General features: G+C 43.3%; 2 protein-coding genes across 3 annotated transcripts; one reads left to right on the forward strand and one right to left on the reverse strand.

The window, feature by feature from the left end:
* Positions 1 to 17,362: 17,362 nt before the first annotated feature.
* TSSK6 (testis specific serine kinase 6) lies at positions 17,363 to 18,196 on the forward strand (the record flags this gene model as incomplete). Its single annotated transcript, XM_084288641.1, has 1 exon — positions 17,363 to 18,196. The coding sequence occupies one exon, from the start codon at positions 17,363 to 17,365 to the stop codon at positions 18,194 to 18,196; it is 834 nt and encodes a 277-aa protein (XP_084144767.1).
* An 11,825-nt stretch (positions 18,197 to 30,021) lies between these two features.
* MYO1B (myosin IB) lies at positions 30,022 to 120,930 on the reverse strand. Of its 2 annotated transcripts, XM_084289669.1 has the most exons (30): positions 120,898 to 120,930; positions 112,001 to 112,141; positions 100,811 to 100,926; positions 88,101 to 88,195; positions 84,779 to 84,883; positions 82,177 to 82,223; positions 79,915 to 79,978; positions 71,996 to 72,094; positions 71,537 to 71,640; positions 70,809 to 70,956; positions 69,987 to 70,105; positions 69,133 to 69,219; positions 68,743 to 68,808; positions 58,132 to 58,236; positions 57,185 to 57,247; positions 56,221 to 56,421; positions 54,066 to 54,292; positions 53,711 to 53,911; positions 52,348 to 52,441; positions 51,718 to 51,867; positions 49,808 to 49,876; positions 48,657 to 48,743; positions 45,772 to 45,858; positions 42,502 to 42,576; positions 41,948 to 42,082; positions 40,988 to 41,094; positions 37,847 to 37,979; positions 36,007 to 36,159; positions 35,021 to 35,148; positions 30,022 to 31,876 (listed from the first exon to the last, which is right to left on the reverse strand). In XM_084289669.1, exons 2-30 carry the CDS (start codon positions 112,133 to 112,135, stop codon positions 31,753 to 31,755), a joined length of 3,324 nt encoding a protein of 1,107 aa, XP_084145795.1. In that variant the 5' UTR covers positions 112,136 to 112,141; positions 120,898 to 120,930; the 3' UTR covers positions 30,022 to 31,752. The 2 variants fall into 2 exon arrangements, with proteins under 2 accessions (XP_084145795.1, XP_084145794.1); XM_084289668.1 differs by lacking the exon at positions 45,772 to 45,858.
* Positions 120,931 to 144,179: the final 23,249 nt, after the last annotated feature.

Raw genomic sequence — 144,179 nt, forward strand, 5'->3', positions numbered from 1 at the left:
CGCACCCCACTGTCACTGCCACGCGTTGCCCTGGGATTTCTCCCTCCGTGAGAGTCTTCCCCTGGGACCTGCTTCTCTGCACAGGGCCCTTCGGACAGCATCCCAAACTCCTTTTCCCCAGCACATAGTTTCCCATCCTATTATATTTATGGCTCTCTTCGACTTTCGCCGCCAACATGTTTTTTGAGAAAAGAACAGCCCTTGGGGGCAGCTATTTCTTAGAGTTTGCTCACGCCTTAAAATAATTGTGCCAACTTATTAAAAGCCCCGCTGACAGAATGATACAATAACCTCTGTGATTTATTTATCTTTCGGTGAGCTTTAAAGAAAGCTACTGCCTCTTTCCAGCTTCGCACTGTATTGTCCATCATCAAATGCAGCCCTGCACTCTGATGTTTGCAACACACTACAACAAGACACCAGGCTTTGAATTACATTTATTCTGCCCTTATCTCATTGATTTACTGGTTCCTCAAATATTTGCTTCCTTACGCTATCTTAATTGCAGATTCCTCCTGCTTCTATTTTCTTTCACTGCTATTCTACAGAGAACAACTCTCTTCAAGCAGCACTCTTACGCTCTCTTCCCCATTTTCTGTGTATAGCACCATACCTATTTTTTTTCCACTGCTTTAGCCTTTAAAACTTCCAAATAGAAGATTTCAAGGACATCAAAAACAACTGGATTCCACAGTACTTTTTTTCTTTTTTCCCCTCCCAAGGCAGCATTGCCATCTGAAGGTACAAGCAAAACACTCACTGGAGGTACCAGCATGCCTAAGTATACCTCCTGTGCTGCTCAGGATTTTTTGGATAACCTTGCATGCAAGGCAAAGGGCCTATTAGTTGTGTGTGGGTTTTTTAACATTTCCTGATCAATGTGCCTGGAAACATGGCAAAGATGTCACCAGCTCCTGGGCTGTTCCTGCTGCCGTAGCTTGGGCCACCGTCTCAACGTGCCACTGGTGTAACAAAAATCAGAGCCTGGCCCAAAGCAGTGCTTCATACGCCCCAAATTCAGCAGCTCAGGTTTCCAAATGCATCGAAGTACCTGCGGTTCCCTCTGGCCAAATCAGCCTCAGAGGGCACTGGTACTTATTTTAGAAGCTGCTGCTCAGAGGAGGCTCTCAGAGGAGAGCAAAGCACGACCAACGTGCCAAAATTGTAAGGAAACAGCACAAAGTGCTTGGAACAAAACCAGCAACCCAAAGCAATGTGCTATTCCAGAGAAATACCAAACTGAAAATGCAATTCCTAAACCTACTGAAGAGGAGGCAGTCGTGCCACGGGGTTGATACAACTCAATCACACGGGCTAAGAGCTTCCCTTGTAAATCTCTCCTGCACGGTATGGATCTCTTTGATACAGAGGCATTTTGCAGCAAGGCTTTACACAAATTCCAGACATTGCTTTGATCAGTTTATCTCCTCGCAGTTTTCCTATCTTTAAGCATCCCCTGTTTATCCTTAAAGGAGAAAATGGAAATAAAGCACCTGGTTATCACCACACCATCTCACAGAGCGTGGCAGGGCACTCCTTGTTCTTTCCAAGTATCTTTTAAAGTTCCCTGGGACTACCAGCACGTCTGTAACCCTACTGCAAAGCCTCTTATTTCTCAAAAAAAAAACAGTCATCCCATCAGAAGGGAGTTTAGCCCTTGAGAGCAAGGGAAATTCTCAGGTTTTTCCTCTCTTGCTGTGCACTGGAACAGCTATATCTTGTCATATATTTTTTCTTCAATTAGATCCAAAGAATGCAACTCATAATGACCACAAATAAGAAAACTTTGCCTGAAGTTGCAATTAATATTCCAACACCTTATTTTTTTTTTTTTTTTTTTTTTTTGTGGATTATAGAAGTTTATTACCACCGTTCCCCCCGGCTTCATTTTATCTGGTACAGTAACATAATCAAAATCCTCCTGCCTCAAACTCTCTCTAGCAAATCCTCTCTTTAAACAATTGTTCAATGACTTCCCTCATTTTCGGTTTCTTCACTGCTGCTTATTATCCTAAAGCCTGGAATCTGAAAAATTGAACTGTAGCAATGGCCATTTTTTCAGCACAGACCAGCTCTTTACTTTCTGGGTGTTAATGCTGAAAATATACTTTAAGAGACAAGCCTGTCTGCAGTGAAGTGCCTTGCATTCCCATTGTGTTACTGTAAATGCCATTATTATGAAGGAATGATTGACTTTGTTTAATGTACTGTTCAAATAGTCTGCAGAGATGTCTGTGATGCTCATGTCATTCTCATGCTTTAATTATAATTTTAATCATCCATGATCTTCCATTTGTTTGCTATAAGCTAATTATTTTTTTCTATCACAAGGCACTAGAATGATGTCTTCGTATTAATCATTTTTATTATTAAGCAGATTTGAATTTTAACTCCTGTTCTGCTCGGTGAGAGCAGAGAACTTTCTATTTCCAAAGCCGCTCCTAAAGACACCCAAAACATTTTTTCTCTGCCTCCCTCCCCCTGCACCTAACCAGGACATTGGATCATTTAGGTAGATTTGGGCTCACGTTAGCGGTGTCACATCACAGAGCTGGTGCAGATCCATAATTACAGGGCAGCGGGGAAATTCAATGCAGCCTACACCAGGCCCCATGGCTCTGGGGACCTCTCAACTCCTTTTCCATGCACTGCGGCCAATAATCTACATCAGATGCCCTTCACAGCTTGCTGTAGATGATATCCTTTCCTCATAGGCCTTCCCATTCCCATAGGAGGGGAGATGGAAGGTATCCAGGTTGAGTAATCTCCTTAAACCACAGGTGGCCTTTTAATTCGATGATTGCCTGCCACACACACATGGACACTACAAAAAGAGTATGTATGGCACTGGAGCAACGCGTTGCTCAGCTCTGGAGTCCCTTCAGCCCACTGGAAGCTCTGCAAGGAGCTGGAGGCAGCAGCACTTGTGCAAGGAGCCCCAGAGGCTCCTCGGGGCTGCTGCTGCCTCGCAGCAGGCAGAGGGGGCTGTCTCACTGCTGCAGCCTACCCTGCACCTCTGCTGCCTCCAGCTTTGCTCCTAACTCCGTGCCCAGGAACACATGGGGAAACACCAGCCCTGGTAGGAGCTGCCCTGTGCTTGTGAAGGCCTTGCAGAAATGCATTGCTTCTACCTAAAAAACCTGAAATGTGGAATGTCAAAAATAACAGGAAACACTGTTTGCGTAGGATTTGCTTCACTGGCTTCTCAGAAGGAGATTCACAGTTATGTTGTGACAGAAAACGTCTTTCCCCATGCATAAATAGCAGAACACAGCCACCGACTGCTGTGCTAGCACTGCCTTACAGGAGAACCCCAGCAGCAGAGGCGGCTTCACCTCAAAGGCACGCGAGGAACCTGCAGCAGCTCTCGTCTGATGCCTTTGGACATACATACCCGAAGTGCCAGCAGAGAGATAAGTGTGTGTTTGTCTGCATTTCTGAGAACACGTTCAAGTCTGAGTATGGAAAAATCTGGAAAACCGTGCTCAGGGCCTGCTGCTCCACACAAACCCTAGCAGGCACACCGAAGCCTCGCCAGCCCTGTGCCAGATGCCCGTTTTGCTGCAGCAGATGTAAGCGGCTGCAGCGCAGCGAGAGAAAACAAAGGAAGCCGCTGCTGATTTCAGGAAGCGATACCTGAGGCACAGAGCTTGGCGCCCACAGGCTGCCCGGGCGCCCAGCCACCTGCAGCGAAGTGCCAGGTCACCTTGCCGTGCTGCTCAAAAAAAACAAGACAAAGGAAGGGGAAAAAATAATAATAATAATAAAAAATATCTCCACCTGGTTTTCTTTATCGGTTGTCTTTGGACAGCTGTGCGTGCTGGAGAGCCTGTGGCTGAGCTCCAGGAACAAGCAGGGAAAAACCACGTAGAAACAATTAAATATTATTAAAGATCAATCATTTCTCTCCCCATCAAGCTTTTTCTTGGTCAGTAGCTTTTTTATTTCACCTCTAAAAGAAAGCCCAGCAGCCGTTTATGCACAGCCTCATCACTGCTGTAAATACACCTCAGGAAATAAGCTTGCCAGGCCAAGCAGCGACGGTACAAGGAAAGCATTAGGCTTTCACACGGTGGCATTAAGCAGCCTTCATCCGTCCAACACACGGACGCAGAGAGCAGACATTGGGGTGGCTTGGGAAAACCTTGGTGCCACCACCACAAGGCATGGTAGGACTCCAGAGGCCTCAGAGAGACCAGGCGGTGGGCCAGCGACCCCAGCCTCTGGCCTGCTCCTCAGATCAGCCAGCCATGAAGACGCAGCCATGAAGCCAGGCTGGCTGTTTCCCCCTGGATGCTGGATGTCCGTCCTGCTCCTCAGAGGATCCAGCCAGAGCTGGGTGTCCACCAGGCAGCAGGACCAGGCCCTGAGGCACGGGCCTGTTTCCACGGGCCCACCATCGGTGTAAGCCTCATGCAGTTAGGAGGACGAGCACTCGTACACACAGATTAATTCCAGCTCTTTCTAAGCTGTCCTTGGAGAGGATGTTCTCCAGCATTCCTTCCAAGTGACACTAACACTGAATCAGATGTGACTTACAGCCATGACTTCCTAGCAGCTCCTCAATTCCTTTTAAAGGCCACCCAGAACAATCACCTTTTTTTTTTTTTTTTTTTTCCTTTTCCCTCAGTGGAAGAGTAATTAGCACTTAAACCTTCAACACGTGTGTGCTGAATGCTGTGGTTGTGCGAGCTGTGTGCTCATCAGCTGCCATTTTACACTGCTAATCCAAAAAGATGCAGTCATTTTTCCTCCATGGTCACCTCTACGTAACCTTCTTGGCGAGCTTCAGTTTACCTGGTTATTCGCAGCGAAGGGCTTGTGCATCTCAGCTGGCACGGGGGTCACACAGGAAAGATGCTGATCTAGAGCCACCATCATTTCCTTCTGTAGTATCGTAATATCTTTGTTTTCTGCAGAGGTTGTGCTTTCACATTAAATACTGCCTTCCTTTTAATGTTGCTTAGCACGATTTATCTCTATATAAAATGATTACTGCCTTGAAAATACTTTTTATTTTTTCTAAAAAACAGCAGCCAATTCTTAAAAGCGATATCTCAACTTCCTCTTCTCCCTTCGGTGAGCTATGAATTAAAAGGCAGCTCAGGCACAATGTAACGAGCTAACAGCATTTACTCAGCAAGGAGAGGAGAGAAACCTGGAACCACAGCGGCACAAACATTTCTGGGGGGGTTGCAGCAGAGGGTGGGAGCCCCCGTCTGCCTTTCCCCGGGAGGGAGAGCACCGTCCACATACCCTGATGCTGCATTCTCCATCTCACCCACTCCGGCCCAGCACTGTCACCACGGTGGCACCTCATCCTCCTTCCTTCTGGTGGCTGACAAGCTGCTTGCCTGCTGGCAGAGACCAAGAAAGGGAGCTGCAGCACAAATCTCTTTGGCACATCAAGTTACGAGCACGTCCCCCTAGCACTGCTGATCCCACAGGGAAGATGAACACAAGGCCTGGCTCTCCCAGGTTTGTTTTTGCTGAAAGCTGCTGTTACAGGGAGACTCTTCTGCTAGGCTGATTTTCCCCAAGCGTTTGTGGTTGATTGAGCTTACAAACTTGCACAAAACCTTAGCATTTCAGAGCATCCCCTTGCACTCCTCCTTGCTAATATTTGCCCATTCCCTTCCCTCTGTCCCCAGCCACTCCACTGGTATCAAAGCTTTGTTGTCAGACTCTTTCTTCATGCCCTAGGCTCACAAACAAACAGCATCTTTTGTTCTTCCCCCCCCAGAAGACCAGGACACACAGTACGAATGAAAGCGCTCACACAAATATCAAGCTAGCAGCAACTCGGTCTCATTTTGTGACTCCGCTGAAGTGGTGCAACCTATCAAATCATGGCAATCCGGCACCTTAAATCGTTCCTTTAGGCTCAAACATATTGCTCTGCACAAATGCTGGACTGCACCTCCAAAATAAACATTAAGTAGGTAGGAAATGTGGTACAAACTTTGTTGTTGGTTTTTGTTTTGGGGTTTTTTTCTTTTGGGGTTTAAATCTCTCTCATTTCAGGGAAAAAAAAATAAAAACCAAAACTGTTCAGACAATTATTTATGATAGCCTAACATCTTTAAGTAGGAGTGTGAAGGAGGTTGCCAGTCCACAGCTACCTTTCATTAAAATCCTGGAGGTCAGCATGGGAAAAACTATCCTTTAATGACCAGATAAATTATACATACCAATGAAACTTCGTCATAAATGAGAATTCTGGGTTGTTGTGTTTTTTCCTCAGTTCTCACAGCATCTTTTTCGCCTGTGTAACACACAGTATGTGTGGTTCCTATTTCTTAGGGGAAAAATGGTTTGTTGACTATGACAGGCTGTAATTAGACTGTAATATAAAGCAAGGACAGTGTAATGCTTTGTGTTCACGCACTGCGCATCACAATGGGATGTCATTCCAGGTTGCCTGTTCCTTGTGCCTGCCATAATAACCATCATTAGCAATACAAGTGGGTAAAAGCTCTTTTCTTTGCATATTTTCCTTGCAAAGTCAGCCTACAGGTTCCATAAAAAGACAGTGATATTAGACTGACCCCGCCAAGCATTTGGGATTCACAATGAGCACACTTGTTTGCTTCCTGAGCTAAAGCTAACCCACCACAATGGGTTCTGTGCAAGTACAGCTCCGGGTCAATCAGGTGTAACTGCTGGGCTCTGCAGAGCAGGAGGTGTTTCTGAGCACCCTCACCACTGACAGAAAGCCCCAAGACAAAGGTGCAGGTAAGATGTCACAGGATCTGGGGTCCAGACAGCACGTAGGGAGGAAAGAAAACAGAAGGGGGTTCCAAAAAGGGAGTTCCAAAAGCATTACATCTGGGTGAAGCAGTTCAGTCCGCATAAATGTCAGACCTGCTCACAAATCAAACCAGTTTTGAAGACGCTCCCCCATGAGGCATCCTGTATTTCCAGCTCCCAGGCAGAACAAGGATTTTCCAAGCTTCCAGAATTGAACGCAGCTGCACAAGTCCGTAAGTCAGTTCAGCTTGCAAAAATACAAGTTGTTGTTTGTTTTTCTTTTATTATTTATTATTTTTTTTTATTATTTTTTAATTTTACCCAGGCTGACTTCTACTTCAACGCTGGTTCCAAACCCCTGAAAGTGTTGAAGATACAAACAGCTGCCCTGTCTGAGAAAGGCCACAGACATTTCCGGGTGGTTGAAGCTGTTAAGAGACTGCTACAGAAGTATGCAAAGGACAGAGTAGTACAGCAGGTACCACGAGTAGAAAAAAAGTATAAAAAAACAAAAACAGAGATACTGTGGAGGAATAGGAGATGACAATGCCAGATCACAGGAGAACACATAGGAGCAAGACTCCTATGAATTGACCCATGAAAGACCCTGAAAGTGAAGGGAAGGGTGACCTTGGTCATGCAGGAATTCAGAAAGAGGACAAGTGACAAGGTCACACAGCAGGAAGCTCAGCCTAGCTGAGCGTTGTCTGAATTGGAGGGACGTTTTGTGTATATTAGGATGCAAGAGGGAAAGAGGATGCAGCAATCAACAAGGAGATATTAAAAGAGACCTTAAGGTGGAAAGAGAGAAAACAAACGTGAGCACAATAGGTGGCATCTGAGCAGGGTCTTCTGAGCTCTTCCCAGGACCTGGTGAGGAGGCTGATGAGGAAATGACTCTGCCAGGCTTGCTGCAGTAGTTACGCTGCTGAGAGATCCCCGGAGATACAGAGCCATGCCCGAGCTGTGAAAGCTCTGCAATGCCATTTCCCACCTCTGCCTTTCTTTGCTTTCCGCTGTGAGTGGCTCCCATTTAGATGCTGCGATAGAGCAGGTTTCCCATTTGCATTTTCCAAAACAAGCCGATGGAGTTGTTTTAAAAAATAAATAAATAAAAGCTTTCCTGTGACCTTGGCTGGAGAAAGCCCACAAATTACTTCTGATATTTGACTTGACCACTCGTAGGAAACAAAGAGAAGAACGTTTCAGCATTCCTGAGCCCACTCACATCAGTGGCAGCAGCCTGGTTTCTCCCAGGTTTCAGCTCCAAGAGCTAAGCCTTCCAGAGAAGCCAGTTCAATACGAAAAGTTGCAATATAAATGGGAAATAGAATACCACACGTGTCTAATTACTCTTCCTCTGCTGCCCTAGCAATTAAGAGCACTAGCGAGTGATGTGTGGACCGTCACCTTTGTGCTCTGTGCGCTTTCTCAAAGGTTGATTTCACACTCAGCACGGCACATGGTGCACATGAAAACAAAGACCTCTATTTTTCCGTGGCAGTGACGGCTTGTGAAAGCCTTGCAGCACTTTATTATAGCCTCTGTCAGGGAAAATGCTGCTGAAACATCCCCAACATATCAAGTCCAGCACAGCCTCTCTTAGTGAAGATCTCAGGAGAACAGCATGCATTTGGTGGTATACTGACGACCCCCCTTTTGTTTCTGAAAGGCAGATACGGGGATCTGCAAAAATTTAAAAGAAAAACAAACAAACCACAACCAAGCAAAGATCTGAAAGATCTGCAGAAAATAAAACCAGTCACTGAGGCAGGGATTTTTCCAAGGGAAATTAAGTGGGACAAACTTACTGAACAGGAAAATTGGGACCTGGAGTACTGTGAATATTGCTGTCTCGCTGTGACCAAATTAACTTTCCTGTGACTTAAAAGAGAGCTGACAACCCCATGTGTGATCCGAAGTAACTTCATATAATGCAGGTTCCTTAATTTACTTCCACTAAGGTGGTCACCTGCTGTAGCTTGCAGGAAAGGTGGTGGTCTTTGTGGAGGGGTAGGGCTCCAAGCACGAGCCAGACAGACGAAGAAGCAAAGCTTTGTTTAATGAGTTTAGTGCATCAAAGGAGGGCGTACTAAGTATATTTTCTGTTGAAAAACCTACTGCCTTTGTTCAAGGAAATGTAAATGGTTTCATTTCTCTGTGAGAAACAATTCACTTCCTCCTTCTTCTATCAAAAGGAAGTTGCGGGGATTTAGGCAGGAGGACAACATTAACCTCAGAGAGAGGCCACCTCTGAAATCCACCTACACCTACGAGTCACTCACAGGTGCCTCAGAAATGCTGGTTTGCTGCTTGACCTATTTCTAGCTTAAGTAAGGGAAAAAAAAAAAAAAAAAAAGAAAAAAGAAAAAACACATTGATTTTGCAAGTAGTTGTTCTGCAGAATAAACTAAACCCAACCCGGTGTTTATTTGGCATCCCGGGGATCTGTTAGAGAGGTCAGTGGTGAAGGTGCAGAGATTCAGAACAAGAGATAAAGAAAGATGAACTTGTTCTCAGTTCAAGAGGTTGATGCTTGCTAAAGTTACCTACCTGTCCTAGATTTCCCTCCTCCTCTCCCTTCCTGCAAGAACCTGGTAGATAAACACATCTTATAAAAACCGAGAATGCCCTCAGCGAGGAAGCTGCTCGCTGCTAAGCCTTCAGAGAAGAGCTGAGCTCTCACCAGCCCCTCAACAGGCGGCTTGGCTGAGACCTCCTGCGATGGCTGTGTGTGTGCCAGGCTGTGTGGAGGTGGAAACCCACAGGACACTGCCCCCCGACCTCCACGCAGACATCAGTTCCTGCAGCCAAAGCTGGGAGAGAGGAGAGGTCTTTTCAGTCCAGCTCCCTCTCTTTGGCCATAGCCACCTCATAGACTGGGAGCGCACACCATGAAGCTCCCCCAAAAGATTTCACCCAAGCGTTGGAGGAACTGAAGCCTCCCTCCAAGACACGTGGAGGACTGGAAACGCCAACATGCCTGCTACACACCCTGTGTGAGGAAGCACAGGGGGCAAAATGGCCTTTGAGGCCTATCTGAGGCAGCAGGGCCTCAAGGAGCAGCCTGAGGGCACTGCCCCAACATGGGGCACGCGTAGGAAACAAGAACCTGAAGGACACGGTGCTCGCATTTCCTTATTTACCTCAGGAAGCCCAGCCCGTTGGGATCTGTCCCTGTTTAGCACAGGGAAGCACTAATGGGGCAGGAAAAGATCCTCAATTCTCCACAGAAAAGACTGCAAATTGTACATGTGGGTAGAATTGGGCCAGGAAATTCAGCTGCCCTGAATGAAAGAGAGGAGGAAGCAAAGCGGCGCACTTTCACCTGGCTCCTGCTAGGACACCAGCAATTATGCACACAGCAGCATTAAGTGTAATTAGGCAGAGTGGCCTATTTTGTGAGCTACAGAAATGAAGTGAGAGTGCCTAAAAGCAGCTTCTTCTGGAACAGAGCGGGGAGAGGGGTTACAAGGAGCAAACACCACCTAAAAGCGTTGGTGTCAGCTCGCCACGCTCTCCTGACAGGGCAGCCACAGGAACATGGGAACCCACAAACTTTGGCAGCAGAAGGATTGAAGATTTTGTAATCTGAGGCCTTTACCCATGCCTGAGGCCAAAATACCTGATCAGCACATTACAATCAAGCCAGCAGGACTAATGTATCAGATACGGCTGCTATTGAGAGCTAAAGAGGAATTTCAGAAGGGAGAAACAGCAGCTTCTCCTTAGCCAGAGGCTGTCTGCCAGTAAGGAGACAACAAAAGAATATCCAAGGTGAAACACAGGGAGCTAGCTGGAAAATCCCCCCCTTCACTATATGAATGAAGAGTGTTGTCCTAGTAGGAAAAGACGGGGAAAAAAAAAAAAAAATCACTATCTCCTGAACAGATTATTTTTTTTCCTGAGCACTTCTGACCCAGTAGCTCTCCCTGAAATACTCCATCTCAGAAAACAGAGCTCTAAGGTTTGCAAGGGAATTATGCACCTCACCTAGGAATGAGAGGTACGTGAGGGGAGTGATGCTAGGAAGAAACAGAGACCATGGAGGCCACGTTATGCAGCTAACTCTGTGGTTACTTTCGAATTAGATCAACACCTCAAGAAAAAGTGACTACTCCCAAAATAATAAAGATAATAATAGTAACAAAACTTGAATATTAAAAAAAGGGGGGAAAAAAAAGGCAGAGAGGGATGAACCCACTTCCAGTAGACGCTTTGCCAGCATGCAACGAATGCACAGAGTGACGTTTTTTTCCCTGCTGAGGTTGGCTCTGGGGTCTTCACGCCACTCCTGTGCCCTAGTGCTTCCTCACAACCTCATCGGTTAACCGAGTCTTACAGGATGACCAGCTTCTGAAATTTTACTGGGACTGTTAGTGCCTCCATGCAGGAGGGACACTTATTTCTGCATCCTGTAGCAAAAACCTACCTGGGAAGTGAAGAGAGCTCTTCAGTTGTCCCCGTGACTGCAGGTACCATGTGCCTACCACTTTGGTTGTTTTTCCTGTGGAAGTCACAAAGGCTTGAAGGCATTTTTTTCCCCCTAAGAATGAAAACAAATCACTCCAATCAGCTGCCTTTCGTGAGGTGCTACAAAACAGACTGCTGTGGCAATGTTATCGTTTGTAACAGATTTAGCCTGCAGGACCAAGTGTTAATTTACATTTTAAGGTTTAAAAATAGTTTCCTGTGACACCATGTAAATGCAAGGTATGGCCAGCACAAGCAGACCCAGACTGAACACAGTTGTATTGCTTGGAGTTATTTATTTCTGCATGTGACGGTTACTGACAAGCCTTGCCTCATTACTCTCCTCCTGTGCCCCTGCATGAATTCAGGATGCTGGAACGGCTCCGAGAAAGACACATAGGATACAAGAGATATTACCATCCTAGTGTCATTGCTACACGAGGAGGTTCTGCTGCCCAGGCTGCCTCCTGAGCTGCTTCCTCCAGGGCAGCAGCTGGGCCAAATTTGGCCAAAACTGAGCAGATTTTCAGCAAGCCATACCCCTACCAGAAGCTCTGATTTCTCCAGAGGCTGAGGCTTTGCCCTGTAGAGATACTGCAGCTTCCCAAATAATAGGCTTTGCTCCTCTTCCCTCGCCCACAGAAATAATACTTTCCTAAAATACTGATCCTTTCCTAAAAATATTCAGCTGTAGTCCTGCTTGGCACAGAACAGCTTGAGCCACGCAGTTAAATCTTGCCAAACTTACAACAAACTGAAAGCAATGTCCAATTAGCAGCAATCAGACAAGCTGCCCTTTGAAACAGAGCCACCAAACACCAAAACAGAAACAGCCAATTCCTTTATACATGTACAGGCTGAATGCAAGGGAGAACAGCAGAACTGAGCGCAGCACTAAGATGCTGCCTACCTTGTGTTTGCTTGGAAAGCAGAACAGGAATAGGAGAGGCCAGGAGTTGACCACTGAAAGGAAGAAGTCTTCAGATGCCGAGAGGCAACAAGGCAAGGTATACTCAGAAAAACAGCAATTTCTCTCCCCCTCCCAGCTTAATGAAAGGGTACGCAGTGAAGGGAACCAGAAGGACATCTATCCTAGCATTTCGAGATTACATGTAGCTGGGTGCTCCTCACACCATGATTTATTTGCCTGTGCTCTGTCTTCCAAAACGATCACCATGACCACACGCTGCCTGCCGTAGCCGGCTGACGTCCGAAGGCCACTGCCCTGTAACTGGGTTGGGTTTGGGGCAGCGTAATCCTCAGGGAGGGAAGGACGCGGGAAGAGGGAAGTAGGGCACAAGAAACTAATTTCTAATGTGAAGTAAACCATATCTAGGGGAGGGGAAAAAAAAAAAAAAAAAAAAAAAAAAGGACAGAAAAGACATGGAAACCCTTAGCATCAGTCTTACAGACTGGCTTTCCAGAGAAGCCAGCTTCTAGGCTACGGGCTCTTCTTCCATACAGCACATCCTGAAAAGATGAAACATTTCCACAAACGGGCTTTTAGCTGAGCGTGTTTAAAAAGAAAAAACAAACCATACAGACACCGGAACTAAAAAACCCACCCCCCAAACATACATATATGTCCAGGAAAAACTGGCCCGAATATCACAGATTTGGCATATCATGCATTTCTTAAAATAGAGGGTCTTTCGTAATCCTATAAACATAAGGAATGATGGCAATGGTAGGTCGGTATTAGAACAAAAGGTGTTTTTAGCTTCTTTAGCTGTTTCAGCAAATCAGAGTGGCTACTGAAGGAGGTGCAAAGCTTTTGGTCTTAAGTGTCCTACTTTCAGACCATTAATGGCAACGGAGGGACACCACAAGCCACACTGCTCAGGATCCTCCCCAGTATTTGCTGGAAGTTGCATTTTAGTCCTGTTTAATTCCTTTTTGCCATCTCACAAAGGATGGCACTGCCTTCCTCCCCCAGCTGCTCCCAGCAGCCTGCGGGGAGCCGCCACACTTACTGATGTCCTTATTTAACGCTTCAGTCATTCCTCACGCTCCTTCACAGAGCACGTCAGGGCTTGGAGACAGGTCCACCAGCAGGTGCGCTGGGACGCCGGCGTGCTGTGCAGGAATACAAACACCAGCTAATTAAATCTATTGTTAAAACAATTTGTTTCTTGCTGGGGCCGAGTCATCTGAAAGCGTTTGAAGAAGGCGGGTTTCATTTCTGAGGGCAGACTGCCATCTTCACTCGGGAGCTCCTCACCCTCCTCGAATTATTTTAGATTTCGAGTTCGGATCGGAAGCAGAGTGAGAAGATATACTAAAATAATAATTAAGTTAAAAATCCAAGGGCAAAACTCTAACCTGTCTCTTAGCAAGGGCAGCATTCAGCAGGAAGATCCACGATTTAGCCTGCCTGTGTTAGCTCCTCGAAAAAATGAAAGCAGCAGAGGATGAGACCAGCAGCACAGCAATCCATAAAGGTCTATTTCTGATGAACACCTGCCCCCAAGAGGGCATTGTGCATATGGACTTCACGGCTCCCAGGCACCCACCACCCGTCTGGTCAGGTCAGCAGGGCACGGGGACGGCATTGCCATCGTCCCTCCGCCCCAGCTCTGCCTGGGAAGCGAGGAGAACGCCTCGTTCCTGCTTTCCATCCATTTGTTTCAGGAATCTTTTTCGGGAAAGCCACAAGCAAGCCAGCAGCTCAGCCTTCCAGGAAACAAAGCAGCCAATACAACGCAAGTCTCCTGCACAAGGACATACTCTGCTGCTCCTGAGACCAGCCCCATCTCCAGGGCTGACTCTCCAGGCACCTTCAGGGAGCGTTTGAGGATGCGAGTCCAGAGCAGCTCCTGAAAGCAGCCTCCGACAGCTCCCACACCACTGCAACACAGCTCCATAGCCATGGCCCTTCACCAGCAACTTTCCAAGTGTGGGTACCACAGACCGGCACGGCCTAATTACAGGCCAGGTTCTGCAGTCCTTAATTGGACAAAAATTAATTACGGCGTGCCAGACAACTCATCCTCTTCCTGAATACATAATGCTCTCTGATGAGGTTCCACACAGACAGGTAAGTAAATCAGCGTGAGGAAGAAATTTAAGTGGCATTCATTTGGGACAGTCAAACCACAACACACTTGCCTGCTTTTCTAACTTAATTGTACGTGGCTTTAACTCCATGCAGCGAGAAAAGCTGCTCATTTCCAAACTTCCCTCCTGACCCCATCGCCACACAGCTCCAACGTCATTCCCAACCCCTGCCCAAGGGGGACTTGCTGTGTTCAGCTGCATCCAGCAGCTCTGGGGCTCGTCACTTCCAGCCTCACATCCCACACGGCTCTGATTACATCCAGACTTATTAATGCTCTTTATTAGCTTACTTAGCAGGCATGATTTTGCTCAGCTACTCTCCCCACCGTAACGCATTATTTTGCTGTGAGATGCATTCTGAGATGCACATTTGAAGCAGCACACAAAATAATTATAGCGGTGCTTTAATCCTATCGGGGGACAAAATAACCATGCTAGGAGACAACGATGGTGGCAAAGGTAGGCCCTGAGAGTGCAGCTTCACGTCAGATACCCACGCGGTGCTGTGTAAGTGGCACCACCACCCTGACTTCCCTTTGGTGTCTGAACAACCTTGGTTAACCAAATGAATGCCCATAGGGTTTTCTGTTCGGCATTTATCTCCTTCTGCTGAATTTTTAGGGAACCCCTTATCAGTCCTTGCAACCAGCCTCACAGACTTCCTGTGTTTGAGCACAATATGGGCAAGATCTGATGGCAAACAGCTGTGGGGAATCATAGCCAGAGCATTTTAAGCAAACACCAAATCCCAAAACAAGAGGAAAGCAAGAACAAGCAGTGCATTACCATGCACAGCACTCTACCTGCAGCGTTGCTTTCTCCCTCGCCAAGGCTGCTGGTGAGGAGCTGTGAGACCATGGCAAATCCAGGCTGCAGCTGTACACGCACAGCTTTCACAAAGCACTCGGAGGTGAGGCTTTGCACTTTGCTGCTTTTTGCTTCTGTGCCTTCGATTTTCCAGGTCGGCTTAATAGCAGCGCCTAAAATAACCCCGCAGGCAGTTTGATTTTGCAGGGAAGGATTGAGGGCAGCAGCAGCACTCCAGCTCCCAAGGCAGCTTGTGTCCAGCACGCTTTTCATGGGATCTGTCCCATTTTTCCTACTGCCCAGACACCAAACAGGCCAGGCCTTGATTACCTTTAAATAGGTCACTAAATAGAGCTTGGCAAGCGAGGGGCAAATAACATCAGTAGCGAAGTGAAAGCACCTGCCAACAGAAAAATGTTCTTTACTGCTTACGTCCCAGCTGGGACAAGACAGCCTCACCTTTGTTTGCTCCCTCTGGTGCTAAGACACAGGTTGTAAGGCAGCTCCAAGGTACCTGCAAAAAAAAAACAACCCAACCTGCCAGCGGGACGCCCTGCAGCCCGTACCCAGCCGGGTCAGGTCACAGGCCTGGACCTGCGAGGAGTGGGAACATTTTGGGGGCGGAATTTGGAGCCCTCCGAGGCGAGGTGCTCCACGCTGCGTACCTGCAGAGCGCTCGGGCCCCACACGAGGTTAACTCGGAAATCTTCCTGAAAATAAGCATCTGAAAGCCCCGGGGCTCAGCTTCCTTCTCAGGCACCCGTCTGAAACACACCGGTGTGACCCGGGTACCACGGGCAGCAGGACCTGCTGTGGAGGGATTGGAAGGAAAAGAGATTTTTATATTTTTCTACCAATAAACGTTGAGCCAACAGCTGACAAGGCAAAAATCCACTTCCCAGCAACCTACGCACGGCACAGCACAAGGAGCCCAGATATCTTTCCTCCTCCTCTGCCCGGCAGCATCCTGCAGACACGAAACCCCTCCTTCGTTCCTGTGGCTGCCTTTCCCTGGAGCTCCTTCCCAAAAGTCCCCTGCCGTGCTGCGAGCTGCGGAGCCGGCTGAGCAGAGGGACGGGCAGCAACGCCTGCATGGCTGCAAACCAGCCCAGCTCCTCTCGGCTTAGCCCGCAGCGTACAGGAGGGGGAGCGTTTGCTGCAGTATTTGCTGCAGTACTTGCTGCTTCCCCGTGCCCACCTGGGCTCGCTCTCCCGTCCCCCTGTTAGGGGAGGACTCCTTGAACCATTTCTGAGCCTGCGTTTGTCTCCCTCAGCCAAGCTCGGCCACAAAATTACCCCTTCCCCTTTCAGCATCACTCGTTGCCTCTTCAGTTTTCCCACCCCGCTTTAGACAACGTCTCCTGTTATTACAGGGGGCTTCAAAGAGGTTTCCCGTAAACAAGGATTTGATCTACAAGCTTTGGGGACATGCACATGGCTTGAACTCCATCTCCTGTTTCAGGAGCCACACCAAGCATCAGCCAAACCCCTGTAGCTACACACACGTCCTCCTGGCCAGCAGATCACGGGCAGCTGAATTTTCCTGAGATGTTCTGGTAGTAAGAAGGGAAGGAGGGCCCGGTGTAAGCATTTTCCCTTATAAAAATATCCAGTTTCATTCATTCGGTTATATATTCAGCAGATAACACTCGGCATCGTGATCACTGCCCCTGGGAGCCAGGGCAAAACAGCCCCACAGCACGCGTGGAGCTGTGTGTGCATAGCTCCACTGCTTTCATTTGAAGTGACCTCGCAAGGCTGACAAGCTGGGCTCACGAGAGGCCTTTTCTCAGCCTTGGGTTGAGTCTCACCCCTCGTTAGAACCCATTTAAGCAAAATATATATTCAAAACTTAAAAACAGCGTCCGGGACCGCGGATGTTTTGTGGTCCTGGGCTCCTTTTTCTAGCCAGAAAGGCAACGTTGCAGCTCATCGTCGGCTAATTCTCTTGAAAACGCAAATGAAGAGGAGAAAAATGGTTTAAAAAACACCTATGTAAATAAATATATAAAATAATACGTATTTGGCAGCGAGAGTTCTCCCCGTGTGTGCACAGACGTGCCCAGGACAGCCGTGGTGGGCAGCAGGGGACACCCCCCGTCTCACAAAGGCTCTGCCCCATCACAATGCCCGGGTGAGCCCTGAGGCCCGCGGTGGCAGCTGTGGGGCCATGGGGGGAGAGTGAAGGCCGCCGAGTGCCACGCACCATGCGTTGAAGTTCCCGAGCCCTGGAGCAGAAGGCCCGCTGTGGTGAGGCCCGCCGGGATCGCTCGACATGCCGAAAACCGACGCGGGCGAGAGGCTGCTCTGCGCGCTGGGCTACAAGCTGGGCCAGACCCTGGGCGAGGGCAGCTTCTCCAAGGTGAAAGAGGTCACCTCCAGCAAGTACAAGGTCCCCTTGGCCGTCAAGGTGGTGGACCGGCGCCGAGCCCCCCCGGCCTTCGTCTACAAGTTTCTGCCGCGGGAGCTCTCCATCCTGCGCCGGATCCGGCACCCCAACATCGTGCGCATCTTCGAGCTGATCGAGGTGTGCAACGGCAAGCTCTACATCGTGATGGAGGCGGCGGCCACCGACCTGCTGGAGCTGGTGCAGCAGCGGGGGAAGCTGCCCTGCGTCCCCGAGGCCCGCGACATCTTCGCCCAGGTGGTGGGGGCCGTGCGCTACCTGCACGACCGCAACCTGGTGCACCGGGACCTCAAGTGCGAGAACGTGCTGCTGGCCGCCGACGGCCGCCGGGCCAAGCTGACCGATTTCGGATTCAGCAAGGAGGCCGGCACCTCCCCGGACCTGAGCACCACCTTCTGCGGGTCGGCAGCCTACGCGTCCCCCGAGGTGCTGCTGGGCATCCCCTACGACGCCAAGAAGTACGACGTGTGGAGCCTGGGGGTGATGCTCTTCGTGATGGTGACCGGCTACATGCCCTTCAACGACACGCGCATCCGCAGCATGCCCCAGCAGCAGAAGAAGGGGGTGCTGTACCCGGAGGGGCTGCCCCCGCTGCCGGAGCCCTGCCGAGCCCTCATCGCCCAGCTGCTGCGCTTCAGCCCGGCCGCGCGGCCCGGCGTGGGGCAGGTGGCCAAGAACAGCTGGCTGAAGGGGGACATCTGAGGGAGGAGAGCCGGGGAGGGCGCTCACACCTTGGCGCAATCAATGCTGTAGAGGAAAAAAATAGGTGTTAATTGATCGTTTCCAGCTGCGGGCTGTGGGCGGGAGTGAGCTCCACGCGTTGGTGAGGCCGCCTGGTGGTTCAGGTGGTGGTGGTGGTGTCAAGAAGGCGGCTGTGCCCCTTCACAAGGGGGACAAATGAGCCCACTGCACGTCAGGCTTCAAGCCACGCTGACTGTAGTGAGCAAGGGCTAAGAGCAAACCCTCAGGATGCTCACCCCAGAGCACCTCCGGGGGCCAGGTCTGAGCTCCCCCAGCGAGCCAGCCTTGTTTGCCACCAAAATGGGTTGAGATGAGGTGGGGGAGAAGCGGTGGTCCTGTAAATCACTACTGCAGAGACAACGTCCTTTATATTCTTTATATACCGCCCTTTAGATCTCACGGGGATATTACAAAACACAGATCCACAGCAGAATCCCTGCAGGCAACCCAACAGCATCACAGAGCCACAACTTTTACTGCGGCTTCGAGATCCGTGCCTTAACTTCAACCAGATCTTGCAGATGCTGGTTCTTGCCAGCATCTGACATCTCTGCCAAGAGATACCTGGTGAGAAAGAAATGCCACTGGCCGTGGAGAAGGCTGAAATGGGACAGAAGGAAAGATGTAAGGTAAAGGAGCACTGCCCTGCTCACACCAGCTCCCACACAAAGGTACTGGTTACCCTGCAACCCCCCAAATCCGTGATGTACGCCAGCTGCCAAGCCCCACGTTCAGCTAGGTATTTAAAGGCAGGAGCTGGCATCTGAGATGTGCTTTCAGGAGGAGTTTCAAATCCCCTTTAAATGAGTTCCAGCCGAGCTTCCACAGAAATGAAAGTCCAAGAGAAAATGTCCAGCTGGGTGGTCTGCTCGTCCCGGTGTCGCTGGTGCCCCGTGAGCTCACACAACGCAGCCTTGGCAGCGGCTCCCCCAGCGAGGGTACGTCTGAAACGAGCAGACGAGCCCACACGGTCCTGCTGGAGGAGAAGGAAACGTCTTTCGTAACACAAACATTTTGGGTCTATTAAAAGCAGCGGCTTAAGTAGAACAAGATGTGGCAGCAGAGCCAGCCCAAGGCTTTTCAGCACATGGGCTACGGCAAATTTTTGCCACCCCCGGAATGAAGATTTACTTTGCTCTCAAGCCTTGCAGCTGCAAAATAAATCTTCACAGCAGCAGAGTCCAAAGCGGACAGAGAAAGGGATGGGAAGGGTGTCCTGGGGCCATCCGTGGCTGGGGAAACAGGCTTAGGAAGGATCAGGGGGCCGCTAGGGATGGAGAAGACCAGAGAAGCTGAAAGGGTGTGGGAAGAAAATGCAGGGTGGCCAGAGTTGCAGCAAGGCTCTTCTACGGACTGCAGTGTCTGGGGGAAGGTGGCCGGTGGGCTGGGGGCAGGCAGTTCCAGTTCAGTCACCAGCTGCAGGAATCGGTGATCCTCTAAAAGGGAAAATGCTCCCATCCGAAAAAACCCCGCGTGTCGGTAGAGGACATGGATCAGTTCAACGGGCTCCTGTTTGTGGTGTTTGAGCTTGGAATCCACGGTTGTCATTAAAAAACAAAATAATCGCTTGCTCTCTAGACCGAGCAGTAATTTCCATCCTGTCAGGCTACTGCCAAATGGTTAAGAGTCAGCCTGACTTTGCTTGCACAGCCTTCGAGACTGTGAGCCTTTTATTAGGGGAAGTCACAGGACTTGGGAAAACGTGGCCATGCAGCACATACTCACATTGGGATTAGACCCAATGGATGCCCTGTGTTTGTCCTTCCAGCTGGTCAGGAACAAATATTTTCCGTCCGTGTGAGAGCACTGCCAAGAATCAGTTCTGTGTGTAGTGCTGGTGAATCGCAGGCGCGAGTACGGAGGGTACAGGTAGGTAACCCGTGAGCGTAAAGCCTGTACAGCAACACAGAATCATAAACAGGAGCTTTTGCTGATTTGCTTTAGGCTATAAAACTTGCATTTATAAACAACAAATAACATCTCTAGGCATGAGACATCCTCAAGGGCTTTCACGTGTTTCCACAAGGTGGGCTCAGAGCTCTTCGGCCACACACCTCGAAACGTTCAAGATCCGGACTTCACCCAGGAGCCTTCCTCGCTCCAAAGCGCTCTCAGGTCGTGCTCCGGGGCTCTCCTCTGAGCTCTGCCAGCCCTGGTGGGATCGTGCGGCCTCTCCTTTTGCTTTCTGCTAATTCTCCTTCACCAAAGACAAAGCGAAGACAAAACGAGTTGTTCTAAATCCCAGGACCTGATCTCCCCCCACACACCACATTCTCCCACACAACTGCATCTGCTGAGACGGGAGGGTCCCGTGCCATTGCCCCATCGCTGCTGTCACCTCTCAGTCCTTCAGGCTGTTATATCCGTGCCTTGGAACCATTTGGAGTGCCTCTCACGCATCCTGAAGCAATCTTAGCCCCCGGGGCCGTACTCCCAGCCGCAGCAGCGCCGTGCTGCCTGGCCTGCAGCCCGTGACCCGCTTCAGCCGTCCTCGGCCCGGCCAGCGCGGGCAGGCGTGGTGCGAGGCGTGCCGGGGTGACCCTGCCGTGTTCAACAGGCAATTTAGCAAATAAATGTACCTCGCTCTGCTCGCATGCATTCACCTTCCCATAATTGCAGCCTGCAGTCCTTGCAGCCTTTTATCCGGCTCCCTTGTGCCCTCGTCTTCCTCTCCAAGCCCCACGCTGCCCGCAGCGATGGGTCCCCGTGCGTCGTCAGCCGTCTTCACTTTATGGACTCATTTATTTGCTTTTCCTACCCCGTGTGGGTCTCCACGCTTGCTTGCCTGTTGGAAGAGCGGAAAGGAGGCCACCGCTTTCATATCTTGATCCACTCAGTTATATTAAGCGTAACAATAAAAAACAACAAGGCTCGCACCAAAGGACAGGAGCCAGAGGCTCCCCAAGCGCACAACTTTCCTTGCAGACGAGAGGTTTTCCATGAATCATATTTTCATTTTCACAGCACCTACCAAACATTAATCCCCGCGCTAGCACCAGGTGGCAAATATTATTCTCCCTGTGTTACGGTGAGCAGGCTAAGTGGCTTACCTCAAGCCAAGGGGATTGCATTTTACATTACGGTGTAAAACGTCCCCGGCCTCCAGACTTCAGAGCCATGAGCTGAGCAGTCTTGAAACACTTAACAAATTCAACGCTATCTGATGGCCTGGAAAGACAACTGAATTCCCTCTGCAACTGCTCCCAAATCAATCTCATTTTATCTCATGAGTGAGTAAGAGAGAATGTGCTACAAAAGCAGGTCCCAGCTCTGAATAAAGGATCCAAGTTTCTCCTGGAGTGCCAAGGGCTGTGTAAGGGGGGGATTCTGCACCACTCCTTCCTGCCCACCTTATCACCAGCCACGGGAGCAACCAGCAGGTTCCCCAGAAGACACACACTGCATCCTTCCTTTCCCCAGCTGCTGACCACCCCTGCCCCAGAAGGTGGCCCGTGTTCAGTGAGCGAGGCCTGGGGCACAGCAGAGGACCTTCAGCTCAGGGTGCTGGCCCTGCTGAGCTGTTGCTGTCCTCGCAGACAACCTTGCTCGGGGGCCACCAGACAGCGCTCTCATTAGCTACAAGCAGAAAACAAAGCGTGCGTTGCTGCCTCGGATATAATGATAACCCTTGGCTCCGCGTTGGCATGTTCAGCAGCTCGTTAATGGGCTACCTTGGAACACGTACAACGCCCCGCCACGCACACACGCGCCTGGTCATTTATTGTATCAGGAGCTGCCCCTCTTTCTGTCTGACGTACTTCCTCCGCGTCCAGAAAATGGTGCAAACTGCCCCACGCAGAGCAAACCATGATTGATGAATGAATCCTGGGGAAAGCAGTTTTGCTCTCTGTGCACTCTACAGCCAATTAACTTTTCTGACACTGAGAGCCACGTTCAGGCACTACCAACAGGTCCAGAGAAGTGCTGGAGGAAGGACCCATGGAGGGTTGGACCTACCAGAAGCCCACAAACAAACACATTTATTTACATCATTCCTACTGCGAGTGAGGGACAGTCCTTTGCCTTCCTCCTGTTCCAGAACCTGGAAGGAAGCTGAGGCCATGAACACAAAAAGAGAGGCAGGGTTTGCTGCTGCTCTGCTTCTTGTCCTTTCCCTTGAGAAAATCCAGCAGAGGCGACCATAGCCATTCCCACCACCGCCATGTACTCCATTTCATCTTCACAGAAGAAAAAGAAACTTCTGCTCGCTATCGTTTATTAGCTGCTATTTCAGGCAGTGCTTGGCAGGAGCCTGGAGACAACTGTGCTGGTGGTTTTGGGATGGAGAGTCCGCCTGTCAGCAGATTGAATCTATTACAAATGCTATTCTCAAGACGTCATGCGGGATCTAAACTTCAAACCTGCAACTCAGCACAAACTTCATTTCATTGTGAAACCAGAGACTTTTCAATTGCATCTGCAACACTTACAGAATATCCACGTTCTCCATTGTACCCTGCTCCATCTCTCTGGTTTTACTCTACCCCTAAATTTGCTTTGTGCCTCAGCTTTTTACAGGGGCAAGCAACAGCTGCACGTCAGATGCTTAGCAAGCAAAGCTCCAGCAGTGGGTGAAAACATAGAAATGCACATCAGCTGATGACCTGCCTGGCCGCAGAGGAGCAACAGTGGTTTCGGTGCGTGCTTTGGTGTGTATGTGGGGTTTTGCATCCAGCAGAAAGAATCGGGTGAGACTTTTTGGTGTGCAGGACCAGGACCAGTGTGCAACCGAAGGCATGCGTTAAAATGCTGGCTGCTTCAATCATCAACTCTGCTGAAGGTTTCAGTATCCCCAGTCTCCAAAAAGAATGGTCAGATAAGACAATTCACTATATTGAGTTGGGGTTGAAATCATCACCCGCAAGAAGATTATCCCAACGCACTACTTCAGCTGAGCTCCTGTCTCCAGGGTTTTCTCCTAAATTTACCAGCAAGAACATTTTAAATCAGTATACGGAGCTGCGAAGCTGCAATTTCATGCCAGAATAAGACAGGACCTGTAGCTAACTCCAACACGAGAGAAATACAAAATAAAAGCACACAGGAGGGCAGTTTTTGTAAAGGGGACATTTTCTCCAGTAGTAGACAGACTGAATCCGTCTTGATTTTATCACTATGTATCTTGAGAGCTTGCTTTCCTCACAGTTAAAAGAAAATCTCTTCTACCAAGACAAACTCACAACAGTCAGCAGCACCAGGAACAAACTGTTGGGCCCAAGAAGTGGGGGAGAGTGTTTTTCACACCAATGACTAGGGCGTTCATCTACAGTTTGAGGCCGGAAATGTGGTTCTTGGAGCTGGTATAAGAAGTATAGACCATCAGAAAAGAAAAAAAAAAAAAAAAAAGAGAGAGAGCCATGGAAGGTTGAAGAACAAAAAATGAGCACATTGTGTCCAAAGAAAGTTCAACAATTTTCCCAGCTCATTGAATTGTGGGAACTTTGCTTTTCCAGGGAATAACTATGCTATTTTTAGCGTTTTTATTATACAATTTGTCACAAGCTGTCTCAGGAGACTATCAACAATCAGTTTCAAACAGCATTTGACCACAAACACTTCTCCACATGTGATTTAGAACATCTGGACCCAAGGAGTCAGCTTTCAAAGCATGCCAGCACCGTGCTGGCTCCCCGCATTTCTTCTTGCTTCCATCTTCACGTCCATTGTCAGAACACGTGTAGAAACCAGGCTCCCAAACTCCAAAGCTCCAACAATGCATCCACGCTCCATACTTACACCGAAGTGCTGGGAGAGGAGGCACCGTGCTCTCGGGAGAGGAGGGCAGCCGGGGATTGCTGGTAGCGCATTCCAGGCATTGCCGAGCTGCCGTGATTTATACGTCATGCTCCCTAAAGATAGGGGATGAGATGCTTGGCCTGGAGCCTCGCCAGCCTGTTTGCAGTGTCACATCTGCAGATCTGGAAAGGAGGTGCCCGCTCCTCTGCTGCGTTCCAGCTGTAGGCACTGCCTCTGTATGTGGCCCGCAGAAGGCTCTGGCCACCAAGGGAAACCTTCTCACCAGAAAGTTTGGGTAGGTAGAGTGCAAATCCACAAAGCAGCTCTTCAGTGAATCCGAGAAGGGGATGGGAAGATATGAAAAAGGAATGCAAGCAAATAGCAGAGGAAATGACATTATGATCCCAGCTGGAAACGCTGTAATGATCTGCTTGGTGTCTGTGTAGAAACCTGCATGAGAATGGAGAGATTCAGGCCCCTGCAGAGCCAATGAGTATTTTATCATCAGCTGGAGGGGGATGAAGGTTTCACGCAGCCATTAATTTTGTGTTCGCCTGTATTTTCTCTCATAATCCACACATATGTGGTGCGATCGTACAGCAATCTACATTTCCACTACCTTCTGCCATGCAAGCCTGGCCTCCCCACAGTCTACCAAAGCCATATTCATTAGGACATATGCTGTGGTGCTAACAAAGCTCCCAGACCAAACCCCACACAAATACTGCTTCGTAACAGTTCAGTCAGCACAGGGGAGAGGGAAATACTGAGCCGCGCTTTGGGAAGACTTGGGAGCAACATTACGGGGGTTTCTACTTCTTGTTCTGCCCTGTGTGCTCTCAAAGAACAGCCGGTTAAATTCAGGCACGTTTCTCTTTCTGAACTTAAAACAACTGGGATTTTGGTACACGGTGTCTGTTGGGAGAGCTCACCAAGCCTCGGAGGCCTGTCAGGAGCAGAGCACGCAGGCCGGGCGGCCCAGCGCGCGGTTCGAGCAGGCCCGGCAGAGTAGCACAGCCGCCATTTCGACCAAAGCTCGGGGCTTGGAGCTCAGGTTTTCAAGAGCAGAGTTAGGGGACTTTGGTCCAGCAGTTGCTGACAAATCCCTCATCCCCTGCAAATCACACACACAAGCCGCTGTCCAGTATCACCCGCTCGTGGGGTGCATGCCTGCCACCACTCGAGGACAGCATTCAGAGGTCACACACGGGGGACACCACCCTGGCTCTCTGGTTTACAGCCAGGCATCTGAGTGCCAGTAAAACAGAAGAAAGAAAACTGTGGTTTCTATAAAACCTGAGTTTCTGCTAGATTCTTTTCTGCTCCTGAAGCAGACGGCAAGCACTGAGCACTGGGTACAAGATGCCTGTATCCTCCTGTACCTCACGCCTCCTTTCTAGTCTCACCTGCGTCCCCCCTTTCGTCCATCCCTCTTCAGCAGGAGGTGGTGCTCAGCACCTGGTGGCTCCTTTGCTGCCACTGCTCCTCGTTTCTCACCTGACTGCTCCAGCGTGGGCTCCTCCACAGGCTGCAGTCCTGTCAGGGTTGTACCCGCTCCTCTGGCCACTCCTGGTCCCTGCCCAGGCGGCTCCTGGCCTCCAGCCCTCCTCAGGCTGTGCTTTTGCTTTGGCATTTCTCCTCTCCTGTTTTGCTCAGGCTGCCTCATTTTTCTCAGCATTTGCTACCATTTCTTAAGCACGCCTTTGCAGAGACACCGCGCGGCTCTGCTCCGACTACCAAGGGGCAGCCTCTGGCCACCTCACACCGCTCCCCGTGCTGCCCCCTGCGACAAGCCCTGCAGCTGGGACACGGGGAGAGCAGCTCACGGCCCTCGTTTTTGTTCCTGGTTAGCTCCATTCCCTTTTCAAACCCATTTTTTTGTTTATTGATGCCCTACTTCAAAACAAATTCACTGAGCCTTAGCAGAGAGATCTCACACACTGGGGTGACGTGGGAGAAGGGAACATCTGGCAGTGCAAAACCAAGCGACGGGAGAAAGCCACACCAAGGGAAGCCTCCAACTAATGCTACAGGCCAGGATTAGCACAGTGCGAGTCATCTAGAGCACAGAAACAAAAATAGAGCAAATCTACAAAGGCTTTGCTCTTCCACCCTGACTAAAGAAAGCCATAGGTCCCCACCCATGGCAGCCGGGGGTCTGGCAGCTGAATAAGACACGCTGCTGTCTTTGGTAAGGGTTTCCTTGCCCTGATTCTAGAGAAAAGCCTGGAGATGCAGCTGAAGCTGAACCCTGAAAAGCAATTTTAGCTCTTCTCTTGAATTGAGGTTTTCTTTGGTGCTTTGGGCAGGGGATTGGACCCCCCAGCTACGTGCCCTGTAGCCTGTCAGCTGGTCCCGCACAGCATCCCTTGGGCAGGTGCTGGCAGTGAGAGGAGGCATCACTCCTGCCCCATCCCACCCAGATGGATGGACGTGGTCCTCTTCATTCACAGACTGACATTTAACAGCTCACAGTCCTCCTTGCCTTTCTATTTTTAGTCTACCCTGAGAAATCCTACCTCTGCCTCAAGAGAAGGGAGAAAACCACCCAGGTAGGATCCAGAACCACATCCCAGAACCACACACACAGTGCTTGGGAGCCCAGCATGTGATGGACACCACACGATGCCAACACAGCACCGCTTCCTAAATGCAAAAGTTTTCAAACAGGGGAAATGGGGAGAACGTGTTCATGCCAGTAATGGGCTGACTGTGAGCTTGGAAGTTACATATTTATGTCACAGTGAGTTTCTGGTGTTGGTTTAAAGCCAATTTTTCCTATACCAGAAATAGCTGATTTTTTATTTTTTTGCATTATTCCCATAACAGTTAATGAAAACTCAGGGAACTGCCATCAATATCTCACAATCTTTGTATAATATTAAGTTTGGGATGCAATCAACAATTAGGATCTTCCATTGCACTTAAAAGCTCATCCACAGCTTTTGGACTTCATGAATAACAATGAAATTTTAATTAATAGGTTATGGTGATTTTGGATCAGGCAGCATTGCTTTGAACGCCTGCAGTTGGATCCTTCACGGTTAAACCTATGCCAAGGTCTCTTTCCATAGGTATGGCAGCAGGAAGGCAAGCAAAAGCCAAAGTATTTGCAGCTATTTAATGCTCCTCTGCGTCTGAATATAAATGAGTTCCCTCCTTTTGGCACCTGGGCTTGAAATTACCATTTTGTATTCTGATGGATTCCTTTTTTAAGGCTACAAGAAGCAACCTTGAAAACTGCGTGCAGTGAATCAAGGCAGCAGGGACTTCATCACAGCATAGCTTCAAGTGGATTTCTCTTCTAACAGGAGGAGACAGAGCAGTGAGAGTGAGCACACAGCAACAGAAGCTTTTCATGTTTCAGGCTTCGCTTTTGCTTTTTGTCAGAGTTTTGGGAAGCACTGGTGATACTGATACAGCTAGCAAATGAGCTTGAAAGGGAACAAAGCATCTCTTAATAAAAACAGCTCTTAGTTAGAAGGGGAATAAAATATTTCCTATACACTCAGCTGAAACCAAGGTGCCAGGATGCAGAGGTAGATAATGGAAGAAAATAATCTGAAAGAAAAAAAAATGGTGTTTTACTCTTGAGACATTCCTTCCTCCCTTTGTCACTGTAGAGTCCATCAAAGCAGGAGGGAATGAGGACTGGAGGAAACCAGAACTTGATGAGAGACAGTGGGAAACAGCATCTGATACCTCTGAGACCATCCAGCATCAAGATACTGGTAGGCCTGTAAAAATCACTATTTAATGTGGCAAAAAGCATAATCTCTCACTTTCCCTCGGGGGCCAGGGATGAACAGCCTAAAAGGCACAAGCTCCTGGCCACACTTAACACTCCACCGCTCAGTCGCAAAGCCCAGAGACTCAGATGCCAGGCATGTGGGAGGAAGCCAGAAACACCCTTAATGCTAAAAAGCTAAAAATGCTAAAAAGGTGATGGGCGAGGATGCTGGGGGCACAGGCAGTGTGCTCATTGCCACACCACCCATGGGCAAGAGCTCTGGCAGAAGCAGGAATGAAGTTTAACCCATAGTTTGGCCACTCATCCTGACAGGCAGACCTTTACTTTCCCATAGCGGAACGCTATACAGCAGAGCCTTACCTTAGGGTAAGTGCAGTTAAGTAAGAAATGAGTTGAATTAAGAAGAGAGATTCAGATTCTTCAGATTTTCTTTACTCTAAGAGGCTTTTGTGTTTCATACTTGAAAATTTTGCTTAGTCAGTGGAAGTCAGATGCCAATGTCTTAAAAGCTTAGGCTAAAAGAGAATCTGTTTCTAAAAATCTTTAAAAAATCTAATTAATTTTAAGTTAAAGCTTGAATACTCAACTCTTCCCTGCGTGCAAGGGAAGAGGAGTAGAATTGGTGCTCGCTGATAGCAAGTTGGGACTAAGTTTGATATTCTTCTCCCAACCCCAAATCTTCGATAGCCCTAGCTTACCTTAGCCAGGTGCAGCATGAAAGAGTGATCTGTTTCCTAAAAAAATAAATAAAAATAAATTTAAAAAAATCATAGTAGCACACTTATTTCTCTTTGCCTTCTAGCTAACATTTTGAGATTGGCCAATTAAAATCTGCCCCAATCTACATAAATACATTTTTACAAGAATTATTAATGGCAACTGTAAATTCACCATAATTCTTTATACCCTGTATGCTCCACTCAAAAAGTACAGAACTGATGGAATCAGTGCTGCTGAATGAGCAAGTACTTCAGTCAATGCTATCCTGCTAGGAAAAACAGGACCTTTCCATACAGTGAATGCATTAGCAAGGAATCACACACATTTCTTGTCTCTCCAAGTCACACTGTTGTGCATGTGTAACCTAAAATCCCACCTGCCTGTGCTTTTTAGATTTGAAAGCAGTAAGGAAGGTACAGATAGAGAGAAAGCATAGGTCTAGGAACAGAATTTTTATTTGATTCTGGAAAATTGCAAGAAACAATTTTTTTTTTAAATGATCCTTGCCCCGCTTTCAGACGACAAATGAAAATTTACAAGTAAAAGGATGCATAAGGTTAGCACCATAGGAGTAGTTGTTTTCTCTTTACAATTTCGTTTGATAGAAGGTTATAAAAGAACACAGAGGAAAAGAAAAAACTAGCTGACCACGCATTTTTATTTTCAACATCCTAGATACTTAGATCTAAACATCAAAACACCATGACTCAACTAGCATATCTAAATAATTCATGTTCAGCAAAACTCACTCTGTACATTACGAACTGCGTAGGTGTCAACCGGTAGCTATCACAACGTATGAACTAATATGCAAGGCAAAAATGGTAATGTTCCAGAAAAAGAAGTGAAACAACAGACGTCAAAGTGAGGAATTTGCCATTCTTCCAGTGTTATGCTAGTATGGCTACCGCCACTTGCTGCAAAGACCAACAAAATAAAAGGGATGTGTACTGGGTCTGGCTGTGATGGGGTTAATTTCATGGGTCAAATATCCTAATATTACCCTGAAATATCCTACAGTTCATTGGACAAACATTCAAATGTACTTAATCTCTCATTTCCTACCTGCAAACAACTACAGGATTACATCAGCCATCATTCAAATGTTTGCTTTCCTCTGCTTGCATTCATTTTTAAAACGTGCTCCACGTGGTTCTTATTGTAAGGTTTTCAAGGTACCAAACAAACCCTCCAGTCCTTACCAGGAAGGAATGCTAACACACAGGTTTTAGGGAGTTTTAAATTTAGGAGTTATGTGTTGTCTTCTTAAGGCAATGGAATAATTACTTTGAGGTATCCTAATTTTGCATTATACATTGATACTAAGATTTCCTTTGTAAGCATCTCTAATTACAAAACATCTAAAATGCTTTATATTTTACTAAACTATTAATCTGACTTAGTTATTAATAAAAAAGGGGGAGGGGTTAAACTTGGATCATAATGAAGTAACTTTTTGTCATAGTTTGGTTACTCCCACCTTTCAAGGTCATGTGCATGGACTTCTAACAGCAGCATTAAGCAACCAGTTAAAGCAATTGTTTTGTATCCAAATCATAGCAAAACCATCTACTTTAATCCCAAAGTAAGACCCAATATTACCCAAAACAGCTCCTTTTTCTTTTTCTTTTTTTTTTTCCAGATTGATAAGGAGGCTACCACTAGCATTAGAACATCAGCTTCTGTACACACAGTTTTAACCTGGAGAGCCAACATTAACGGTGAACTACCCAGAGGAGCCTTCACAGGCATCAGTACTACATAACTTCACCACCGGAAGAGTAACGAGACTCTGAACTTTTCTTTATCTTTTCTTTATTTATGCTTGGACTTCCAGCACTGCACAGCAAGTACCCAGGGTCTTCATCTGTCCTATATCAGACTGCAAAAACACAACGGTTTCTCAGCTGTCCTTGCATCAACAAAGCAAACACATTCAGCAACCCCTTCACATGAGTAGTTACTTCTATCTTAAAAATGCAGCTCCTCTTAAGGATTTCAACTAATGCTTCTGGTTTATAAAAGATTAAGTGCAATCAGTTACGCTGAAAGTTTATAATGCAGCTCTTGGATTGTATTTTCTGTGCACACATTTACATCAGGCACACGAGTTATATAAAATAGTTTGGAGTACAAAAATATGGTTATAACATAGGAGTACCAAACAGCACAGAATTAAAACAGTTTTATTACCATAATACCAATTTATATACAGACCCTCAAATTCAGGAATTTTTAATTTGAAGTATTCTTCCCAAATTGACAACTGTAGTGTACACTCTAAAAAACTGCAAATTAACAACACAAATCTATTTCAACCCCTACGCTGTCTATGCAGGCTGCACCAATCCTCTCTCTTGCACACAAAAATGTATTATAAATAATTTTTCACAAAATGTCATGTATGTCTTATTGCACATTGTACATGCCAATATCTAAAAGAAAGGCTCAAACCCTTCACTTGATAACTAATGGTTTAAATAACTAGCAGTTACTTGTGCTATGAATACTACTGCGTTTTTCAGGCTCTAATCATAACTGATAATTTAAAGAAAAAAGCAGAACAGAAAATATGCTTTAAACTGTATATCTTTTGTGAATGAAATAAGCTTCTTTAAATTTATTATTTCTACTTTATAAAGTTATTAAAAATATCTGACCCAATTAAAAATCATGTTTCAAAATTTCCACATTTTTTTTTCCATTAAAAATTTATCCATACAACTGCTTGTATAATCATATGTTCCTTCTGTTTTGCAGAATTCGGTGTTCCCCTCCTGTATTTACTAAAGGATCAAGTTATGTATGTCCTAGAGTTAACTACAATGATTAGTGTCTCAGTCTCAGCTCTGCCAGGCTCTCCAGAAAGGGAGGAGCACGTCAGAGCACCAGAGCAGGTAGGTTGGCATAAAAAGCCACAGGGCACAAGTTGCCACTACGCATCAAGGTCACGTATAGTTTCTGTTAAGTGGATCTCTAGACTAAGGAATATGAGTAATTTACCGTTAATATGTGGGTTTATGGTATGCTGCAGTAAAATATGGCCACTAAACAAAGAGAATGATTCATGTATGACAGAAAACTTGCCAACTGGTAAAAATGCCCCACTGGGTAAAAATCTGCGTGTTGAAGGTTAAAACTATGGCACAAAGGTAAAGGTTAAAAAATCAACTGATCAAATGTTTTGCCATGGGTTTCCAAAGCTATTAGCCGTCAACAGCTCTAGAAAGGGGTAAAACCAGCAAAACCAAACTAAAATTGCACTATTACAAAGAAACAAGTCCATGAAAGGGAGAGGCACCAGCTGCAGTTATGGGACAGCCACTTCAAGAAGCCGATTGTTTTTTCGTTTGCAAGTTGGGATGTTGCCATTTTTCTGGCTGCCTTGTATGAACTTCACACACACTTTGTCTTGTCTGAACTGGACCAGAAACCTAGGGGAGGGAATAAGAGCGGTGTTAGTTAGAGGTGGAAAATGCATGATCAGATTTTTTTGAAGTCTTCTTGAAGTCTTTCTGAAGGCCTTTCTTCCATTCACGGCTATAGCTACAAAAAGACACCTGATCCTGCTTCTCCAGGAATAGTTTATAAACAGTGTAATAAAATTAGAGAGAAAGCTGAAAGCATCATTAACAGTATTTTTGGTCATTTATTTGTACTCTATTTTCATCCATCTACAATGCATCAGTGAGCTAAGTACCTTTTAAAACCAGATTCTGCAGACTAGTCGTCAAAGAAAAACATTTAACATGGTTGTTGGGTTTTCTGTTCATAAAATAATATATATAAAGCCAGCAAAGCAACAATACTGATACTACTTTTTGTCCATAGAGAATTTTATCTTCTTACCATACCATACAGAAATTAGTCATACCAACAGATTCTTTGTCAGGGAAATAAGCTTTTCTCCCACTTAAAAGCGGATAAACGAATATATATACATATTAGTACTCCAGCTACCTTGAGTAAATGCCAGACATCTATCAATTCCCTCCAACACCATTACCCCTGTGACTTAGAAAAAGTTCAGCAGAGGGCAGCTGAAGCCACAACTCATAAAGCGAGGGCTTAGGTTGGTACAAAACCCACGAACGCTCAGTCGAGGAGGACGACTGCTCTGTCTGAGCAGCATTTCAAAAGCTCAGCAGAAATCGGGGTGAATGTTGAATCCTTAGGCCAGGAGTGAACTTGTAGTGTGTAAGTGTTTCTGAATATCTCAGTAGACAGGGAAAATACTGTTAAATCTATTTTATAGCTGAGACTTCCAGGTCCACAGAGTGCCTTCCTGCTGGCACATCAGAAATGTGCTGCAAAATAAACTCATTGTCTTCTGGATTACACTTACTTAGCATATCTAGCATTTTAACAACTCTCTTATTTCTAATACTTAGTTAGCCTTTACAGCTCCCTGCTCAGCAATTAGGAAACTTCATTTCCTCCTCAGCAATCTCCAGATTTAGATACTTCCTACAGTTCAAGGTAAATTAATCTGGATTTGACCCTTCATTTTATACTGGGTGAGAAATTTCAATGACTTTGAAGAGTTGCTTTAAAAAAAAAGAAGAAAAAAAAAAAAACATGCTCATTCAGAGCATCAAACTTCTCACCAATCTGGACAGCAAGATTAAAAGCAATAAGCAGGGCAGTGCTGCTTTTTGGCTCACATGCAGCTGACCTAAAAAGTCCTTTCTAACCCAGCAGATTTTCCCTTTTAGCATCCTTAAAAAGTCTTCCAGCAGAGGCCAAAAACTTCAAAGAATTCATCCTCCAGCCGGAAACCACAAATCAAGCTGACGGCATTGCTCAGGGGAGGAAGTGGCTGTGCCGTGCCGCGCCGCCCCGCAGCCCCGCTTTCCTGCTGAACAGCACAGGCGCTCCCAGATTAACTTGTTCAGCGCTCCCCGCCAGGCGGGCATCTGGAAAACGTGAGTTAGTCACAGAGCCATCATCTCCTGTCACCAACACAGCATTTTCCTAGACCTTTCCTAAGTCTTCAAGCCTTGCCTACGAGCGTGCTGGCAACCTAGGCAGGCAACGTGCGTCTTTGGAGTAGAGCTGGTCCTGCTCCTGGGCCATTGCTCCAACATAACATATATCCTATAGCATTTCTCTGACTAGACATAGTCCTGGACCAAAAGCATTTTTGCTTTTAGAACTTCTCTTCCCAAAAAGTAGTGTACAGTAGTCAAAACGAGGTCAGATTTTCTCCTCAATTCCTGGTCATGCCTGTATCTAAACTCTGGCATGGAGACGAAAGTAAAGCTTCACCGTGAACAGAGATGGGGCTGCTCAAAAAGAAGCAAACAAAACTTAAAATTATTTAGTCTGGATAAACTCAAGAGCAATACACGCTTGAATGGTTTTAGTCTCCAAAGCAAGAAACAAAAACACATCCCAAAATGCAAGGCTCCCAGAAAGCAGGCTGTTGGCCAGACATAAGGCAGGCTGGCAGGCCAGACAAGTGCAACGTATGCTTAAATTTTGTTTCAGTGCTTTATTCCTCTGTAGCAATCACTAAACAAGAAACTTACTGGGTACAGCCACAACTCTCCTAGAGGCTAAAAAACACATGCTTCAGCAAAAGCGAACTAAATCACATCTGGCAATGGATGGAACAAAGGAAAATGGCAGATGTAATTTTCAAGGAAATAGCAAAATCAGCCTTTATATAAACCCTCAAATCTGAACAGATACAAACTGTAATCACCATCAGGACTCTAGAATACAATCAGTGCCGTGCAGCCAGATAAAAGGTTCAATTTTTGCCTGTAAAAACTTTGCTTCACTGACATTAAAGGCTTCCAAATGTTGTTCTTTATTCAAAGTGAATAAATCCACCAAATCAACACTACTGAAATCAGGGGGTACTTTGCACAACAAACTGAATGCATAAAAACAGTGGACTAAGTGATGGAGCCCTATTCAACCGACTTCATGAATTCACACAAAAATATTTTTATTCCATGACTGCAAACACTGCAAATTCAGTCCTCACTTAAGGAAATATGAAACTGAACCAAACTATGAAGCAAACAAACAAAAACCCCAGTAACAAAACACCAACAACTGGTGGCTAAAGCACCATAAGCAGGAACTTTAAGAATATATTTTTCACCATCACAGAAAAAAAAAAGGTAGAGCTTTATAGACAAGCATTTAGTGAGGTGCTTCTCACTCTGCTTTTGTTGTTTTCACTGGAACTTGACACCCGGTGTCCACTCTGCCTAACTGATACACATCTCAGAGGAACACGTGAAGTTTTCAGTTCACACATGAAAGGATTTCTTCCTATGCACTGTCTCTTAACTGTATCTCATGCAGTATTTCTGCTTCACAGCTCTATTTGGAACTACGTTAAGAAAAGGACATTTTCTCTTACGATTTTTGAGGGAATAAAAGCCAAAAGGAACACTAGAAATGAGTTCTCATTGAATATTGGAAGCTTATATACAAGTACTCTGTCAAGAGAAAAGAAGCATTAGTTACACAGTAATGTTTTGTTTCTCTACCATTAGATACTCGATTTTTTAGCACATTGCATTGAAGGAAATGCACTTGTAAGCAAACAAAAGACATACTCATCAGAAATCTCAATGTTGAGCTTCTGCTTGGTTTGGCTGAGAGTAGTGCGGTAAAGTTTAGTGGCCATTTCGATAAGGTGATCGCTGCTCAACAGAAAATCCCCTTTAACAGCTGCTCCTGAACCCTGCAACAGGAAGGAAAGTAGTTAAGCTATTAGTCCTCTGTCTTGTAAATGAAACAGGGATGCAGTGCAGTGATCAGGCTCAAAATACAGTTGACTCTTAAACTACAAAGCTGTTGAGAATTAATAACCCCCCTTTCTGAGCCGAAAGGAAGGTCACCACCTGTCCTACATTGTGGTGTTTCTGTCTCCCTCTCTTGGCCATGCCACAAGGAACTTTTATTTCTTTTTCAGAAGGGAACAGAAACCAATTAACACCACAACATTTGGACGAAGGGGGTCAGTGTGAAAAGCCACTATATATAGCATTCTTCAAATCCAGTTAAGCCAGAACACAAGTGCCAGCATAATGATTTTAACAGAGCAACGCTGACAGTGCAGCAAAGTAAATATAGCACCAAACCAAGTTCTTTGGAGCTGAGTAACCAAATGAGCTGTGCCATAACATGGATTTATTGGAGTCACAAAAAGGGGAGAGAAATATTCTACCAGAGTGGCAGAAAGAATTATACAGGGAGCTAGAAAGGAAAACACAGTCACAAGGTATATGAAGCAGATTAAAGGCTCATTTTACTAATGGAAAACGCTAATCCTGAAGAGGCTACAGTGAAAAATGAACTCTGATGTTCACAAGTAAATTATCATTCAGGATGTTATAACCGTTTATCATTCCGAATGCAGCAACTGTTCTCATTTGGCTCCAACACTTTTAAATCAAAGTTTTTTGCAGATGTGGTAACTTTTAAAACCAATGCTTTAAACCTACAAGTTTACCACTTTGAATGCTACAAAACAATAAAGCATTTGGATATTGTGGCATGCCAAACAGTCACATTACTGGAATATAAAGTTGTAACCAACCTCCTTGAGGTGAACTGCAAAGAAGCCATCGTTTTGGGAGCTCATGGACACTTTGGTAACATCTCCCAGTGGAACCTCTGACTTGATATTCCCAGACTTCTGATCCGCAAGGAGAACGTTATTTTTGGTTAATAAGAAAATCCTGGACGTAGCCTGTGAAAATACAAAATTGCGAACTATTATCTACACAAAGAGAGAATTGGGCTTTACTGAGCACCTTCTAGGAGTACAAATAGTTCATAGCGTTAATAAGCTTGGCCCACATAAGTAAATACAAACATTTGATGTTCAGTAAAAGCTTCAGATCAGTTAAAATTAGGTCAAATTTATTTGTGTCTAATTATAGATTGAGCTCTATATGAGCTTAGCTCATTTTGGCACATACGCTTAGATATAAACAGTTTCTTTAATTACTAGCTTACAGTTATAAAATCCAGAAACTGGAAGTCAGAACTATGCAAATCGGGATAACCTCATTTCTCATGCTCTACCAATCCCCAGGAAAACCAGCATTCCCTTTCAGTGACAGCCATTTCAGGACTAAGCCTCGCTTAATTTACCGTTATTGACCTAAACTGTGTCACAACAAATTACACAGGTATTTTTTCCATGCTATGTTATCCTCCCTATATCTATCAGAATTTTTCTTTAGGAGGATGCACATTCATGCTTTCAAGCTACAAATATTTCTAAAGCATGAACATATGTTCTTAAGTTAATATTGGAAAATAGTAAGAAACCTATATTTGAAATGAGAGCTTTATCTAAATAAACAACCTTCTGAACATGTGAGAAATGAATCCTTATTAAATGATCATTAAGGTCCCTTTCAACCCAAAACATTCTACGATTCTATGAAAAGTGTATTTAAAATTGAAATTCCAAATAGCACAACTTATGTTTGGTGTAAATCTATTCTGAAATGTAATGATAATGAATTATATAGCTTCTTCTCCCATCAAATTTTAAAGAAAAAAATCTTAGCCATTATAGTTAAGATGTGGCTGTCTAAAGCACATAGAACCATAGCTCATTATTATTATTATTATTGCATTTTTTCTTTTGTTTTGTTTTTTAAACTTTGAGACTCCTATCCCGTGCGAGTATAAGAAAGATATTGTCTTCATTTAATTAGTTCCTTCCAAACTGAAAAATTCATTTGGCATCAACAGCAGACAACCTGATATCACTCCTACAAATGCATAAATGACATATACATCTAAGAAGTTGAGATCTACCAGTAGCAATATTTAGACAGATACGGTGACAACAATTACATTTAGTAAGGGAGGATAATGCTTTCTGTTTTAATAAGTATAATTTAAATGCAAACTAAGTTCTGTGTTGGCAGGAAAAAAAAAAAGTACCCCGCATATTTAACTGCTTTAGTTAAATGATACAAGAAACTTGCCTCTTAATTCCAAAAAGCTTTTAATATCAATCAGAAGGCAGGCACAGCTAGCAAAGTATGCCACTCACAATTTAAAAATGTAATTACATGTGATAATCAGGAACTTGAATGACATAAGTTAAGGTTTCCAAATATTTGAACAAGAACAATATTTTCTAAGTATTTATTTTCTTCAATTGGCAAACAAATGATCTACGTTTAGTACAAAGACTGCATTTAGTTGTGAATCAATACAGCCTGTTACCAGTTGATGAGATGCCACTTTTCCTTGCAAAAGTCACTGAAAAATTCAAACCCAAACAAGATTTTAGAAATCTTTATGTAAATTTACAATGGGTGTTTAGAACCACAAATTTACATAAATCTAACATTTCCAGTCTTGCTGTTAAGAAATCTACCCTTCTGGATAAAGCAATGCCATTTTGTTACCTTCCCGTTAGCTCTATTGATCTTGTTCACAACTTCAGCAATAATGATCTTCTCATCCACAGCATCCTTAAGTTTTTTGTACTTGGGGTTCTTGCTGATCTCCAGGTAAGCCCCTTGAAACGGCTGCCCAACACTACCGAGCAAAAAACACAGGAGAAACAGAGTTAAACAATGAATCTCACAAAAAAAAACAGGCACTGCTCCAGGCTTTGTGGAGTCAGGAGGTGCACCAAATTTCACCACTTTCAACAGCTCTACGCTGACAGAAGCTTCCTTAATCTTGGATACACCTCCTGCCAAGGAAAGTCATCTGCTGCTTCATTTTTAGCAAAAGACCCAGACCCAAACAACCCAGAAACCTCTGCTCACAATTTGTGTCTATTTTCAACAGCAGCAAGGCGAAATGATATCCTCTTGTGTAACAGAATAATTAGAGCCACTGAACGCAAACAAGACTCGTATCGTGGTGTTTGCTTATGCAATGTAATTTGTCCTTGCTCCTGCTGTAGAGCTGGAAACTGCAGCTCTGCCCAAGACACCTGGGGTTGGTACCAGGCTGGTACACTTGGGGCATTCAGCGCAGCGCTGTTAGCGTTAAATCTGTGCCATGCGGGCATGACACATCTGTTGGGATCCACTTGGGAAGTCGTACAGAGTAGCGTGGATGTATCTATCCCCCAGCACGTTATCCCCATGAAAGGAGAGAAGGATACAAAATGGAACGCATTTTAGACACGGTCTCCTTTACGTATTAGCAGCACAGTACTGCTGAAGGAAGAGAAACTCAGCACTGAAGGCAGTAATAGGATATTTCTTTTCCTGCTCTGGAAACATTTTCCAATTAAATGGCTCAAATTTTTATGGATATCAGGCACATGTACATCCCTGTACAAGCAATCAATTTTGATGCAAGATCACCCGGTTTGTGAAAACGGAGGAAATCCACCTTCAGAAAGAAAAGCGCCTCTGTTTCTGTGCAGTATTTCAGAGAGACAAGAACTTGCCTTGAAGATTTGCTGCTGCTTGTTGTTAAATGCGCAGCAGGTCTTCGCCCAGACTCCCTGTACTTGCAACCCACCCCATCCTTACCTTAGGGCTGTGTAACAACAGCTCCCCTATCAGTCACTGCTTGTTTTGTTTAGAAGTCACTTTAACTAATCACTTTGATTAAGTTACACTCCAATTACAAAGTACTTTGCCAAGACAAGAGCCCAAAAGGAACCACTATGTTATGTGCAAGACCACTACCTTTCTAATTGTGTCTCCAGCACACAGGAAGAGAAAAGGAAGGGCACTGGTATTTTAGTAATCACCAGAAGTCCCTCTCTGCTCTTAAATAAGGATATTACATGCAGAAAATTAGCCACATCCTTCAAATCATTATCAAACTAACTAATCAGAAACTTTATACAATAATTTCCTCCACCCATTAAAAGAAGAAGAAAAAAACACAACAGGAGCTAATCAGCTCTGAATACAGTTTACAAGGGAAAAAGAGATGAAAATGTTTCTAAATTAGCGAGGGGTGGGGAGTGCTTTCTAACTTTCCACTAAGTTGCAGCTCTTTTGCTTTTGTTTTTATTAATTAGTATTATGAAACCATAGTCACCACAACCATAGGTTCCCTCTGGATTTTGTCCCTGATCAAATGACAGGGATTTATGAACTAAAAGTGGGACAAATTAACAGTTGCTTTCTACCACATTTACCACTTAAGAATGCTTTGGATAGAAATCGCTCAGCTCTACACTGTGTGATATTGCATCATTCAGCCTTGGTCTTTTCCTTGTGTCCAAGTTACCTAACCAGGGAGACAAAATTCCTTCCTGCCCTCAGAGCTCTGCACTGATCAGATGTATACCGACTCAAATAAAACTGCTTGCTCCTGGAGAAATTCAGGGGCGCCATCTTTCTCTTTTCCCAACAGCATAAAAAGAGACCACAAAGCAAGTACGGAGCAAATCACAAGCTGACATACACAGCCATTAAGATAGTGATCTGCTGAAGGGAAGAAACAGAAACACGGACAGAGCGCATTACAGGAAAAAGGGAAATGTCTCAGTAAAAAATGAAACAAAACCAAACCAATAAAATGCACAAACACCCAAGCAGTGCTTTTCTACGCATGGAAATGGCCCCATCAACTGTTGCCAGATCCTGGTCCTGTCTTGTTTAACAATGCCTTGTTCCTGCTCAGTGTTCAAACTCTGGTGTATAAAATAAATCTCTCCTGAGATGGATGAAGCCTTTGTTTCCAAGAAAAATACAATTTCTCAGTTCATATTCACTTAGAAAGCACGATTTAACTTCTTTCAAAGACACCAGATCTCTATTTTGCCAGTTTTATTGAATACAAAAAATGCATGCATTGCTTAAATAAAATCAGCTACTACTGCACTTCTGTAAGCAATATTAGCTCCACAGATAGCAATGACCAGAATTTGTCAGGTTTTAGTAACTCATAATCTGAGAACTCATGTAGAGATGTTGCACGTTTTTGAAAGTCTCTAATTAAAAAAAAAAGAATTTTTGAAATGGAAATAAATGAGCACGTTTCTTTTTTTTTTTTTAAAAAAAATTCTTCCTTTCAAAAAACTATTAAATTTGCCAATGTATGTAACTTAAATTACCTAAACTTCACCTTAGAGCATTACACTGAATGTACTAATTTTGAAGATAAGAGCAATCCCTGGCATGCCTGATCTGGGAGTGTCATTGTCACTTACAGCCGTTCAGAGCAAACTCTGAGTTTGGGGTTGCAGGAACCAGCGTGACGGAAACTAGGGAAAAGGACAAAAGTTATTCCCTTCTACAAGTTCTCCACATTTTCACTACACAAACAGGTCACAAGAGGTTAGAACAACAAAACGTCATGGTTTGGGGACAGAAGTGCTCAGTAGCACAGGATAAGAAGCCTACAACAACATCTTGTTTAGAGGCGAACTGAGGTCAGTAAAGCAAATGATGGGCCCACAAGTGCTCAGCAATGCCTACAGTAAAATATTCCCAGGTGTTACGAATTGTTAAACTAGGAAATGCACTTTCCTGCCTAAGATAAAAAGCAAAATCTTGCATAGTTTCCTAATCTATGTAAGGATATTGAATTTATCTTACACTAAAAGCAGCAGAGTAGGCAATTACCTGGCTGGATATAAAGCCTTCTTGTCCTTGAAAAGTTCACTTGCTTCCAGTTTTTCTTCATATATAAGCTTCTGTTGATCGGTGAACTGGTCTCTGTACTTCTTACACTACAAAATATGGTATGTTAAAACAAACCAAAAATTATCCTCCCTGTCCTGATCTGAAGCAGCAGCACCACAGCCTGATGTTTGTTTATTGCTTAAGATACACATTCTTTGTATGCTTCTGAGATGACTCAGCTCGACCCTACGTGCCACTCTAGGGAGTAACAAGCCATGGAGGTGTTTTCCTCCTCACCCATTCTATGTACTTCTGAATTACACCAAAAACAACGTCTAAAAGATCTCATTTAAGCAAAACTGGTCTGAATACAGTGCTAAAAAAGGTTCAGCAAAACATACAAGTTCCACGCTTGGGTAAGTTTACATAAGCAGCCATAAAGAACAAAACATAGCTGAGAGGACGAATTTGCAGCTCAGAAGTGAAAACTGTTCTTGACAATTCACAGAAAACATTGCCCACAAGCTCAGTAAAATGTCTCATCAGCACTTAAACTGATTCTCACCATTCCCTCCATATGAAGCTCCAAAACAAATTACAGCTGACCACAGCTCCTAAGTAAAAAATTCCACCGAGTACTTCCAATGTTGGGCCGAGAGCTGCTCCCAGCCCTGGCCGTGGACACAAGTACTATAAGCTACCAATTAACACGCAGCAGGCATGTGGCTTTAATATCAAGTTAAAAGCTGATAGCAGGAAGCGATCCTGTCTCTAGCCCCAAAAAGAAACAGACAGGATAGTTATACCCCTTGCAGGCCAAAGGCAATGATCTTCCAAAGAAATACAGTCATCCTGTCTGGAATGGGAAGAAATGCTTCCTAAAAATAGGCTCTTCAGGAAGGAAACAATCTGCTGAAAATCATGTGATAACTTTCTGTATAGGACCAGAATGTGCCCTACCCTCCACAAATGGAAAATCCTCTTTAGTTCCTTGTGAGTTGAATCCAAGAAAAGGTAAGGTCTCGCTGGCCAGTTTTTATCTATTGGCGATAAAGAAGGCATCTTATTCTTCATTTCCAAGAAGTATTTCTGCATCTGTGATAAAATTGAAGCAAGATGTTTTATTCATGTTCAAATACCAGAGGTACTGAAATAAGCACAGCAAAGCAGATGCTGTGTGATTAAAAGCACAGTTACCAAACTGCTGCTCTCAGCTTTATTAAACCTGACCGTAGATTTAAAAGAGCTGGGCACACTGAAAAATGCACATTTAGATATCCTCAGTGTGTGAGCTTAGTTAGTGCTACTCCCACACCTTCAAAACACTACTATCTTTTCTTTACCACATCAGAACACCGTTATCAATTTTCCATTTGGAAAACGGACGTTTCCTTACAAAGACTATCAAGGCCACAAAACAGCTGTTATCTTTACAAGAAAACAAAACAAAACAAAAAAAGCCAACAAATTAAGCACAGATAACGTAAATACACTTTGTATGGATATATACATACAAGTCTCTGAAGGGTGAATTCATAAATTTTTCTTCCAGCATTGGCTCTGAAGAATTTCCTGTACTCTCTACGGACCTGAAAAGTTAAACAAACCCCTCAAAGTGAATACGAAGAATGAATGTGTTTTCTCTGGTACTCTTATAAATCTTTACGGCAGAAAATACTAAGAAAGAGTAAGAACATGCAAAGTGTCCCCATAAATATGAGCAGTAACTGGGTACACTTCAAATATATGAACCAGACCGTGGACCAAGAGTTCAGAAAATTACCTCAGATGACCTCAGTACAGTCAACTGCACACTGACAGAGAACTTTATACATTTTCCTTTGAAAAGGCAAGATATTCCAATACTGTTGAATTCGTAGCATTCTGAATCTGTTTTCATGGGCTTTTGCAAAAAGCCGGACTGAAAAAAGTAAGGTACCACTGGTGGTACATCTCGCATCATGCCTGAAGTGATACTGAACTCACATTAATTACGTAGTTAACTGATGAACTGTTTCTTTATGATTTCTCTCCTTCAAAATTCTTAAAACATAAAGTTTACTATAATAAAAACAAGACTTTTTTTTTTCAGAGGAGACATATATGACAAAGTCTTCTCGCACAAATGGTCTTCATTCCAAAAATAAAATATGATTTTGGAATCATATATCAAACAAAATATGATTTTGGTGATTTTGGTGTTAAGAGCTTAATGAACAGGTTGCTTAATGAAAGCAAGCTTGATATTTGCTACTAAAATGTATTCAAAAATCAAAAAAGTAATCACTGAGGAGCTCTTTTACAGGTGATACTATGGTTTTATATATCCTTCTAAATGTAATCTTTCAGAGTAGTGCTTTTGCCCTTTGTATTTCTCTTAACATTAATTAGCACAGCATCTAAATTCCTCTCTTAAGAAAACCCCAAACCCCATCTGAAAGAGAGCACAACTGCTCTGGAATTCTGTGGGAAGCCCAGGCTCATGTCAAGTTAGCTGAAGCATCCACCAACTTTCCCAAACTTTGGCACAGCCTGGAACACACCTGCTACAAATTTTGAGCAAAAACCAGGGAAAACATCGTGGCTTCGCATAATTCACCCCAGAGCAAATTTAGTGGTTTTTAGCTAACTTGCTACGTGCTGCTGAATTCACTGTAACCAAAAAACAAAGCAAAATCCATAAAGGAAAAAAAACATATCAGCTTGTAAGAAAAGGAAAAGCTCATTTGGCTTATTCTAGCATATCTTCTACTGCATACTTTGTGTGATGCATTTTAAGATAAGCCAGCATTCTGAAAGCAAGAATCTGTCACCAGTCTGGTGTTAAAAACAAAATAAAAAAGCACAGATAAATGGGCTTTTGCTTAATTGCACAATAGGATTCATCAACAAAACTGAGTGTTCAGCTGTCTTCACTCTGTGCAAATAATGCACATAATTTTGCCCTTCTTGTTTCATAAGAAAAAAATATTAGAGTTCTTATTCAATGATTTTCTGTAAGATTTAATGATCTATAATTGTTATATACCCCATATTTATTATCCAGTGCCAGAAATTAGCACACCCAAAGCTACTCGAGCTGCAGCAATCCCAAATCTCAACATGTTCTCACAGACTTTCCTTAATGACAGTGCTTTATGTTCTCCTTCCTGAGCTGCACAGTGTGCAAATTAATTTGGAGCAAGGGGGTTAAAGCACACCCACAGAGTCCATTTGTGCTGCAGGGAGGCTGTGGAGAAAGCACTGAGAAATGCAAGCACTTCCAGCAAAGCCTACCTCTGGACAGCAGCATGAATGCTATTAAAATCTACTTATCATATAACCCCAAAAAGGGACAAGAATTACTGGCTTAATCTCAACCACTTGCATTGACTTTAAATCTTCACCTCCGTATGTTTTGGGTGAAAATTCGTCGCCGTCAGACAGATGAGAACTGCCTGTGGTAACAGTGGTGGACTGGAACTGCAGACTGGGACCCTGATCAGAAAAATCTGCATGTTTCAGGTGAGGCAGAAGTGCCACTTACACTCCTTTAAAAATACTTTGGAAAACCACACCACAGACGGGCAGAAACATGTTCCAGCTGTAATGTGCCTTAAAGGTTTTGGATTCACCAGTTTTCATTTAAATGCTGCTGTTTGATATACAACAGCCTCTGAGTTCTCAGGAGGGACATATTCTTGTTTGAAAATCATAAAAACAGACCCACTTTGGCAGTAGTACCTAAAGCATGATTCTGATCTGCAGAATGACTTCTTAAAATGGCTCCTTTGTATTTCCAGCTCTGCTTTCCATGTATATATTGTAATGTAATTTTTATATGCATAGCATGCCTATGTTATATATGATTATATACATTTCATACGTATTAACCCCCTTTCATCCTTGCGAGAATAAGTATCAGAATATGGGAGCTGGACTTTTCATTATCAAGTTGTTCCCCTTCATCCTTTTGTAGTGTCCAGCATCCTCGTTAGCCAAAGTGGCACCCAAGCCAGACAAAACTGATTTGGATTTCTGCAGTTCTTCTGGACCATAACCATAAAACCACATTTGAAGAACTATGAGCACAACTCTATCACTTAAATCACATGGGTACAGACCTAAAAACACCCCAAGTTGCCATTTTCATGTCTATTCACAGAGCAGAACTACACTTTTTCCAGATTACAAATGCGTTTTCTTTTGCCAACCAGTCCCTGAAAGCAATGGCCAGAAAACCAGAGCCTGTTGAGCATCGTAGCTCTTCTGGGCACTGGCAGCTGCCACCAGCCGTGGACACCTGCATGCAGTGCCATGCCCTCCCAAGGCTCGATAGAAGCACCAGCACATTGCCATCAGCTGGGCACCGTGCCCTGATGCTGGGCACGGGGCTCTGACATGAGTCAGGCGGCTCTGCCCTGCCTCCCATTCAAACAAGCAGAGGTCACAGTAAGAAAATACATACTTGTAATCTTTCCAGATAGGACCTTTGCCAACGTAGGTCAGGTTTTTAAGTCAGCAGCCAGAATAGAGTCCCTTTAATCTATCATTTGTCTTGCACATGAAAACTGAAATTCCTGATATGACAAAAAAAAAAAACCCTAGCACCTAAATATTGCATTAAACGAGGCACATTCAGCTTTCATATTCTGCTGGAAAGTCCGTGACAAAAGCAAGCAACAGAATTTTGTGTAAAATCATCCTTACTAGCGATTCTCCACACCTGCTCATTTATTAAGTGTTAGTAAGGTGCCACGCTGTATTGAGTTCACGTAGACAGAAGGGAGTGTTTAAGAAAGTACCTTCAGTCCAAGCCAGTAAGCCCAAATGACTGCAACAGCATGCTTACGCCTAGCCTCTTCCTTCAAGCGTTTCAATTCCCTTCGAGCCTAAAAGGTTTAGATAGTGAACAAAAGAGACAGCCCGATGCAGACAGCACAATGACCAGGAAAAGGCTTCTCCCAAACAGAACAGCCAACTTAAAATCAAGGTACAGAGAGACAGAAGAACGGTGTTTAACCTTCAAAACCCGACGTGTCAGTGTGAATTGGTGTTAAGCCACACATGAGGTCAAACAAGCCTCAATTTGCAATTTTTATTTATTTATTTAACGTAAGAGAATTTTGTCTACCTTCTTTATTTGCTGCTAGTGTTTCCGTCTCATCAGGCGTGCACACCTTGCCATCAGCAGTAAGTACCACATGATCCAAATGATGTGCATGAATCAAGACTCACTAAAATCTCACTGTCTTGTCAATCCTTCCACGGGCAAGCACTGGTGCATAACAGAATCAACTCTAAAACTGTGTGTGCAAGGATAATTACTGGCCCTGCACCGAGGGCTTTTATGCTCAAGGTGATTTTGATTTTTATGTGTTTTTTTTTAAAGTACAGTCTCCGGCCTGGTAAATTATCCCTTTCTCTATGGAATGAAGAGGCAAGGCCCCCAGACACAGTGCCTTCCATGGCTGCACCAACTTCCATGTCATCAATAATTCCCACTTTAGGAAAGCAATTTGCAAAGCAAAATCTAAATATAAAGGCACTATATGGGCATCTGAACCGAATCTCACAACTTAGAAGATACCTGGACAGTTGTTACTCTGTTACTTGATTATAAAAGTCAAGTGGAATTAAAAGCATGTTTTTCGCTCATTTAAATGGAACTAAAGCTCCTCCCATACTGCATTGGACAGACAAGCATTCTGCAAAGTTAAGTATTTGTCTGCCTTGTGACAAGGAAGGAAAATGAATACTTGAGGTCTCTGGTTTTTCTTTAAAAGCGACTGATCTCTAGGGTAACTTAGAGAAACTTTTGTTTTAAATGTTCCCTTGGGAAAATATAAAATATCAAACCGATAGCAGGGTTATCTTTTATTAGATACTGTATGTCTTCTAATCTTAATTCAATTTAGATTACAATTAGATGTATGTTTACATTTAAGGAGTAAGGAGTCCATTTTTCATGAAATTCCAGTGAGCCAACAGATAAAGCTAACAACTAAAATATGTTAAAAATTATCCAAATCTTCTAAATATTGAACACATGAGGTCTAACACAATTAATACTATTGCATTAATTTCTGGTCTTGACCTTTTTAATTCTAAAGAACATCTTAAACTCAGGAAAGTACATATCTGTTCTGCAGCACTGGCCAGTTTTATTGGTGAAAGGTGTCAAATTGATGCATTGCATTTAAACAAATGTAGAGGAAACAGTGTCTCTGTCAACTTTCACAGCTACCTAAATAACCAAGCAAAATGAACAGGTTCTCTAGGGTGAGGGAAGTTCTGTACATGTTTGTTTGATTCCCAGGGCTGCCATTTCATTCCATATCTAATAGCCTTATATAAAAATAGCAAAGTTCAAACTCAGCATTATACTTCAGATGTTATCTGAGCACATTTCTTCATCTTGTTTGCAAGGTGTTCGGACAAGACTCCCCGACCTAAATAATAACTGGAAGATGGTTTAAACTTAATGAACTTACAGAATGATATTTTCAACTAAAGTAAGAATTTATTAATTGAAACCAATAACATGTTGACCTCCAGTGAACAGCATTTCAAATGTTCACAAAACCCACAAATGCAGGCTGGGGATTAGCAAGAATCTTTCAGTGGGACTTTGCTTCTGAAAACAAACAGCTGATGCTGAAATTCCTGGGATTTTTCTAGGGCTGTAAGTTTAGAATTGCAAACTAACATCATTTTCTCCTCAGGTCATAAAGCCACGCTTTCATTGTAGTTACTCAAATTTTCTTACTGGTTTAAATCGCAACCAGAGAATCAATTAAACCAATTAAAACTACAATGTAGTAAAATGAATAGCATTGGTTTGGACTTGTAAATGAAGACGGCTCAGGGTACAGAATATACAGCCTGATGAAAATCTCAATTAGATCTCTAGGACAGTGTCACTGAAAGCACTTGGGGGAGGGGGAGGGAAGCACCAACAAACCACAACCTTCTCTCCCCACCACAAACCATGCTTTGCACATTTACATGTAGTTAAATGCATTTCCTCATTTGAGAATACTGGAGTCTAGTCATTTTTAATCTAGTCTAATGGCTTGTTAGTGCAAACCACTACTTGGCTGCCATGCAAGGGATTTCCTACTCTACAAAAAACTGACAAACAGAATGCTGGCAGATTTATTACATGTGGCATGAATGGAGATGGAGGCAATCAATGATCATGCTCTATTATTTTTAAGTCAATCGTATTAGTCATTAATTCTCGCTATTTACTACTGATTAATTGTTGATATTGTTGGGTAATGAAGGGAGGCATGTGACATGTGCATGAAGTACCTTATATCCAAGCCAGTAAGCCCAAATAACAGCAATAGAATGTTTATTTCTAGCCTCCTCCTTCAGTCGTCTCAGTTCCCTTCGTGCCTGCGATGTGTTTGAAAATGGGATATAGAAAAGCTTAGGGAAGAAAAGGTTACTGCAAGTTCCCAACGGTGGAAGAAAGAAAAAGAAACCAGTCACTACAAACAGCAAATACTAAAGCGTGTCCCAGCTTCCCAGATTGCACCAGCTAAAACATGTTAGCAGCAAAGAGAAACAAAAAATCAGCAGTTTAAGCCATTGAAGATATTCCCAGCTAGCTTTATGCGCAAGGGCCTTCTTCATTCTTTGCAGAGACAAACAAGTGCAGGATTTGTTGCCACTTTCTTACCTGGGTCCCATGCCAGTAAGCGGCAATTATTGTGGCAGCCTCATTACAACGCTTCTGATGCTTAAGCTCCCGAAGAAGTTTCCGAGCCTGTAAACAATTAAAAATAACATATTCGACATAATCCAAGATCTCTAACTATCTGTATAATGGCAGTGAGACTTTTCTTCTACACAGTGTATGCCTTATCCCTTTAGTCTGCAATAAGCAATAAAACACAAGAAAATTGCAAGGTTGTAGGTCACGCTTAACGCTGCTGTCAGACCAGGCTTTTATCCACAGCACTGGTACCACAAAAAATATGTTCTCCCTTGAGAGAACATAAAAAAAAATAATAGCTTGAGATGATGCTTTTACCCAGTTTTCTTTGAATAACACCCACGGAAAAGGACAGAACATCAACAGTTAGACTGCCAGAATATTTTTAATTCATTTAAAAAAAAAAAAAAGACAACAAAGTTAAAACTCAAGACAAATAATAAAACCAAATTATGCTAGTTTATTGCTGACAGAGCTTAAAGTCTGCTGGGCAGAAGAGGGCTGTTGACACCCAGGTAGTAACAGCAGTCCTTTTCCTGAACGATAGGAAGGGAACTGACTCCAGAGTTAAACACAGTTTTCTCTTCCCTAAATAGAAGAGAAAGTCACAGCTAGTGGGGTGGAGAAAGGTTAACAAGAAAACAGAGGAGCCCAGGGGCATTTTTTTATTGAGGCTGCACAACAGTTCTTGCTTTAAGCATTGTGGCTGTTTCATGTGGCTGTTACCCTCGCTTTTACCTCTTATTACAGCATCACTCCTTAAGTCTCTCCTATGGCCACAGGATTCTCCGTTCATGAAGAACAAACCTCTCGGAGAAGAAGCAAAGTTGTTGCAAATTGAGCCAGAGGACAAGCAAGCAATGTCGAGGCACTTGCTCACAGTGAGTATAGCACACTTCTGCCCCTCTACTTAGCACACAGAAGAGAACTAAAGACTTACCCCAAGTAACATACTGCCTGGGTGATCTAAACTGTTTATTTTAGGCCTGCTTTCACTGACCCAAACTCATGCCAGGAAGGCATGAAAGGTAGGAGGCTTGGTGCACTTGGAATGTGTTTTCTTACCTACTCCTTAACTCACCATGCAGGCAGAGCTGTAGCAAGAGGGAACTCACCTTCCACCCCCGGATGTAAGATTGTACTATAATAGCTGAACTCTTTATCTTCTGATACTTCTTTTGTTGCTGCATTGGAAATAAATATATGATGCTTACAATATTGCGACTGTGGGATATTGTATAACAAAACATTCTTTACTAACACCTGAAAATATAATTACGGGTAGAAGCCATAAATGTAAAACACAAACAGTTTTTAACAAGCAGGTCAGAGCACAGACTGCGTGTTCAACTTAAGAGGAAACAAAGCCCATCCAACAATGCCACGGGGACAATGCCACTCGCTGTTTACAGAAACAGTTCATGGTCAGCAGCACAAGCGTTACACGGATTAAATGCTAACAGTAACAGCTTTATCTGTCTTTCCCAACAGGGTAGCATGCAAACTGTCACAAATGCTCAAGTTTGTTGGCTATGCTTTTCATCGCCTTTTCACGAGATTTGTGCTGGTCCTATTACCTGCAGCCACTTTGTAACACCAAATACTGATGATAACATAGGAATAGAAAAAAAAAACAACCAAAAACAAATACACCATGAATTTCTGAATAACATGTTGGAATATTATCCCAGTACACTGGTTTGAACAATAAATTTTCAGCACAGGCAAGCATTTTCTATCTAAAAAGCGCAGTTCTCCAGTAGGCTAGTGGTTAGTATCATACTAAAAATGTAACAGTTGGCAAACTTTGCAATAATGCTTCTGGGCTTCACACTCAGCCTGCTCAATCACAGTGAACATCTCTGTGAGTAAGCCAGAAGGACTCAAGACTCAGTAAGGGTCTACAGCTAAGAAATCAACAGTGATGTGAACTCGGTCATGTATTTGTTTTCATTTCGTTATATTAAAAGATGTGTCAGCAGAGTTGTGGCAACCCCGTTTTCAATTCATTAAGATCATGAGATCATAAAGTAGCTGTAGAGGCACTGTGCGATCCAGCTCTGATACTGCTGAGCATTCAATCACAGCAGTTCAGAGAGAGGAGTTCTACAGTGTAAAAGCATTTCTTCTCAGATATAAATAACCACGCTTTATCCTAATCAGCCATACTTTGCTCTCATTATCCAAGATAACTGAACCACATGCTAAAGGCCTTCAAGATGATAAATGGAAGTGCTCATCAACTGAAAATGAGTGATTGTGCGCTCTGCAACTTCCAATTTAAGAAGATGCTTTCTCTCCATTTCACACGCTATTTTATCAGGCTTTCTGATATGTACACAAGGTTGTCTCAGGAAATGTACCTGAGACACTTGAGAATTTAAAACCTGAAAACAGTAAATCTTGTGTGTCATGTAAGCCCACGTTATTCTAACTGAAGAAAAAAGAGTCATCTAACAGTAGTGCTCAGCTCATAATGGAACAGAAGATCCAACCTACAAAGAGGTCTGAAACTGAGAACTGCATCAGTAAAAACTACTGAACTATGATTCTTAAGAGCTATAATTAAAATGAATCCTTGGGATCCTCCCAGGCAGCATTCTTGAGCCTCAAATGCAAAGGTTCCAAATAAGGCAAAAATACAAAAAGCTTTAGGAATGACTGAATTCCACAGAACTGCACACGTAATATTACCAAACATTTTTACGCATTAACCATGTTTTGAGAGCACTGTAAGTACACAGCATTTGGTCCAGCTTAATGGAAAAGGCTCTCCCCAGCTGGGCCACAAAATCCTGCTCTCCCAGAGCTAAAGGACTCTAGGGAGCTTTTTAATTATTTAAGCAAAGGCACAAAGTAAACACTTAGCAATCTTCTTCTATGGACATTTTTTAGTGTTTAAATACTAATATAAAATTGAATTCTTTCAACCCTTCTCCATATAAATTGAGGAAGAATGTGAAAACCCATATTAAATAATAAAATTCTTCTCCCCACCACTGAGCTAGAAAGGACAGCATCTTACTGCGTATCGCCTGTACCAGGCAGCAATCACAATCTGGCTTTTTTTCATTAACAAGAAGCGTGTGCGACACTTCCAACCTCTGTAAATCTTCTCGATGAGAGTAGCCAGGTCCTCCAGTCGCTGCTTTCTCAAATCTTCTAGTTTGAAGAGCTGTGTGTATTTTTTTTTTAAGGTTTTTGTTTGATGTTGGAAGAAAAACAGCAGGGAAGAAAAGAAAAAAACAACAAAGTACAGTTATAAGAGAAATCTCTCCTTCATTCAAGTCCCCATCCCCTCAGACACCTTTTGGTTTATTTACCTCAAGAGCAATGGACAAATACATCAACAAGGTTTATGGAAGATATACTGCCACAAGTCAGTACATGAAAGTTACATTAAACTCAGGCTCACAGTTATTGTAGCATTATATTGATTTTTCCTCAGTCTTCATCAATGTTCAATGTTCATTCATACCAATTTTAATGGGTCTAACGTTAAACAGCATTTTTTAATGCTATATTCCCTACCACTATCTCAAAGCCTGGTATCTAGAAAAAGCTGTAATAACAAGCTAGCAAATTATGCAGTTCATAGCAGGCTATCCTCATGAAAGATGGCTCGATTTTGCAGGGAAAGACATTTTTCACTTACCGTTCTTGGGTTGCGGATGAATATCTTTGATCTACCAAATGAAAATTCTTCTTCAGGGATTTCCAATTCGTTAAACAATACCTCTACACCAGCCCTAATAACAAGTAAATGAGCTTAGCAAACATGACCTCCAGCTCTCAAACTTCTCGGTTTACATATTCATAGATTAATTTATGGAAAGTATACGAAAGCGCATTTTCAATTCTTAAATAGTGCTTGACATAAGCAGATTGAAAACCTAACTCATTTACTCACTGTTTGTTTAGCTGAAGGCAAGAATAATCACTGTAAAGATTCAGAATAATTTGATGAAAAAGGAGCAATTTTCATTTAACAGCATCAGCACTGGCCTATTTTTTCCTCTTACTTCTATGATTTTATTTGGGAAAAAAAAAAAAAAAAAAAGAAAGGGCTCTCACACTATCATAAAAATGTAAAACAAACACTGACAAGCTAATGTTCCACACTACCAACAGCTCTTTATAAATGCCAACAAAAAGAAGGGACAAATCTTTGTAAGAACTTTAACACAGTATAATACTGTAATTAAAACTGTATTATTATCAATACAGTGCTCCTAGCGCTATCCTGATAACTTAAAAATTTGAATTGTAGCTAAAGATAGTCATCTGCTATGAAAGAAATCATAAATCTGATTTAAATCATGTTATTGATAGCCACATGCAAAAAGAATTAAAAGAAGTACATTTGCCTACCCAGGAAGTTATTTGTCAAGGCATATGCGAATATTATGCAATTTAAAATTATATAGTCCATCCAATTGATTTGCAAGAGGTATTATCTCATTGTTTAGCAATCATTATGTAAAATTATTCTTGAAAGGACGGGAAAATTGCATGACTGCCTTCATAGAAATGGATGTTCCAATACTTTGAAAGTTGGTTATTAAAGATAAGTGTCCTTCTGATCATTCCAGTCATTTTCATTCCACTCCCATCTCTCTCTGAGACCCGAATCAGTAAAAGCTGTCATACACTTGAAAAAACGAGGTGATGTCCTTGCTCACATGCAAAAATCTTTTCCATCAGTAGATTAGTTCATCACTAAAACCAACTCCTTTGCCACGGAACTGTATGTTTTTAGACAATTGAAAAGAGTAGGTTTTGTAGAACCAACCCTTTTCCCAATGAAAAAACTCATCCAAAGTCCAGAACAATGGTAAGAGAATGAAATGCAAGTAAAACACTTGAGCTACATTGGCCTACTTGTCAAATTATCTTTAAATTACCTTATTTAAATTTTCATTAAATAAGAAAAAAAAGGAAAAAAAAAATCAGAATGTATGGAAGATAATCATGTTACTCATTGAAACGGGAGAGGTGAGAATAAGAGGGTTTCCTACCTGGCTGGCCCTCTCCAGTGGGGCCAAGTCTGCTTACAGAGCATTTTGTACCTTTCCAGGCACGGCTCATATGCCTGCCTGAATGCATAACCTGCCCTCCTGACCCGGACGTTCTCCAGAAGACCGAGGTAGCGGATCTGGTGGCACACCAGGGCATCATTGAAAATGTGGGCAGCCTTCTTGTCATTGGGTTTGATGCACCTGCAAAGGGAAACGAACAAGGACGCTTGGTTGCAGCACTGCAAGTCAACAGCTATTATTGTAAATTTAAACCTTAGATTTCTCTTGACCTGTCCTCGGATATCAAGATATTATTTCACTTAGCCTAATATAAATTTACCATGGAGTAATTTACCTAATGTAGTTTGGATTTTTTGTCTGAAGATTCTTCATCAAGGTAGCTACCGACGCCTTGAACTGTGACCCTGCCGTCGGTGGTCTCTTTAGATTGATCTTGGCGGGGTTACCTTCGGGGAACAACGCTTTGATAAGAGAGTGACTGGCCTTCCACATGGCCTGGGAGAGGTCACGGTACAGAAGATCGTTATTTTTGTCAACAAATCCTTCCACCTGGTACATAACCTGAACAATACAGAAAAGTCTCATCAGAGCATGTTTTGGACTACATAACACAGGTTAGTTCTAGGCTGCACCAAGACATTGATTTCCTCTTCTTCCTCAGCATTCAAAACAAATGAAAGATGGTCTTCCATAGTAACTGATACACCACTGCTTGCAAATACCCCCCAAAGATCTTTTTTTTTTTGGTTGATAAAACATTTTCTCCCTCTGTTTTAAATCACAAGAGTAAAAATGTCCTTCAAAGTGCTAAGGTTTACTTTATTTGCCTAACTAAACAAGATATGAAACATTACCTGTGACACTGTTGAGAGCTCAGTAGCAAGTTGTTATCCATGCAGTCCTTAGGGGACTGTTACTTACAAGGACTCTTACCAGGAAAACAGTCCAATGACAACAACCATAATCGCAGCTGGAGACCCAGGAGCCATCCAGAGGCACGTCATGTAGATCTCAGAGCACTACTGGCTTTTTTAATTCAGTTTGATTAATGATGACAAGTTACCAGGCTGATAATACAGACTCTTCAGTTTCATGATTTCACAGATAGTTCTGTGTAGATGTGTACTACTGTGTATGCAGAATATCAAACTAATACTGACGTGGCCATATCTCACACAGCAGTAAGTGACTATGAACTTCAGTGATGTTTTTCTTTAGTGTACACCTTTCTGGTTTCTGATAGGTGTGACAAATGCCACGAGTGACAATACTGTTGACATGTGCTTGCTTAGATTTCACAACAGAAGAGTCAAACCTTTGTTGTCCAGTGACCAGATCAAAATGTTCTCAGCTGAGGATGGAAAAACAATCCCAAAATAGTTGGAATTTACTGACCGCTCTGTTGTGCAAGTGAATGTCAGTAACAACTGAAGACCCTCACTGGCTGCAAAGCCACAGTCTGCTTGCTTTTTTTTTTGCAAAGCATCAGGGTATTTACAATTTACCTTGAATTATGACAACCAAAAAATATCTAAGCGTTAATCCTTGACAGGCAATTACAAGATCTCCTTAGCAAATACGTAATGTGTAACAGCTGCCTCAGAGGCTGGAAGTATTGTGTTTCCAGCGCTACTTTGAAAGGACAGGTTATCAAGCTACACCAAAATTTAAGACTGGGAAAACATTAAAATCTAGTAAAGAATTAAATACAACTAGGCAAAGTAAATGCTTTCCAAATACTCTTTACTCTGCGAAAATAATAGTTCCGCAGACTGAAACACATGGTGTAGTTTCAACCCCAACTTTGCTTCAAAAACATAAGTAATCTGTCTCCATTTTTACAATGGTTTTGCTTTTCATTAAGTTATGCTGAACTATACATCGAAACCTATCAGTCTTGTATTTATTCATAGTGCTCATGTTGTAAAAAGCAAAATACATTTGCAAGCCCTCTGTGTAATTTTCTCTTCCATGTTTCAACACACAGACTTTCAAAACAAGCTCAGTTCCTTCAAACATACAAAAATTCCACTTTCTTATCACCCTAACTATTTCTCATCACCATAACCAAGGACTTCACCTAGTTCAATGACAAAGAACGTGCTTCCCAAAATATCTTGCCTTCAGATGTGTGTGAGTTTTTGTCTTTCTAAGCAGTATTTTTGTTTTCAGAGACCTAGCAGCACAAACATTCTACCACTGAAGCACCTGGGACACCAAGCCCCTGTGCTGCAGGGAGCCCTGCCTTTGGTTTTGGCTACAGCAGCACGATCTCTGAAAATCTTCCAGCCAAAAATCACTATCTTAGGTTTAAGTGTGAAAAGACTAAGGCAGGTTTGGATTTTCACATCGACTACTTACTCAGGCAGTCCTCCACCATTACTGTAATATCATTTGATGGATGAGGAGCCTCCCCGTTGTCCCAAACCCACACTCCACACAGGAGCACCACTCTCCAAACACCGCATGCTCCCAGCATCAGTAGGTACCTTGCCAGCATAATGCTGAATCCTGAAGCAGCTGTGAGGCAAGGAGGTGTCATTGAGGAACCGGGAGCACTTGCTCATCCTGCTCTCAAAATGCTGGTGAGTGGCACAGACTTGGTTCAGCTTTTCTAAGAAGGTGTCATCGGTAACAGTCCCCGGTCTCAGGCACTCCTCGTCTAGCATGGCCAGGATTCCAGTTTGGTTCTGCAGTTTCAAGACAGGAGTTTTAGTGTCTGCTTTCATCATGTGTACATACGCATAAAAGGGAGACTGCTCTTTTCTGTGGGACTTCCACAACCCAAAAAAATGTCCCCCAAAGCATCTCAAGGTATGGCCAGTTCTCCTTTACTCATCCCCAATCCCAACAGATTTTTATATCTCCATTTTTAAAAGGCTTTTCAGAAACTGGAATCTTCTAACTTCCTTTTACTTGGGAATTTCACGTCATTTACTCAGACCACAGAAACGCCAACTTAAATGAAAGTAGCCAGTTTATTAGTAAAACCAGCAGACATTTTATATTAATTGTTAAAAACCTTTATTTTCTGATTGTTAAGGAATTTGCCTTGCTAAGTCCATAGGAACTGCTCTTATTAGATACAAGTATTTGTTGTAGTTAAAGCACTCAGTAACGAATCACTGAATTTTCTGGTTTCCATAGAGAAAAAAAACCACATTATTTATAATATCACATGTGATATCTTTTAATGAAAACACCACTAAATGTAAACATTTCAGTTTCCTTTTTTCTTGCGTAGGCGCTGCTGACCATTTCTAATGCAGAAAAACATAATATTATGAAAAAACTGTTAATAAAACAAATGCTTGCCATTCAAAAATAGATGATTAATACGAACAGGGGGTTGGTTCTATAAAAGCGAAGTATACTGAGGATGTGTAGAGATTTTATAGTTAAATTCAATACATGCATTATCAATTATTCATGGCGATTGTTAATATAACTTACATTTTCTATTAGGTCACAAATTATAGCGTTGTTGAAATACTCAATATGAGTCCACTCAATTCCCTACAGGAAAAAAAAAAAAAAGTTTGAACAGGAAAACAACTGATGGAGCTTTTCCCCCCAGGCAATTTAAATTATATTCCCGTTAACTATTTTTGCATTTAGTTCTATATGCTTACCAACATCTTATTTATTAAAAAAAAAATCACCATGGAATCATCTCCTGCTAACATTATCTGCGCAAAACGACTGCCCTTGAGCAGCTGCCAAACCCACTCTCCATTCCTTTCCCCCATCAGTGTCAGCTTCCCATGCACTCCTCTGGAGCTGGGCCAGCTGCCTCCTGCCCAGCCCGGGTCAGCACAGCTCTCTGCACGCTCACACTGATTAGAAGGGAAAAAGCCCATTTCAGTGCAAGCATCTGAGATCAAAATTTCTAAGCTCTAAGGGTCCTTTTTTTTTTATTTTTTTTTTTTGGTTTTGTTTTGTTTCCTTTTTTTTTTAATGGGTGGAAGAAAAAAAGGCTAAATTTAGATGACATCTGAAAAATCCAGTCTGTCATTCAGATATTCTGATTTTTTTCAACTATCAGCAATAACGTTTCCAGGATGAGATGCTCATGCATATGGAGGTACAAGCAGGGTAAAGGATTGGGAAAAAAAATCATTCAGAATTTGCATTCTGAAGTGACATCGTAGACTGGAAAACAGTTTATGTTTTCCGGAGTGTTCAAAATACCACTCGAGAAGCAAATTGCAGTAATTACGTTTCATGAGTTTCCCCATTATACACAAAAAAAAAAAAGAAAAAAAAAAGGCATGTCAAAGCTTCATATTATATCCTCGGGATTATACAGCAGGAACTTGACTCAATTTTCAAAAATGTTTGCACAGCAGAATGGTTTCACCCAATGTGAGCATGGACAGCACATGCCAGTATCTACATACCTCTCGGATGTACTCCTCCTGCTCTTCTTTGAGGGTTAGTTCAATGAAGATCTGCTGCAGCTTCTCATTACAGTAGTTGATAATGAATTGCTCAAAGCTGTTGTCCTGTCAGATAAAACATTTGCATTTGGCTGTTGTGGAAACACACTGGAGCTGAGCTGGAGTAGGTTACTGCAGCAGTTGCAAGCCCGTGAGCTGCTTTATTAACTACTCCTCCTAGTTTTGTGATGTGATGGTTCGAGCCATATTTTATGGAGAGTGAGATTAGTTTGGGAAATTTAGCCCTAACCCTTCCCTGAGGCTTCCTCCACTGCAGAGAGCAGAAACTGTTGGTTTATATTCGTGATGCCTCTGTACCAACAACTTGGGACGAGTCATACGGACACCTGTGGTGTCAGGGAATGCACAGGGCAGAGAATTAGGAGAGGAGCCCCCAGGGACCCCTCTCGCACACCGGTGCAACTGAGGCTCTACTCCTGACATCGCCTGGGCCGGGACTGCAGGATAAAAGCAGCGCTTCCTCTTCATCTCCAGGATGTTAAATGAGTGCAGTTTGGAGGCCAGACGCCCATTCTGAGGGCCACTTTCAAAGAAAAAGGGAACATCAGCAGCTTCTTTTTTTTTTTTTTTTTTTTTTTTCCTAACCAGTGCTTTTAAGAGCCATTAATACTGTAAGAATTGTATACATGTGTCTGCAGCAATAACTGCAATCAGGAGTAATTTGGGATATCTACCTCTGGTCTTCTCTTCTGGGCTTTGTGGTTCCTCCACACACCCCAACTTCTTTTTCTTTTTTTTTTTTTTCTATTCCTCAAGAGCACATTGCTTAATGGGGAAGGCTGAATATTTGCATAATAAACCACTTTACCTTCTTCCACTAAGAAATCAGTGTGCTCTACAATACCTGTGAATCTCAAGTTATGATAATAGATTTTTTATTATTTTTTATTATTATTACTATAGGCAACTGCAATCATTTAAGTGCTTAAATTAAGGATCTGGTCACTATGATTAAGAACACACAAGCAGATTAGAAAATATTGAGGCAGCACAGATTACTTTGATCAATTTAGTTTTAGGGAGAGCAAAATCACAGCTGATCAGCAAACTTTCTCAGCCGCATCAAATTCTGCCCCTCACACCAATTGCAATTATCAATCAGAGACTGCAAAACTCGCACAGCTCTAGATGAGAAAGTTAAAATTTGGCATGCATCAAAACCGGCACTGCAAACAAGTCATACTTACTGCATTCTGTTGCAAAAAGAAATTACATAAACTGCGGTCAGTACTTATACCACTTCCACGGAAACACAGAACAAAAACATCAATTAGCATTTATTTGGTGTACCAAGAAGAACAGCCTTCTTTATCACGTTTATATTCCACTGAAAATGTCAACTAGAGCATAGATGATATATATTGCACATGTGGAGATGAGTGTGTGTTTAGGTACGGTCCGAAGATGACTGAATAAGCTGAGGGATTGAATCACATCGCAGTGTAGCACAGAACAGCACTCCTGCACAGTCGCACCTCTAAATCAGCACATATCTTTTGTCTCTAAAAGCCACACGTATAACCTTTGGGAGATAAATCTCAGTAAAGTGAAGGAGGGGGAGGTAGGAGAGAGCACGTGAGGAATGAGTAAAAGCTGATTTGACACATGCAGATAAAGCCTTCACTTCAGATATATTTAGTGGGAAGTGAAAGGATCCCAGCTGACATCACCTTGGCAAGAGGAAGGGTCAAACACGCTTCCCATCCTCCTGCCAGGTACACGCCACCAACGCAGCAAGGCTGTTCCTCCAAAAGCCCATGTTATTCGGGCTGCAAGGACGGCAGGACTCATATCTTACACATTACACACAGCCCTCAAAAGGGGAGAGAAAACCAACTGCAAATCCAGATCTAAAGGGTCATTAACAGTACATTAAAGTAACTGCTAGATGCCTTCCTGATTTGCTACATACCTGTGATATTTACGTTTTGACAAAGAAAATAAAAGCAAAATCCACAGCGCTCTTTGGAAATCACTTATTTTAACCGAGAAAATTGTACTTGACATTGCCAAGCCATTGAAAATTGCCATTCCGGGAAAGAGGCATTGAAGTTCAGCAGTGATTTTGGCATTTATGTGCAATACAGAGCAAAAAGCTAGCAGTTGATTACAGCACAAAGTGAGGGAATATGTTTGGGATTAATGAAATTCTCAAAACACTTAACTCTGAACAAATCAGTAGGCATTCAGTACGTCAAATGTTCTTCGGAAAGAGGCATTTCCTTTCACAGGTTGTAAGAAACACTATGTGAAAAACTGATTGCAGTGCTTGTTTCTGGGTAAAACTGAATAAAGTAACAAAGAACCTGCGAATTTATTCACTCTTACTGGAAAGCTATAACTTTTAATTATGCCAGGGCTTCACAAACCAGAAAGACCCATGCACACAATATTTTAATGATGTCTCCTTGAAATTAATGTGACAGAGCTAGGACGGGATCTAAAGGATGTCTGGCATTAGTTTTTTAGAAGACAATGGGGAGTGATTAGTGCCACTGACAGCACACCACAAACCCATGCAGGAGAAATGGGCTGGGAGGACCCAGCAGCCGGAGACCGTGTGTGCTCCTTGTGCTGAGCGTCCTCACTAAGTGACAGAAGGGGCTTTGCTAAGCACAGAAGCAGCACAGACACCAAAATTGGAAGTGTTAGTAAATTTAAATATTCTTAGAAAAATGTAGGAAAGAAAAAAAATTAGGCTAGGACTTCTCAAACACCAAAGAGCGCCCGTTTCTCTTCCAGGCCATAAATCTGCTACTTGAATGTTGTAAGCATCACTTCAATCAGTGCATTTTTATAGCAGCGTTTCAACTATCCCTTTGAAGCCACTATGGAATACAAAATATAACCTTTGGGGAAGAAAAAAAAAAAAAAAAAAAAAAAGCTCAGTCTCTCAAATTAAATTAAAGGTACTGGGAAACAGAATGTCACCTGAAGTAGACTTGAAGTCACATTAAATTTATAGATCCAGATCAAGCAACCACCCTTAGCTTATCCTATCCATCTATTATTGGGTGCAACAATAAATTTAGACAATTAGAAAAATGCACTGACAAAAATCAAGGCCTGCTTCACCATGCTTTTCACTTCACAAATTATGGTGTCTTGGACATACAGTTTTATTCTTTATCAGCCTTCAGACTACTGGGCATCAGGTTGACTGCTTGGCAAGTAGCAAGTTTTTGATCTCAAAAAAAAAAAAATCTGCTCCGTGCAGAAATATAATGCTTATATAAGCAAGCAGATCATAACGTTGTACTCACTGAGGTGTACGAGTCACCCGTGGAAAGACAGAAGTTCAAGTTTGGAACCACTGATATTACATGAATTACAGACAGGTGGCTTTAAAGCCTACAGAAAATATTTTTTGTTCCTTAATATTTTACCTAATTTCTTCTTTGGAAGATTCCAGTCATGCAAATCATGGAAGTATATGAAAAAACACGTATGGATGTTCCTGACCTTATGCATTGTTGTACCAGCAAAACATCAATAACAAATTAAAAATATAAAATTAATTTTTGTCAATAATAATAATAGGGCTAAATGTCTCTTACTAGCCTCAGGCATAAATGTCTCAATATGCTGATGCTAAGAGTCACCTCTTGCATTAGATTTAAGTGTTGCATTTTCTTGTGTCCTTTCCACTTCAGTGTCTTCCACAAATGAAGCGTATTCAGTTCACCCAAACCTACAGCCTCAGCTACGTCATCAGTATCACACATATCCATGATGTTTCTCAGGATTTCCTCTTCCTTCTTAATCTTTCACCCTACCAGTTCTTGCTGAGAGCCAATTCAAAAACCTATGCACTGCTGAGTCTATGCCCACACTGACAAAGAGGTGTCCAGCACGCACCTTTTCGAATGTCTTATCTGAACACAGAAAACAGAAAAATACACGGGAAGCATTTAAGTGAAAAGCACCATTTAAAACAAAACTCAGATATCTCAAGTTATGAGATGGAATCAACAGACCTAATGCCATTACAAAGAACTTTTTGATCAATACTGGGGAGAAAAACACATACAGAGACTGACATATTTGGTCTAACACATGAAGCCACAGAAAGTAACTTTCAGCCAACGTAGCCACTGGCATCAAAGTCCCTGACCTCCTTCTACCCTGGGCAGGTGAGCCCAAGTGGTTCTGTCAGGCCTCTACACAACTACTGAGGCCCCCTATAAAAAAGCCAGATGGCAAAGGTAATGATGAAAATAGACCAACAAGCTTGCTTTGCTGAGTGGTGGAATGAATGGTGAACTGAGCCAGCAAATTTCATTTACACCCTACTGTGATGTCTGGGGATAGCGATCTTTATGTACATGTATGACCACAGAAGGATGTACAACAGTACATATAAAGAAAATGAAAAAAGAAAAAAAACACCATGCTTTTTTTTATCTTAGAAAGCAATAGGATACATGGGACCCACTGGACTTTTTTTTTTTTTTTCCCGGTAAACTTTCACAAAGTTCATGAAGATCTGTTATGAATATTTATCCCTTACTGAGGAGTTACTGTGACTGCCTGGATAGTTCTGAAACAACAGGACTCACAAAGCAGCAAGAACCTGCTACATCACCTTACCCATTCCTCTGCTAAGACATGACAGCTGCTGTATGACCAAGTGTTATTTCCACAGCCTCAAGGAGAGCATTTGTGTGCATTTGCTCCAGCATTTCTATTTCCTCTGCTGAAAGCAGACAGCCAATGGGATTTACTTCATAAACTTGCCTTTTGCAAAGTAAGCCTCTCTAAATACTTAAATTATAATGTGATTAATCAAATGGTGATTAACTTCCTGAGATGAACCTCTGCTTCTGAATGCTAGCACATAAGGGGAAACAATTGCTGCAGATCCATTCGGAAGTCTCCCTAGCACCTAGGAATCCAACCAAGGGTCACTCCGCAGAGCTGCCTGCTCTCACAACACTTGTCTGCAGACGTGGTTGATCAATTCCAGATTAAAAACTCAGTTCTCCTCTTGCACACTAGCCGCGGCTTTATCCTGTGCGATCAGATTGAGCAGAGGGCTGGGTACGTGCATCTTGGCACCACTGCTTGCCAGCATACGATGAGCTGCTTGGCATCAGAAGAGGGTCGAACAATTTCTAAAAGGAAATCTGCTGCAAGGTATAGTGACTAGAACAAATTACATTTTGGAGATTAAGGACAACAGATAACCACAGCTGAGTTAGAGCTGAAGTCGAGACATGGAGAAAGGGGCCCCAGAACCTAAAAAGATGAAGATAACAGAAGAACCTGATAAGCCCATTTGCTCCATATGCTTTTTTCTCTATTAAGTCTTCTTTCTAGGTATTTGACGTTTCTCAGCAAAATCATCCTTAGGGAAAAGAAGTCTTGGGGCCAGCAGCAATCTCTCAGAGCTCAGCATGGTCTGCGACTGCCATTTCCTTCATTTAATGAACAGGCGAGAAGCAGGCAAAGCGACTGGGCCAAGCCGCTACGCAGGTTTATGGTAAAAGGGGAAACACCTCCTCAGTTTCATCATGCCTCAGACATCTCAGAAATGTCTTTTCAGTGTTTACGCTCTCCTTACTCGGTTGCCTTTCTCTAAACAAGAGATAATTATCAGAACTGTGAATATGTTAACATAATGAAATGGCATTCTTCATATTTCCAATGGCATTTCCTCAATGAAGACACTGCACTTTATCAATGTCCAGCCGACAGCTCAGACACAGCTGTACATGCAACATGACCAAGCTTCTTTCAAGGGGCTTCTGTACAAAAGCAAGAAGCTAACTGTGCCTGCAATAAGCAGAAGTGCTAGCACAGAGCATCACCGACAAAGAAAAGGGCCTGGTTTTACCGCTGGGCAGCTCGTTTGGTTCTTTTTTCTTGGAGGCGTTTTTATTTACTGCTGATTTTTACGCAGAACACAGCTGATGCTCTTGTGAGCTTGGATCAAAACGAGCTGAACAGATGCTGTCCCAGGAACTTCTCCTGAAACTATCGATTCAGCCGGGGAATTTGGGGAGATGTTTAAAGCCCTTCCACACAGCGGATGGCACTTCTCCCAGCCACAGGCAGGGCTGCCCACGCCAGCCCTGACGCTGCACAGGGGAGGCAGAGCCTGAATATCTGACAGCCTGGAGCACACCACGTGGGGATCCACCAGTACCCCTCAACCACGTTATCCAAGACGTTCACCACCCAAGAAGCGAGATGAGGCGCACCTAACACCTCGGAGCAACCCTCAGCACATCTCCGAGGGCTAGCAGAAGGCCTCGGGCCTTCTTTGGCCTCCGCTTTGGCAGCTCCATCCCTGGCACGGCCCCACTTCTCGCCCAGCTAAAAACCAGACACAGGGTGCTGTGCCAGGGGACCCAGCAGAGTTTTTGTGCTCTCAAGCTGTCTCCTCTGGCAAGAATAAACCTTGTTTGGCAGCCCCAGCTTTTTGCTGTGGGCTGCTAGGCCCCAGCCACCTGCAGCCCTCGCCCTGCTCTTCCTCCTCACAACCCCACCATTTTGCAGGGATGTGGAAACCACATCTGCCCCAAAACACCACACGGAGCACGGCAGCCAGCAGCCCAGCCGCCTCTGGATTTCCACTAACCGTAATCCCTGCCCCAGCCCAAATCACAGCCCGGACTGCAGCCCAGCAGCACATTTGGCTGCTCCAACATTCAGATAAATTTGGGTAGGGTAGGGTCAGGCTTCAACCCACTGCCCGAGCTCCGGCAGCATTACATGACCGGCCTGGTTCTGCAGCCTGCCTTTTTGCATTTAATCCTAGTCCCTAATCCTTGCCCACAGACAATTTGCACAGAGGTGCCCAAAATTTCAGCATTCAGCTCGCAAAACTCGCGGTCCCAAAATACATCTTACCACAAAGGGCATGGCAGAAATCAAAACCAAACACAGCTTTACAGCACCTGTTTTGGGGCTGGTTAGCTCAGCTTTCTGTCGAGATCTGCCAAACCCACAGAGGCTGAGGATTATCAATAGATTTAAATTGCCTAATCTGAGTTTTTTGACAGCCCAGTGCTTAGATCTGTGTTCTTGGATAGCTTTGGGGTTTGTCTGAAAAACGCTTTTTGTGCTTGATAAAAACACCAACAGAACCGAATACAAAGCATGTAAGGCAATATTGCCATCACACCGTTCATTATCTTCCCTTTGCTAAGCTTCAAGAACTTTCCAGTTACTTTGTAAGCAAACTTCACCTTAAATTGCAGAAAATCACAGAAAAAAAAAAAAAAAACAAACAGCAGCAAGTAAGCAGCCATCTTTCAAAACCAGCTGAAAGAAATCTCATTTACATAAACTTTAATTTGTTCATAATAAATCATCATCAAAAGGTCAAATGTAGGATTTTTCAGAATGGTAGATCCTGTGGTGGTTTTTTTTGTTTGTTTGTTTTTTTGTTTGTTTGTTTTATATATATATATATTATTATTTATTTATTTTTATTCTTCTTATAGGAGGAATTGTAAGATGATTTAAGGAATCATCCTCAACAGGAATAAGGCCTGGCTGGAACTTATTAAAAAAAAATCCAGTTTTTGCAGTGGAAGCAGATTACTCTTTAATGTATTCCAATAACTTTTAAGTGAGAACCTCAGAGCAAAACAGCTAACTAGAATATCATTAGTTTACTCTTATAGTGAACCTGATGGGCAAGTGTAACATTAAAGGCAAAAAAATAAACGTTAAAAAAATCAGTAAGCAAGTATCCTGCCACTTATTGCAACAGTGTTAATCTTCCCATGTAAATATTTAGCATATATATGAAAAACTCCTGCTAGCCCTGCTATGATTTTTTTTTGCGTATTCTGTCTCCATTCATGATCATAACTAGACAGAAACAGATGGGGAATTAGATGATCTTTAAGGTCATTTAATGATAGATCTAGATGCTTCCTGAGTAGAAACATGTTTAAAGCAGGTCTTTTTATCTTCAGCATATCAAACAGTTTACAAACTTAAAACTCAGACCTTTTTTTAACAAGTGATGAAGTCTTTCAAATTTATTTTAGCAAAAAAAAATTCTTTGTGATCACGTTAATTCTAACCTTTAAGAACAAACATAATGAAAATATGACTTAAGAATTAGATTCAAAAGGGAACTGCACATTTTTAGTTAGTGGTTGTAAGTGATTTTTCATTAGATGGATAATAGTCACTGCCATCAGCTACACTTCAGCTAATATTTGAATGTTTAGTAATCATATTTCCAAAGGCACTACACAGCAAAACACTTCAAATTTTACTACATTTTTAATGCTAAAAATCTTAAGACATTATTGACTTTTCATCAAGTTTCCTTTATTGATCATCATTGAAATTTCATTCATTTATTGCTTGGTTTAATATAATTAATATTAACACTACATATTTTCTGCGAAGCAGTTACTTGAGTTCTCAACAATAACTGTTGAGACACTGTGTTTTCTCAAAATCTTTAATAATTTTTGTGAGGCTTGATCATTTGTTTTAAGACTCAACATAAAAGTATTTGTCTGGCATCCTCTCAGTTGATGTTACTATATATACATTCATTCAACTGACCACAAGAACAACCACGCTTTGTCTCTGCAGACTTATTTTACTCCATTTAAGGATTATGACATTACATCATCTTTTATTCCAACAAGAGCTGCATAGAAAATGAATTTTCTTTTCCTTTGAAAAGAGTGTCTTTGATTCATCAAGAGATTCTTTGCCTTTGAGAATAAATCAGCAGTTTCTGATGATAAAATTAGCCCGTCTGGAAACACAGGGATGGCTAAATGGGAAATACACCTGATGCAGGATTTTCTGAGGGATTCTTTTGCTATCAACACCCTTTAAATTACAGTACTGCCATGCAGTCCCAATACTGACAGCTGTACTCTGTAGCAAATCCAGAAAGCTAATTTAATCGAGTTGCTTATTCAAACATCTTCAAATAAAAATCTGGTATAATACCAGCCACATGTGTTTCTCGCATGCTGTCTGAATCCCATTTTGGATGTTCAGAAAAAATTCCACTTATTTCAGTGATGCTGAACCAGGATGCTTGGGTGGAGCCCTCACCAGACCTTAGCGCGTGAGAGAAACAATCCCATCTTGCATGAATGTATTTCTGAATTGCCTTTCCCACCTCTTCCAGTAGAAGCAGTGCTCATCATTTAAAGAACTGAAAAACAACTGCCCATATTATTCTAAAGTTTTTTGTCTGAATTGGAAAGTTGCCTTGTAATTCAGTTTGCAAGATAAGGGAGAAAAGCCTTGTTTTTCTCTTTTCCTTTTGCAAACCTGCATCACCTGTACTCAGCTACTTACTTATAACCTTCTCAGATGTTGAACTCCTACAAAAAAACAAAATGACATGGGAGAAACAAGCTTTATTTAGCCTGTTTCTGCAACACCATCCCACAAACACCATTACACAGTTGGCTTACGCGCTTCTGCAAGCTTCCAGTTTCCACCTCCCCCTAGAGACTTACCCTTAAATCAAACAGAACAGAAAGGTAATGAAAACAAGGGTCCTGCCCCGAGATGTCAGTACTACCTTTGCACTGCCCAGCTTGCTAAGGGTACACACCAAGGACCAGCACCAGAGATCTTGTGCTGAAACCTGAATTCAGCCACATGACTGCTTGCAATGTATTTTCATAAATACTCTCTTATGTTTAATACAAACAATATAAACCTAGCTGAGTAAACCCTTGAAGCAAGTATCAGCTTTGTTTTTCCTCTTCGCAGAGGTATTTTGATTTGCACATACTTTGATGTTATGCTTCTGAAATAAAGCTTACACCACCCTCCCACATGTAATTACTCTTCTCTAGATTGTTCCCATCTTCTACAGTCTAAACATCCCCGGATTTTCAAGAATGATGTAGGGAAGTGGGTAAGGTTTGAATGTTTTCTACTCGTGTTTCTCCCCAGTTGAGTTTCTAGTTCAAATAGTATTCTAATATTTCCAACCAAGACCTATAAATCTCTTAAAATAAACTGTCAGAGTAAGATTTATGAAGACCCTCTCCCCCTGATGTTCTTTAACCCAATTAAAAATTCCTCATTTATTGTTTTTGTTTTAGAATATCTCCATTCTAAAAATACTATCGTAAACAAACAGCAGTGAACCACAGATCATCAGCTAGGAATCAGTACAGAATATTTATCTAAGTGAACCAAAATTAAATGGAATATAATTCCTTGTCTGATTTTGACAGGAAAAAATGTATAGTTTCTGGTTCGATTTTTAAAGGAAGCAAACCTTGTTCAAAGACACCCACAAAACGCCTGGGTTTCTCTTAAGTTCAGAATGTATGTCACAACAAAAAGCATTGAAGTTTATTGTCATAAATATTTATTTACCTATGGTGTAGAAACACAAGTTTGTCTTCCAAGAATTTTTGTTTCAGTTGCCATACACACCAAGACATTTTTTCTCTGGCTTACTTTTCTACATTTTTTTTGTCAGTATAACACACTTAATCAAATTACATGTATTGTGCTTACATATTCATAAACTACTCTATTAGGTTTAATAACATCTCTCACATTAAACGTTTACTATTATAAAGGTCTTACCTCAAAAATTTCAAAGCCATAGATGTCCAGCACGCCCATTACCTTCTTTCTCACTTTAGTTTGTGCCTTTAAAAAATATTAATAATAATAATGGGTTATTCGTCTGTACTTTTCAGACTGGACAGTCAAAAAAACTAATGTGTTTCTTAAGTAGGCTGTCAGGTCGTGTAAACTAAGAGGTTAAGTGTGGCTTCTCAAAGTAAGTTAATGTGAACGTTTTCATGAGCTTACAACAGAGCAGACAGCAATTTTTTGAGCTGTGATACAGTTATTCACCTGTACCTTAACAGCATACAACCAGGAAAAATGAAATTGGCAAACGCAGTTTTACCATCCAGTTTAATTTAATTCACTTCTATCGATTTTCTTACAGGCACAAAACAGCAATACCTTAATGCTCTCATTGATTCTGGTAACAAGCCAAGAAAAGAGCCGACTGTATAAATTCTTAGCCAGAGCATCACGGGCGTAATAAGCCTAAACAGAAGAAAGAAGAAAAACATTATAAATGCTGGGCTAAACCCAAGTTTTTTTTATATTACCACAATATTTTAAAGGTTCTGTGGACTGAGTGTGCATGCCTCAGGTGGCAGTGCCTCTGCCTAAGCAGACTCCTGAGGCAAAGCAGAGTGCCAGGGCATCTCAGCAGTGCGGGCAGCTTGCTGGTGCATCCCTCCATCCAGCAGCTGCAGCCAGGGCACTTGTTCTGCCTTCCTGCTTGTCTGGAAATCCTCTCAAGACTCACATCCCCCATCCTGATCCTAAGCAAAGGATATGGTCAACTGCAGTTAGAGAAACTGCCTTCCTGCTAGCCTGAGCTGATGAGACATGGGTGGCAATCAACTTTGCAGCATGGCAGAAAGATAAGTTCACACTGGCAGCAGTTTTTCAGCTGCCTGGGGCATACAACTCACATGAAATTACTCCAGCTGCTCTAAACAAAACCAGGCTGCTACACCACAATACTTTCAACATGCGTTCTGTGCAGAACTGCCTTAGCTTTTCATCCGCTGCAACGTTTTCCTATCCCTTGTCTGCTTGACATAATTAACGCATGAAAACAAAACACTCAGCATATTTGAACACTTCGAAACTGTTGAATAAAAACACACTTATGATAGTGATATGTTTTACTCAGTTCAGCCTCTTAGTTGTGGTCTTACTGTGGGAGTTGTGGATTAGTTATGTAGAATAAGATGCCATTTAAAACAATTCTTTCTGTTACAATCAGGACGTCGTTTTACCTGAGCCACATTCAGTGTTGTTGAAACTTTTTCTTGCTTGGCCTCAACTGTCCGGAAGCTGAAAGCTCTCTCCAGTACCGACTGGTCTATACCTGTCAACTCGCAGATTTCCTTGAGCTCTAACATGAAAAAGGAGGGTGGAAATATAATGAGCCCTTTCATCCCACTGTTCTTATTCCCCAAAACTATTAGCTTTAAAATAGGTCAGTGTTTTCCCAAAACAGGTTTTCTTCAACAGAAATGTCTCTCAACCATGCTCCCTCCCCTCCACTGCCAAGCAAAGCTTTATTTTATTTTTTTTTAAAGGCACAGCATGAGGAAGCAGGATCCAGTGAGTTATTAGCCTGAAAGCACTTTCTATTTGGATATTTCTGCAAAGAAATTTTTCTTCCATTTGTCACAGACTACTTTTCTTGATGAAAGGCTTTCAAATGAAAATAATTCAACTTTCAAAATGTATCAACTGCAAAAACATGCCATCAAATCGCCAAATAAATCTGAAACTACAGACAGAAATAGGCTACTACTACTACAAAAAAAATCAAAACGCCTTCACTGCAGAATAATCAAGCAGTTACAGAAATGCAAAGTACCAATCAACATTTCAGAAGAAAGCGTTAATGAAGTGAAAAAAAAAAATCAGTTTTAGAATTTCAAACACAGAGCGATTGAAATTGCACAAAATTCAACCCCTATTTGCCTGTGGGTGAGTTTTGGAAACCATCTAATTTAATTAATCTAGGTATGTGTACAGAAATGACAAAATCCATAGTGACTTCAGACAAATTAATGCTTTCCCTCCCATCACTAATCTCATCTTACCGTTTTTATCTTTGATTTTACTTTCATCTAAGCCATTGACGCGAGATTCAGGCTTAAATTCAATATTTCCCAATTTTAAAACTGCTGCCACCACTTCAAAAACAGACTGAGTTTCATGATCCATAAAACCAACAATCTGCATAGCATTCTGGAAAGGAGAGAGACAAAATCATAAGATAAAAGAATCTAAATTCAAACAACCCTACCTGCAAAATTCACCATTTATACATATTAGCATGCATTAGAAATGTTTTATAAACACTTATGTTACAAAAACAAAACCAAACCAATATAATTGCTAGGCTTAGATAACAGATAAGTACATTTTTGAACGTAAAAGGTGACAGAGGATCTGTTAATCGAGCTAGCATATCAGTCCAATCCACTTCCAGGATTCACATCAAACTTCTGACAAGAGCTGAAGGGTTTTTTAAAAAGCATATTTTTTTTAGCCACTTAAGTTTATAACCCAGCCACATTAACCATAGTCAAATGAAGGTCTGCTGTCTTCTCAGTCCACTCTGTTGCTCTAAAAGCAGTAACTTTTAGAATCTAGATTTGTACACACTGGATAACAGGGTCCCATTCTTCTCGACCCTGAGTACAGTTTAAGCAAAAGCATCACGGTAAACCAGCTTAAGAACCATCTCCCAGCCTTGCTTTCCTTTCACCTCCATCAGCAAAGCCCAGCCACTGCCACCACCTACCCAGTCCCTGATATTTCTTACCCTCACTGTTCTGAAGTTCGCAGCATCGTCCACCCCATTTACTCTGGCAGAGTCAAGGCCCAGGTAGTTGTATCTGCTGAAGTCCCGCTCCAGCTTGAGTTTGCCTAATAAATCAAATAAAAATACCATTGTAACAGCATGCTTATTAGCAGCAATTTTACTCCCAGAACCAGTATTGTCAATAGCTATTTTTATTAATAGGATTAAATTGTCTTTAAGGACCTTTCAAATTCAAGCATTTTGGATAAGAACAGGCTTTCTTCTTTGTCTGTAACACTTTGCAAAGCCATTTCTGACCCAGGTATCTGGTAATATCAAGCCATACATTTACTCCAGGTACCACCACCACCAATTTGAAAAATGAAACAGCATTGCATCTCCCACAAAAGAAGGTGGTCCACAGGTGGAAGAGTCCATAAAAGAAGGTCTGTTTCCAAAAACAGCACATCTCATACTTACAGAGGAAGTCTTCTGATGCACCAGACAGGATCTGATAGAAAATATGAAAGTTTCTTTCACCTCTTGGCTGCTTAACAACCCGGGACTTCTCTAGCAGATCTAAACAAAAGAAACCCCACAGGTCAGGGAAAGACTTAGCAAAGCACTTTAATGTGAATGTACTGCCCCATCTTTTCACACCTTATTGCTTTATCACCAGCAAGCCAGAAGACAATAAATGATGGCATGAACAGTATCACAAATTATCACGTTAGGATGTATTTCTCAGCCAAGTTCTCTGAGCAAGGCCCAATGCACTTCTAAATGCTGCAGCCTACGAGCAGAACTCAGGTCACAGGAGGAGATGTGCTCAAAAGACATCAACCCATGTAAGTAAAGCCACAAAACCAAGATTTGGTAAGAATTCTTATATTAAAATAAATAAACAAATAAAAATATTATAAAATAAATATTATAAGATAAATATTATAAAATAAATGAATGAATGAATACCGAAAGGCTATGCACGTGACAGGAAGACTTGTGGGCTTGCTCAATACTTCCCCTGCATGGCTTCCACAATATCCCACGCGTATTATACCATCCCTTTCCTCACATTCCCATTTGTGCTGAAACTGCTCCTGTTCAGTGCTCCTGCTCCCTGCTGCAGCCCCCAGGGAAGAGCAGCTGGGGAGCTGCTGCATCTGGGAGCCCAGCTCTGGGAGGGGACACCTGCCCCGAGGAGCAGCAAGGAGAGCAAAGCAGCATCTGTTTGTCCCCGCTGCAAGCACCTTCTGAGGGAATAGGCACCAACGACAGGGCTTCACCCCACAAAACTCACAAAACTACGCAAGCCTTAGGAGGCTTTGCAAATAAACTACAGCAAGACAGGTTCAAAAATTAATTCCTGCTCTAATAATTAACCAGTGACAGCAGGAACAAAAGTAGGGTAGGATTATTAAACTTCTAGTTGGCTCATATTGAGGCAGCCCCCAATATCAGCTCGGCTGCTTCATTCCATAAAGCCACAATTGCCTGAGAGAAGCGTTTCAGGTGCCACGGCAGGTGGCGGTGAAGGCAGCTCCCACCCCACAGCGCATCTGACAGGGTGAAGGCTGTACAAAGATGAACCTCCCGGCACCACCAACTGCGCCAGGTGACCAAGAACTTTAGACTTTTTTGAATAAACATTTGTGGTCTTGTAACTCAGTAATCCTACAGTTACTTTCCATGGCCAATGATAAAGGTACACCCGAAGTGGCTGCCCCACACTGCCAGCAGGTCATCTTTACAGCAGGATGGGGCAGGCTACAGGTTTGCGCTTTTGCTTTTCCATTTGATTTTTCTCTTTATTTAACAGATAACCAACACTGCAGCCTGGAGTACCAGTTCGCCTCCGACTTCTCCTGAGGTTGGAGCTCTCCTCTCCTGGATCTGTGGTTGAAACTCAGAGCCATCCACAAATAACCCGACCCTCTCTCATTTTTCAGCCCTGTCTCATGAATTAAAAGCCTCTCAAAGGGAGAAGCTAGCTCACCACCCAAGTGTTAGCACGGGGCCGAGAGAGGAAAGGCGAAGGTGAGGCAGCTCGGAGTCACGCTGGCTGTACAAGATCTTGAGCTAAGTGTCGGAGCGGATGGCTGCCAACTTTAATCTCAGAGAAATAAACAACTTCAGCTCCCGCGGTGGCTACACACACTTCAGGAAACGGCTGTATTTTCAGAGGATATTGAAGAAAGGCAGTTTGCAAAGTGGTTTGGCTTAGCTGGCTTGAAAAACATTCTATATATAAATTGACTCAAACGCTGTCATAAAAGCCTAGCTACACATCCTGGCAAAATATTACATGTAAGTCTTCTAATTACATGCATGCCTTCAGCAGATTTAACAAACAGTTTTCTTGAGCGTATGCCTAATTTAACATCTTATGTTATAGGAATAGCTGTCTTGGATTTTTCGCCACAGTTTATTTTATATCTATGATATATTTTTAGAAGGTTAGGTAATTAACAGCCAGCCTTCCAAAGTCCCGATATGTCTCATTCTGTCTGCCTTCGTAATTGAGGTTAAAAGCTCCAGAAAGCAGAAAGTTGGGTATTTTACCTTACCAAAGCAACTGCTAGCCAGCTCTTTTTAAGGCTGTATTCTTTCTCTCCTTTTTTTTCTCTTCCCTTCACACGAAGACTGAAATCAGACTGGAAGCAAGGATGCAAACCATCTGAACTACTCTTAGGAAACTTTTTCCCTTTGTTTGCTCTATTAGCATTTTAATAAATCAAACCCATTTTCTTTAAAGCTAGGATTGCACAACCCGTGAGTTTGGTATTAACTCTCGTGTGACTACAAATTGCTTGCATTAAACAACCAAAAGAGAAGGCGCAAAGAGGCACGTCAGATTTCTGCACGCTGACACTCAGTGATTCCAGCAGTTCGCAGGGGCACGTGTAGACAGATGGTGCTTATCTATACGAAAACACACACTAACAAAACAAAACCTCTACACATATTGCATTTGTATATGAATTATGAAAAGGGACGTGGTATAAATATGGTATATTTATGGGTTAGGTATTCCCTCTGCATTATACAGCAATGCTTCTGCTTGAACAGAAACATCTAGCCTGTTTTGTGTATCAAAGCTACGGTGAAAATTAAATTGTCTGGGAAAGATCCACCTTGGAAACACAATTTATGTTCAAATTGCTGATACTCCTCAAATAATGCTGTTTGGATAGCCATTTACTTGGATACCTCAAAATCCAGCTACAGCCCTCCAGTCATGAAGATCATTTGTTACTCCTAGATAACACTGGTGTAAAAGCAAGACATCTGTGTAAGCATCCTGCCAAACTGAACTCAACATAAAAAGAACAGGGACTGATGCCAAATACTTCTGCAAACTATAACGTACAAATTTATGTTATTTCTTTTTGGTCACTTGCCCAATGCAGAAATATTTAGGATATGTAATATTTCCTCTAAATATACCAGAAATCAAATCAACATTCACGAAAGGAAGGAGTAAACACCACAAGCAAAAAAAAAATAAAAAATAAAAAATAAAAAATAAAAAATAAAAAAATAAAAAATAAAATACACTACTTTGGCACATTCTGAATAATCTAGAAAAAGTTTCTTTTGGTCATCTCCTCTTCAGCTGGCCATTACCAAGACCCCTGCTAGCTATGGAACCAAAGTTACAGAACATTTTCTAGGCGTGGAAGCTCATCTCTACAACCACATTACGTTAACTCATGTTCTGCTCTCCCACCTAGATTCTTCAGCTGTTGACAAAAAAAAGTTACTGATGAAAAATAAAATACAGCAGTGGCTTCTCGGAAACTTTTTCATATTACTCCTACCGAGTTTGTAATCACATTCTCTTGGAAGAAGTGACCAATATTGGATCAGACAAAAACTACTGCACAGATAGTATATGCAGTGAAAGAAATTAAAATAATAATAATTAACTAACCCAAACATTTAGGGTTTTCTTCCAAGCGCTTCTTAATTTAAGCAAGACAGTTACCTAAAAGGTGACAACTGTGCTCACTGAAATGCCAAGGGAGACATTGGGACAAGCTAAGATTATTTAAAATGCAAAAATAATAATAATAATTTAAAAACAACAACAACAAATACCAGAATAAATCTCTCTCTCCAAAACGTCTACTTGTAAAATGCCTGTGTAATATTTCCCTGAGCAAAGGAACTAAGAGCAATCACGTAACAAGAATCAGCAGCCCAAGCTGTTGATTTCTCAGCAAAGGGGTAATTACTTTCATCTTTTATACTGAACAAACAAGTTGGAAAGAAGAACAAGTTGTAACATTATCACTTTCACTTGGCTAATTTGAAAAGTTGTTCGTTTAGCAACACATCCTAGGCTTCTTTCACACTGCTTTTGGAACAGATGGGCAAACAGGGTCCTTTTTTCATCCCCTATTGTTTGGGCTTTAAGTACACTGTGCTGGTTAAAAATGGCTTTTCAAAAGCGGGCATTACCTATACTGTACTTCATATGCACCACTGTTATCTGCTGGTTAATCATTAAATCACAGAAGGGCTTAGGTGGATTAGGAAAGATGACCTCATGCTAAAAAGCTAGGTATCTTTCAGCAGGAAATCCCAGGTGAAATGAGAAAACCTAAGGCTTGCTTAATTATTCTGGGCAAGATATTGGAAGATCCCTGCCTTTGAAAAGGTCTGAGCAACTGCCGGCGCGAAACATTTTGGACTGCACCGTGAAAAATTATTTCAACCATGAAATTTGATGTACCCAAAAATGCACAAAACAAACCAAGTGCACCCTGTGCTAGGCACTGTGCAGATGTGGCACTAAGGCGAAGCCATGGGACTCGGTAAGGCTGGGTGATGGTTGGGCTTGTTGATCTTCAAGGGTTTTTCCAACCTTGATTATCCTATGAGCGTACACACACAAACATCATCTTGAGTACAAGACAGCATTTCTGGAGAAAGTCGTGTTTCACAGCTAGATAAACTGTTGCAATTAACACCTCGTATTTTGCAAACAAACACACCCATCTTCAGTTGCGAGAGGAATTATTCTGTTATTACACGAGAAAAAAAGCTATTGTTCTCCTGCTCCCACCCCCACTAACACAGCAGTTTTAATAAAAGGAAAACCAGGAGGAGTACTGAGGGTTTCTGTAATTTATTGCCACAATATCATACCCAGGTGAAAGCAAGTTAATTACGAAACCCTCCAACTGCCTTTCCCTATAAGAGCTTTAGAAAAAGGCTTTGAGCACAGGAGTGAGCTCATGTGCTCAGAGCAGGAAGGGAAGTCCCGTTTGCTTCATAGAGACCAAATGTAAATGCCGTTTGCCTTGTTGCAAATGCTGGGGCCTTCACAGAAAACTAACAAAAAGGGAAGGCTCGGGCTTAAATACTACAGCTTACTTCACCCTCGTGCTTCAATTATGGCATTTGTAGGGTCAAACAAGTGCAACATGCTACCTGAAGTTGTTTTTCCTTTGTAGTCTAAGGGGAAAAAAAGTCTTGGCTGAAGTAATAAAAGATTGCATAAATCACATTCATCTCAGGTTTTCCACTGTTGGCTTCTTTTTTTCGGATTGTACATCATTCAAATGCCTTACAAGTCAGAGCACTCAGAAGCTGCAAGCGGCTGTGTAATGCTCATGTAGTGAGTCCATGTGTATTTTATGCTGTTCAAACACTAAATTATTGTTAGTTTGGGAACATACCAGTCCTAACTTCATAGGCATTACAAAACTCGTCCATTACAGCCCCCTCCATTTTGTTATTTGCATTCTCACTTTACCAAAAAGGTTCACCCCTCCATTTAGGGCACATCAATGTTTCAGGTCTACCAGCTCCTATTAAAGCTGGTGGACATTTCCATTCACATCTCCAGACAGGACCCACATGCAGAGAGCATTGTCGTGGTAATTTTGCCCTCTAGCTCCTTCCCCCGAGAGGTTCACTTGTAGGTGAACCCTTGTCATTAAGGAGCAAGAGCTCATTGAGGGACACCACAAGAATCGCTCACGGGAAGGTCACGATAGCATCAGTTATGGTGTGAAGAGCAGATTGCCTGGTCTCTCACAGAGGCTCAGAGCATTTCAGGCTAGGACAGACCTTTCAGACAAGCCCTAATGGGTCTCTGTTGATCTCTAACAGCCTGATAAAATTTGTGGTGTGTTTTCATTAGCCTTCTTGCCACCGAAACACACCAGCTGTTCGACACGTCTGCTTCCAGCCCCTCACCACACGGAACGCGGCTCAGTGACAAACGCCGTGACCCAGAAAGCCCACTGACTTCACTGGTGTTTGGAAACCACGTTCATCAGATTCAACTAATGAAGTTTAATCAAAATATTATGGTATCATCTTCCCATGATGTTAACACCGAACCAACAGATGGTCCGAAAGCGAAGAATATTTATTAACAAACTAATCACGCTTTCCCTTTTAAGGGTAGGAAACTTCAGCACTGCTAAACTCCCTACTTTATGAATTAAGATGGCAAATCCTAAATTTGAGCACAGCCAGAGTAAATTCTAAATGTTGTAGAAGAATTTAAGCTCCCGATAACCCCAGAATGGCGATTCACTAGAAACATTTCTCATCCACATCAACGCAACGCTGCAGGCTCCACAAGCATGGAAAAAGCTAAGGTGAGACAAGACACTTGCTTTAAATTGTACAGAATCCAAACCAAGTCTTTAGAGATGGATGGACTATCAAGTTCTGTGAACATTAAATCAAAGATTGTATATATTAACACCCAGCTACAGGAGCTCAGCATTTACCTGAGACTTGCCCTATTAGTATAGAGTATTTCATGGTTCAGTTAGTATCATTTTTCCACAACAGGGTTTACACATAAGGTCTCTTTAAATTTAATATTCATCTTCTTGCTCTTAGATGCTTATTAAACATGAGAAGACAGGGGGAACGCTTAAAATAAACATCTTTTAGGAAGATTGAAAAATATGCCTGCCTTTGATTACCATCACGTCATTATAATTACATGCGATGTTATAATTACAATATGCTAGGATTTATAAGGCAGATAAACTACAGAGTAACGCTTTGGATTGCCTTTTGATATGACAGTATGTTAATTACATGACTCAGCACGTTATATTCAAAGACAAACTGCTGAATGTCCATTCTGCAAAGCAGAGTTCACTTTTATGTCTCTATTCTGAATGAGTACAAAAAAAAAACAAACAACAACCAAACAAAAACAAGACAGCCTGCTGAAACCTTTCTGTCCAAAATTAATTATTGATGAATACACTTTGTCCCGATTTAATTATTGATGAATACACTGAGTGTATTTAGCTTCTAATTTTATTGACTGCTGAATGTCAAAGTTAATGGATAGCCATAAACACTTAAAGAATGACTGCTCTGAGTATCAAGATCTACTCCATCACAAAAACAAGGCTCTTTCAGGCCCGTCTGCAAAAGGCAATCTGGGGAAAAAAAAAGAAAAAAAAAAAAAAGAAAGAAAACCTTCACCTGGAAAGATTAATTATTTCACAATCAGTAAAATGGCAAAAGAAGCCAATCTTTAAGAACAGTGCTGAATTTGGCTGAGTAGGAAGAGAGGTCGAAGGCAGGTCACTGACACCTAGTATAGTCACTCACTGCCCTCCTCCACCCCTCCCCTTTTTAAAAATAAGGAAAAACAAACAAGCATGGCTTTATATAGCACAAATGAACAATTTCTTTAAAAAGCTGCACTTAAGCTGTAGAAAGAAAAGCAAATCAAGGCATCCTGAACTGGCACTCGCTCCTTAGCCTTGTTCTTTCCAACTGGTTGGAGAGCTGGCCGAAGTGTCTGCATTGCTATGGACTTCCCAGCAGCAGCCTTACTTCCAGCAAGATATTCTGAGGCCACCTTCCCCACCCTAAACTCAGCAGTTTTTTATGTTCTCATGCTGAGCCTTTTCCTGTACTGCGAGGTGCCTTAAAATGAGCACAGAATGCTTTGATTCCCAGTAAGCACAGCTACTCCGTGCTGATCTCCAGCACGCTTGGTGTGACTTACTAATTATAAAGCAGCACATCTCCAACATCATCTGCCATCCCTACACAGCCCATCAAACCAAGTAACATGCCTGAGCCCGGGGATTCAAGTATAAAAAAGCCTCGTATACCCTTAATCCTTCTGCTACCAGCTTCAGAGGCAACACACGGACCCGTGCATCTTACTCATTCCCCTTTAAAACCATACATTGATCGTTCATACTTCAAGGTGCTTTTCACTTACTCTCCTATACTCTACTCAGAACCAAAACAAAATTCAAAAGCAGAATTTATCACGTAATGGGGACTGATTCAATTAGACAAATGCAGCTATTTTCTTCAATAGTTGAAGCCACTTCCTTTTAGGACAAAACATGTGAAGCTGTTAATATGCTGACAGCAGGAACAATACTCACAGTTACTTATAACTCCTCCGAGTGGATCACCCTTGAAATCAAACTCAATATCCATGTATTTGCCCTGTGAAAGCAGCACAGTTTAACACTGTAAGTTCTGTTTAAGAAAAGCTCTCTGAGACATTTTTAACAGTTATTTGATAATTTTTCCCGGCTAAAAGAGCAATGTGGCAACCTCTTGTGCACGCTATCAGATTTTGAAAAACAGAAAATGATTCGAGGCTTCTAATTTCACTATCACAGATGGAGATTTTCATGACAACTGCTTTGTTCAGGTCTACAACGCAACCCAGTAATTTGCTCACTTGCTAAGCAAGACACTTTTGTTGGTTGTATCAAGAAAACATAAATTACACAGACTTTCACCCGAACACTAACACCACCAAACAGTGTTTGTGGCCGCGTAGGCATTGCCACGCTTATTAACGGAGGAATGCAGGAAGAAATTATGTCCTAGCAGACTTATTTTCTCAATGCAAAATCTCCCTGGAGCGTGAATCAGAGCACTTAGAGGCTCGCCACTCGGTCTGCCTCGCAGGACCGGCTGGCAGCGATTACAGCTGGTAATTGCGGGGTGTCTGTCCATCGGTGCGTGCCTGCCCTCTGAAAGCCATAGATTTTTCCCACTGAACTCTCCGCCTCGTAACTCAGGAGACCGGAGGCAACAATTAGCAGGCTGTCACCACAAGAGCCACTCTGCTGTAGGGCCGCCGTGCATTTCCTTGTGCGACTTTTTCCGCATCACGCTGCTCTTTGCATCGTTTTAATCGACAGAGCGGACAGATCCACGCTGGGAGCGCAGCTCACACTGGCAAGGAAGTTTAGAAAGATAAAAAGTGCTGGTAGGAATTCAAACCAATTCCCCTAGCCACGCACAGAAATGATCTCACCATCCTCTGGTGCAGAGAACAAAAACAAGCTATTGAAAGAATCGTTATGTTTATCCTTCCTTAGTGTATTTAGGAAGAGATTTCTTCTTTCTTTCTTTCTTTCTTTTTTGATTTTAATTGCAGAACATGAAAATCAAGCACTTTACACTGACTGCCTTGAAGGTATTTTTTTAATTTACTGTGTATTTTGTCAAGATTGGCATATTGAGCTCCAAGTTAAACTCCAGTCTTCTCCTGCTGGCAGCTGAAGCAGACGAGGCGGGACAATACTTGTGCTTTCATGTTTGAAGTTCATTCTGAGCTGATTCAAATTTTCGAGATAAAGAATTAAATCAGATAATTAAATCTTAATTTCCCAAGGACTGGGCCAGCTGGCTGTTTCCAGAAGTATTTTTAGCTTTGCGTTTATAAGCGAGGACTTGAAACGCGAAATACGAGTTGGTTGCACTTTGTCCTGGAAAGACTCCTGCTTGCACATGCCACCTCTCCTCCTCTTTGCTGTCTCCTCCTCCTTTCCACAGGACGTCATCTCTGACAGCTGAGCTTTTTCTGTCTCTTTCTGTCCAGCATTGCAGGGGAAGGGGCAGGGAAGTCTCCCTTTTTGAAAAAAATAAGCCATTCTTCAGTGTAGTCATGTCCCAGGCTCTTATCCATGTGCTTTTTCTTCCAACGCTCTTTTTCGTCCACGTATCTCACTCCCTCTGACTTCACTCAAGTGAGCAAATTACAAAGGTGCATTGAGTCGTCTGATTTTAGCAGCAGAAATAAATTGTGAATACACACTTCTGAGTCTCCCAACTCTAGCTTCTCCCCCCCTCCAATTGTCAGTTCCTGTAATTTCTCATTCAGTTTCATGCTAAAACACCCTCAATTCAACCACTTGATTATAAAGAGTGTAAGCAAAAAGGCAACATTACAAATACTTATTTACCAAGAAAAGGTGCAAACACAGGTTGAAACACCAAAGAGGTAAAATTAGAACCCCAATTAGGAATTTTAATGAAAAAATGTACGCATTTAGTTGGAAAATGAGATCACACAAAGATCAAACTTCTAAACAGGCCACTTGTGAGGCACACGGTCACTGACACGAAGGCCACCAGCACCAGAAAATTAAAGAACCCAGCTGTGCTGTATTTATGTTTTCATCTGGTCACAGATTTTTTTATTTTATTTTTTCTCCTTGGACAACTACAAGAATGTTCTCTCGCCAAATTATTCATTCACTCTGTGATGGCTGATACAAGTTAAAAGAGAAACAGCGAACAACTTAACGTGTTCTCCTCTATTATTATATATTATATATTCCTCTATATAATATTATATATTCCTCTATAAGGAGCTGAGATTCAGCCTTGGAGAAAATACTTACAAATCTAGAGGAGTTGTCATTCCTCACTGTTTTGGCATTTCCAAAAGCTGGCAAAAGAGAAGAACAATTAAGACCAAATCTACCAGTAAAAAAATAAATAAATAAATAAATAAAAGCAATAACATTTATGACTTTTTATACAATTAAAAAAAAAATCATAAACTTCTGAGATACAATACCCCATTCATTGCAGAGATATGAGTCACTGCAGATAGACTAAGCGTGACATTATCTCCATCAGGAAAACACCTATGGAAGTCCAAAGCAGCTTTGTGCTGACACTTCATTAACAAAAGCGAAAGAAAAACATAAAAAGTGAAATTGTTCCAAGACAAAACTGCACCTGCATTTACCGCATATCCTCAAGTCTGAATCATCACATTTATAATTAATGATTCAAAACGCTCGGACGGGCGGCCACCAGCTCAACATACACAGGACAGGAGGACAACTCAAACTCTTAAGATCACGTATTGTCAAAGCTCAGTAAGTCAAACAGGAGCATGTCCCCTGCATTAATAATTAGAGCGCTCCTACTGCAACAGGAGAGTTGATTTATGGCCAGTATTTATTTATATAACATATATATTTTCAAAGATCAAGTCAATGTTTTTTGGATAGAAATAAATACATGCTTTTAGGCTTCAACAAACTTGCATGAGTAGACTTATTCTTGATCAAAGAACTGGAGCCAAAAGGAAAAGTTTCTTGCTCCTGAAGGCCAAGGATAAGTGAAAGAATTGTTTTTAAAATCTTTATGCCCTGCAATAAATCATCTTTTCAACAACCAAATCTCAGGGCTGCATTTTCTTAAATGCAGTGCTGAACAGTGGAGTCATTTATAACCGCACCGAACCAGACACAAACGTTCCATTATAGAGCGTGAGACACGTTCCTCAGTTTTCCCTCAAGTTCATTGTTTCTGAAAGTTAATTTACAGTAGCCACCGTAGTTAAAAGAGAAATAAAGAATTCCCATAAGATAAATGCTGCATATGTAACATTTATGCCATTTCCTTGCACTGCAGCTTGACTGAAGCAGAACTACGTAACCAAAGGAAAACAAATCTAACCACAAATGCTTAATTCCTGTCTAAAATATATATAAGCGGCCAGGCTTGCTCAGCAGCCTTTTGGAATAATCCAGGGTCCAATAAGCACCAAGTAGAACAAATAATACCTTAAAATCATAAGGTACCTTTCTGTGAGCTTTCAGTATTCCTCTTGCATTAAAACAAAGATTCATAAACTAACAAGGAATCCAATGAATTTGGCATTTGAGGAGAGCAACCTCACTTTAGCAAACAAAGCTTCCATAGTCCCCCTACTATTTCTGTCTCTATCTGAAGCCTGCCTTCCAGAACCGGGATAAGAGCAGCACAGCCCTTCTCTGGGAACCCAAAACCACAGAGGGCTGCAGCCCCCCATTCAGTCTTAAGGGGAACATCAAGATCACCAAGAAAGGCCTATCCTGCATTTTTAGCAGTCTTTAAATTTTTATATTTCATCCTTTGCTGTAATCGCTTGCTTACAGCTTGTGTTTTGTGTACAGCCCGTGAACATATTTTACCCAGCCGTTCATCGCTGCTCTCAGCTTACTTTGGCTTTACCCTTCCCTCTTTTTTTTCTCTTGCTCCCACTCATTTAATGAGCACTTGATATCTGTAGACTTCAAATCCTTACACATATATACAGATAGCTAAACAATAAATAAAATGTTGACCGTCAATAGTCTGACAAGCACCGTGTACCTTCTGACCCTAGTGACATATCCTTGTACAGCAGTTATGAGAATATGGCTGGGTAGCTCAAAGAATTGTGGAAAAAACCACGCCAAGGATCAACACAACAGACCTAGATAAGTCAGCACTAACCAAGGCTCTTCTGAAGGCAATTATTAGACAATGGGAGAAAACTGCAAGCTTTGAGGACCTTACAGCCTATCTCCAGGAAAAATGCAGATCCTGTTTCTGGCAGCCAACCACTTCAAATTGACTAATTAAAAAGCAAAAATCCAGACAACCATGAAGTCCTTGATGGGAGAGCAGGAAAGGCAGTTGTCAGGAAGACAGGCTGACAGAGACACCAGACACAGGGAACAATAAGTACTAGGGAATAGCAGGCATCCATATGGATCGGGTTAGTTTTTACTAAGATCCATTTCTTCACTTTTTTTTTTTTTTTCTAAAAGAAAAATAATGTTTTACAGAGATTGTTTGTTTACTAGGGACTATAATAATATAATTCGGAAGGAAATGAATCAGAGGGATTGAACTGAAGTTAAATCTCTTGACAACAGCAGGCATCTTCAAGCCAGGCTTAAGAAAGGGTACACCCTAAGAGAGAAGCAGGAGGAGGCTGGGACATATGACCTAACTTCCTAAGCTCTCATTTAGGAAGTGAGGAAAACGATTTTGTTTTTAAGATGACCTCTCTGTAACTGAATAACTTGTGTCTGTCTTCACAGACAGCATTTTCCATGGTTCCAGACACCAAGTACGTACAAAACAACAGCAGATCCGTTTTTCAAAGCCAGCTCATGGGAGAAGCTGATACATGCAGAGGTAACACAGTCAGTTGCACACACTCCAAGAGAAGCTTACCTTCAAGAACTGGATTTGACTGCAGAAGTTGTTCTTTTACCTGGTTAACCTCTGCCCCCTTGCCACACACTGCAGCTACATATGACATGACAAGTTTGCTTGCCTCTGTGGGGGGAGAGCAAAACAAAACAGCAGTAAGTATTGACAACTGGTCATAAGGGGAACTGGAGACTTGATCTCCATCATGTTTTCATCATGCCAGACCGGAATCATCAGCACATTTCAAGTCGGATTTCTTCTCCGTTGCTGGACCACCTGGAAATGGTGAAAGAGCTCATCCTGCCACGAGAGCCCTGCCATTACACCAGTTGACTTAAATACCTGGAGTCCACCCAAGCTAAAGAGGCCACCAGGATATGGCACACTACACCTACCTCTTCATTTAGCCTCCCTAGTTAGGGAGGAAAATAATCTGTAGCTAACACGCCTGAATGTTTGATCTGAAGGTTTCAGCCTGAAAAACTAAGCCTGAGCAGTTTCAAGATACAAAACTCAATCGGTTTACATCTGCAGATACACAATAGCACAAGTGTAAGCACACAACATACAATGCTATACACATGCCATCACAACTCAGAGTAAATGACAAGTAAATAAATAATGGCAATTCAACACTGCATAACATTACGCAGCCTGTTTCAAAGTATAAACTTTAGAGTCAGTAGAGACTTCATTGAAACAACGAAACTGTGTTCAAAGTTTATACCTTCAAATAGATCTGGAACAATTTTTGGACTCCAGGCTGTGTTCACATGGATGTCGATCACCCAAACAGGAATGAAAATTTCTGATGGAAAAATCCATCCAACCCTTATGTTTTTGCTGGTTAGGACAAAGAGCAGCTGAGAAAGGATTCTGTTTATAAACAGAGTCTGTGAAGTTCATGTGACACAAGACAGTGAGATTTGAGGCATTATCAGCTGATGTACAGCGTAATGACTAGCAGCTGGAATCCCTATCAGCTCAACACAATGGTCATAAAAAAAACATTACTTGCTATTCAGAGATCTGTTACAAATTTGAGGGTTTCATTTTAGGAAAGAACTGATAAACGAGTTATCCCTTGGATTTTGATTCTTTCCTATTTAATCAAATTCGTTTGCCAGTATTCAATTACTATCCTATATTGCAAGGAATACAGAGCAAACCTGCAACACAGCAAGCAAGCAAGCACAACTCCAGGGGTGTTCATGTGGCTTCCCATCTCCCTTAACCAAGTAATTCCTCGAGCCCAGCTCTCATTTCTAAAAAACCCTTCCCTTCAGAGCTTGGAATTACCAAACTGCTTGATTTGAAACATTTGCTAAAATCTCTAAGGAGAGCTACTCAATCAAAGAGACGAGAAAGCACTGAAGCAGCAAATAAGCCATTATAAAATAATATGCAATAGGAATATATACAATGGCCTCAAGATAGGCTTTGAACATCACTGAGAGAGAGAATAAAGGCCCTTTCTTTTATTAGGAACTCCGCTTCATTGACTAAAGCCACCAGGAAGTGAATCACTGCCTTAACATCTAAAAACATCTAAACACAATGCTCATTCTGTTAATGTACCGTGTTTTCTTGCACAATGTTCCTGTTACTATCAATTATCAATATAAACAAGCTGCAAAACAAGTTAAAAAAAAATTAAAGAAAAAGAAAAGGAAGTGAAATAAAGAAAACAATTGGAGAGGGTTCAGATTCAATTCTCCCAGCCCAAGCATATCAAATGTTCTGGCTACCAGAAAACATATTCTGAAGCAGAGTTTTATTGGACCTGTACTACCAAGTTTCTTCAGCTCCAGGAATTTCCTTTACTGTCTTCCTTTCTCTTTACAATGGAAACCTATTCTCAGCTAATAGCCCCACTTCAACAACTATGGTTACGTCAAATATTAAGGAGAGAGTATTGCAATTTCTGAGTCCATTACTGTCTTGAATTTCAACCCATGCTCTTATGCTACTCTGCACTTACCTTTACAAAGAAGGAATAATTCAAATCATGGCCCATAGAGCTACGAGGTTCAGTAATTTTATATACAAATCTGAACCTACCAGAATCCTTTTTACAGAGAGCTTCAGAAACTCAACCACTCCTAAACCCTTCAGCTGAATAAATACATTAATAAGGATGCACTTCAGCTGCATGATAACTCACTGTTCCTGAGGAAATCAAAAACAAAAGAGTTTTGGTACTGAACTCCTTTCTAATGTCTGAACTCCTAGAGTCCATAATGATCATATTAGTAAGAACTCAATTATTTAATATATACTTTTACTGAACACACATGTATTTGCATGTTATTGAACTGGAAAAAATGATTAAATTACAAGAATTTGAGACCTCTCAACTGGATGCCACTAATCAAAAAAGGAAAACATGGAAAAAGGAAGCCAAAAGCATTTATCTCAGCACTCTAAAGATGAAGTTCATGCTCCAGATTTCCACTAAAAGCTTGTAAAGCAACTTTCTGTTACACATCTCAGTCTTGTTGAGCATAAACAAAGCTTCACATTTTCTCAGATTCAAAGAAATCTCTTAAATGACATGAAAACAGATACATGCATTCCTACCCACCTTTTGTAAGTCAACTCAGTTTTAAGCCGTTGTTTCAGAAATAACTGTGGGTTTTTTGGTGTTTTTTTTTTTTTTTTTGTTTGTTTGTTTTGTTTTGTTTTGTTTTACTTTTTTAAGGTAATTCTAAAGTATTCTGCAATTATGCAATCCTCACCTGATTTCCACCATTCCAGTTTTAAAATTAGCAGTAATTTTCAAGATAATTTCAGTTTTGCCTTAGAAACACAGTGTTCTGGTACACCAGCCAACCTTCGAGTTGTAGCTCAGCACAGCACGCAAAAGACTGATGAAATTTCCAAAGTAATCAGCTACTGCTATTTATTTTCCTTGGGTAAATGGTATAATCCAGCTTAAAGGTATACATTTATTAGAAGACATGCAAAAGCTTCAAAGGACTGCCTTACAGTCTAGAAGAGCAAGAGCGTTCAGTTTGCACTGTCTTCAGTGTTTTTCATGGGGAGAGCCTAAAAGTTTTCAGGCCCTTGCAATACTCTTTCACAAACCTGTAGCATGTCTTTGCATAATGATAGCAATACCGTATCAAAACGTGACAGGACTACATCATGGCAACAATGTGAAAAAATGTGAATTTATGGAAGATCACCCAGACTGCAACATACATGACGGCCTTCATTTTCTGCAATGGCCAGACACAAAAACATACCAGTAACTCTCAACTCTTACAGCCCCTAGTATCACTTTGCAAAAGAGTCTGAATAGCTCTGAATGCTTTTGAATGAGATCAAAGCTGTTTATTACCTGTTTTACCAGCTCCGCTCTCTCCTGTAATAAGAATACACTGGTCTTTGTCCTGGTCCCTTAAAGATCTGTATGCTTCATCTGACAGAGCAAAGCTGCAAATTAAGAAAGAGACAATTAAGAATTAGATAGCACAAGTAGCAGCAATAACACAAAATAACAACAAAAAAAAAATAAAAAAAAACAAGCACGTAGTGTTCTGTAAGTGCTGAAGCTTTCAGTTTTCAGAATACAAAGACTCAATGGAAGCAAATTATATACTTTGGCTCAGTGGTTTATTCAGACTTTTCTCCAGGAACAAACAAGCAAAATCTATCTTGTAAGTTTTCATACAGATATCAAACTCAAATTCAAAATTGGGGGGGAGTGGGGGGAAGGGGGGTGTGTTTAGGTAGCATTCTTCATATGGACAAACTCTCTTTTTTTCTTCAGTTGTCATTTTGAGGCAGAGAATGAGTACTATTGATTTTGATTCACCAGCATTTTTCCCAGTTAATGAAATAAGGCACTAGGACAGCACTAGGACCCCTTGCAAAAGCTTGAGCACTACCTGAGAAAGGACTAAAAAGCATAATCCGCATAAAAGGGCACACTTGCATTAACTACCTTCAGGAGATAAATCTGCTAGTAAAACATGGCATAGTTTTACATGAAACGAACGTCCATTCAGCACAGCAAGAGCTTTGTTAGATTACTGCACCTAGTAAAATACTGGGTGTTTGTGTACATATAGAAGTGTTTATTATTTACAGTAAATAAACCATGGTTGACAAATATAAATGAACTCTCAGGTCAACACAAAACACATCATGCTTGCAGATCCGATGCATCTTTTAGAAACTTGATTATTCTGTAACAGCTCAGGAGCTTTGCCTTCATCTGACAGCTGCAAATACATCAGCGTAGCCACATGGAGTTTTCACAGGGAACCACAGCCCCCTGATAAGAAAAAAGCCAGCTCTGTGTCGTGAAACGAGCTGGGGTTTGCATGGGCAAATCAATGTAAGTAGTGACCCACGCTGAGCTTCTTTCGGAGGCTCTACTGCTGGAGCTTGAAGCTCCACACACTAAACCTGCATACGTCCAGGTCAGCTCATGCCTATTTCTTTTCACTGTCCCTTAGCTCGGGCGGTTGCTCTTCCTTCTGGCTTCTCTTCCCCAATAACTTCATAAGAACACATCACGATGGCCCCGGTTGGTTGCCGTGTGCTCATCCTTCTTCTCTCCTGCACCCCGTCTGTCTGTCTGGTTGCATGAGCAGCCTGGGCTCCTCCAGGGCTTTCCTCCCAGCCTGCGCTGTGTCAGGCGCTGAGCTGCAATCCCTCTCCGCACAGCTGGGCCAGCCATTTGACAACCACGACCAAAGGTCACCGCTCCTTTTGATACACTCACCGCTGAACCAGAATTAAGTCTGATCTCTCAAAGCTTATTAGTGCTATGGTGATTGAGGCGTTTCAACTCAGCAGTTCAAGCAGAGGTGAAAATGTGTTTACAAGAAAGCAGCAGGCTGTAATGCTTTTAGTGTTACGACAAATCCAGTTTGTGATGGGGCCAACATGCTAGAGAGCTAAAACTAGAGAAGAAAAAACACAAAAACAGAAAAACTCTTCGGCTGCTGAGAGACCATGACACAATTTCTGGCATCTACTTTACTGTCCAGCATCCAAGCTGCAGTAGCAGTAACACTTTACCAGACTCTCTTACAGGACATATTGAGGAAATGAATAATGGATGCTGAACGCTGCTGCAGATAGCCTTGTAAACTGAGGAGCACAATGCATGGCGGTCAGTAAAGCTTATCCCAGCATGCGTTTAACTTCAGTCACTGTCCTTTCTGCAAGGAAAAAAAAAAAAATAAAATAAAAAAATAAAAAGCAGTAAGACATAGAGGAAAGAAATAAAGCTACATGGGGCATTCATGGGCCACGCGAGAGACCTTTCGTGCCAATGCCATGGCTTCCACGGCTGGACTCAGGAAAGCAGCTTCCAGCTGGGAGGCATGGCTCCAATGAAGTCAGCGCCAAGCACAGAGGAGGTATTCTCTTTCTGTTGATATACTGAGTTATGAGTTAATCAGCCCCGTAACCATTCATCTTTCCTAATACACCCAATTTCTAGTTTCCCAGCAGCCCGTCACAATATATTTTAGTGCTTGATGTATTAACTCTGCCTACACCACACAGTGAAAAAAAAAAAAAACAAATCACATTCCTTCTCCTCCCTCAACAAAGAAATGGGAAGTTTAATGCTCCAAAGAGACCTGTGAAGTTGGAGGAGCGAGTGGGATCTCAGGCAGTTCTGCTGCTAATACCCAACCCCGGCAGGGATGCTGGGCATACGTCCTCTGTTCCTCCAGTCTCCTACACAACCCAGCAAAGCAAAAGTTTCACAAGCATCAAGATTTAATATCAAATATTATCTGCTAGAGACACAAGAAAAGAAGAAGCAAACTCATTTTAGAAGTTTTGTATGTGTCCGTGTTAGAAGTTAGCCGGAAGCTGTCTAAAATTTACTTCTGACGTTTCAACCACTGCTCCAACAATCCAACTGGAGGAGGCACAGCCAAGAGCGTATTGAAATAACAGCGTTCCAGATTTGTCTCACTGGCATCGCAAACAGCGCTGGACACGTTTGCAGCAGAGCCTGAACACAGATCTTTAGTTCAAAGGAAAAAGCGATCAATTCATCTGCCGTGTCAACTTTAATGCATGGCACTGCTTCGCTGTCCTGCCCGTTCACCACCTTCTTCTGCCTTTGCATTGAAAAGCTTCGAGTCCTTTTGTTCAAACTCTGCTTGTTCCAAAAATAAAACTTCTTGCTATCCCCTATTTGTTACAAACATATAAACTAATTCCATTTAAGACCACTTTAGCTTAACATATTTTGACGATCTGTCGACTGCTAAGAACCCTTTTATCCTTTTCCTTTCGGCAGAGCTCTGGGAAGTCAATGTTTACAGCTATGGCTTTAAACCACATGCTACTATCTGAGCTGCCTCGCAATTACAGAGCCTAAGCACATTTTTTAAAATAGTTCATAATTTACAAGGCAGCTATACCCCATGTGTTTCAAATTAAATGGTGAGTGTGTCAGCAGTGTCATTGACCATACCTTGTAATAAACTGGCCTATGATTTTTAGGTTATCCTGGAAGACGACGACATTCTCCTACCACAACAAACAGAACTATTTGCTGGAGCTCTCTTATAGCTAAGATTTAAGTATAGGAGCAATTTGAAGTCAGAGCACCACCCACACCTAGATCACCCTGCTTTTTTATAGCACCCGCTCCGCCGGCCACGTGGATCCAGATGGCCAGACAGCTCTACAAAGAAACCCAAGTCCGACCCTAAAAACGCTAACACGAAGGGAAGCAGCAAACAGGCCTGCAGGGGGAGTTGCTGAAGGGCTCGGGCAGCTTCCAGCAGCACACCAGCCCCTTGAGACCAGAGCAAGGCGGGCAGCCACCCACCCCATCACAGGTCTGTTAGCGCATCAGGGCTGACCCCAGAGTAACAGCGGCAAAAAGCTTTAAACAACAGAACTCGAGCCCACAAGAGCCAAAAAGAGCCAGCTCTTCTCTTCCACCGTCTTCCTCCCTTAAGCCGAAATCACCGGGATGAGCAGTCCTCAGCTGGCAGGACTTCTTCCCACCAGTGTTTTCGTGCTTCCTCTCCCTTCCTTCGGCGTCCTCAGGCATTGTCCCTGGGTGAAACGCACGGATGGCTTTCCCCAGGCATTCCTACGTTCCCTTCAGCTCATCTTTCCTGGCTGTTGCTTTCGATTCTCAGTCTCTCGGTCCCCGTATTAAAACCTTTACTGGTAAATCTTGGCCTCCATCTGCCAACTCATTCACTACTCCCAAAGGAAATGAAGAAAACCTCCCTCCTTGACCCCTCCAATTCCTCAGGAAGCAGAGCCCCAGCACCCCTTCATCTCATCCCATAACCACACAGGCAGGGTACATGCTATATATTCAGCAGTGCTTTAGCATTGAAAGGTGTGCACTATGCTGCACTCAAAAGAGATACAACAAGATTTAAACTTGACGTATCACGTAATGTAAAATGTACGCAGTATTTAATGTATATCGATTCTTTCAAGTCTAATTAAAGAAGAACATTTAAGTTCCTTCCTTTTCTTTATGACTGCGCAGAACAGGATGACAACGAAGCTGTTTCTTCCTCTCACAGCATGCTGTGGGAGAACAGCAGAATCACGGTTTGCTCTGGTATATATATATAAAAAAAATGGTAATAATAATGGATGGGAAAAGTGGAAGCATATTTTATAAAGTGCTTTGGGGCTTTCTGTTGTAAATCATCACGATTAGTTATGTATGTTTTCCCCCACTCCACTGAAGCTCGGTGGAAAAATCACCATTCAGGAAAAACCACCAGAAGAGGTTATTTATGTTATTAGCTCATAGTGCAGAATCATCTCATCTAATTGCCCTACGGGTAAGAAGCGTGCTCCCATTTCCCATAATTGCAAACCGGCTCGCGTTCGGCATTTTGACACACTCGAAAAGAAAAGGCTGATTAGCTTGCCACTGGTGTGAATATTGCAGCAGCTGATGGAGCACGGGCTAGGACAGACCTTCACAGGCGAGCAGCTGCTCTTAGAAAAATGCCATTCAGGGGAAAAATTAATGAGTTTAAACACCGGGATAAAGAGGTGCGCTACGACAGATGGAAAGGCTTTTACCCCATTCAAAATACTCGTGCGTTTTCAAACCTATTTGGTTTTCCTGGTGAGCACAGAAACCTGTTTTATCAGCAATCCTGTGTGGCTAACATACACTGCAGCAGCACACCCCACTTTGTTATTCCTGCTCACATAACTTTATTTCACCTCCAGCTCACTTTTGGAAATAAAGCACTGCTTGGGAAGCCCTGGGTACAGCAAGGATATCTCAGAGATCCTGTGCGCTCATTAGCTCAGGCACAACACCAAGCTAACGAGCCTGTCCAGCCCATAAACAGACATCTGCTCAAACTTATGCAGGGGATTTGGGGATATATGTGTGTGCCCTTGCTGCTCTGCTACCCCTCGATATGGATGCCCACCACACACACCTCTTCTGTCCTGAGGTCGCAGCCTTGCTGAGAATCATCTCGCAGCGACCGTGGTCAGCTCTAGCTTCAACTCCACGAGGCCTAGCATGTAAAAATCATTTCTGTAGCACACAGAAGGAAACTGTGTACACAAGAAAAATGCAGATTCGAACTAATTTACAGAAATGACCACAATTAAACTGTCTTTGTAGTTCCGAGCTTTATTTGTAAACCCCAGCCCCAGCTCTCTTATCTATCCAAAACATAAGGAAAAGATTATTCAGTGTGCTAGACAGTAAATATTAAGACTGTGTATTTCCTAATTCCTAACATGAAATAGTTTATCTTTAATAAACCAAACTACATCAACCACGATGTACTCGGAGTTGTAGAAATCAGAGCCTTTTGCATATAGTCACAGACAGAAGGAGACTGAATGGAAAAAGTGCCTCTGAAGGTGGTAAGAGAGCTGGATTTTAGCTGAAGTTTCAAGGCTTTAAACATTAGCTTTGTTTATGCTGTCCCTAACATCATGACAAAGGCTCCTAGCGCAGCAGATGGGCAGTTGCTGGTGTGTTTTAAGTTGCTTAGAAAAAAAAAAAAAAAAAAAAAGGCACCATTAAGCACAATGAGACATTTCCCCAGAAAGAACGACAGCTGTTCTTAATTGCAATCTGAAATCCCTTTTCTTCAGAGTACCACGCTGCCACTGTAGGGAAGGCACAAGGAAAATTTTGATCCATGTACACACCGTGCATCAAATGGGATTTCTCTCGTTTCCAATAGGGCCTCTACCTGCCCCCACTTTTAAGTCTGGATCTCCAAACTGAAACACAGCACTGTCTCCTTTAAGTACTTCTCATTCTTTCCAGTGTGCAAAAAGTCCCAACATTTTAATGAAAATCCTTTCTCAAATATAATCCAGATCCTTTCTTTAAATATAGTTACACTGAAAGCTGCACGAGGTGTTTAAAATTGTTTTTATTTCCAAGTTCGACCATCACATCGGTCAATTTTCTAACCAGAAGAATTTCAATGTGTTCAGCAGCACCCAAAGGGCTGGTCTGATTTCTAGCCTAGATGTACAAGTGAAAAAGCTGCAAAGGGAACGGTTTGCAGCATCCAAAAGACACAAAGAGCAGCCGTGTATTGACAAATTTGGAGAAGTGCATTACAAAACTGAAAAATGACTGAGTTTCTCACTATTCCTCTTCCCTGTTTAACGAAGGGCCCGCTTCATTCACAACATTCAGCCGGTCGTGCTGAGCGGATTCCCAAGCCTTTGGTGAGCATTAGTGGGATTCGACTTTATGTGACAGTGTGAATTAATTAAAAGAAAACCTCAGCATTCTCTGTCCTAAAAATATCAACGGCATAATACGAGCTCTAGACACAAGTTTCAGTTCCAGGAAAATGAGAGAAATGGGATCTGGCAAAAAAGTTACCATGAGTTTAGGCTCCTGGAGCATTAACACACATCTCCAAATAGCCAACACATAGGACATTTTTTCTTTTTCTTTTTTTTTTTTTTTTTTTTTTAATAATCTTGGCTTTAACAATCTAGCCAAAACGAAATGTTTTTATGCTTACAGATATACACAGACTATCCCAAATGCACTCACATCACACACAAAAAAAAAAAGAAAAAAAAAAAAAAAAAGAAGAAAGAAGAGAGAGAGATTGTCACAGATAACTAAAAACATTTGACTCTTAATCCCCAACACGACTGAAGTGAAATGTGAAAGTATGCTGTGTACAGAGGTATGGGTAAATATTTGAAAACTGCACTGAAAACAAAGTGATTTTGCTTCGGCTCTACGCCAGCGGTTAATTCATGAAGGATCCCCCAAGATTATTTTCCTCCATGCACCATGATGACGATTCTGGAGTTACAGAAGCATCTGGAACTGATCTCCGGTTCAGCGTTTCCCTTACAAACCCGTTCTGCTTTCAAGGTACCAATTCTGGCTTTTTTTGGAGGCTTTTCCAGCAGCGCCCAGCTCCTTGTAGCCGGCGAGGACCACACGTGGCAGCCGAGGGACAAGCGCGCGCTACCGGCGTGAGGTGGGCTCTGCCCAGGGCGAGGGGCCTCGTGAGATGCTCATGACAGCGCTGCCAGATGGAAAGGAAACCACCCATAAAACCCACAGATTTGGTGCTTCTGAATGGCTTTCTTGTGCCGTAAACGCTCCGGCAGCCCCATGTTCTGCGCCTGCAAACAGCACCGTGCGTTTTCCTGGTGACAATCCCCCGCGCCGAGCTCCTAGGTCCTTACAGAGGAGGGTCAGCACCGGTGCCACAAACAAAAATGCAAAGGGCCTTTTCATTTCCTAGGTTAGACAAAGCTCCTTAGAGGGCAGACGCAAAGGTTCGTTCCAGTGAACTTTGTAATCCAGTCTGAATGTCACGCCAGACCGTTTTAAACATTAAAATAAAGCCCAACATCCACCTGCGCGCTGCTTTCCAGGCTGTTTATACTCCCTGGGCCTTGGGCACGTTTTCTGAGCCTCCTTACAACCCCGTGACCTGCTATAAACCAGTTCCTGTGTTATTAGGTATTATTACAAAATTTCATGTGATCTAGTAACAGCAGCACACAAGCAGCTACTGTTCAGGCTGATAAGGCTACGTTCACCTGGCAAGCACTGGGGTCAGACGGCTGCATGACATGCTACCCAAACCAGCCAAAACAGCCCAGATTTCAGGAAAATGCCTAAAATATTGCTGCCTGCAAGAAGAATCTTCCTTCATGTCCTCAGCTTCCAATCTCACAAATCTCTTCCCAAACGCTCTACAGAAAATCGGACGGCTGCTTCGAGATGGCCACATCACAGCTGCTTTCCTCAAACCTCTGCTTTCTTGGGGTTTCTTGGGGCTCTTGTCAAAAAATTCAAGACATCGTGCACCCACGGGAGGTGGGCCAGCAGCCTGCAACACAAGAGGCTCCGTCCTCTCTGGCATGAAGTCCTGCAGACTCTTGAAGCAAGAGTGATGCTTCACCCTCTTGTCATCTGTATGCTTGAGGGATTTATCTTCATGGATCCACCATATCCAGTGCTGCCACTCTGTAGAGGTCAAGAGCTTTAAGCCTGCCTCCTTCCAAATTATTTTCTGTGTTTTTTTTTTTTCCTTCCGCTTTTTTCTTTCAACTCATTCCTAGCACGGGTTTAAATATTACATACAGGCAGCCTTCCTTAACTGCTATTTATGATTTCTGTCAGCTGCAGGCCCGCCCGCCCTGCCCAGCGGTTAATTTTGCCAACTAACCTTTGAAGTGATCCAAGTGATTGTCTTCCCTGACTACAAATCTCTTCAGAAATAGGCACTCTGCTGAGCCACATGAATGAGTCCAAAGGGGGAATTTCTGGAGAAGCCAAGAATTACTAGGAACAGGAACCAAAGCCTTGTAAAAAGGGGGTACCGTGAGCTGAGAAAAACCTTTGGGGTGTGAGCAGAGTTCTCCAAATAAAGAAGAAAGGGAAAAAAAAGGCATGTGAAGATGAGGAAAGGACAAGATGAAAAGGAAGCGTTGGAATAAACATGCAGAGTCACTGAAGGACGCTAAGCTATAGCACAAGCTCTCACCCCACCAGCCCCTTCTACAGCAAAGAAAATGTCTTACTGTGTATCTTAAAACTGATGGCTATGGGGAACAGCTGAGTTTCACATATAGGCAACCACTATCCCTCACAGCTCAGACTGCACCACCCCTTCAGACAAAAATATTTGCTTTAAATCAATGAAAGGAAAAAAAAAAAAGTTTCCATAACCTTAGTGTTTCTGAAGACATGCCATCCTGGAAAACCAACAAAAAAAAGCCAGAAGCAGGACTATAACTTCTATATTCACCGCTTACACTGACTCAAAACAGTCCTAACTTGAATAATTTACAGCCAGTTTTGCCTATTAACAATGTAACTGCAGGTATCAGTACGAGAATGATTTGTCCTGTGAATTATTAATATATTGACCACTGAAACGAGGGACACGTAATTAAGTTCCTCGTTGTAAGAGGCATCAGGTTGATATCTCTGTAGTTGCATTCTATGTAAAGGCAGGCCATTTTTCAGGACTTGCCTGCAAATCCCTATATATCTGAAAGCTTTTAGCACAAAACCATTGTCTATTCAGAAAATATTTGACTCCAAGATACGAATAACAAGTAAATAAAGTGTTCAGCAAAATTTCCCAAGTGGAATTCAATAGACTGGCAGATCAGCCACATTTCTAACACACTGCCTGATCTTACTGACGTCCCAGTTATGCGTCTTAAATATATCGGTGCCTCTCTAAAAAATAAAAAAGTGTGTTGACTACAAATTCTTACCGGCTTGCAACTTGTCGCTAGCAGCACAGTGACCGCTTTCTATTTTGTTCCTCGACTTCAAATAATTTGCAGTTCTGAAGTGAGAAGTTAAGGCATTTCAGTCTGGGAAGTGGAGCAGAGAGCCACACGGCGTGTTACCTGCCAGAGGTGGAGAGCTGCTGGCAGCTGCTGTTAAGATAGGAGATGCAATAAAGCACCTGCTCTGCAATCCCATAGAGCAAACCTGTTACTGGTACGAAAGCGATACAGCACCGCGGCTACAAATAAATGGTACAATGAAGTGTTTATCTCACAGTGCCTTCGCTTTGAAGATCCTTTGTCACCGGTGGAAGTCGATGTAAATCAGCCAGGTAGGCAGCTTGGTTGTCTCTCACGTCTAGGCTACCCACAAGGTGAGCAGAACAGCAATTACATCAGCTGAAAGGGGAACTGCATCAACTGAAAGAGCAGGACGCGAGCACGAGGACTGCACAAATCAAGCAGCAAATTGTCTGAGCACTGAAATGTCACCCTCTGCCCTGCCGAGTCAGAGACAAGGCTGATCCTGCCTCGCAGATAAAGACAAAAACAGCAAGATTAACGAAACACTGGGGGAATAAATAAATAAATAAAAAGCTGGGTAAACTTCCTGCTGCAGCTATGCAAATAGCCACAGAGCAGGAAAACAAGCATTCCAGCGGCCTAGAAAAGTAACACTTTTTACACAGCGCCGCAACAACAGTGAATTTAGAGAAGAATGGACGATATAAATAAACACTCTTTGATCCAATTTTAATCGGTATAACGTTATCCAAAATCATCTGACCGGGAACTCCTTCTGCCAGGGACCCTGGCGTTTAAAAAAAAAATAAAAAATAAAATAAAAAAAAGCTTGAAACATGCAATTAAGTATTAATTAGTGTCACCAAAGCACTGGGCACTCTCGTAGATGCTGCTGAGGAAACAGAGTAGACGAGAAGGTGATGACTCCCCTCGTCTTTCGGATTTGGGTTAAGAAAACACAAGAACAGATTTCCACTCACGTGGTTTTGTGTTTCCTTCAGTGACCATGTATGGAAAAAACGTCTCGAGGTATGGATTTCCTTCATGTCATTGTGCACTTCTCTCCTTCCCCTTCCCTTTTCATGTTCTCGCCCAGCCGATTTCCCCGGGACAGCTGGACTTCCCCCGCACACCCTCCCAGTCACACTCCCTCACACCCAGACGCTTGATGTACCCCAAGCCCAGACGCGAGGCCATGCGAAACTACTGGAAAATAACCAAAATGTGCTTTAAGATCCTCATTTCCCAGAAACTCCCCCACAGAGCCCTAGGTCCGGAAATGTCCCTCAGCAGTCTGCTCCAGAGACGCCGATGTGTGAAGCCTGGCCACCCAGCCCAGGGGGATCTCTCTGAAGTGACCGACCTTGGAGAACGTGAGCCACGAGGTGACAACACCTTTACCTCAGGCAGAAGCGCCTCTGCAGAATAAACTGAAAGGAGCTATTCCATAATCCGGTATTTTTAAGTATATTTTGTCTAATGGGTGTCAGAAGACAAAATCCTCATACAGAAGCAATACCAAATAAAGAAACCTGTGGAGAGATCACATCTGCCCCAGACAAATCAAGCTCATAACTTTCCACAACTTGGCACTGTAACTGAACTTGTGAGGGAAATTGCCTTACTAATACACAATCAAGATTTCCTGACACAAGTTAACATTCAATATTTTCTCTCCCCAGCCTACTGAGTGGATTCCCAGTGCTTGGATTCCAGGCGGTCTCGTTCTGAGATGGCAGCCTGACCACACAATTCCTGTCGTTAGCAATGAATGACACCAATGAAACAATTTCCTACTCAGTTCAGGTTCTCCTTTCTTTTCCCTGAGCCTCTCGCTGTAAGCTTCTGACACCTGCCCTTCCCACCCTGAAACTAATTTGCATTTTAATATTGAAAGGCAAACGTTTCTCTAGTCAAAGTAGGATGTATATTTGATTGGATTAAGCAACAAAAAAAATATGTACCGGAATCACTATTGACCATTTTTTGTCTGGAAAACTCTCTCGCAGGAGAGATGGAGAAGCCGAGATCAATATATTACTTTGCCCAACAGGTAACCAAGTACTTCGTGCTGACTTTCAGAATGGCAGACAAACTGTTACTCCCAGGTTTTATTTTTAAAATCCTCCATCATACGCCAGCATATTTTATGCAACTGAGCAAAGTTAGTCAAGCAGAAAGTTCTTTTAGCAAGCAACTGTGTTAATTCAGCAAGCAATTGTGCTCGCTAAACAAAGCTGTGAAGAAAATCTGAACATCGCGCAAGTTTGGATCCAAAAGGACCGAGGAAAGGACCAGAAGCTCATTTGATCTGCTTAATTGGCTGCCTGCATTTCAGCCAATGTATTTGGAAGAGTTACAGGTGAAGTATGAAGGCAAAGAATTAATCAGAATAAAATAACTTCCAGATGTCCTTCCACACACAATTTCCTTCTAATCTAAAAGCTAACACCAGAGGAAGATGCCGAAGCTTATGGCCGCGTGTGGTCATTTATGGGACCTCTGACCACTCCAGGCAGCCCCCTGAACGTGTAACTGCTGAGCGTGCTGACAGCCTCACAGGCCTTGAAGACAAGATGCCTCACGTCCAGCCACACCACCACAGCTCCATCCACGTCTCGTCCTGTTACGGACAGGGTTTCACCAGGGCTTCTCCAGGCCCTCTGGCTGTGCCCAAACAATATGGGTCATGGCTGGGCCCGACAGCCACCTCCCAGTGCAGGGAAGGGCTGTGAGGCCGGCCTTACGATTTATATCACATATTTATGGCACTTTGGCTGCCCTCTTGAATTGGCTCATTTCCACCCAGAACAGACCAGAGGAGACAGTTTTTGTTCTCCCACAGACACCATTCAGGTACAACCAGCCCGTTCCACACTCACCATGAGGGTTTTTTCATTTTTTGAACTGTGCAAAGAGAAATTAACAGTTTCAAATACCCACAGGAATACTACATTACTCAAACATATTTAACACTTGGAGGCTTTCACAAGGCAATCTGGACTTCACAAGAAGTGGATTTCCTTGAAAACACACTACTTACAATGCAGTTACAGGAAAATGTTCTGAAATGCATGTACCAGCATCTAAATACATGAATCACAAAATATAACTCATCTCAACTTCTATTTAAAATAAGGATGAACTTTTTTCTCTCTTTTTTTGGTTTGTGTGTGGGGGGGTATTATGTTTGCTTTAATCAACATAGACGTTTTGATGAGAAAGACAGCTGGCAGCATCTGCTTCAGGACAGCATGAAAACTAAAGCTTCTTCGCTGTACTTACATGTGGGGGCTGAGCTCATAAAAGTTTCGGTTTCTGTATTCTTCAACTTTCTCTGGAGTATAAATGGGTAGAGGTCTGTAGGGGTTTATTGATATCACCACACTGCCGATGTACGTCTGTTGAAAGAAAAAAAATGCACAAAAAATCATTGTGGATTTTTCTTTTATATATCAGTCTCCTATTTACTACTTTGCAAAAAGAACAACAGAAAAGCCCAGCTGTAACAATGAATAAATACGTACACACATTCTGAAATGCTTTGCAGGTCTCCTCACCAAACGATGTCGGAATGCCTCCTAAGAATATTTTTGAATCAAACTCCAATCATACAAATACTTCTCTGACTAATTCAGCCAGGGAGGGAAAGGGAAAAGGACAGAGACGTTCACGAAGGAACATGCAAACACGGCATGAGCTTCGCTGCAGCCCTTGTGCCCTCACACAGAGCCGCGGAAGCGATGCTGGAGTTCGAGTGTGGAAAGAAAAAAGATGTTTCACGGGAGCAGATGCTACACAAACTTGCCGTTACCCATGGCAAACAGTGTGGGCAGTGCACTGGTTCTCCTCAGCACCACGCTGAATGAAGCTGAATGAACCCGCGTGGCAAGAAATGCCACAATCCCTCCACGCCCTGCCTGCAGAGACTTATCAAACACAAAGTCAACCCCGAGTACCTGGTATCTCTTTCCACAGCCAGGAAATGAATAAAAACACCTGGGAAAACACGTTTTTTCAGTAAGTGGGGGCTGCCCTGAGGTGTAAGGGCTGCACACAAAAGCCACAGCTTCCCGTTATTTGGGTTACAACTGCTAGTAAATGCTGAAGAAAACCCAGTGACACCTTAGCACCTCACAATCACTACTTGGACTTATCTCCACAGTTTTGCGCAGAGGGAAGTGCCATAATAAGCATTTTCTAACTGGGAACAGAGGTGCACGGAGCTTGATTTATTGCCCAGGGGTTCGGCAGAGCAGCAAGTCACAGACAATACTCAGCGCATGAACTCACCTGGCGTTTTCTGCCCGATTTCCAGCAGGGTCGAGCAAGCCAGACTGCAGCGACAAAGCAAGCAGCACGAGGCTGCCCGAGAGCCTCGCAGCTCTTTGCTAAACGTCTCCCCCCATGCAGCCGAGCTGGAGCAGCCCAAGAGCCCTGGAAGCAAGCTGGCTCCATCGAGAGCCTGTGGAAAATGCGGCGAGGGGGAAGGAAACCTGCCCGTGAGGGGGGCGCCCCAAGGGCTACCGAGGCAGCTGGAAAACAGATTTGTGTCTTGCACAATTTGTAGATCTTTGCTGCTTTCAAAGACGCAGTCCTGTGTACTTTATGTACATTTTCTTCAAATGATAAATTGCTCTAGTTCGGTGGTCATCCTCCCCTCAACGTGGGAAGTGTTTTCTTTTTGTGCCCCTCTCTTGCACTGAACTATAAGGAAATCCAAAAATTCACTTTCTGTAGCCAGTCTTTGCTCTGCTCTCTCTACAGCTCTGCCACTTTGCAGGCCTAGACTCTTGGCAAGGATAAGCAGCTTTCTAGTCTTCACAAGTGCATGGACACCCTCATTAGGGCTCCTTCCTATAAACCATTACTATGCTAACTCATTTCCTCATGAATCTTAAGAATTTGTGAATTCAGCCCATTTTGAAATCCATGTCGGAAAGTACCAGCCAAAGACAGCTACAGGCCAGATCTTGACGTCTGTATTTAGAAACAGGAATCCTCTGCGACTCGAAGACCTGCCCTTTCCAGCTCTCCTGCTGCCGTACACACAAAGTGTAACTGCTGAGTTCCTTGAAGCACCCAGAAATGCCAAGGCAAAGAAAGACGGGCGAGAGCAAAAAGCTTGATTTTTAATTTTGAATGCAGGCATTCAAATGAGATGTATTTAGAAACATCTCTTCGTAGCTAAGTACTGCCTAGACAACGTATTTTGGGAGTTGCAGTCAGCTGCCTATTGTCAGACACGTACAAATAGGGAGCACTTCCTAAAATACCAATATTTCAAAAGGTCAAATGACTCCACAGAAACAAAGCCGTACACATGTCCATTTTAAACACCAACCCAACCCACGCCAAGAAATCACTGCTCTGGCTGCGAAGCTGCTTGGAGAGCTACCACACTGCCTCTTCTCCAAGTGCCGCTATCTCGCAGCTGATACCTCACAGCTCCTTGCTCGTGGTGGTCTGTGAGATTCCACAGAGCTGGGATAAACAGATCCCGAGCAGAGCTTTCCCACGTAACATCTGCCTTCCCACCAGACCTCTACGATAAACAAACAAAATAAATGGCTCAGGCCCTTGAGCGAGCAACAAGCTCCGAAACATTCCAGCGCTGGAAGGAGAGCGCCGAGGAGTAGCAGGAGACCGTGGAGTGGCCCCCCGGGGACTGCAGAGAGCCTTTATTTTCCCTGTTTAAGGAAAAAGCAAAACCCCAGAGGAACGGCCTCATGATGAAAGCACCGAGCGCAGTCAGGAAATCTGATTTCTCTCTCGGCTTTGCCATGGTTTTGTTCTGCGAGTTGGGACAAGATCTGCTGTCTCCTCAGGTTTTGCTAATGAGAGACTCTTGATTACGCTCCTTCCTCTAGGTAGCTCCTTTATGGCAGCAAGTCACAAAGGCAAATTCTGCCTCCTTGGCGTGTTCGCCCAGAGCCTGGAACAAAAGGACTCTGGCCTGTGCTTAATCGGTGCATCAGCCACGCAGCACGGTGACACCGCCGGGCACCAACGCTGCGGAAAAGAGCACTCAGATTTCCGTCAGGTCAACGGGCAGCACATCCTGCATTCTTCAGCACAGCCACACAGCCAGCTCGTGCCTGTGAAATTAAGGGCTTAAGGCCTTGAGCAAGTGAAGCCTGAAAACTTGAAATCACAATCCGACGGGAAACGGAGGCAATGTCTGTCACGCTGAGCCTCTGTCCTGTTGGAGATGCAGTTCCTGAGACCCTTTGATGCCTAATTTTTCCCTCCAGGTGTGAAAGCAAACCTAACGTGTTGCCCGGGGCAAGGTGCTACCACTGCTTCAGGCCTGTCTGTGCCTTTCTGGCCCAGCAGCTGTGAGACTGGGCTGAGAAGAGGCTCGAGGGACCAAGCCTGCAGGAGGCTCCCACCAGCAAGGCAGCGCAAGGCAGCTCAAGAAGAGCAGAAGACCACTGGCACAACTCACGGGAGAACACTTCACACCCTGGCATACAGCACATTAATAAAGCCATTTTCCCCGACACAGTTACCCTTGCAATAGCCCAAGGGTACAGAAGATTTTATTTTAAATGCTGCAGCACAGAAACAGAAAACAAACTCTAGTAAAGTCAGATTGTTAGTGGGGATACGGGCAATTCCATTTCTGCAGAGCGACTTTAATAGCCCAGATACGCACACTGCCCATTCCTCTAGTACTGCTGAGGCTCAGAAGTACTAGGTGGCTCTGATTTTGAACAGTTTCAGATCGCTATAAAACAATTCACTGAAATTAAAGACATTAAAGATCAAAGAGAAGTGTGACTAGATTTTTTGGAAGGAACCCAGAACTAACGCTTGGGCAGCACTGACTTTTTATATGCATGTATGTGACATCAGCAAGAATGTATTTCTAATATACTCATTTTAATTTACATTTTGCCTGAGCGGTTGTGGTTCTGGGTTTTGCCAACTCCTAAGCACATGTGCTGCTGCACGCTCAGAACAGCTGGGGCCAAGGAGCCAGCCTGTACTTACATGTTCTCAGCTTTCTGAACCGTCCCAAACGCAGACAGAACCTGTCAAATTTAACACCGCTCCGTAATGAAGCTTCTCATTTTAATAAGTGTTAGCAGCTAGATCAGTACCACCTCAAAATATCATCTGCTATTTGAACAATCGCGGCGTGTGCTCAAATTTGTTTTTCGTTGCGGTTGGCCACAAAAAAGAAAAAAAAGTAGATAAATGCACTCTGCTTTTGGACCCTTGCGTTTTTCAGGTCTGGAACACCCGCAAAGTTGAGAGAAACTCGGTTTGGAAAGGAGGAAGAAAACAGTCTGAGGAAGGCTAAGAGCAAAAACACCTGAGAGGCTTGTTTCTGGGGCTTTTACTGCACATCACAACGTAGGTGTCCAGCGTTGGTGGAGAGGGATGGGCTGGGTACCCGAACAGCACACAAACAAACAAGCTCCAATTTCATCCTACAATTTCCACCCGGGGGTTTTCCGGCACTGCTTGATGAAGGCACACAGACCATAAACTCCACCTGTGACCTGAGGCACGCTGCTGCACCCTTTGCCTGTGGGACCACGGCCACAAGAAGAGCCCCCGGGCACCCTCTGCAAGCACAGAGCAAGGATCACGTGGAATAGACCAGAGCTAATAACATTTTACCTCCTCGATCAGGAGCTTCTATGAGGTTTTCCTAGAGACAGCAAAAGAAACATCTGTGCTTTGCGTCCCCAAACTGGCATTTCCTGGCATGCACAGCATCTCTCCGAAGCTCCCGCTCCGCTCTGAAATGGCTGCACTGATGGGGGAGATGTCACAGATGAGGCAGCCAGTTGCCACCGCCCTCACTGGAAGAGAAGCCAATGCTAAAAATGTACTTTTCCAAAATCTAGCCCGTGGTAAACTGAAGGCACAAACCAGACTGTCATACTTAGTTTTACTCCCTCTCCATCGAGAGGGAAACCTCTTAAAATCTCCTTCTCCTTAAGACTCCTGAATACTTCTCACTCTTGTTTGGAGTCATTTCTAATGACGTTTGTATAAGTGAAGAAACCGAATACTGGATATCTGAACAAACACAACTTATATCCCCCACGATGACTAAAACAAGGCTGGAGACCTTGTGTCCTTTGGGACACTGCATTTTAGCCCCAGGAACACACTGGGCAAAGTCGGTATGTTGGAATAGAGAAGGAAAAAAAACAATCCTGTTAAGATACCATGTGCATTTAATGCATTTATTAACCATGATTGGCAAAAAAAATCAGTAAAAGTACATAGAAGAGCACCGGATGACTTCCTGAACGTGGGAATTAAAAAAAAAAATCAAGCAAAAGAAGAAACTGCGTCAACAGTTGAAGTAAAATCATCGTACTGCTGGAGGAGAGAAACTTCACCACCAGGACATATCCCAAATATATTGGCACAAGCCAAACACGTCGATGGCTGATTGAACGACTCAAGACACAACGCTCAGGCAGGTACCACGAAGGCAGAATTGCCTACCTATATCCCACAGCAAACAAGGCTGACACGGGCTGTCAAAAAGGACAGCAAACTGCTGCGATGCTGCGCTCAGGGCTTGATGCTGCAAGTCCCGGTGCAGACAGCAGCCTGCACCCACCGGGATCCAGCCCTTAATTGCACTGCAATCAGACTGAGAGCCCTGAAGCAACAACGGAGCCTCCTCCAGAGGCAGGCAGAGGAGCACGGACAAGCTGAAGCAAGTACTTGACGAGGATGCGTGTGCAGAGATTATCGGGTTTCTCTCCTGAGTTTCTGGAGGGCACAGACTTTTCTCTGCTGATCGCTGAGTGCTCTGCTAACCTCACGATCACCACGACAGGCTCTGATGTTGTTAATAAGGAGGCAGATTAATCACCTCAGCCACCCAGCCCTCCGACTGCACTCGGATGTTTGTATGCAAATGCACAGAGCTCCGGCACGGGAGGCAATTACAGGCGGCATCTGGGAAGGAGGTGATGGCGCAGTCAGCACAAAGCAGGCTTGAGAAATTCTAAGGCAAGCGTTTAAATACCCTGGAAGGTCGATGTTCGCTAACTTTGGGAAAGATAAAGACTTGTTTTCATAAGCAAACAGCGACTGGAGATTGGATAGAGCCTGTGCCAAGAAACCTCCCGTCTCAGTGTGCACCAGAAACAATAGCAGAGAACATTACAGAGAGGACCGGGTCCAAAACATCCCATTATTTCCGTATGAATAAAAAGGGGGGAGGCACCATATTTTTACAGTACTTGGGCATTTTTGCTGCCATTTGCCAACCTTTCATTAATCTGCCTTTTGTGCTTCGTGTAACACGCACCGAGATCACCACCAAGTGCCCCAGAAGCCTTCCCCACCCCAGTGGGGCACAGCCAGCTCGGTGGCACTGGGGGGCATTTCCCACACCACCCTCTCTCTTTCTTCAAAGCGCCTCATCAAAGAGCCAAGGAGGAGGAGTGGATAGGGAAGAAGACCTCTCTGCGCAGCCCACGATGCCCACACTATTTTCGGTGATCCTTACTGATGTGTCCTTACTTCTTTATGCAGGTAGTGCATACAGCCCTTTGGATTTCTGACGCGATAACAAGCAAAGCAAGATGTATAGGGAGGCAGAATACTTATCAGACTGTGAGGTATCACTGTTAAAGACGTGCCCGGGGCACACAAACCCTTCTCTGCACCCCAAGCAGGCTTCAAGGCCCTCGCCGGTGGCAGCTGCAACAATATTATTGCTGCAAGCCAGCATCTTCCCTCCCGAGGGAAACTGGGGAGGCACCGCTGGGAAAATTGTTTAATCCGGCAGAGGCGTCCCCCGAGGGAGGAAGAGAAAGAGATCTGAGGAAGCTCAGGTCCCCTGGGCTACCAGCGGGGAGCAGCAAGTGCGGCAGCGAAGACAGCTGGGCTGAAAGCTGCTGGGCTCTGGCTATCAGACGCTCCTCAGCTCTGAGAAGGTTAGAGCACAGTCGAGGAAAGCCAAAAATGAGAAACAAAAAGGCTGCCCCAAAAACAGCCAAACAATAGAGGTCTCCGGGAAGCACCTCAGCCAGCAGCACAAGCACACCACAAGCCAAGCCACCAGAAGGCAGCCACAAGGATGCTACCTCAAGCAGCTACCACCGGGTTCTTAGGCTGGAATGCCAAATATTTAATAGCTCGGTGATAAAGCAACACGTGTTCAGCACCAGAAGACTGCTCTTGCCCAAAGCAGCCCACAAACGCCGCGTGCAGAAAATACAAATTAAACGCTGACATCAGAGAAAAATTCCGCTTTGTGAAGAGAGCAAAAAGCAAACAAACATCTTGTTGTCGTGAACAAAATGTTGACCTCTGCAGCTCTGGGAAGGCTTCAAGAAACAACACAACTGCAGGGAAAAATGTGCAGGGCAGCAGAACGGAGCGAGCTCTGGCCTCTGAAGGCTGCCTCCCACGTGCCCACGCAGCACTGTCCCCTCCAGACTGCTCACACCTCCCCCTGCCACCTCCCCGATCCCCCAAACCTTCAGGTAATCAACACGATGGTTTTTCTGCTTGCTCACGGCACGGCCCATGGATCACACTTCACTCTGCCTTGAGGAAATTCACGCAGGCTTTTGTTACCGATACTTGCAGAACTGAACTTTTAAAGACAGGGATTTTATCAATGAAAAGTTTAAGAGTTGCAGAAATAACATCATAAACCATTACAGCTTTTTAACGGGATTTTTCTTGGTCAGACATACCCCAGGCATTTCCAGACATGACTAAACTCCAAGATTCCCATTCCCAATTAACGCACGCGTTCCCCCAAAGCCCCTCGGCGTGAGATTACTGCCCAACCTGATGGTCTTCAGGAGGGCGACTGGCCCTGCTCCAGCCCCACCAGCCTTCATCCTTATTTTTACAGGCACAGCTTCCAGCTTCGCGCTCCGGTATGCAACCTAACACCCAAGTCCATTAAACTTTCTATCAAATACACATAAAAATGAACAAGAGGCAATCAAGCTGTAGTCTGTCCTCTGACTGGTAGGAATACGCTTTTTTTTTTTTCCCTCTTCCCCCCGTTTGCACCATGGCACGTGAGAAATGTGAAACGCTGGCTCTCAGAGCTTATCCACAAACGTGTCAGACCCATCCCAGAAATGGAAACTCAGCGAATTCTCCTGAAGGGCTTACAGGCAGTCATGCCCCAGGATGGTGAGAGGACCACCAGGGACCCAGACGAATGCTGGATGCTCGTGCAAGGGGAATTCCTGGGGAGAAGACCTGGCATTTCACACGGATGAATGGAGATGGCACTAGGATTCCCATCGCTGAACATTCAGCATCAAACATAACTACTGTGAAAGAGACTAGAAAAGACAAAATTGATATATTTTTTTCTTTTACTGGAGCCTATTTATGTTGTCATCTTTGGCTATGAGGCAGATTTGACACCGTTCACTGACACACACCAACCTGCAAAGGCTGGGTACCACAATTGTGCAATGTCTGGCCAACTTTAAAGCATTTTCCAAACCATTCATGCTACAGCTCTCATTCCCCACAACAAGCCCCTTTGAAGGTTATCACTGCAAGCCCGTTTTAAAACTAACACATGCAGCACAGACACAGCTGTCAGCCTACAGAAAACTGCCTAAAACCTGATGCTGAATGAGCTGTGGTCAACTGCTGCAGAAACATTTCAGTCCGTTCATATGGCTTTAGTTTGACTTAAATTTTTAAGTGGAGACAGGATTTTTGGTAATGCCTACAACTGGGCACTGACACACAGGCTGAGCTTAAATCCCAAGCTGAACCACGGGAGGCTAAGCCCTCTGAAGGGATCCTGAGGGATCAACTTTTGTAGCTTGTTAGAGCTGCAGAAATCTGCAGCCTTTGTTAAGCACCAACAGGAGCTCTTCAATGGCCCAACTCACTTTCTCCAGGACAGCATGCAAACCACAGATTTTACATGGTAAAACAAACATTACTTCCAGATATAACAAAGGCTTCATTGTGTTCGTCCAAGTCCAAAAACAGAAATGCAAAGTGTGCTTTCCACGAGTGAGGTGTGGGGAGAAGAAAGTGGGTGGCGGTAAGGGACAGGGAGAGAAGAGTTTGTGCGTGAGAATTAATGCACCCTCCCAACCACCCCATACTTCAGCAAACTTTCAGAGCAGTAATGAAGTTTGCAGGGCAGCACAATTCAACTGACATGAAAAGGAGGCATCCCCTGAGTGATCTGGTAATTAAAACCCTGCAGCATCACAAACTCAGTAACTTCTTGACTTGGTAGCAGCAGGTGGCAGGGACTTAAACAGCGATTCCTTCCACTGCTGCTGGACAAAATGTTTTAATACTTGCAAGGATCTGCAGCATTTTGACTTTACAGCGTGGATTCACAAACAGTACTTGTAAGACCTTTAAAAAAAATCACATGGTCAAACAAAACTGGAGATCAAAAGGGCAAAAGATACTGCAACAAACTACAAGGGAATGATTCAGCTACCAAAAAAAAAAAAATCCTTTGTTTTTGGCAGCAGTTCAAGCTTCTCAGCAGAGCATGTTTAAGTGTTAGTCTTTCCCACCTGCAAGGCAAAGGATCCTGTGCTGCTAGAGAAAAGTGACACCTTGTATCACCTGCCAAAGCACATAATGCTGCTAATTACCCTGCACCTCAGCGCCAGGCCGGGCAGAACCAGGAGCTCAGGGAAGTGCAGGTTTCGGTGTCACTGCCTCAGAGAACCATGTGTCTGAACGCCGTTGTCAGCTGGTATGTAATAGGTGATAAAAATAAAGCAGATTACCCATTTGTTGTTCAGACTGATTTCTCCCAGGAAAAAGCTATCTGGGCTAAATTCCATAAAAACATGCATTAAATACATTAAATCCGTAGTAGTTTACATAAGAAGTCCTGAGCAATCCACTTCTTTACATAAGAAGTCTATGGCAATTAAGAGCCTGCACATCTGGGGTGCCCTCACAGGACAGGTTTGTATCCTCAACACTTGGGATGAAACTTCCAGGTATGACCTACCTGCCTGTATCAGAGCCTAAGGGTTAGCAAAGGGAACAGGCTACACCTTCAGGGGACAGGAAGAAATTTAAGACACAATTTGTTGGAAATACAACTCTCAGAGGTATCGTGGAGATTTCTTTAACCCATTTTGAAAGGAATCTTTCTCTCCATCAACACAGACCTTTCTGGTTTCTTCTCTAACAAGGTTTTTATGGATCCCAAGAGTCCTTGTCTTACTTCAATTTTCTAGTTAAATTAAATTGTCAGTCCAAACATGAAGAGCAAGTAAATGGAAGTGATACCCGAGCACATCCACACAACTGTATTTTACCAAGCTAGTATCTATAGAAAAGGGAACAGGCATGGTTGAAAAGGAAAATTACTCCGGAAGAAAGATGCAGCAGAGAATGAATTGCAGAGGTGCAAAAGCACAGCCTACAACGAAGTAAAAACAAAAAGGGAGAGAGGAAGCAAACAAAAATAACAGATCCTCCCCTACTGGAGGCTGGAAAGGAAAAAAGCATAATGAAACCATGAAGATCTGAATGCTTAGCAAGAAGGGAAAATATAGCCAACACTAAAAATTAAAAGGGGGGAGGGTTATAATCAAATACAGAACACGTCTATTTGATTGTAATAAACTGCAGACAATTGCTTGCAGATCGTAGCTGTGCTTTGACTTAAACATTGCAGCTTTACTCTTGAAAGACTTATCTTTCTCTAGAGGTCCTGAAAAGCCTCTACAAATCATTAAGTTCCTACACCCGCAGCAGTGTAATAGACACAACGCTACGCACATTTTAACAAAAACAGAACAAAGAGAGATGAAGCAGGAAATGAAAGGCTTAAGTGGAATCACAATTTGCCTCTTCATTCCCAGCCTGTGCTTCAGCTGCCAGTTTACAACCTCTCTCCTACTGATCATCATTCAAAGATTAATATGCCTGAAGATTTTGATTGCTCCCACATATACCCAAGCTCATTGTTACTAGTTTAAAATCAAACCATTCTAATGAACATAATAATTATTATTTTTTTAGCATATCAAAGGCAACAGGCAACATTTAAGGCAGCCCTAGCATATTCCAAACATACATCGTTTGTACATCAGCCCGCTCCAACATCCTGGAAATGCCTTCCCTGGAAGCTGCTTATTTGTAGCTGCTTTGCTCTCTAACAAAAGTAGGCTGAAAATCAATGCTATCGTCAGTTTGGAACAGTTTCTTATGAAAATTGGAGGCCCGCTGTGTTGTGCAATGGGGAAGAACAAAAAGGAAAAACATCCCAGATGGAAAAGATCAAATGCAAATGATGTAGTACGGGAAGGTCCACAGCTTTTAAAAGAGATTTAAAAGGTGTTATATATATATATATATATATATAAAATTTTATTTTTTAAATAGAAAAGTTAAAATATTCCTAGTGCAATAGTCTGTGTTCAGTCTATGTGCATCCTTGCAGATCCACACGTATTTCAGGAATGGCAACGCAGGTCCCATAGGAAGTTACTGTTGCTGTATACTCACATAGACTTCGCTGTGATCAAAGCGCTTCTTCAGGTTATTGATGAAGGAGTCTTCATTAAGTGGCTCCAAAAGAACCATATCTCCCACCCCTATCATGTCATCTAAAAGTGACGTCTTGACCTCCATTTTGGCCATTTTCTCCTGCAAAGAGAGAAAGGAAGAAAGGAAAAAAAAGAGCAAAGTTAGCTCCAAATTATTCTAATTCTTCACAGGCATTAGCCACTGATACTATTTAGGATTCACAAGTAAAAACCCACCAAACGACACTTCTTTAAAACTGATTTTTCTAAAAGTCATTCTGTCTACCCAAGCGGTTTGCGCAATCCCAAAACCTTTAGCTCTGACTGAATAATGCCTTCCAGTTCGCAATACATTAAATATGAAATCTCAGGAAACAGCAGCGAAGAGCAGTGGGCGCCACATCCAGATTTGCTGAATGGCTTCAACACAACGTGCTCGCACAAGCTCGAGTTTACCAAAAGCTCCATCAGCATCTGTAGTGCCTCAAATCAGGATATTGAGCAAGCTAAATCTCATCTGAATTTCGTTGTCCCCCTTTCCTGCGTTTCTCTAATCCGACCAACTTTTAAATGGAAACCAAGTGAACTCGCTCCAAGACAAAACCACGCTATTTTATCTGAATTGCATCACTATCGCACATTTTAGGTATTTTTTCAAAATGTCTTGTAATAGTTAGCACTTCATTCAATCAGCTTTAACTCGCCATTGCAGCAATCCACCCAACAGCTAATTTTAAACAAGTGAAGCCTTTTATCTCCTGCTGGTGTCCACAGCCACCGCGGGACTGTGTGCCATTCGATTTTTGAGCGGCGAGTGACATTTGAGGGACATTAGATCAAGACTTAAGTCGTGTTTGATGTTTTTCCAAACTCAACGAAGAGCAGCACAGCGCCCCAGGCAGCTAAGGGAAGCTCCACAACAGGATCCCCAACCTGAGCCAAGCCTGGGAATTACTAGAAATTCACATGGAAATGCAAAAACAGTGCTGAACTATGGTAACCAGCCCAAGCTGAGTCAACTCTGCTACACAAACAAGAGTTTGTTTTAAACACAAACATTGGACAACTCTATTTTTTAATTTTTAGAGAAAAGCTCTTTCGTTCTTCACAGCTCACCTCTACGAAGCACCAAAAAAAAATATTTAAAACATTCACAAAATCCTCCCAGAGGTATCACTTCAATTGCTGCATCCCATTAAGAGAAATTCGTTAAACTCCCAGTCTTGTGTCAATGACCTAATTACTTCCCAAACAGCGATTCATGTTCACATCATTTCTGAAGGCTGGAAAAAAAAAAAAAAAAAAAAAAAAAGTCCTCCTCGGGTATGGAACTTATTAAATACTGGGTTTGTAGCCAAAAAGGAAAAAAAAACTAATATAAAAATCCTAATATGGGCAATTGCAACCTAAAATTTTGATTCTAAATAGCATACCTCATCTACCATTGTGAAATTACATACCACCTACCACGCTTCATGCATCACTGCTTGGGAATTTGAAGACCCAGAGCTGCCAGACCCATCAGGAACACTCTGGCATCCCCAACCTCGGAGGCACATGTTGCAGGAGAGGTGCACAAAGGCACCACGTCTACAACTACAAGCCCAATCAGAAAGTTGTCTGCGTGTATTAACTCATCTATATATTTAAGAAGTTAAATTTTATGGCCAAATGATTATTTGCAGCTTTTTTTTCCACAATAATTTAGAATCATATGATGGGAAAAATTTCCATCCACTTGAGTGCTAGAAAATATTACAAGCGCAGGGGATAGAAAGTGGACAATATGCCCAGGCATCTTGTTTAAAGCTCAATTGTCAAAATCATTTGCAAAAGCTTAGCCTTTGCAAAAGATGCATTAAATCAGCCTCACACACTGGTACATCCCTGAGGAATATTCTGCCGCCACCTTGGTGGAAACCCAACCTAAACCCTGCTCTGGTTCAGCTAACAGCACAGGAGAACCTGGCAAGCTCCTGGGACAAGCTGGTTGCCTACCTGAAGTAATAAGCAGGGAAAAAAAAACACTGTCAAGAAAAGCCAACAATGCTTAACCACACATTAAACAATTCGATTGAATTTAATAAATAATTTAACCTCCGTCCTGGTGAGCACGTTCAGCAGGGTTTGGAGAGCTGTAGATAAAAGCAACCAGCTCCTACCTCCGTCTGTGTTCTGGCATCCTCCAAGAGGACCAAACTTCCTCAAGAACCATTTTCAAGAGCAAGGGCTACGAGAGGATGGGACCAAAACACGCGCCCAGCGGCTCGGGGACCGGCAATGATTAAAACCACAGCTGTGCCGGTTAGACACCAGCAGGCAGGAAATTAGGTTAGAGGAAAGAAACAAAATGGGTTATGTCCTTTAAAACAAGGGCATGTCGAATGCTTTCACACAAAGGCTGCTGAATGGGAGAAGATTTCGGGAGGCTCTGTCTGAACTGTGCAGTAATTTCTAACGGGGAATTCAGCAGAAACAAATGAAAACCTACACAGGGTTCCCTTGATTTACCTAATGCATGGCTTTTACGACTGTAACATGCCATGTCGTTGATATTAAGCAAAACAGCAGTATTGTATAAAGATTACAGCTGCCAATTGTCCAAAATTTTAATATAGTAACCAATTAGCTCAGAAAAAAGGCAAAATTTTTCTAACACTTAGAGCCCGCAAATCAGATTCTTCCTCAAACGTTCCCTGAGCTCTCCCACACCCACTTGCCACTTGAGTTTTCTTCCAAATTTCCCTTCCTTATCCCTAAAGCAAACACTGGCAGCATTTCAGAACATCTCTCTTTTCTCTAGTCCTTTGTCCAGTCTCCTCCTCCCAGCGCTGGGCTCACATCTAGACATTGACTCAATGAAGTGAGAGCACTTTCAACACGTTTCCATCCTCAGAAATTGAAAAATAAATAAATAAATAAATGAAAAAATAAAAGGTTATTCAGCAATCCCTCACAGTTTGACCTATTTTCTGTCGGCCAGCTTTGTTAAAACACGGACGGCTCTACCTGCTGCTTGGCATGCCTGGGAGAGCCATGCCGAGCTCGTGGCCAGCTGAATCTGAAGCCTTCCTCTCCCTCTTGGCCACAAATTAAAAATTCCACTGTTGCAGAGCCGTAGCAGTCTTATCATCAGCCAACTTGAAACGAGAACTAATGACAGCTATAAATAGAGGAGGATACAGAGCACAGGCAAACCCTCCAGAAGCCTTGGACAATTCGGTGCGCGTTGTGCTGCGGGGGAAGTGAAGTCATTCCACATTTCTGGCTGAGCATTACAGATCTGCCCAGGTTTTTCCACATCAGCCTCGAACAGGAACAGCCATCACCTGCATCCTGCAGCCACGCGGAGCTCAGCGCTGGGCACGTTTGCTGGGCTGGAGCTGCCACTGGCAGCAGAGGTGGCTTGTGTGGCACTGCAGGCGGGTACATGATAACTACAGCAACAGCAGCAAAAGCTCCCCTAAGAAGTAAAATGCATCTGCTGACTCTCCCTCCTTCCTTTCTTTTCCTCTGGCCGGGGTCTGAGTACGGCGTGAGCTCATTTCTGTCCGTGCCGCAGCCCCACCGAACAGATCAGCACTTGCCAGGCTGAGAAATTCGGAGTTTGGGGCTTTGAATTAGATAACGCTTGCACCAAGGCACCTAGCAAGCCAGGCCTGGTATCTGAAAGCCTTGTGCAACTTCTCTTTGCTTTCCCGAGGCACCGAGCAGGACGCGTGCACGCCGCACCCCCCGAGCAGCTAACAGCAAACAGCCCCAGTAAATTGCACCAGTAAAACCTACGGCTGCGGCTCCCTTTGTACAGAGAGGGCAGGGATGTTTGTGTTAGGCATCAGCTCCCGGGGAAAGGCTCTTTAGCAACACCAGGTCACCGCAGGGCTGTGCTCCAGTGCCTGCGGTTTAGAGGACCGAAGATTTGCCCAGAAGAATCCCGTAGGAGAACCGAGTCCTGCTGCAGCCTGGGCAGTTCCCAAGGAAGAAACGGGGCCCCTCCAGTGCTGCTGGGTTTGCATCTCTTGCAAATGTCTTGTTAGAGACAGCGGGGTACGGCCTGTCTGCTATTTCCACTTCATTCTCCCAGCACTGCAGGTTTCCAAACGACTTCTAATGATCGTTCTGCAACCACACCGCAATAACCGTCAGCACTAATTACACCCGGGGGCCGATCCATCCCCCAAGTCAACCTGCAGCCCCGCGGTCACACGAGCTTCTGGGAAAGCAGTTTTGTTCCTGCAGCGCTGCTAGGGCAGCCTCCCCCAGCACCTGCTGAAACAGCAGCCTTAAAATAATCCAAAGATGCTTGGAGCTCCATTTTAGCTCTGCAGAAGGTCCTTTGCATTTAGGATTATACTGGCAGGTTACCAAGATGATAGGTGCGTAGTAGCCTTTTCTGGCTACTCTGGAGCCTGGAAACCCTTTATTTATTTATTTTTTCCTCCTTTAGGTTCCTTCTGCTTTACAGTGAGAACACCTTTGGCGTTTTCTGTGCATCTGGAAGTTAGGTCTTCACCAACAAAGCCGTTTTGCTGTCCAAATTTCTGGTCAAATTCCCACTGACTTCAGCAGAAACAGGATCCACGGTGGTTTCTTGCATTTAGGCTTCTCTTAGTCATTGCCTAACCACACAGTTTCATAATCATTCCAGGTCCGCTGCCACAGAAAAGGATAAAATATTCAGGAGGAAAGGGGAATCTCTTTTTTTTGTTTGTACCTTGCTACGATTGCCTTAAATCTTTTTCAAAACAAGGGGCAAAACGTGAATGTAAACCCAAAGGCTGTCAGGGCTCCTGCCTTCTTCCCCCCTAAAGGCTGCATTTGGAACCGGCGGTGCTCTTCGTAGAAGCACATCTTCAAGTCAGTTGCCAGCACAGGACATAAACACAAAGAAAACAGCCTCATTCTTTAAAATTAATTAATTCAAAAAGACCTTTGAGTACTGGTTGAGCAGGGGATGGCCTTTTGAACTGATTATCCTCACTTTTCAACCTACCTCTGGAAATGTTCTGCCCATTTTTGGGATGCTGCCCAATCCAAAGGTTAGGTTTGCATAGCCGTTGCAGAGCAGGGCCGCGAAAAGCAGGGCAGCACTTATTTATTTTGGGGGATTGTCTTTGTTTGCTGTGTGTGACATGGCAGAAGCTTGTTACCACACCAGAGCTTCAAATGGACGTTAGGGGTTTTCGCGAGGCAGCCCAGCACAAGAGAAGGACCTGCAGGAACGCAGACTCAGCGGGTCCCATCGCTCCCAGGACCGGCTGCTATGGGGCCAGGACAGGGCAAGTATTCACCCTACAGCTCGCCACACCACTGCCCCTCCTGCTCATCACTTCCTCCACAGCAAAACCCTGGGGTTTTACGGACAAGCAGTGGGGAAGGAGATCAAGAGACCTGGATACACGCGTTGCAGGAACAGGAAGCAATATTTGCCCTACCCAATATTTGCTCGTCCCAATCCTCCTGGTGCTTTGTTCTGAAATGTAAACGTGTTTTCTCTCTCCTTAACGTTTCCTTTCCCACACCACAGGGAACTATTTAGAGAGGGCCTTCTCCCAGTCCTCGCTTTGGATGAAGCACACCCAGGATTTCTTCTCCGTGCCCCGGCCCACCACAGCTGCCCTTTTCTGCTCCCTCTCTTACCCGAGCCCATCTTGGCTGAACGGGGTTAACCAGAGAAGACTCCCGGTACATCGTGGCAGCAATATTTCCTCACCGTGACCAGGAATACTCCCTCCAAGGAACAGGGATTATTTTCCATAAGGACTGGGATTATTTTCCACTTCCTTTTCCTTCTCCAAAGCTTCACCTTGCCCAGCACTACCCTGATTTACCCTGTATGACAAAAGCCAGCTGCTCCACGGCACAGACCCACTGGCACACAAAAGCTGGGAGGCTTCTTCGGACTCTCAGTAACCAGAACTACTCCCAAACATAGGGCTAAGTGCAGCTTCCTTTGCCCCTACTTTCCCATAGCTAAGCTTCCTATAAGAGAGCAGAAACATTTCAGGATGCAATTGCTCCGTGCCTGGTCTTCTTCCACTGGAGCACCTCCTGCAGTTTAATTTTTCCTGTTCCTAATTCTTAGTACCCTCGGCAGCACTTCAGAACACACCATGAAAATCATGGAAAACTACAGAGAAAGAAGCAGGGAAAGAAAAGCAAGAGAACTTGCATGCAGAGCATACTTGTGGGCCCAGGAAACTTGTACCACTGCTGACCAGGCTGTGGTCACAAACTTTTAAAAATTGTTTTCTGCTGACAGTGGGGAAAAACAAGCCTCTCCCTCAATGCCTGTATTTGGGGAATAAAGAAGCCTACAGCAAGTAATGCCCGCAGTATCCCACCAAACCTTGGGTTACTCAGCATTTATTCCTCTTAATTATCCCCCCTTCCCTTCTTCCTATACGCTTTTTCCCGCTAGGGCTTGCATCGGAGAAGGGGACTGGGTCAGTTGTCTTCAGCTGTGAAACTCAATTTGGAAACTTCACTCTCTGCTGGTGAAACAGAACTGAAACGTACCAAGGAACGGACAGGAGTGTGCTTGCCAATGCCATACGGGAAATCTCACAGTAATGAGGAGTTGGGAGAGCGATGTGCTACCCCTGTCTGCCTGGTTTTCTATAAGAGCCGTACATGCAAAAAGACAACCCGGGTCAGCCTGGCCCAGCCCTTGGATGATACATTAGTCAAAAATGCCAGGTCTGCAGACAACCCCAAAGACCCTACTGTTACTTAAAATCAAGATAAGCAAACAGCGAGATAAACAGCGTGGTTTTACGATAGGGTTCTTCAAACCCGGAGCAAAGCACCAAGACCAGCAGGACTCCCTGAAAACGGCCAGGCGTGCCATAAAGCACATTCCAGCTCTACTCGCAGAAGAGCCTGTCCCTGAGGAGCAAGCCACACGTTTCCCAGCCCACCAGAGATGGCATGGGACTGCGAACGCATGAGATGCCAGCGTCCCCAGGACGTGTGCGTGTGTATATGTGCAAAAGCATGTGGAAAAGTTTTGAGAACTTCACCTTTCTCTTCTCTTCCCAGTCTCTCCCAGGATGGGGACCGAGTCCAAAAGCAAAATGGAGAGACCCTGGTCTCCGCAATTGGTTCAGACACTGAAATCTGGAGCCATGCAAAGTGTAAGAGCAAAGCTTTTACAACCTCAAAGCAAACTGGGACACAGCTGTACTGGGTGAATGCTTTGCGACTGATGCTCAGACCCACCAGGAAAAAGACTCACAAACTTGCACGGTTCTGGTACACTCTGCCACAGATCAGGCACCGCACACAACAAAGAGCTGCAGCTCCTCCCAGTACCCCATCAACACAAAAGAAAATCCTTTTTCTTTTTTTTTTTTTTTTTTTTTCACCCTAGGAACTGCAAAACAAATGAAAGTTAATGTTATTTTTTTTACCACTTCTTTCTGACAAAGCGTGCCTTGATGTTAGTTTATACACCAGAAATCAAGCTCTGGCTTCCCTGGTTCTGGAGGATGTGATGGGGAGGTTACATAAGGGTGTAATAGGAGCTGTTACTTCCTTTCCCAGTTGAAGAGAAAAAGCTGTGGATCAGGTTACACACTCAAGGGCTGGTCATCACTGCTGCAAGCCTTCCCAAATTTTGCTAATAATCCTCCAACAAACAAGAGAAGCTGCTTAGATACCTCTGATTTCAACGTACAAAGGCTCTGAGAATTTAAAAGACTACTTATATAGCTACTAGGGAAAGAAGAAGGGAAAATTATTTTTGCATTTCATCAATCTGAGGAAACTCCCCAAGCTTGAAGCGTGCAGTCACCCAAGTCGCCGCTTCACATTTCAGTTTGCTCCTCATTAGCACAACAAAAAGGATGAATGAAACAGAAGGCCAGATTTACAGGGCAGCCTGGCACCGCACTGACCACCCGGAGCACACCTCCAGAGGGTTTTTAGGCCGCTACGTTCACGCTTGTCCCAGCTCCGGCCGCACTGAGCACGCAGAGGGTGGCCCAGGCCAGCACGAAGCTGTCCCCCAAACTGCTCCGCTCGCTCTCTCCTCACCTTCCTCCCTGGTTCCCAAGCCACTGCTACGACTGCTGCCGAAGGGAGATGAGCTCAGGACCCAGCACGAGGAATTTCTGTTCCCACACAGCTCCCAGAAACCGGATGACCTCAGAGGATCATGTGAAGAAAGTCCACGGCACTTCCACCAGGCAGGACGCCTTCAGTGCATTGCCAGCAGTGGGAAAAATTAATGGCTTGGGCTTATGTTTCCAATTTCCCTCTCCCACTTCCTCCTCTCGTTTGCCAGGCTTCATCCTCCCTTCCCCCAGAAGCGATGGCAGGCTGGCCATCCACATCTGCCCTTCTAAAGGCAGCGCAGACAAGGTTTGGAGGGGCTAACACATGGAGCTAACGCAAACTCCCAAGCCCTGCTGATGGTTCCTTGCTAATTTCCTCCCTATGGATGGGATGGGACGGGACGGGACGGGACGGGACGGGACGGGATGGGATGGGATGGGACGGGATGGGATGGACGATGCTTTACTGAGTTCTTTCGCCCTCGCCTTGTGCTCGGCGCACCCCGATGGTCCTGCGGTGCCACAAGCAGCGATGCCACGACCACGACACCTCAACGCAGCACGGCGAGGCGCTGCATTAAAGATGCCCAAAGCCAGCTCCGGAGCCGGGAGCACGCCACGGACGGGCACTGCTAACTTCACGGTGTTTGCCACCCGCCGGGTCCGGCTCCCTTTCCCCAACACCGCCCTTGCGGGACGAGCCCGGCTTTGCTCCCGGGACTTGTCCCCGCCGGCAGCCATTTTACCGCCCCCCGGCCCCGCACGGAGGCTCCCGGCCGCCCCCCCCCCCCCCCCCGCTCCCTGCCCGCAGCCCCGGTACCTCCACAGCCAGCGGCTCCCCGGCGCCTCCCGCCCAGCCGCCGGCGGTCGCGGCCCCGCAGCAGCCGCGGGGAGCGGCTCCGCCCCGGCCCGGCCCCAGCCCCAGCCCTGGCCCCGGCCCCGGCCCCAGCCCCGGCCCGGGAGGGGAGGGGAGGAGGCGCCGCCGCCGCCCCGAGCTCGCAGCGCCGCCCGGCGGCCTCGGCACGGGCAGGGGCTGCGGGGCCGCCTCGGCCTCGCCCTCTCCTTCCACTCTTTTTTTTTTAAATCCCTTTTCCTCCAAGCATCAGTGAAAGTTACCTCAGGATTCCCGTTTCTGCGAGCTGCTGCTGTACCGGCGCAGCGCCAGGGACTGCACGCCTCTCACCGAGGTGCCTCAGTTAAAACCATCACCTCACGGTTAAAATCATCACCAGTCGTTGCGTTGAAAAGGAAAATTTCTGCCTCGGTTGTGAACTTTCTCCACTCACTTCACCCAAAGGAGAGGAAAGCTCATTGCTGCTGTCCTTACAGGCTCCTGGCGCTGCACCTCAGCAGGGTTAGCGCTGGCCACAGCGTGTGCTTCGAGCCTGTTCGACGCTGAGAGTCCTGTAAATAATTGTCCGTCCGTAACAGCTGCTGCTTGGCAGCATTTGTAACGCAGGCTGTATTAAACATCCTCGGGAGGCTGCCTTGTCCTCCAGGTGATGAACCCCAAGTATCCCCCATTGCCCTCTTCCAGCACTACATCCCTGTCTTGCTCCAGCTCTGCGTGAAAGGCATCTCGTTACCCATGCTTACTCTGAGGCAATTTAGCATTGTCAGTCTTTATAAAACATGAATTAGCAGCCCACTGCTACACCTTACACTTTTTGCTTTGTCCTGGCTTAATAAGAAACATTGATCCTGAAAGCTCTTTTTCTTCTTTCCCTAAAGCAAGCCAGTGCAATAGAAAGGTTATCACTGCGCAAACTTGGGCTTTTTTTGTCCTTTTTGCTACATCTGCTGGACTACCACAATCACCGCTGGCACAGCCTGCAGTAAATTAAAACAAAAAAAAAAAAATCTGAAAGATGTGCCTGGTCACAGAGGAGGAACCTCCAGGACCAGAGATTGGGGATAACCTGCCCTGTTCAGGAGCAGTGCCCTGCTGCCCCCCTCAGCAAGCAGTCCCACAGCAGCCTCCTGGTGCTGCTGGCCTTTGGGGAGCATCCTGCAGCCCCCCGGGACATGCCCTGTGCTAGCTGACCAGCTGTCCCCCTCTCTCTTCTAGCAGACTGGGCGTTTCAAGTGGCTCTCAGCTGGGGTGAGAGCATGGCTCTTGGCAAAACAAAATCCAGCTGGCATTAACGCTGAGGATTTACTTCTTCCTCATCACTCACCTGCTACTGGGTCTGCCTGGAGATGTGGAGTGCTGCCCTTCTCGCTCTCTTCTCCTCTCTGACCCAAAAACCCATCTGAAATATCTTCCCCCACAGAGACCACGTTAACAACAAAGCTTTTGCTTCCCGCAGCAGATTAAACGCTCTCACAAAGCAAGGAAAATGGTGCAGCTGTGGCCAGTCCAGCTCACTCTAATTTATGGTACATTTTTGTACCTTTTAAATCTGAGTGCACGGCAGGTTACAAACCTTTTCCTGAAAAGCAACAGCAGCCTAGATCTCTTTTTTTTTTTCCCAATTCTTTTAAGTTCTGTCCTGAAGGGGGACGGATTATAGTTTCTTGATTACAGCCTTAAGGGCTACAGTTTCAGAAGGCAAACAAGTCAGGTACAAAACCAACCAGAAAACTGTCTGTTCCTCAGATTGCAAGGGCACATCTGTGGAGATTCTGGGTCCCATTTGCACTGACAAACCACAAATCAAGCACACAGCAGTCTTCAGTTTTATCTACAGCAATATCTGGCAATAAGAAGAGCAGTAGTTAATGCCTAGAGCTATTTCCTAGCCAACCTCACAGAGAAAAGGCACAGAAATGCTGAAGCAGAAACTTTAAAGAACAAAAATAGATCTACCGTGAAACTTCATTTCTACTGTATGTGCAACAAGGCAGCGTAGTGACCCAGTCTCAGCCACGTTCATGGCTCTCTAGTGAGTTACCCTCACTGTAAATGCAGAAATATCTGACACGTTGCTAAGTAAAACTGGATGGGAGGTAGACGTGCTCTCAAATGCATTGAGTTGGTTTAACCACGCATTTAAATACATTCAATAACATAATTAACAGGTCTGTACTTCAGGTAGAATTTTTTAATTTGTAACTTAAAATTACCTTTCAAAAGAAAATAAAATGAGAAAACAAACACTCGTAATTTTCCTTGTTCCTAGGAAAACAATCTTTGTTTTTTTCTAATCTTTATTTCAGATACCAAGGATAGTTACTGATTGACATGATTTATTATTTCATACTCGTTTGGGTATACAATTCTCGTATATGGAGAGAGAAACCAACTACGTAAGAACAAGTTATTCCTATTCATAAAGGAGGAAACTGAGTGAGTAAGAGTAACACTCCCTCCCTCCCTGCCCCAATACAGAAAATCCTTGACAGAGCTGACAACATGACTTAGACAACCACATTTTTCATCTCCCTCTTCGCCAGAAGACCAAGCTGTGTCACTGTTCCTATGTTCAGTGAGAAAATTCTAGGATTTTCTAGGACCCTCAGTAGGGTCCAGACCTACCTCCTGAGAGACGAGGTCACCCCAGGAGACATCTCCCCCTGTGTGTTAGCATTAAGCACAGGACAGTATCTGAGATGCAGCACTCACATTTTTTTCAGGCTGCATCAGGCTTGAAATCCCTTTGGTCCTCGACACAAGCTACCAAAGTCTCCAAACTAAGCTCGTACACTTCATGCTAAAGGTCTTGTGGTAGCACAGAATCCCCCTGGTGTGGACGTGGCTCAGCTCCCACCTCCTCACACCACACGCCAGGCTCTATCTAGTGGCTGAGTGCTTCCTGCACACATCTGGGACCCTCACAAAAAGGTGCCCTTGGTCATTGCAAACACTAGGAAGATCTTTACATTAGCACTGTACAAGATCTTTACATTGCAGTGCATTTACCTTAGCACTGTACAAGATCTTTACATTAGCAATGTAGCACTTTACATTTCCTACTGATGGGAAAAAAAAAAAAAAAAAAAAAAAAAAAAAAAAAAAAAAAAAAAACACTTTTTGGAGACATAGTTGATTGCATCCCTTCACAAAGAGCCTCTGAAGCAAATAATCAAAACCATAACTTAGGGAGGGAAAGGACCCAGTGCTGTGTGAGATTCAGAAGTCCTCAGATTAGGTGGTAGGGGAGAAATCCGCATTTTGGAACCACGTAACACTAGGGAGAGGAGTCTCTTTGTGTACTGGAAGACAAACATTACTGGTAAAATAGCTGCACTGCAATCTCCAGGCATACAGTGGAACACAGCCTGAAAATACTTGCAGCAAGATAACTGTGGATGCTCTTGTCCCACTGCACATACATTTCACAGAACTCTGATTTTATAATGTATTGCTGTGGTTCCCCAAGCACAATAGGTGTTGGTTTAATGACAGAGTTGCACTGTGCTGAGATTTCCAGCCACACGTAACATCTGCCTGGGGGGATTCTCCCTCCTACATGTGTATGAACAGAGCAAAGACACAGCTTTATACTTTGTGTCGTCATCTGTCCTTCAAGACTCTGGTTAAAAGGGAAACATTTTCTTGGATATCGGACCAGGACTACTGTTGCAAACAAAAAATTACCCAGCACAGGTGCTGGGATCGAACTGTAGGTATATGCAAACTTCTTTCCAGAATAAAACCAAGCAGATTATACCAATAAATCCCGCACGTCGCATACTGAGGCCTAACAAGTTGCTGCACACTAGGAGTGATCAGTCCTGTGTGGTAGTAGGAAATGATGTGGGATTTCTACAATCCATTTATCCAGATTTCTAATGAGGAGTTATGCTTTGCTATTATTTTTTTTTTCCATTATTAGAAGCAGGTCTGCTATTTCCACTCGAATTTGAAAAAGTGAAAGCTGACAAAAGCTTACAAAAAAAAAAAAAAAAAGGATGACCTGGGCCTTTAATAAAAGGCTAATATAATCTTAGCACAGACCTTATAAATACTAATACAGGTAATTGCATATGAGGAAATAATGTACAATTAATGTACAATATTTCCTTTAATAATGTACAATTCTCTCACCTTACCTGATTTTCTTAAAGAAGAGGTTAAAAGGGAACTGCCCTTGCAAGTATTAAAACCTTTTTGACTCCACACAAAAGCGCAGGCTGATGAAGAATGCAGTCAAACTCCTTGCTGGCTATTCATAGCATGGTAGAAATACAAAGCAACAAAGAAAGCATGTAAGTAACGGGGAGAAGAGCAGCATGGAAAAATAAATGGCTAAAGAGCCCAGAAACAAAATGTTTCTGGAAGTTCCCTCCTAATCATTTCTGTAAGTCTGAGAGCAGTCCACTTCCCCTGCTTTCTAAAGAAAAGCGATCAGCTTACCTCGGGCACATAAGGACAGTTTTATTTCCAACTTAATTGCAAGAAAAGCCGGCAGAAGGTAACCCAGCTGTGATGGATGTGACTGCACATGCCAGACAGACGTTGCCAGCATCAGAGTTCTTCCTATGTTCCCCAATTGTTAACTACTCACTGGAGATTGAGTGTGTTTTATGTGCAGAGGAATAGCAATTTCTTTGTTCTCCAACTTTATTACAACATAGCGAACTCTTTAGGAGCGCAATTTTTTGCCAACAAGAAGCAAATTAATAACACATGTGCGTGGCACATATCTGCTTCCACCACAGGTGAGTGCAGTGCTTGTAAGGGGTGCGATCTGCAGCCTTCTTACACCAAGGACCTTGGATCTAGCTCCGGCTACAGCACTGTGAGCCAGCTGCAGCTCTCCTGCAAGAAGCGGGGCTACAGTGGTGTAACCGGTGCCTCGGCCAAAGCTTTGACTCTATCCAAATGGAAACGGAGCAAACATCCATGCAACTTTCCTGTGCACTGCCCTATTATCTCATCATCAATGCACTTACTCAAGCTGTTACTCTACCTGGTTCAATCCAAGGACTTCATTAAATGTCAGCACGAGACTCTCAAAACACAACTCACATGAATGCTGCCAGCATTCACAGTGCACAGTTTCACTATTCTCTGTGATTATTACTCTGTGTAACGTATAGATTATCATTTCTACACTGACAAAATGTACACGTTATAATCAAATGTATTTCTGATGTTCAAAGCCTGGTTCAGCCCAGTTCTGCTGCTTCAGAAAGACGCTCTGTAAAATCCAGAACAGCTACCTAACAAAGCTCACTATATCCCCAGCACCTGGTAGGTCTCGTGCCCACTTCCAACATGATGCAAAAAAAAAAAAAGGCATAAGGAGAGCAGGATGTAAACCAAAGCACCAGCCAAGCTGCAAGGAGCTGCAGAGTGCAGGAGCGGTGAGGTTTGCTGTTTCAGGGCCCCACATGCACACAGCAGCTCCAAAGGTCCCGTATCACGTGCACAAGCAGAGATGTTGCGAACAGACACTTGCCAAGCTGGCTGGCTACTTGCTTTAGACAGTCCTGAACAAATAGAAATGGAAACAGTCCGTAGGATGTGTTATCTCTGCAGTAACTAAAGATGTTCGGCTGACTTTGGACTAAATTACCCAACAGCTAACACACAGAAAAAGCACACGTGAAATAAACTGATTTACTACTTTAATATAGAATACAAATAGAAAGGGTCCATACACGACCCTATGGTTTCTGTAATGAGTCTCTGTAAGAAAGCGCAGCTCAGAGAGAGAAAATAGCTAGAAAGCTGCAGTTTCATCTGCATAACTCATCTGTGAGCTCTGCAGCATTCACTTAAGGGATGAATTACTGTTTCTGCCTTAAAAAAAAAAAAATAGCAGAGAGAAACAGATCAAAAAGCAACCTTTCCTTCAGCACATCACCCATCCCAGGAGCCAGTGGAAGTCATAACCTTTGAATTTAGTAGAGCACAAGGCCTGGTCCCCCTGTACATTCAGAAATACTGAGAAGCAGATGAGGAAAAAAGGCGCCTGCCCCTCCTCTCCACCTCATTTGCTTCCTAGGCCTCTGCAAAAAGAATAAGAGCCCAGACTAGTCAAAGCTACTTGCTGTATTGCCTCAGATCTATCAGTTGCATCAGCAAGGACAATGTCAGAAAACCTTTTCCTACAGGGTGCACGATGAGGGTTCCTGCACCGTACTGTACAGGGAAATGTTCTCTTTAATGGCTGAGCATCACGCTAAGCGTGCTGTCAGAGCCAACAACATGCTGGCACGGCCGCAGAACTGTTGAAACAGGACAAGAAGCAATGTGAAACACCAACAGCGACGCAGATACTGAGGACACACATGCTACTCAAGCTCTTGGAAAGAACGCTCATGTCAAGAGAGTTCCTGTGATTTGATGCAGGGACTTCACATCTGGAAGAAAACACATTTTCCAAGGTGCCACAGTGCAAGCATTGGGGCTGGTCACTTTATCAACAGAGCACACCAGAAGAGACAGAAAGTCTCCAGAAGGCCGAGTTCTTTTTTTCAAACAAAGCTGGTAGACTTGAAGTAAAACTCGTAGGCTATAATGAATGCTTTTGACTGTAGGGAGAAAAATGAATGGCTTGACTCCAGAAACTGCCTCTGCCTACATATAGAACCAAGTCTGTAGGAGATCCTTATTCAGCGACTTTACTGCAAAAGACATTAATTTACATTTTCTTGTTTAAAGAACAGATAACTTTCTCCATGTGGGAAATTCCTGCAGACCCAGGCTTGGAGGAATGAATGAGCACTGCAAGGAATTTCATACATTGCATACAAACACTGGCGACTGGTGCCACGCTAAGGCCTCAGAGATTATAAGGAAAATGCAGCTTTTTCAGGGCAGAGGCTAGGATATCAATGCCTATTAGTCTGCAGCTGCTCACCTCCTGACAGCATAGCTTGAGATGTATGAGGTCTTAATCAAGCTCAGATGAAAGGAAAGGTTTCTTTTAATTGCTATTAATGTTAATGAACAACTCGGTCTTGTTTAAACATCCAGGCAGTGATATGGGTGAATATCTGAGTTTATCATGTCCTCAATCTTTTGAACAGCTAGGTTTTATTTGCTAAGCAAGGAATGAGCTTACCCTGAAAGGGATTGGCTGAACCTGAGGTCTGGACTTTAGATAACCAAATGTTTGGGATTTGATGCAATTTCGCCTCAGCCACCTTTGCTGAGTTTTGGGCTGTCTTTGCAAACTGAGCAACTAATGAAAATCGTCGTGGCACCTTCAGGTTAAACAGAAATGCACGCTCTCACTCCAAAAGACTTTTCCTTGGTGGTTCTGTATCTAAAAGATAAAAAGAAACGCTGAATCTTTGTGCCAAAAGTAAAAATACAAACAGAAATGGATGTGCTAGTATTAGCTAGGGTTTTGCTAGTTCTTGTGTTTGGAGCAAAGGACTCCAAATTAAAAGCCGTAACGGGGAAAAAAAAAAAAAAAAAAAAAAAAAAAAGAAAGTATCACACATCAGTTTTAAAAACAAAAACAAAGTCCTTCTTAAAAGCATTGGAAAAATTAGACCCTTTGCCTCTTTTATGGGGTAAACTCATATCTGCTCATTTTATTCTTTAGTTTATTTGCTTTTGATTATTCCAGCAGCCTACAGCAGCAATATTGTTCCAAAAAAAAAGCACAAAGACATTTAATCTAAGACAAAATGGTATTTATGCATTTTTAATCAGAAGAATGTTTCTACTAACATTAGATTTTTACAAAACCTTTTGATTTAACACTTTTCATATATAGCAACTCAGATTATGCATCAAAATACCTCCTGTGGAATTAGAATAGCCCTGTGTAATTACTAACCAACTGCAACAAGGGTTTTCAAATGCTTACTCACTTGTCTGCTCCATGTACTGTTGCACAAGAGCTTCTCATGAATTTATTAATCATGGACATATCACTGTTGAAATATTCAGTATGTTGCACTGGGGCTTCCTGCTCGTCCCCCCAGGGTAAACTCCTTTCCTATTGCTCTGGCTCACTCAGCTTCTGTATTATTGACTTCTTCAGTAATACTGTAGTTTTATCTTTCAGGTTTTTGAAGAAAAAAGTTGCACAGGAAAGATGAGATACCAACTAACCCATTCAGCTGCCTGCAGAAACAAAGTTCCATCCTCTGCAAGCAATATTCAACTAGCTCAGGGGTAAGTGCACTCTTACTTGCCAGTGATACTCATTTAGACCCTACATCCTTTCCAGCTAGTGTGGAAGGGTTGCAGCTGCTCCTGCAGCCTCTTAGCCTTTTCAGCTCTCACTGAAACCAAACTTTTGGGAAATTTGGTGGAATTTGTATTCAGCAAAACATCTGTTTTCTGGAAATCACCCTCTAAGACTGGAGCTTTATTGGTACCAGACAGTGGGGGACTTCACCTTTGCAGCTGAATTACTGCTTCCTCAGTAGTTTCTAGAATACTTTTGTCTCGATACTTTAGAAAAAAAATCCAAGTTAAACTTCCTGATCCGCACAGTAGGATCATGTCACTGCTTCACACAGGATTATATTCACCACTGCACTGATATCCAACACAAGAACGTCACCTACCACTTAAATAGCAAAGGTTTCCTCTAGGGGACACAGCTTGCCTATTAGCAGGAGACCATGATACAGCAGAGGAAACTGCTCTCCTAAAAAGATATTTTCCTAAAGGACCCACAGAAACACAAGCTAAGAGAAAGAAGAAAAGGAACAGCCTGCCCCCAGCTGCCAGCTGGCCTTTTCAACTTCAGCTAGCACCTACAGCAGCTGGAGCCGTGGCTGGGAGCCTCGGGTCACAGCAGGAGGGAGCTTGGCAGTGGCTGCAGAGCCCAGGTTGTCCCCCAGCCCTGCGGTTCTGCTGTGCTTCTGGCCCACCCGAGTGTGACGAGGGCTGCTTGCTCCAGCTGAAGGCACGATCTGGTCTTCACTCACGACACAGTCCCTCCCTCAGAGCCGGTGATGTGGGGCACACACACTCCCGGTTTAATACCAAGCAGCTCGTAATTTTAACTAGGGAGACCGTGCACACATATAGCCTTGTCTTGCCAGTCAATAAAAAATTGAGTAACGCTGAACACTGATCTTAGACTTCACATTGTTTCAGTTGTCACTTACTTTAAGGAAAACAAAACAAAACAAAACAAAACTTTTTTTTATCTGAAGAGAGGAATCCTACCGATCTGCATGTGTCCCCCATTACCTGTGTTAAGACATCATGAACAGCACCTCCACATGATTTTTTTCTTTCTTTGCCAACGAGTTAGCTATAGCTGTTTTCAAACGCCACAGTAATCTATGGTAACTCCTTTATTTGCACAAGGGATGTGTCAAATACTGTCTTCTTACACAGCTAGAATATGTGATATTCTATTTTTTCAGCATACTCTTCCGAAAGAAGGAAGTATTACATATTCCAGCTCCACAGGGTGCCAAACACAGACATCTCCTGAGCAAACAAAATAAGTTACTCATTATAATGTAACTATAAAGACGAGAATATGAGATTACAAGAAAACATCCTCTACGCAGCTATAAACATTAGCTGCAAGGCTTACTATTCACCACCATAACATCTTGCTGCCAGGCTTATCCTGATCCCTTCTTTTCACATTGCTAAAGCAAGCAGATTTCCTTTTTTTCCCCCATCATTATGGAACTTCTGTGCACTGCTTTTGCAGAGAGGAAGGGACACGTAAATGAGTCAGCCACTCGGAGTCAATCAAAACGAACACTGGATCATGTGCTCCTTGTTTTAAGGCCTGACCCACCCCAAAAAACAAACAAACAAACAAACAAAAACTCAGAAGCAAATAGCCTGAGGAATTTTTGCTTTGGCAGGTCTAGCATGAAGCACTAGCCAAACACATTGCTACTGGCATCCATTCTTGGAAATTTTAAGCCAGAAAAATCATAGCTTGCTTCAGTATAATTAAAACAGACACTCAAAGGGGGGATTGCCAGGCTAAGTTAAGAAATTATACAAAATACATTTTAACAATCAAAATGTCTCGAGCAATCAAGAGAGGGGAAAATAGTATTTCTATGCTTTGAAACTAAATCAGGAAAATTGAAAACATTACACATAGTAGTAATTAGATGACAATTCTCCCTTAGGCCCTAAAACAGTCAAATTGAGCTAGTACCATGCATTAAATCGCATGTTCTGTAGGTCTTAATTTTTGCAAGCCCTGCACCTTTTGCAAGTCTCATGACACTTTGCAAAGAATTGTAAGCCATCACCCAAGCTCTGGATAAATGCATGCCATTCTCTCCAGAACATCGTTAGACCTTTTTGATGTCGCTGCTCAGATGGGTGAACTTCACATCTACCAGGAACACGTTATTGGTGTCGTCTACTGTGTGTGCTTCTCTCGAGCTTCTTTATCTTGGTTGTGGAGGGGAAAAAAGCCATTAAGCAATTTAATGATGGGTTAAGGATAGCTCATGTCTAAAACCATTAAGGTCATCTCAGCTATTCCTGTCAAGCTCCATATGGCCTCTATAGGAAACAATTACAACTTTACAAGAAAAAGAGTTTCTGCCCAGCTTGTTCAAATTTTAACAGAGTTTGGACATGTCAGTTCATTCTGCTATTTTCAAGTCACTTTCCTCATTTCATAATGACTTTAAAACTCCTTCTGAACAGGGTTATTGTCTGTTGGATGGAGCACCACGTCTGATTTCCATCTGTATTAAATACTCCTTAAGACTCTCTCCAGCCATATAGACGACCTTCACCGAGCAGTGTGAAACTCAGATGGATTAAGGCCCATTGCCAATGCCAGAATGAAGTAAAGGGAGATCATGGAAAGGAAAGGGGAAGGAAAGGGGAAGGAAGAGGCTGAGCTATGAGCTATAACTACTGGTTCTATTTTCTTTGTGAATGGCAACTATCCATACAGTGACATTTCATCTATGAATTCATATTTGTTAGCAATATTGAGTAACAGCTTTCTAGTCGTATGTTCTGAATTAGCAAATAGTGCTGTCCTCAAAATGCTGTAGTGAACTTGTGGCAGGGAAGTTACAGGAATCACAGACTTGCAAGGTTTAGGCATTGCTAACTTGGAGGCAAAGTTAGGGTAACTCAGACCACAGCAGGTTTACTATCACCCTGTGAAGGTCCAGGTGGATAAGACTGTGGGTAAGGTATATAAGATATAGGATACAAGAACTTTATCCAGCCTATCATATTGTTTCTGTACTCCTGAAGATCAATGGTAGAAGCTTCCTACATCCTCTCCTGAAAGAAATCTGGGGGGGGGGGGGGGTCACAGGCCAGGTCAATATGTTAAGGTTGTTAAAAGAATGAATGGAGGTATTAACTTACTTCAGATCCAGGATATTCTAAATTGCTTCACTGAATCACATCCAAGTTCTGGCTGCAGACTGAGCTCTGCTCTGCCAGCCGCAAAATCCAGAGGCACCAAAAGCTGCTCACGGGCAAGGCTGTCCTCTGCTGCGTGCTTCCAGTGATTATTTTAAAACACAATTTCAATGTGCTGAGCAGTCTGGTTTCTAGGAGCTACACAGACTAATTGTTCCACAGGCTACAGCATTTCCTACCTGTCACAGGCAGGTTTGACTTGTCTTCTTACCTTAATTTTGAATAAACAGATAATTATCTTCCTCTTTTCTTTTTTCTTTCTTTTTTTTTTTTTTTTTTAATGTATTTATAGGAAAGCACTGCTTCTTCTATCACTAATATTAAACGGGGAACAAATGCAAATCCAGTGAGCAAGTACCTCATGCACACTGTAAAATGACCTTCCACAGCAGATCCAGTTTTTCAGCAAAAGGATAAGAGACATCAGTTTGGGAAGCAAGGATTGGTTTTATGATTAAAATTTATGAGATTAATTCTCTATTTGTCAAAATGAATTTGAACAGCCTTATCATGTATCTTATACAAATGTAACAGGAAAATACCACCACCATTCATCTTTAATTGATTTCTTTCTTTTTCTTTCATGTTGACCAGGTAATTTTTCACATACATAGAAAAACTACACTTGATAATACAGAGTACCAGTACACAGTTTGAAAATCTGGTATCAGGCTATTTCTAGTGATCTCATGGTTCTGCTATGATTCGTGAATATAGAAATCCATTAAAATGTTTTCATTAATCCCCGATGCTTTTACTGTATGCAAAAGGCACGCCACTTAAATACCAAATTATACAATAGGCTTTACCCTTCTGCCATGCCTCCCTCCTGAGTCTCATTTGCTTAAGGAGGAAAATGAAAGATGAATTTGAGCTACGTCAATGAAAAATTTAGAGACAAGTTAGGGCAGAATGTTTTGCAAGAAATGACTACCGTGACTATCGCATTTGAGTGAATAATCGGTATTCTGGAGGCCACAGTTCATCGCCTTTTTATAGGAATGAGAAAGCACACAGCTTTAGCTTGTGGAAAATAGGTTGTGCAGGTTGTGCAACACACCTACAAACTAGTGCAGACAGGAGGAATAAAAAGAAGCGTGCTGGGGGAGGCAACAGTTTCATTTACTAAAACCCAGCAACTTGTCTCTATTTCCCCCCAACACTCATTGATTCTCATTTGCATGCGATGTTGCATGATTGCCTTAGCTGTTGTTACTGTGAAGACAGTCATGGTAAAAATTCATCAAACTAGCAGGTAACAAAACCAGCAACAACAAAGTGACACAAACAAATGACAAAAAAAAAGGAAACTTACCAAACCTGCTTTCCTCTCTTCCCCCAGAACAGACCAGCGGTGATGCCTTTCCTGCACAGCTGCTTCTACAGCCCCTGGGACTGGCTCTAGTCATAGGAAACAAAAGTAGTAACAGAATCGGGCCTTTTAAAAATGAAACATTTCTATGAACATAAGGATGTGGTTTTCCACCTCCTGAATCTTTTTAGCTACTTTCTGTCAAGTAGCAGTGACCAGATGACTGCAAATATGTGCAATTCATAGGGTCAGTCCCAACTGGTAGCCAACTGCTGCAATTTTCGGGCAGTCTGAAATCGCTTCTAGCTCTCTCCCACCTCCAAATCATTCATTCTTCCCTAACGAAGCACACTGTGGACTTACCCGAAGTTCCTGAGGACACCCATGACCTGCTAGAGTCAGACAGCTGTTCACAAAGACGTGCATGGGAGATGTGCTGAACCAAAGGAGCCACTCCTTTGGGATCACAGGGGCCAGGCCAAGCTGTCACCTGTGAGGATTTAACCACTCTGGTTAGAAATCCTGTCCTGTTAGAAAACCAGCGTCTGCACCGTGAGAGGTTTGTTTACAGGCTTTTTTCCAAACCTAAACTAGCCCCCATCATCTTTTTCTCTTCACCACCACTGAAACTTTTTCCAGACTCTACTGAGCCTTTAAGGAGCACAATCACTACAGCATGTCCTACGGCATTCAGTGACAAATGTTTTCCAGAACAAAGATGAGTAGATTTATAAATTTAAAAACCGAGCAAGAAAAGTAACTTTTCAGATCGTCTTTTGTGATATAAAATCAATTGTCAGGTTTTGTTTGCTTGTTTTTGTTTCTTAACTTAAGTTTTAAATTGACTGCTATGCTGGAAATCCATTTCTTCTTCTCCTTCCCATTGAAAGATGAACTCTTCAGCTATTAAATTGTACCCATAGCTGATGGCTTGCTGTGCAGTCCATTTTTAAAAGTGCATGAAAGCGTACTGTAACCAGAATACCCCAAAGCAAACCTGCCATGCAGAAATCTGACAGTGGTACTTGATACGAAAACCATGGAGATCCCTGTATCCATTTACAGTTAATCCCAAGCTTGCTCGCAGGGGCTCAGGTCACTTTTTAATGGCCTCTGACAGCTGCACACACGCACAGCGCCTTCCCCAAAGCACCACACAACCCCACGTACCACATCCTTCTACAGGGATAAACCACACCCTTGCTTAATAAGATTTGGAGCCTTCTGCACAATTGAAATTCTGTGTTAGTTAAGAAAAGGGAGGATATCACAAGTCCCTCTAGCAGAGACATCATTGCTGGGGGAAGGACAGGCAGGTTAGGAAAACAACAGCCCTGCCTGCAGGTCGCTTCCTCCTCTGAGGGTCTCCTGAACATCTCACCCTGTCTACAACATTCAGTGATTTCTTGGTGAAGGCTCAGCGTCCACCTTTAAGCACCTTTATCACTGGGAAGTTCCACACATCTAAAACCACCGGAATACATCTTCTCTCTGTTTAAAGGATCGACACTTAATTTTGCAAGAACTTGTATTTTTGGCATCGATGTCCGCATAGAAAATCCAGTAGAAGTCACCCTCTGCAAATGACATCTGGTGACATTTTTCCACAATCTCTTTTCCCCTGTGAGGCCTTGCTGTTGTATCTAGTTGGCTCCAGGCTACAAGACCCTGCCATGATGATCTAACACCAAACATAAATTAGCTAATTTCTTAAACTCCTTATACTTAAACTACAGCTTCCTAAGTCACTCCAGAGACCTGGCTAAGCTGAGACTAGCTGAAGGGACATGCAATAAAAGAAGAACTAACAAAATTATTCGACACCTTAAAAATAAGCTCTGCTTCAGTGTTAATTTCTGCGTTGTGCAAACCATGCACACGTCTGACCCATTTTGAGCCAAGTATTACAAATCTAACAGGCATCAGCCAAGCACCAGCACCACAAGAGTTAAGAGCGTGTGCTGTTCTTTCCTGGTGGGAATAGGTCAGGAAGAAGAAATAGTAGGAATAGGATCCTTTACAGTGATTTCAGTTTTTATTAACATATTTTTACAGGATATCCCAGTTAAGCCAGACAGCTTGTTTACAATAGGGCCCTGTCTAAGGACAGCTTAAAAGTATTACACAGTACATACAGAAGGACAATACGGTCCCAGTACAAGCTCCCAGCAGGCAGTAAATCATTTCAAAGCTTCATGTTACACCTGATTAACTACTTGGCTCCAGTACTACAACCTATTCCAAGAATGCCTGCCTCAGTGTCGTGAAAAGTTGTCAGGGAATTTATGTCATCTGATGGCGAGTTACATAAAATAATGCCCCAGTGTCCCATTGAAGAGGCATTGCTTGGCACGAGCTGAAGGAGCATGCACTTCACACCTGCAGGATCCTCCGGTGCTACCTGCTCCTTAAAAAGGGACTCCATGTCAAGCTCTCCTTTATGAGGAGAAACCACATCATTTTGGTCCCAACAGGATCACCTAAGCCTGGATGACAACTCTATCTGAATTACGCTTCATCACACACATCCACAATTTGATCACCCACGAGTCAGTCCATCCTCTCACGTGGTTGCTGCAACTGAATAAATTTTCCCTGCAATTTTTCTTGATTCTGAAAAATGACTTAAAAATACGCATCCTCAAAAAATCGACACACTTAACATTTTTCACTAAGCACACAAGCCTGCTAGTGGACCAAACAGTGAAATCTTTACACTACCTGAACACAAAGGAAACACTGTTTCTCCAAGGTTCAAAATCAGTTCAGGCACCAAAGAGGCAAATTCCTAAAACTTCCTAAGGTCCACGGCCTGTGTTGCCTGTCAAACATGCAAGGTGCTATGAAAACCAGGTAACAACCCTCACCAAGTCTTCATTTATCCAGCTGTCGGGCAGAAAGACCTATAGCATTAACTGAGTGAGATGCAATGCATCTTGGCCAAGAGTTAGAGTACGATAAGTCAGCAAAAGAGCTGCTTAATTGTAAAATCCATTAGCTCTGGCTCCACGTGTGCAGCTTCTTCTAGAGCCATGCAGGAATTTAGACAGCAGAAAGCTGGAGGTCAGTTTTAGCAGAAACACCTGGTATGTACACCCATGAACAAACCAAGCTTTTCTACAGGGTCCTTCCCTCTTGGTCAGCTGGAAATTTGAAGTCTTTTTAAAGATGAACTGATTACCACCTGTTTCTTTAAACTACAATCTCATAATTACTATCTTCTAATTATTAGAAAATGCAAGTGATACTTCAAGTTTTACCCTTGATTTCATGTACTGGTGAGTTTGTTTGCACTTAAGTCTCTGTGCAGGAAACTAACAGTAGTTTAGAGCACAGCAAAGGAACCAATTTCTTGCCTTTAGCATACTGCAACCCACGGTAGGCTGAGCACCTGAATTCTTCCTCTTGCTTACTGAGCGAGGCAATTTCTTATTCTAAGTTATATCACAGATCACAGTAAAACCCTGTCTTCTATAATTGAACAAGGAGCCTAATTAAAATACGAACAAGTCTTCTAAAAATAACAGCAGAACAGCCATCTCTGGACTGCAAACCTATTTGTCTGCCTTCCTCCTATATCATAATAGCATTTCCACAGCAACAGCTATCACAAGAAGTGTTATTGATGAACGGAAAGCCTGTTATTCAATCACCTTTTCCTGGAAGAGGACAACAGAAAGTCCTTCTGGTTTTTAGTATGGAGTAAGTCCCAAACTAAATACTAAGGTCACGGCAAAAGAGGTGTGCAAAATATATTAGGAATCCTGGCACTGAAATACAAATCGCCCACAAACTGTAGTCATATAAGGCAGAGGAGGGTACCTGAATGGCACCACTGTGCTGGCCTTCAGGAACAGGCACTTGTGAAACTGGGAGACAAGTAAGAAATCAGGACGTGTTCCCCAGCAGGGCATCAAGTGAGATGCAGGCACTGGGCAGCAGGAATAGCAATTGCAAATGGAAACGCATAAAAGAGCATCAGGGCAGGGAGATCCAGGTAAGCATTTAATGCTGGGAGAAGGGTTTGCAGACAGGCTAGCTCAGGCCAGCTTTTCAGAGGACTTCTCTCTCTCGATCCTGAGCAGTGAGGGACTTGTCCTTTCAGATGGCACAGCATCAAGAGACGGGAAGTCTGGCAGGACTGTCTCCAGCTCTGAAGGTTTTGGGTTCAGAACCTCACAGCTCTTTAGCTGGGGAAGGAAGAAGGGTGGGCAGGAGGGGAGAAGCTGAGGCAACGCCAAGCTGGGCAGCAGTAACACAAGCACTCACGGGGTTTAGCAAACTGCTGTCCGAGATTTTGGGTGAGATGTGACCAAACAGCTGCGCTGCCATGACACGAGCCTTTGGGCGCAGCGTACCGATTCCAACACAAAGCACACGATCTTGCTTGTGGCTAGGAGTCATGCTGACTGCTCAGCAGAGGTCACACCACAGAGGCACAGCTAGGTCTGGGAGGAGCACACCAGTTGCCACAGACATTCAGTTTCCCTTTGCAGAGCTCAGCGTCTCGAGGAGACTTGATCCTTGCAGATTTGAGCCAAACATTTTAATCAGCTCTGTTTGGGGGTATATAAAATTAGTAAACTCCTTTATACCCAACTCAATATCTTCAACTGATTTTGTGTAATGGCAAAAAATCAGAGGTTCAGCCTAAACTACAGTAATTTCAGCCCTTCAAAGGTCCAGCTGCAACTAAAAAGCTGTGAGTGGATCTAGCTGTATTCATTGCCTTGCCCAATTCCCTGTGAGCACAGAAGTGGAAGCAGTGATATCTGCCTCTACAGACTTGGTGACTAAGTGCAGGTATTACTTACAGGTAATTTTCTTTTCCTGGTCTTGCAAGTCTTTGCCCAGAGCACCAAATACCAAAGCCATGATGTCTTAACACCACCTTTCCTGTTGAGCCGTGCTCCACCGTTTCACCACGGCCTCCCTCCAAGTGCTGTGCCCGTGGTAATTCGGTCTGCGAGAGGAGTCTGTAAGACAAAATCAAACGGAAAGTGCTGCACTCCTCTTATAATCGATCCGTGCGATTTCTAAATTGACTTTGAAAAATACACCAAGTATACCCAGGGGAAATAAGCTTACAATGCGGATTGCTGCCTAAATCCATTATACAGATAGCACAGCGCATTTATTGTTGCGATGATTGAAAAGAAATGAGATTAGCAGGCTTCGCATAACATATTTAGTAAATCCAGCACTTCCCCTTCCACAACAGAGAGCTTAACATCGCCTAGAATTATAAATAGAGTACAGTATATCTTGGTTTTCCTAATTTTGAATTCCCTGCTGAACAGCTCTGTACACACACAGGACATGCGCCTACAGTAGATGGGTAACCACTACCCTCATTTGGACATACCAGCAGATTTGTGACTTACTTCACTGCGCGGATTTGTAAGAAGTGATTCTACTTCCAACAGGACTGCCTCCTCAGAAAAAGGCACGGACACTCAAGAGCAGTACAGAAAGATAAGTGACATGTTCCTGTGCCAGTACTATCAGGCTAGATCAACTCTTGCTGGGGAACAACATAAAGCTGGTAAGGGAGTTCAGGGTGTCTCAAGGCCAGCGACCTAGGAGAGGAACTGTTTGAACACAAGGCAAGCCCCAAAACCCTGACAAGTTTTCTCTAACTTTGACAAAAGTCTAGAGTGTAACTATGGCACCTTTTCTAGGTGAGTGAGAAAGCACAGTCCGATGAAGCCTGAAACAATCAGCTTTTGTTTTTCCAGATATTTCCCTTACATTGAGCGTTCACATGATAGCTGTTACACCTAAGCAGCACGGTGGCGAGTTTTAGCATGTACTCTGAAAGGGTATTTTACTACCTTCAAATAAGAAGCAGGATGAAATATCAGAGATATTAGCCCTGATTGTATTATTCCTCTACTGAAACTACACCTACAGTATTTCAGCAAGACAACAGTTTGCACTTGCATCATCTTTTCCCTTATTAAAACAAAACAAAAAAAAACACACGTACAACTTGACCAGTGTTTCTACAAGCAACTCTTGCTCAATTAAAATGATATATCCAACAGATTTATGATACACCCTGTTTTGTCATGAAAGTATTTAATTCCACTTGATGAGTGTACGTAGGTGTCTGTTCATGAGTGAACTCCTGCTTTAAATTTGTGTTCCAGAGATATTTTATATATAGGCAAGGGCAACAGGGAGGAAGCAGGAAAAGCTGAAATGTTTTTTGTTAAAATTTCACGGAAGAGATTAAGAAGGTTAGGGACAAGAAAAGAGCTTACTTCAACACTCGTCTTAGAAGGATTTTAATCCATATTTTCTGTATGTTTTAGCTTTTAAAGGCTTGAAATCCATGTGCCACAGAAGCACAGAGTAGAAACTATGGTGTGAACACAAAAACAACAGCAAGTAAAAAATCTGTAAGGTTTTCTCGTAGTTACTTATATGCCTGTAAACATTTCTAGTATGAAACCTCACACATTACGCCTAACAGTAACTGGCTGGAGTGGTCTCACCAGTATTTCCTTGGTTTGCTACATATCACATCCCTACCCGTGAGTGTCAGCAGAAATACTGGTTGTCACAGGACTCTCATACCTAGCTGCACAGCCAAAAAAAAAAAAAAAGGTAACAGGGAAACAGCAAAATGAAGATGGAAAGAACAAAAGATGACAGGTAAGACTGAGGTGATCTTTAAAGTGACCAGTACTGTACCTGTAAATCATGATGGTTTTAATAACACCACCTACTTGAACAAAGTTAGATACAGTAATTCTAATTAAAAATAATTCTATTTATACCATAGCCCCCCTATTAACAAAAGCAATGCCTGTGCCCTCACAATAGGATTCACATCTGAAAGCACAAGCACTTTGCAAGCAGGACAATGCGCTTGCAAGATGGATGTAACTATTTGTGTGTTACAGATGGGGAAACAGAGGCACAGAAAGCAAAACTTGTCGCTCTTCTGGGCTTTGCCACACACACACACCGAGCAGGAGAAGCAGCCGAGCAACGTGACTACTGTTTCAAATGCTGGTCATTGTTCCGCTGTCATCTTCTATTCCTCCTTCTACATTTCTAGTGCTCACCAACAGCACGCCCGTTTACCTCCAAATAATCAGCGCTTTGGGTGAGAGGTGCAGGCGATGTTCAGCAAGATTAAGTCAGAGCCCCTAAGCATCACCGCTGCGCACACAACCACAGCAGTACCAGTCCTAACTCTGGCTGTGGGCTAAGTGGGAATGAACGGTTGCAAGGGGGGATTTTTATTGTAATAAGGCTCGTTACATACTAATGTGATACTCCTATTTTGCATAATCTTGCACAAACTCACCCACTCTAAAGCATGTACGTGGTCATCATGTTTTTCTCCTGGTCAAGCAAGTGGAGCTATTTGAGACTAAGACAGACAAAAAACTTAAAATGATAAAAAATGAACCATAATTAGAAAAGTCTCTTGGATGACAATACCAAAATGCTGAAGCAGACTCCAGAACAAATAAAACATGAGGAAACACTGCTGTGATCTGGCAGGTACCACGCCACACAAACCTGAACCAAGTGGGCTTCCACTGTTTGACTCTGGACTTTGCTCCTGGGCCACAAGAAGTGCCTTTTCCAGCCAGCACTCATTTCTACCTTGGTGAACTCAGGCAACAAAAGCTCCATTGCTTGAAAACAAAAGCATTCACGCTATTCAGATGTGACCGCCTCCGAGTCACCACACACCTCCCGCAACAGTACATCACCTCCTGTCATCTGAGAGCCTCAGTAAACCTATCAGTGCTTGTATCTCTTCAGACAGATGAAACAGGAAAAAAAAAAATCAGAGAGTGGTATGCTTTGCTGTCCCCAGTCTGCTGAATTTGGGAATTCCCTTCATAGTTTTTCCCACTCTGAATGCTAACAGACGTGTCACGAAGACCACAGATACCCAGATTTATACAGAATCAAGAGAAACAAAAAAAATGCAGTTGACCAAGTAACATAAGGGCGCTTGTTTACAGCAGATCTGCAAAACATTACATGAACTGGTTCTTGCCATCTTCAAATAAGCAAAGAAGTTTGAGTTCTCCAAAAACGCATGAGTTGCCGTATGGTTCTGCTCAGTTTTCTTTTGAAGATGCCTACCATACAGGAGGATTTACAGCAGAGGTGCCCCTCGGCTGTGCCACCTCTCCCAGCAAAAGGGGAGCGTGACACACGGCTTATGCCAAAACCCCTCTGCTGCCTGCTTTTTTATAGGGCTTCAAGGGAACAAGCTGCAAACCGGGTCCCAAGCTACAGCCTTCAATAGCATCCCACCTTCCAGCGTGGATCTGACCGCTCTGTGTTCAAAGACAGCTTTATGTTCTTTCCTTAGCAGCAGAAGCTCTCACTATCTATACTTACATAGGTATGTATATAGAGAGAGATGGCTTGTACAACAAAGTTTGAAAAAATATACCACAAAAGATGTTAGCACGAGTTGAACTGAGAACTTCTTGCTCTGTTCTCAGAGGAATCCGTGGTTTCTTTCTGACAGGAGATAATGCTAGTGGTGCAGGTTATCTGTGCCGCTGCAGCTACCAGAGCAGCACTTCTCAGCCTCTGGGTCAAAGTAGGTCATAAACCCCTCGCAGCGGTTTGCAAAACAACCCGTACACCAAGTAAGATTTTCAAAAAATAAGCGTGCACTTGTAGGTATGGGAAGAACTAAACAGAAACCAGCACTGGAAAAATTATGGTAATTCAAAAGCTTTTCGTTTACAGCCAAAAACTGTAGGCAAAGTACTGTGGCAGCACTCCCCAATGCATCTGTGATGCTTTTTTTTTTTTTTTTTTTTTTTTTTTTTTTTTTTTTTTTTTTTTTTTTCCCAAAGGAGCTTCACAATGCCCAGATTTCTTCCAACATGTTTAAGAAGACATTTGATTTAGCAAAAAACACGCCTGAGAAGCACTGATCTAGATGGCCTCATCTCACCCCCAGGGTGCCCTGACTGGGCGTCTAATAGTCTCAGATTCTCACCAGACAGATCGTGGGGATCATAAACCAGAGGTGAGAAGAGGAAAGTTGATACCATGGATTTCCACCCATGCTGGTTTTAGGATCAGTGACGCAATCTGTTCAAAGAGCAACCCTTTATTCCACATTCAAAACGTTGAGAGATGTGAAAAATACCTATCATTAAATAATAAAAGCGATAAGTGAGTCAGAGAACATTAGAAGAAAAAAAAAGTGATTTGTGGCTCGTATTTTAAGAGCACCTCATTTATGATTCAAGACAAGATCGTAAACACACTTAAGACAAAATTTGGGTGGCACTGGGGAGCCAGGCTAAGGAGCGCAGTCCTTGGAAGCGCTGAGTACTTTCTCCCACAGCTGACGCTGCGCCACCTCACCCTGAGCAGGAACGAAAGCACGAACTCGCCCAACCACAAGGGCCCCAGCTCTTGCTGGGAAGGCTGTGACTCCTGCTCCACGTACACCAGACGTGGTAACTGCTTCGCACGCAGCACAACGCCCTTGGACTCTGTCGACGTGGGGCCTGAATAAGCAGGCCCCAGTGAATCAGCACGCTTTCTCCCTGAGCCTCACATCTGTTGCTCCAGGAGAAAGAGGAGAACGCACTCCCCACCCCACAGGAGCCTCAGCAACAGCAAAGCACCTACGGGGAAGGTGTGAGATGCGGGTTTGAAGGACCTCAGGCTGAAAAAAGAATTGAGCTTTGGTTTGACCTATGTCCGTCGGTGGCCACAGGCTGCTTTTGTCTTCACTAATATTTCCCCCGATGTTAGCAAGCTCCAGAAACCACCTTTCTCCTTGTGAAGACAATGAAATAAAGCAAGTTTTTATCACGCCAATAGAACAACTTCCTGTGCTAAATTCACATAGGGTCTTCAGCTCTCATTTTTGACTCTTGCACCACCAAATGCTTCCATTGTCTCCTAGTGAAAATAAGCTTGTTTTGACTTCTGGCATGAACCAATCATACTGAAAATTGATTCATACTGAGAATTTTGAAACAAGCTAGGGAAAAAAAAAAAAAAACTTGAAAAATTCAGAAATGATAATGATTTTCAAAATAAATCCAGAATCATTATATGTTCATCCATCCCTCTCCTCCTTCCCCACCACCATAGGAATTGCACTAAGTGAGGGACATGACAGCCTGCAGTTAACCTTCCCCTACATAGCAGGGGCCTTTACAGTGTGCTAAGCAGCTGAGAATAAATAAATAAATAAATAAATAAATAAATAAATAAATGAAAAATTGAGCCCCAGCTATTTGTTACAGGAGGCTTAAGATGAATAAAAGGATCAAAGCAAATAACACTTTCAGACAGCCTAGAAGGAAAACAATGAGCCCATAATGGGCACATGATTGCCATCCTCCTCGTGATATCCAACAACACAATTAAGGTCAACTGTACAACCGCTTCCAATTTGTTTTTTTCTTATTGCCTAGCCAAGGAGAAAACAGACATCAGTTCTGAAGATGTGTGTTTTCTTATATAAATAGAATAAATAGATAAGGAGGTTCAGAGAGTAGTATAAATCAAGAGGTTCTTTTGGCAC

Source organism: Netta rufina (assembly GCF_964035555.1).
Source record: "Netta rufina genome assembly, chromosome: 6".
NCBI classification, from domain to species: Eukaryota; Metazoa; Chordata; class Aves; order Anseriformes; family Anatidae; genus Netta; species Netta rufina.

Coding starts and splice junctions, on each gene's coding strand:
- MYO1B (XM_084289669.1), bottom strand. CDS start 112,135: ATGGCCAAAATGGAGGTCAAGACGTCACTTTTAGATGACATGATAGGG. Junction 84,884..88,100: donor GAGCGGAGCTGGTAAAACAG/GTAATAAACAGC, acceptor CTCCCCCCACAG/AGGCAAGCAAACTTGTCATG. Junction 68,809..69,132: donor GAATCAATGAGAGCATTAAG/GTATTGCTGTTT, acceptor TATTTTTTAAAG/GCACAAACTAAAGTGAGAAA.